At 46.4% G+C, this 144,179-nt stretch overlaps 3 protein-coding genes across 3 annotated transcripts; 2 read left to right on the top strand and 1 right to left on the bottom strand.

Annotated features, from left to right (window-relative positions):
- Positions 1–25,817: 25,817 nt before the first annotated feature.
- LOC149346098 (fatty acid synthase-like) lies at positions 25,818–111,033 on the top strand. Its single transcript, XM_089541251.1, has 24 exons — positions 25,818–25,950; positions 29,216–29,542; positions 32,689–32,889; positions 43,952–44,074; positions 44,590–44,823; positions 47,595–47,896; positions 53,982–54,371; positions 54,655–54,844; positions 56,007–56,236; positions 61,538–61,741; positions 62,307–62,564; positions 63,663–63,870; positions 67,990–68,244; positions 69,798–69,971; positions 70,583–71,804; positions 72,807–72,961; positions 75,995–76,195; positions 77,764–78,102; positions 85,018–85,137; positions 85,243–85,598; positions 92,268–92,621; positions 92,963–93,206; positions 96,571–96,807; positions 110,804–111,033. Exons 1-24 carry the CDS (start codon positions 25,818–25,820, stop codon positions 111,031–111,033), a joined length of 6,687 nt encoding a protein of 2,228 aa, XP_089397377.1.
- On the top strand, positions 37,640–38,763 carry LOC149346100 (uncharacterized). The gene has a single exon (XM_089585349.1). It carries the CDS (start codon positions 37,640–37,642, stop codon positions 38,498–38,500), a length of 861 nt encoding a protein of 286 aa, XP_089441475.1. The 3' UTR covers positions 38,501–38,763.
- LOC149346099 (uncharacterized) lies at positions 106,845–108,446 on the bottom strand. Its single transcript, XM_089586330.1, has one exon. It carries the CDS (start codon positions 108,336–108,338, stop codon positions 107,322–107,324), a length of 1,017 nt encoding a protein of 338 aa, XP_089442456.1. The 5' UTR covers positions 108,339–108,446; the 3' UTR covers positions 106,845–107,321.
- Positions 111,034–144,179: the final 33,146 nt, after the last annotated feature.

Genomic DNA, 144,179 nt, shown 5'->3' with positions numbered 1-144,179 from the left:
GTGTCCTGGCTTGTATTCCGCATTGCTTCTTCGTAGGTTGCAGCGTCTGCGGTCGGTCCGCTGCAGATATTATTTGATCCGTAATCGGGTAAGTCTCGGGCTTCTTCTGCGCGTTGAAGGTAGGCAGCGACATCTACGTTATCTTCTTCGGTAATGTTGTGCAGAATGGCGTATAGCGTAATAATGGCCTACCTACCATGGACGGGCCTAAAAGGCGTCATCTGGGGAGTCTCCTGCACTGCGGTGTTGTAGGCGAAGACTGTGTAAGACAGGATGACATCCCAGGTCTTGTGTTCTGCATCGACATACATGGCGAGCATATTGGCGACGGTTTTATTCAGGCGCTCGGTCAGTCCGTCGGTCTGCGGATGGTATGCACTTGTCCTCCGGTGGCTTGTTGGGCTTTAACGCTGGATGGCTTTCGTCAGTTCCGCCGTGATGCTGTTCCCTGTCCATGATGAGCACATGGAGGGCGCCGTGTCGCAGAAGAATGCACTCCAGAAAAAAATTGGCGACTTCTACTGTTGTTTTGTTAGGTAGAGCTGCTGCCTCGACGTAGCGTGTCAGGTAGTCGGTCGTTATAATGATCCACTTATTTTCAGGCGTGGACTTCGGGAAAGGGCCAAAAAAGTCCATACGGATCTGCTGGAAGCGCCTTGAGGGGGGTCCAATGGGGTTCAGAAATCCTGCTGGTCGGGTTGGAGGGGTCTTTCCTCGCCGACAATATCTGCAGGTTTTCACATAACGTGCGACATCAGCAGACATTCGGGACCAGTAATACTTGTCGGAGGGAACTGTAAACGACGCTGAAGCTCCATGAATGCTGCATTTGCTAGGTGGGTCAGTGGCTCGGCGATGCGCCAAAAGTTCTTGATAAATCGTCGGTAATGTGCACAAACAGTCCGACGAATGTGCGCACGTAATTCTTATCGTCCGACGTTGTAAACATTGCGATAGAAGCTGTTTTCTGCGGGTCTGAGCGTACTCCCTGCTTGCTAATGATGCGGCGTAAAAACAGTAGCTCTTCGTAGGCAAAATGGCACTTCTTTGCTTTCAAGGTTAGGCTGGGTGATCTCATTGCGTCTAGTACTTTTCGAAGCCTTTTTAGGTGCTCTTCAAAGTTGGAGGCGAAGACAATGACGCCTTCTAAATATGCCAGAATAATTTGCCACTTCAGGCCTGCCAGCAGTGTATCCATTACTTGCTGAAATGTCGCTGGTGCGAAACAGAGACCAAACGCGATCACCTTGAACTCGAAGAGCCCATCTCGAGTGATGAATCAGTCTTCTCGTGATCTCTTTCATCCACCTCAACTTGCCAGTAGCCGCTCTTGAGGTCCATCGATGAGAAATTGGCGTCGTTCGTAGGATGGGCGGACGGGGGCCGGGAGGCGGCGTTCGGAAACAGCTGGTTCACGTCCAAGACGCGGACTTCGGCTCTCTTGTTAGGGCTGAGGTCTGCGTACTGCAGCGGCGTAGGTTAAGGTTGGAGCTTCAGCTGGAGGCAAAGAAGACTAGGTGCCAAGCGCATGTTGCACTTCTTCGGGCACGATTTCCTCAAGGGTCGCAACTTGAGGCTGGTTAGAAGATGGCAATAAGCCACGCAACTCTTCCCGTACAATTTCGCGGATGACATCCCGCAGGTTGCCTCCGAATGCTGCGCCAGCCGAAAAGGTTGTTGAGGTCACGTGGACTTGTGGAAAGAAATGGTGGGATCGTGCTTCCAAAGTTTTCTCAATGGGGGCTGCTTCGCTGGTGAATTCCGCGATGGTCTGGGGTGGATTGCGGGTCAGGCATACGAAAAGTACCGCCTTAGCAACACTCATCAAAAGCTCCACCTTCTCATCTTCGTCGCTTTGGGACGTTATACCCCATAAACCAAACCAAACCATACCTTCTCATCTTCCGTCATGTCAGACATGTCGAAAAAGGCGCTTCATGTCGTCTACGTATGCTGTCACTGTCTCGTTCGGGTGCTGGATGCATGACTGAAGAAGCAGCTGAGCTCGTTCTTTTCTGTTGATGCTCGTGAATGCCTTCAAGAACTCCCGCTTGAATGATTCCCACTTCGCTATAGGAGCTTCGTGGTTTTTGAAGCAAATTCTGGCTGGTCCCCCCAAGGCGAAGAAAACATGGCTCACTTTAGTTTGCTTGCCGCAACTGTTGAACATGGCGACACGCTAAAACTGTTCCAGCCATTCTTCAGGGTCCTCGCCCGGAGAACCGTTGAACATAGGCAGCACTCGGAGTTGGTGCAAAATAATGGGGGCTGTTGTCATAGCCATGACTGACGTCACCATTTAAGAGTCCTCCTTTGCTCGCGTGCGGTCCGGTAGTCGTCCATGTTTAGGTGAGCGCCTCTGGCGACGACGGTTGCTTGGCATTTCGTTTCGGTTGTGACGGCTTCTGCGGCTTTCTTGTGATCTTCTTCGAGGCGACTCGGGCGGCTTTAACGGCTGCCATGGGGTGAGGGCGACTGGCACATTCGTTTGCACCTCCACCAGATGTTACGTAGTGGTCACTGCAGTCCGGCGAACAGGAAAACAGCGAGAATTGGTTCGGAACAAAACAATTTCTTTTGGCTGGCTTCCGCCCTCAAGGAACTCATTGACTCGGTGGCAGCATAGCACAAGGCGACCTCGGCGGTAGTCGAACAGAATGCCCGCCGCTTTCGGCCGTGCTCTTTTTAAAGCTGGTAATGAACTTTCGTGATAAAGCTTGGAAAGTTACTAGAACATTCTGGAACAACGTAGAATCGGCTCCGCCTGGATGCGATCAATCGAGATAAATCTAGGCAACACAAACAAAGGGATAAAGTGGCATGTCGGCAGCTTTGAAGAATGAACATACAAACACTTCAAAGATTCGCGGCAGTATGGCCCAGAAACTTTTGGCTGTTTCGACGAGTTGCGTGCACTAGAGAGGTGGCTTAGCCTGCGAGCTTTTCAAAAGCGCATGCATTTTGGCGCTATGTAAGCAAACTATGTTGTGCTACGGCGCCGAGGATAGCTTCGTCATCGAAATTTAAAAAGTGATGAGGTTTTTGAGTAGGGTAGGCTACGCACCTCCCAATAAATAGGGAGGCTAAGATTAATATTTAAAAAGTTGGCTATTCGTGTCCCAGTGGTTTGAGCGCCCGTCTCGGCTGCGGGAGGTGGGTGGTTCGAAACCCACCGCCGGGCACCCACCGGTACAAAAGGGTACAAGCGTCCCCCGGCCTGGCGCTCGGCTTCCTTTAGGGGTGTACGTTTGGAAGAAGTGTAAGTTAACTGTCCTACTAGTTAGCACGTCTTGGCTGTTTTCTGTTCAGATACTCCACTGCCAAAAAAGTGATCTTCTAACCCAAGAAGCCTAATTTAAAACTTATTGAACATCTTAGTTGAAACATGGTCTTCAGTGTAGCGGCATTATTATTCGCGCGCTAAAGTAACTTATGCGGGGTCACACTTTACTAGCCGAAAAGTAGGACAATGGTATCCTGCTTCTTTCCGTGGTTTTTCAAACACTAAGTTCTTAGCTTAAAATGGCGCCTTTTGAAAGCTGAAAATTTCACAGCATTTGGAACAGGAGGCGCGGTGTTGGCTACAGGATGCCCTCAAAGAAAGCAGGCAGGTAAGTCGTCAAGGGGCACGCAGTGCTGAACCTTACTGCACTGGCCAAGGACCATCTCCATGCTTGTTCAGTGCACTGAATCGCCTTTACGTTACCTCTGTCATTTTTCTTTCCATAGCGGGTTGCGCTTTCCTGAGTCTGAGCACCTGGCTCTCGCCAGTAAAAGAAAAAGCAGTTGAGATCTGACCGCACCAGTCTTCGGCGCTTCATACTGGGCCACGGACCGCAGAAAAACTGCAGACTGCAGAAAGGAGAAAAATGACGGTTTCACCACGATGGTCCTTTCATGAACGCATGTCAGTAAATGCTAAATAAATCGGGTCATAATAGTACTGGCAACACGCAATAGGCACATGGGCAGAACTTGCATTAGAAAAAGTGTACCTCAGGGCAAGACTTCGTTCTGCGTACTGCTAGGCTCATACTCCGCCCTTACTATCCGCCTTTGTTACTAACTTGTCATTGGCGGGCAGGCTTATTTCCCAGTTATTCAGAGCAGTTAAAAAACCGTGCTCAACGTTCATCGTGAGGTGCAACCTTTGCACCTGTTTATGCAGCAAAGGCAAAATTCTGATCATGCAGTGGATTTAGCTGTAACACCACTTCAATTGCAATGCGGACTAGAGGCTTAACCAGAAATCGACCTCAAGTTAAGAAGACCTATGCTCATCACAAATCTTACTTAGTCCCTATCGAGGGATCCTTCCTGTTGGCATTCCTAACGTGACCACAGCTGTGTCTCAGTGGTTTCAGCCTCCATCACGAATGTCACAAGTACTGGGTCCTCATTCTCACTATGGTATGTACACAGCGGTTTCCCATAGGTACAAAATTTTGCCTGGACCGATGCTGGGCCTTTGTGGAGTGAAAAGCTTGAAAAAAGTGGGTCTGCGACTTAGCCTCGTGCGCATCAAACACATTAATCATCAAAATTTTTTTCTAAGCTACTGTTGCTTCATTAGACTCATATCCTTATCCAAATTTTGTAGCTAGGCGTCTGCGGAACGCTGACTCCAAATAGGGATCACTTCTGTGAACTTCTGCTGCTCGAACCCCGACTAATGTTCGTTCAGGAACGACACCTTACTCTAATACAGAACATAAAATGCGGGTTAGGTTATTCCTCTACCCAATAGCACACAGGCACAGGGGAGCACCAATGTAAAAACAAAGCGCTTTACTGTTCAAAATCTGTACCTTACAAATATATAAGGATGGTGCGAACACGATGTGAACGGCAGTCCGTCGCCTCCCTCAAATAGTTTTCCGCTATAATCAGGTCTACCGGTGACCACGGCACAGGTTGGTTGGTGGCGTGACAAGTGGGAGACGAATGGGGCAGTCTCATGCAATTGGAAGACTGTTCGACGCCGGCTTTACATCCAGGGCCGCCTCCAACATTTTACGCGGGGTACGCCAACGGCCGGGCAGCATGTCCGTGACTGGGAAGGCTCCCATTTTATCTTTTCACAGGTGCGGGGTTGGCTATCTGAGGTAGGGACGTAGCGCGGCTATTAGCGCTGCAGAAACCGATGTCTCGGCCTCAGGTAGAGGCGCCAAGCCGACGGTTACCGAGTGCTGGTTGGATCCGCAAGTCTGCCAGACAGCGAGGCAGTTTCCACCTTCGGCACTGTCCTTATCATAGGATCGAAGCAGGGATAGTGGACTCGGTTGCCGGTTCAAGCTACTTTTGCCCCGTCCGTGAACTTATTAGAATATTCCTCTTCCACTATATCCAGCGCCATGTAGGAGCGCAGCACTGAATCGACGTCCTCTCTGCGCGGTTCCCCTGTTGCCTGCGTCGACGCCAGCACAGTACGCTCTAGATCTAAAGTACGCTCTAGATCTAGATCTGGTTTGGCTACTGGGGTACGAAACCTTATCGTTTTTGTAGCATTAGCTGAGACTCCGATTAAGTGCAGTCTCTTGGGGTTCCCCTTCATCGGATCCGGAATAATGGGCATTATTGGGGGTCACAAATTCTCTCTTTAAGGCGCCGAAAGCAGGCGTGGATGGGTCGGGAGCTGTAGAGTTTTGCTCGGGCACAAGTGTGCAACATCCTAATTGCAAAGCTTGTTTATTGTTTGCAAATGATGAATTGCGAGAGGAAGAAGGTACAAGCGCTGCACAGACTATCGCGCCCTTTGCTTGGCGGTCACAATGGGAGCCTATGCGAGAAATTGTCTCGAGCGTGGAGGGGTTGGCCTTGTTTAGAGATGTGAAGGCCTGAAAAAAACACTGCAATTTTGGAAAAAAACCGGTTTTTTCCGTTTTTTTCACACGAGGAAAAATGGAAAGAAACATCGAAAATTTCACAATGCAATTTCATGGTTTTATGACAGCTTGATTTAGTTTAAATTTTTGTTTTTGCTTTGAAAACCATTATAGCATGTATCGTTGAGCAATTGGAGAGCAGTCGTCATTGCCGGTGCCAGGTAGTGCTTTTAAAACGTTCGTGGGTTGAAGGCCAGGTCAAATATAAGAACCAGGCTTGACTTAAAAACACACTAATACTTGAATTCACGGCTGAAGTAGAACAAAATGGCTGCAAGTTCTGCAGCGCTACGCACATGGCATAAATAACATAGGCTGCTGTGCATGTAAGCGGTTTTAGCCAAATACAAGCCTACCTTCTTGATTTCCAACGTAGCAGAGTACAGGACATCCGCAGGAATTTGGTCCAGGACAGGGGTCTTCAGTGAAGCACGTGGCCCCATCTACCTGGTGGCAAGGCCTTTGCACCAACCAGCCGCTAACTCGTCTGGCTTGCCGACTGCTGCAGATACCACCATCATCCGCCAGCTGCGAACGAAACTGGTCACGTTTCGGACACGTTTATACAAAGATTCGCAACAGGCTTTCAGGGGAACGGATTCGAAAGCTTGTGTATGTGCAGTCGAACGTAGCTGTATACAAAGCTTCAATCCATGCTCCTGCGCGTAGTGCCGCATCCAGTGACGCTGACTCTGAGTCCGATATGGAGTGACTTGTAGATCAGTTTTCATGTTCCCTTTCTCGGTGCAATAGAACAAGAAGTTCGTTCCACAAATATGATATATCTCCATATTCGCCTGAAGTGGAATCATTATTTATCTTCTCGGTGCATTAGAACAACAAGTTCTAGCTTGTCCTTGTCTTCCTTCTCTGTTTCTTGTTCCTAGTCGCAGCGCTGGTGAAATTCTAAAGATATACCAACTAGCTCAAACCACCATTTTGCAACAACAAGTTCGTTTCACAATATGTCATCTATAACTGCATATTCGACTGAACTTCGGAGCATTATTGTCGATCGTTGTGCTTCTGCAAATAAATCTGTTTTTGTCACGTTTCGCAAAATTTCCCATTTTTCATGAAAAAAACCCTGAAAGAAACGGTTTTTTTCGTGCCATTCAAAATTTCTTGAAATTTTACATCTCTAGCCTTGTTCACTTCTTTGTTCACCAGTTTGTTTCAAGGTTTTTCTTCTTGAAAGCTGGGAGCCACACATTTCTAATAGCGGTGCTTATAAGGCGACTTATCTGTTTGCTTCGACTGGTCATGGCCGAGAGGGAGATTTATGGGGTTTCCCGAAGGAGGTCCCCGATTCCTTTGATTTCCTGACTGTTTACTTCTCATTGCAATATTTATTCGAGCTGTGAAGGTGGCAGATGACAAACTCGCTAATAGAATCTCTGTTCCCTGTGCACGTGTAGCCTTACCTTGGTTTTATGGAATGTAGTGTACTGAAGCGAGTTCAGAAAATGTATATTCAACCAGCTGCAAAATCCTTCCTTTTTTAAACCCAACACTTCACGCCAAGAGTACTTGTGTGCAATGGTCCGTGAACTGTCGCCTGTGCGACCAACAAGAGATGATCGAACATTGGTGTGTGGGGTGCCCTGATGCAGTGTTTTTCTGAGACAAACAGTGGAGAATCAGAAAGGACATTGAGATCTTGCCTTACAGTGTACGGCTCTTGGCTTTTCTGAAAGACTAGATGCTCAGCCCAATCTGTTAATGGTAACTGGACTTTTTAGCTTTTTTAGCCAAGAACGGCATGAAGGATCGACACGCCGAGCCACCTCGTTCATCTAAGGCTTTATTCATTGAACAGTGCGCCTTGGAGCGGAGGGTTTATGCTGCGCAGGTCCGGCCGCCTGAATGTTTGCCGGTTCTTGACGCATGTGTATGACTTCCGCAATTTTGATGTGTACGTGAAGTGGGTTTAAGAAGACATGATAGTATGTCTCTGCGTCGAGGAAGAGTGTGTGTATGTACGTAAAGTGGTTGCTCAGCGGGTTTGATTTCCATCCAAGAAAGAAAAACCTGCGGCGAGAGTATATTGTTCTCGAGCACTGGCCAGCGAAACTAATATGTTCGCGTCCCCGGGGATTTGAAGCCCAGTCGCGCCAGTATTTACTTTATTTCTGCACGTATCACCTTTTTCAGGATTTCTAGAGAAATGCTGCGTTCGCAACAAAAAACGCTGCTCTACAGACGCCCGAAACTAACGAAATGTTGCTCGCTGTCGTGGGGCACAATTATCCCTTCTTATCCCAGGTGCCACAAATGTGGTAGCTTGGTATTATTTCAAAAAAAAAAATATGCTTAAGCAACGCTTTATTTCTAGTTGCCACGAACGTGACAGCTGGTGCTTGCATCCATGGTCAATAGATAGAACCGGCGATTACCGAAAAACAGCATTTTGGGCATCGAAAACATGGTCTCCACGCGCAGCCGGCCAAGGCAGTAAGCAAGTGTGTGCTGTATTGCTTCTTCGCTGACCTCAACACCTCCAGTTTATTGCCTTAAACATTGCGAGCTGTTTAGCAAATCTAGTATAGCAACACCACGTGCAGAATTAAAGAAAATTTTTGCCATTGGGTTGCGAAACCGCGGCGGCTCGAACAGACCAGCTTCACGGGCCACTGCACGAGGGCACTATGGTTTCACCGCAGCCGGTCACGCCTCGTGTGAAATTTCAACGCGCCCTCGCGCCGTGCATTGCGCATCGTCGTTTTCATCAACTTCTTATCTACGGAGCGAACAGATCCGATCGAATGATTTCGCACATCTACTCGGTTTAACTACGTTAAATCCGCAGCAGTTCTTCCGCCTTTCGCGGTCTTCATCAGCCAAAAAGCAAGGCGACAACAAGACATGTTTGGGCAAGTTGGTGTAAAGACATAGCTTAATGAATACAACGGCTCAAGAAACAAGGGCGGCACGTGGGAAGTGCCTAAAGTGACAGCCTCCAATTTATGCATTTAAGACTTTATTTCAACAATCATGGACACTTATGTTGATTTACAACCACTGCTCGTCCAAATAACTCCGTCCGTATTATAGCGTTGATTCGAAGCTTGTTGAAGGTGGAATAATTGCGACTTGCATAACTGCCGCTCTGAACAAAACATGTGAGCATGAGCCAGAGGCAGCTTTGACATGCCGATGGAAATACTTCAATAAGCCGGTTACAATAGTCATTTGGCCACAAGTGTATGCAAAACGCTTCGGAAACATCATAAACATGCGTCAAGGAATAGTTACACAGAAAGGAACAAAGCAGAGAGACCTGTTGGCGATGCCTTATATTCATCGCCTCTCGAACAATGCCAAGGAGGTGGCCAACCGTTACAAATTTAAGTACTTCTCTCAGCACCTTGCAAGTTGTCAAAAATTTCAACTTAAATAAAGAAAATCATATCATAGAATGTTCGAAAAACACGAAAGTGTGTTCACTGAGTGTACCACTGATGTGCTTCCTGTCATTCCTCTTCGCTGCGGATTTGAATATACATGGAAGACTGACCAGTGCATTAACTATAGAGCAAGACAGCATAAAAAGCCAGTAAAGAATGGATATAGTAGCCACATGAGTTTTCATTGATGTTCTGCTTTTCAGAAAGCAAGATTCATGGGTCGATCGACGGATAAGCTTGAAAGAGAGGTAATAGGGGAATACCTGATTAAGCAAGGGGGCCTGATTAAGCAAGCCGTCTGTGTCTCGAACAGATCAAGAAATTGCCTTTTTTAACGGTTCTATGCACATGGTTTACTGTTCTTGCTTACTCTCTTCGCCTCTTGTGTTTGTCGTTTTCTTTTAGTGGGTCCTCTCTTGTTGTTATGAGTGGTTTCGGGATAAAAAATCAGTTCGTAGTTGGCGCCCATCTCGTCTATTGCGTGTTCTGGTTCTTGTTTTCTAGTGCTGTTGTATCCTTTAGCTAGGTGACCAGTTTTGCAAAATGGTATTAACTAATTAGGCTGGACTTGAAAAGTATTCTGAGTTGCGACATACGGTGTCAAACAGTGTGCCTTTATTTTCACGCGTCTGCGGTGCGATACTTTCTTAACTACTAGTCCATGTTACGTGAAGCCCACTTTTTATAAACGACCTTTATAAACGACTTTTTAGAAACGATGTTAATCTTTCTATTTGGGCGGATATCTCTGTTTTGAGCCGTTGGAACATTCAAGTGGACGTTTCTTTTCTGCTCAGTTGTGTGAGTTGACGTACGGCAGAGCGGCGCGAAAAGGAAACGCTCGCAGGTACGCGCTCCATATTTCTCTTTTTTAAGGCGGAATTCTTTTTAGCGCCCCACTTAAAGCGGACAAGACGGGCGGCGGCTCATAACTGCTTATTCAGAATGAGCGCTTACATACATAGAATCATGAAGTCATTCAACATCTCAAATTATTCACAATATCACACACGTGTCTCCAAGATATATTCTTCTTTTCGTTTCAAGCATAGTGAAGTGTCGCTGATAACAAAGGCTTTTTTTTTCTGATAAAAAACGTTTCCAATAATTCGCGTGGTACAAGGTCACGACTTCTGCCTATAATCTTGACGTTGATCTTAGTGATGAAATACCGCTACCTCAGGCCAAAAAAAAATGCACTTTCGAAAATCATGCAGTAGAACCATTTCATTGCACTTAGCTAGTCAAAAATGCCAAATTTCATTGAACCACAGCGCCAAAGGTAATCAGGTTTTCTAAATTTTAAAAACTGATATCGCTATTGCTGACGACGGGCCACAAATCGCTAATTCCAAATAGGTGCTTAACTATGATATCTTTAAAAAGTTAATTATTAAAATTAAGTATCCCACTTAAACCAATTGGGCGGCTTTCTGGTGTAGGCAACATTGATAGTACGTTGCTGGAAAAGGCACAATTTTACCTAAAAAAACTTGACCATTACCTAAAATCTTCCTGAAACACCTGTTATATATGCGTGTATTACTTCTGAATAAACATTTGTGAGTTAGTGCCTGTCTTGTTCCTTTTATACAAAGCGCTAAAAACAATTCCGCTTTGAAAGCACGAGCCACCTAGCCCCCTGGCAAATGCTGCTGGAATATTTCCCGTATTTCTCTAAAATTACCTCCGCACATCAACTGCACAAGAGCTCTCCAAGCCGGAAAACACTGACAGCAACAAGCAGCTGTGCTATTATGCACCAGCTGTGGCGAGATAACTTCCCCCGGCGGCCTTCACCAGTGTCTTAGCCCCGAGGACTCAGCACCTGAGCCAAGCAGTGAGCTTCGAAGAGCAACATGGGCGTACGCATGGACGGTCGTTTCCATTAGAAATTTTTTATTACAATCCACCCAGCCACGTAGCAGCCATGCACAGCCGCGCAAACACAAAGAAAAGCACAGAGACACAGCGTCCTGTCTAGATTTTCACAGCTGCTCCTATATGCCACTCGCTATATGCTCTGCAGCGCGGCGTCCTGCCACCGAGAGCACAGTTTCGCGATGCAGCAAAATTGTAGGCTCTATAGCACTACTGTCAGATTTATAAAACCAGACCGGTAAGCTGCATTCAAAGAACGAGAAATAAAAATTACCAATTTGCCCCAATGAGCCATTCGCCGTACGCGCGGTAAATCATTTTTGAAGCAGAGGTCACTTTCCTGCGGCAAAGTAAAATGGGCCAGCGACGTTCCACGGGAGCGAATGCTTAAAAAAAATCCGGCAGGAAGTTCTATTCTAGGCACTCGTAACAGCCTGGGTCGAGCATGTGATCTTCCCTAGTGTAAATTGTTTCGCTTCCCTTTTTTAATGGACTTGGATTGAAAACAGGAATACGGGCTCGCTCTTAATTGAAATGGTTCGGCTTCGTCGGCATCCCGTTTAAACCAGGGCGGTGGTATTGGCCAGAAAGTTTCAGCTTGGCATTACTGAATGCCCATGTCCACGTTACATACCACAAAATAAAAGAAAACCTAGCTGGCATTTCTCCTGCTCTGATTTATAAACGCGTCCAGTGGGAGAGACGTGCTCACTTCTTGAATACCGTAAGTTATTTCTCTCACGCTTCTCAGCTATTTCATTTGTCACTCATTTATTTCGATTCAGTTTAATTGCATATTTCCTTCTTTAAAACAGTAGACGGGACATACAGCTGTGCAACGGCTTGACTGGGGTCCTGGCTCTTACCTGTTGTTGTTTATGTAGTGTGTACCTCAAATGTCCCTAACAGTGAAACTACATAAAGAATTCATAGAGATACAGGTGCTGGATAATTTTTCATGACGTTAGAAAACCACAAGTACTACAGCCGAAAATATTCGAGCACAAGGCTATCAATGAAAACGAACGCAGCGAAATCTATGAACAAACAGAGAAATGTTATCGAAAATTAAGAAGACATGGATATTAAAGCATGTTACGCACATCACGTAGACAAGAATTATAAAGAAAATAATTATAGAATTCTATTCAAGAAAAGGTTAAAAGCATTCTTGTACCAACCGATTTAATAAAGAAGAGAGGGTATATGATAGGGATTCATCAGACTAGTTCGCTTGTGGTTCCAGCATATTCCATGTTTCATTATGTCGGGATGACTAATGGATTCATTCTTTCTAAGCTTTCTAAGCTAGTTCCGCTACGTGGTTATTAGCAGATTTAATAAAAGTCATCTAACATAAAAATAGCCTGTGATTATTCGTCTCCAAAACACCTGATATATCACAGACTAAAAAAATTAAGGCCGCACTGAGCAATTATTATGATGTGCAAATGCCAGAGCATTCATACTTTCCGCTGACTGTGTCGCTGAGCAGTCGGGGGCTAGAGAGGTGAAAGCTGTTTCGCTGCAGCAGCTCGCTTCGCACGTTTCGCTGCGTTGCGACAGTCTCGTGCTTTGCTTTGTCGGCAGTGAACTGCAACGTATGGCAACGTTTTACTTTCCCGCCTGATGATGTAGACGCGAGCGACTCAACATCTGATGATGGGCTCCATAAGCCGCGTTTACATGAATACGGCAGCGGGCTTGGTATTTTTTAGCGTGTCTCGCAGAGCCGAACCGCCACTGTGTACATGTACCACTTCAAGTCTTTCGGGATGGACTCCTCGCCTAGTGCGTACGAGGGAGGGGTCCTGCCACCCCCATCTTGAGAATGTAGTTTGGCAAAGGAATAAAACATCGACTGGCGCACATAACTATTCACCTAGCTAAGTGGTGTCTCCGCAAATGCGCCAGGCTGAACGGGTAAGGTAGATGGGAACTAAAAGAGGAGAAAAAAGAGGCGAAAGTGAGGGGGACGCAGACATCGCAGCGCGTGGATGACCCCACGAATGACCCCAGCTGAGAGTTATTGTTCGAGCTACCCCTGTCTTGTGATGGCCTGTCGCTCTAGGAGGGATGATGACGTGCTTTCTCTCGAGCCGCGTCTCCGCCCCCCCCCCCCCCCCCCCCCACCATGAAGGAAGTCTGCTTTCTTATCCAGCTCAAAGGGTAATCTATAGCACCGCAGGGAGAGGAGAAGGAGGGCCGCTTCAAAACCTGTTTTCATTCACCATGAAAGTCTATATGCCTTTCCCGATCTGCCCCTGCCTTCTGAGAGCTTGCTCCAGGAGGAGTGATGACGTCATTGCCGAGCCGTTTTTATGCCATGGCTTTTTGGCTACGCCGAGGTTTTCGCTCAACGCGCCAAGTAATGCTCTCGCATTTGTAAGGCATGAGAAGGGTAACGCTATAGAATACTACCTATAAACCGCAAGATATTTTTCTCGAGCAAGTGGAAGTTTGGATAGCTGGTCCCGTATGGCCTAGCCAAACCGAAGCTCTAGTTCTGAAGGCAAGAATAAACTAATGAATTATCAAGCATGCATTATTTCGCGGAATTTCTTTTCACCTTTACATATCAATAAGGCTCTAACTTTCTAGGCTATTTTCTTCGTATATTTTCTAGCTTCATTATTGTGACTTGGGTGAGGCTTCGAAAAATTTGTCGTTCTCCTTTTATGCCACTAGTACTCTAGCCTTCTCTAGCTTGTCCATATTGTTGCTGAGTTAATTACTTCACTGCGTAGTCCTCAACATCTTTGGTTTGGTGTACAACCATTTCTCAGCGCTGCCAGCCGGCGCTGGAAGGAAATACTGCTGGCAGAGCGGGAGACACACTGAAGAAGAATGGGCTTGGTATACAGCGAGCAGAACGAACGACGCGCCCGACATGGATGAAACCCATGGATAATCAACAGGATTTGGTCTGATCTTCACAGGAAGGTCTCGTCGTGGTCAGCTGACTTTTAATTTCAGACTCGGGAAAACTACAACTCTTTTCGCATTGATAGGTGCGTGGGATACTTTACACGCAGTCATAATAAAAAAATACGACGGACCAGAGAAAGGAGAACACAGGATGAGCGCTTACTATTAAATAAAGGTTTTATTCTTCGAACTTTGATTTCATAGGAGCACCCACACAAAAAAATCCCAAAACACATATGAGAAATGTTACGCAAAGCTGCGCACACCCCCTGTCTCAAGCACTATCGAGAAATGCAACTTGCTAATCACACACAAAAAAAGACGGTTGTTTTGGTTTATGGCGTTTAACGGCCCAAAGCGACTAAGGCTATGAGAGACGCCGTAGTGGAGGGCTCCGGAAATTTCGACCACCTGGGGTTCTTTAACGTGCACTGACACCGCACAGTACACGGGCCTCTAGAATTTCTCCTCCAAAGCAATTTAACCGCCACGGCCGGGATCGGACCCGCGTCTTTCGAGTCAGCAGCCGAGCACCATAACCACTGAGCGAGCGCGGCGGCTTTCCAAAGAAAAAAAAGTGGGTTTGCTTGAGCATTTCTGTTGGTCTTTTGCGATATGGTGCGCCTGTACCACTTCGCGGGTTGTCTGATCTTTAACGGTGTATAATGCACGTGTGTCATGAAACAATGTATTGCACTTTTTCTTTTTCATTAGTTCACATCCCAGACAATGCTTCAGAAGATGAGACTGGTCATTTTTCATTCTCTAATTTATTGCTGTGTTCCTGCAGGCGCTCGTTCAGGCACCACCCAGCCTGGTCAATATAGCGGGCTCCGCAGGAAAGGGGGACATTATCACACTATCCGATGTGTCAGAGCAATAAAATTTCAGTTGTTCGTCAGCGCCTGTGTGTTAGTCAGCGCCTGTGCGCGATGCCACAACCTTTCCTTTTCTTGGCCTACTTATTTCGCTGAGTGGCCGGGCATATCTGTTCGAGCTTGACGGTCGCTGAAAAGAACACGCCGACATTGTACCTTTTTCTAATGTTTTTTTAGCTCAAGGGCAATGCGATGAACATATGGCAGAAAAGTAAATTTTTCTTTCTTTTGTTAAGGTTTAACATCCGCCCCCTGCTGAGCGGCCTGGCGCTTTCAAGAGTTTAGTTACCTAGAGCATGCCCAATTCATCACTTCGTCCTAATACCCAGAATCTTTGACCCCAGGCAGCTGGGCCTGAAAGCTATCTCCAATGGCATTATAGCACGATTTTGTCAAAGCAGCTCGGAGGTAATAACTGATAATGCTGTTTTTTACCTATTTCAAATGGCGTGACTTCGAATTGAGAAGCGGCTTTGTCGCTCTGTGGTTGTACCTCCAGCATATATGCTTTTGCTCGAAACGCAGCCCCATGTCTAAAAGCTTCAGTTCTTCGTCCACTGGTACCTCAAAGGTGAACTGTAACTCGGAGGCCGCCCTCCCTGAACACTTTTCGGATGTAAATAACTTCAGCCGCAAAACACCCGCGCTGTACAAAAACTAGAAATTTATCAACGTATCTGAAGGTTTTATAGTGTAGACCAGACAATTCGTTTGGAAATATTTGTCAATGCATAAAAGGAAAATGTTGCTCAAGACAGGGGCAGCATTTGACCCGATACACACTCCTGTTTCCTGCGCATAAGGCTTGTCTTCACACTCTACAAATATTGAATGCAGGTAAAACCATAGAAGTTCAAGGAAAATTTCCACTGAAAGTCTTAATTTTGTTACGAGCACCAGCTCGTCAACCTCCTCTGTTATGCACCTTTTCACTCGTTTGAACAAAGAGACATGAGGGAGGCTGTAGGAAGGCCCATGACGTCGATGCTTAAGCCTACACAGTTGCTTAGGTTGTTTTCCTTTAGGAAGGTCACGACAGCTTCGGAATTGGGAATCCGGAGAGGGTCGGATGAATTCAAGGACGAAAGGTGCCGTTGTAGAAACTTTGACACGTGGTGTTGCCACGTGCTCCCTTCAGATACAATCGGCCCGAACGGCAAGTCCACCTCATGAGCCTTTGCAGTGTAGAAGACTTCCAGATGCATTTTCTTGCACTGGACAACCTGCGTGGACACCCATTCGATGCGGAGGTCCCTGAGAACGGAGACAGCTTGGCTCATGACCGCGGTCTCTTTCAGCGGAGACACGTCAAAGTTCTTCATAACCGCTGCCAGGGCTTTTTCGCGGAATTCGTATTCAGAAAAGATGGTGATACAGTCTTCTTAGTCGGAAAGCAACACTCTCCGGTCCTTTGAACACATCCACTTTGTAATAGTGGCGACGGGACTACGTTTTCCTGCAATTGTCCTCGTGCGCTCTAGAATCTCCACGCACTCTGTAAGGCACCGGAACCTATCGCTTCCTTCAACCTTTCTCGGTATTGCCCTTGTCAAGGTTAGCTTTTCCGCCTCGTTTCGTCTTGGCTCGCTTGAGTACGCCTAGCTTGAGTGCGCTGCTAATGCCCTCGGGGATCTCGTGGTCAACTTTAACAAAACTTCTGTTTGGGCTAGATGGTGCATAGCTTATTTTGAAACGAATTCAAGCGCACAACAACACGCACACAAGAGAGGAAAGACACAGGACAGGCGCTAACTTCATCTTATTTATTTGCAGGTAAGAGAGCAGATTATATACATAAATGGAGACATGCGCAGTAAAGAAACACATCGTCAGTTCAAAATGCGTGCTCGAGATACCTGTACTCTGCGTGCAAAAGATAAACAGACGTGTCACTCACACAGTCATGCCCCCTCTTCCTGATGTGAAAGGCTTCTAATAGTTCATGTGCCGTCTTATCACCGCCTCTGCCATGTCTCTTTATCTCTTTCAGCCGCGGCTCGCACGCTCTGCAGTTCGCACAATGCTCTTGGTCAACATAAGTGAAAACATTGCCTTCGTGGAAGCCGCTCCTTTTCTTCTTGGTCGGTAGTCGCGCACAACCATTGTTTGAAATGAACTCGGTAAGGCACACCAACTACGGTAGGCATGTTTTGCTTGCCGTGGGCGAGATCACACTAAACCTTGAGGCAGTTTTTGGAGAGACGTACTCGCCGCCACGATTCGGAGGCCAGGATCCGGCACAGCCTTCTGCTGTGTCCTGCGGAGGGCTCGAGGAAAGCAAAGGCAGCCACGAATTCCTGACGGGTTGATCCAATTCTCGCATGCCATGATGCCTTAATTGCTTGTCATACACAAATGGCTATGAGCGGCATGAACACCGTAGGGTTGTGTAACGGAAGTATAGGGCAGAGAAAAGAACCCGTTGCATAAGAAATATGGCAAACTGTTTTTTTGTGTGTGTTTGTAATAAGGAGGTTGCATTTCTCGATAGTGCTTCAGAGCGGGGGGTGTACACAGTTTTGCGTGACGCCCTGCGGCTGTGTTTTAAGCTTTTTTTGATTTCATGCCTTTTTGTGTGTTCCAATATATATTTATTTATTTATTTAGTTGCCCTCAGGCCCGTTAGGCGTAACATACAAGTACAAGGTTTAAAAGTTTTAAAAAATAAAACCTTTAGTTGCGAGTCAGAGCTCGTCCTGTGTTTTCCTTTCTGTGGTCCGTCGTCTTTTACACTGTTTTATTATGAATCCATACCAAGTAGCCGATGTGAACGTTCTGTTTTACCCATAGTATATTTGCATAGTGCAGCCTGTGCCCTTCTCGGCGCAAAGCGCCTACCGCATAACTGAAGCGCCCGCCCTGCTTGCATTCTATTACAGCAAGGGTAAATTAGGACGACATTAAAGACCCCGGAACTGTTACGATACAGCGAATACCTTGTGCATTTTTGAACCTCGGTAGCGGCAAAGCAGTACAAGAGACTCTCACCAGTGGTTTTTGCCACCAACTTTCTTTGACGGTTCTCAGGGGACTGTTTTCCAACTTATTCCTTGATTTTATTGACTTTTCTTTTTTCGCACCAACATCAAGCCCTGCCAATCACTCAGTGGCTCTCGGTGCTTCTGATCGCGGCACCCTGCTCACTGGCACTTATTTTAAAAATGTTAGCGATTTAGAGTCCAGTGCGGTCTCGAGCAGGCATTGGTGGCTCAACGATACTTCGCGGTTTCAAATGGATGGTGAAGGAAAATTGGGACTTTCTTTGAATCGCTGTTATGGTATTGAGAATGTGTGATTATCTTAAGCTTGTCTTGGTTTCACGTATTCATGCTCGGGTGGCGTTGATTTTAGGCTTTATGCGCTCGCGCCAGTCACCATCCGCGCAGGCTTGAGGTAGGCGTTGCATCACACGTTTCGTACGGCATACTTGTGTAGTGCCTTTGTGCATCGGTTCTCTAGCGAAGCCTAGAAATTCAGAGTTGTCGATTGTACATATTCGAGTAGTTGATACTTGCAAATGCTGAGTAATAGAGATAGGACAGCTGTGTTCGCTGACAGTAGTGTATAAATTTTGCTTCACGAGAAAGGACTTGTTGGGGAATCGCATAAATGGCAGTCGGATTAGATTTCAGCTAGTTTTGGCATTTGAACGACTCCATTGCCGCAGCGCTTCAGCGGTTCCGGTGTCCATGGCATGGGGCGACGCACTCCCCTCCTTAGTCTGAAAGCGCGAGCTTGCACCATAGCATGCGTCGCGGTTGTCGCCTACTTCGCGGCGCTGCACTGGCGCATAAGCTGCGTCTGGTGCGCAGCTAGTGGCCAAATCATTTCGTTTCGCGGCAATGTGAAAAGGTGGCGCTTTGGCGTTTTTATTTCTGTAAAGAGTATAGCGAAAGGAGTTAAGTGCGCACAAATCTGTGTTTGCGCCGGACGCTCGCTTGGTTTCCATGTCCAAAAATCGAGTCTGCGGAATGCATTGCGGCACGCCTGAGTTGTCGAGAGGCCCCAGCCATTCGCGGTGACGAATTAGACGCTAGGTGCGCCTACGAGAGGACCCTGCATTTCGTGCCGCCAAAGCAGAACGAGCTGTGGTCAAATTTTTATATGGAAGTATCGTAATTCTCCTTTGAATTTTTTACTTATCACTGCTGTTCACCTTATTAATTGAAAGGCGTGTAGCTTACCGTCAGTAATATACATATAAGTTTTTAGAATTTCGATAACACAATTACTCTCGGCTCTGTGGCATGACAAGTTTTGTCTGTATCGCGCCCACTGGGAAAGCACACATGTTTAAAACCGGAAAGCCATGATCAGTTCTACCGGTTGCTCACTCAGGCAGCAATTCCATGACCACGTTCCAAAATTGCGAAACCACTCAAGGACCTCAAGACAGTGTCCAATGGGGGCAAATAGGAAATCAAATTGACCACTTAGTCGCCGGTCAAGCCGCGCCGCCACCGCCTTGCGAGCGGCGTGTATGTATAATTATAATTTGGGTGGTATGTATAATTTGGGCGGGTATGTATAACACGAGATCAAAGGTTAGGCGCACAAGCAGTAGCAGGAACACTGACACAGGTGACACAGGAACACTGTGTCCCCTTAACACGGATATCTGGGTGCACAAGCCGTCCATTGCGCTGTATTAGAAGCAATTACAATACATGGCCTTGCAAGCCGCCGCGGTGGCTCGGTGGTTACGGTGTTCGGCTGCTGACCCGAAAGACGCGGATTCGATCCCGGCCGCGGCGGTTGAATTTCTTTGGAGGAGAAATTCTAGAGACCCGTGTACTGTGCGATGTCAGTGCACGTTAAAGAACCCCAGGTGGTCGAAATTTCCGGAGCCCTCCACTACGGCGTCTCTCATAGCCTTTGTCGCTTTGGGACGTTAAACCCCATAAACCAAACCAATACTTGGCCTTGCACTGATTATTTTGCTGGCTGCGCACGCGTGATTTCAGGCCACTACTTACTACATATTCCGCTGTGCGGTTGATAATAAATTGTGGCAGGTTAAAGCTAGTGCGTCACTTGTCTTTCATCAACGTATTTACCTGCTTGTGCTCTTAACGTTGGAGGTCGTGTTCTAACCGTTTCTTTCAAATGCTCTTTCTTTAGTTCCTCCTCTTCTTTGCCTCTCATCCGCTAGTTATCCGTTTCGAAATGACAACGCCAGCGGCACGCTGTTCATCTGCAAAACAAGCGGCTAATGCAGGCCCACATATTTACGCTTGAAGACTAGAGGCTGCCTGATCCCTACGCTACTCTAATTGGCGCCATTTTGGAAGCCGCTCGGTGTTATGCTATGAATTTCGGCTTCCATCCACGTGCAAACCAGAGGTTACCGACACGATACTCCTTCCAGGTTTTATGCCACTATCGAAGATGGCGATTTCACGATTACGGTGGCCGAAATTAAAAAAAAAACAGATATAATCGCCTGTTTCTCTACGACAAAGAAAATGCTTCGCAGGAGTGGCGAAGCACCAAAAAGCGTTTTGTACCAGTCGTCACTTCCTTCAAAACTTATAATCACGCGAAATCAGGCGTAATTTTCTAGAATAATATTCTGTCACAAAGATGCGTAAAAACATTTGCGATCAATGAATATGGCTGCCTGGAAGCTTTCAGTACAAATATGCACTCTAAAGGCACGGTCTGCGAAATAAGCTTACTTATTAGTTCGATCAGTGATCAGCAGGTACAAATGTCCTATGACATTAATGTCCTGGTCCAACAGCCGAGGCGCAAAAACGGCTTTAGTGATTGTGGTGCGTTTGTTTGTAAATGATCCGAACACTAAGAAGTGCAACTTCAGGTCCATGCACATTGTAATCAGTCGGAACTTCAGCGCAGGACGAGATTTTTGGTTCGCTTTATTCGACTCGCCTTTTCGTGGTGCGTTTTTAGCCTTGTTCTCGTTTTCCTTTTATGACCGATTTTTTTATTACAAAGTTTTAGTGGACGTTAAATTCATATAAAGATTTAACAGTGGCTGAGGGTCAGTAGCACGAAAGCCGCAGCTGCCTCTGCATCAACAGGATGCAGGTATGTGGCGCTACGATAAAAGGTTATACTTTCAGGCTACGTGCGTATCCTGTCGAAATGTTCATATGACGAGCATTTCTCCACGCGGACGCGTATTGGCTGCTTTGTGATATGGCTTCCTTGCAGCACAGTGGGTTCCAGTGCGGTACTTAAGCTTGGCACTCTGCATCTTAGAGCTTCGGTCACTGCCGGTCGTGGCTGCAAAGCTTTGGCATTCTGAACTGAGTTCATCCGAGGAAAATGGTCAGAATTTTTGTTACATTTTATTTATTTGACTCATCTGCTTGCTACTTTTATCTTAAGGAAGACAGGGCAAAGTCAGCTGAAACATAATAATAATAATAATAATAATAATAATAATAATAATCTTTATTCAGCATAATCTGAACATACAAAAAAAAAACGGAAACGCCGAAGCCACTAGTGGGCTTGTGTGGCGACAACCGGCAGCCGCGGCAATCTGCGCGCTACATCAGAGCTCCATAAGAGGCAAAAGAAAATTAGAAGACGTAAATATAAAGAACACAAAAAATTTTAGCACGGAAAGAATGAAAAAGCACTGATAAGATTTTAGTACAAGTTAAAGATTCTCTAACGCTTGAACAGCAACACGCACTTTTTTGCTGGTGGTTAAAGAAAATAAATCATCCGGCAATTCGTTAAAGATAGCTGGCACGTAATATTTTCTAGTTGCTTTGCCGTAGTGAGTGCGCACTCTCGGTTTATGATAGCGAGGAACATGTTTCAACGGTACCGGTTTCGTATTTATGTGTCTGTATGCGCAATTCCAAAAATATTTCAGTACTACAATTTGTTTAAAAAAGATTGTCAAAAGAAGGCAAACCGGCTGCGGTAAAGACACTGTTGGACAGATTTTCCTGCGGCGAGTAGAGAACGCTTGTAGCAATGTTTTTCAAAATCCTATTAACACGACATTTCCATGTGAAAGAGCAGTTAAAAAACAACACATACCGTATCTCAAGACACTATACCCCAGAGCCTGGGCGACTAATTTTCTAACAGAAAATGGCATCATAGTTCGCAAATTAGACAACAAGCATGCAACACTTCTGAGTTTCTTACAAATGTGAGTCATCTGAGTATTCCATGCCAAATTACTGTATAAGTATATACCAAGGTACTTAACCGACGGGACGCTAATTATAGGTTGACAAGAACACAAAGAGCAGTATGAGGTGTGTAAATATATGGAACCTGTACTTGGTACATCTTTATGCGGGTTACGAAAACAGACAAGTCTGGATTTGGTGTTATTTATTTGTATTAAATTTGAGGCAAACCAATCACTAACTTTAATAGCGTCCTCCTGAAGGTTAGCCAGGGCATATGAAAAATCAGGGTTGCTTGAAACTAGTAAAGTGTCATCGGCGTAAAGGAATATGGTGCATGCTTTCACTTGGTCACATATGTCATTCACATATAAGTTAAACAACAAAGGAGATAAAATGGACCCTTGCGGGACACCACACAGCACTTTTACAGCGTCACTGCAGATAGGCCCAAACATGAGTGCTTGAGAACGATTGTGAAGATAGTTTTCAATTAAAGACTAAAAAGGACCCCTAAATCCATACGAGTACAGTTTAGAACACAAAATTTGATGATTTACCGTGTTGAAAGCTTTTTTTACGTCCAAAAAAAGTGCGAATGCTACCTCATTGTTCTCCAGGCTTTGATGCAGCAAATTGGAGAGATTTTCCAATAGCACCTGCGTTCCTGAGCCGCTGACAAAACCGTACTGATTCCCACTCATTAGGTCATGTTTAGTAATAAAAGCATCCATCACAGAAAGTACATGTTTTTCCAATATCTGGGATACGCAGGAAAGAATAGATATAGGGCAGTAGTTTGCAATATCATTCTTCTTCCCACTTTTGTACAGAGGAAACGCGAGCGCTCTTCAGTGATTCTGGCCATGTACCACTCTTAATTATGCCGTTTAAGATAAGCAGCAAAACATTTTTCAGAGCTGTAATGTTTCTTATCAGATCACCTATGAAAATGTTGTCAAGTCCGGCAGATTTGTGACGTTTCAGACTAGACAAAATGCTGAAAAGATCAGATTCTGTCATAAGAGGAAGGAAAGCATAAGTCGATAGGCTTTTTTTCATTTTCGTCGAGCTCACAGTTTGGACTGCGACCCGTTGCTCAGCGGAAAAACACGTTATTAAACTCATTCGCCTATTAAACACTCAGATCATTCGAAAGAATTTTGATTCTGTTCTTGCTTTCGGAAAAAAAAAGTGCGAGTAAAAGATGTGATATTGGGAGGTAGCTGTATCGCGGAAGTCATGTGAAGGCTTTAAATTGCACAAAAAATGCTGCATGTAAAATAATGGCGTTCGCGGCACTTATTGCATTAGTCTACCTGAAACATTTTCTTCTCCGTACACTGCAAGATATCATTGCGGAGAGCATGATCGCCATAGCTGGCAAAAGAGCCGCATGCAAAATCGCACAGCGCTGCGCTTTGTGTGGGGATGTCGGGATAAGCGCAAGGGCATGGTATTGCAGAAATATGTCGGAAAACTGTTCCCCTTTATTAAATACAGTCAGAGAAAAAATTTAAAAAGCTGTAGATTGTCTGAAACAAGAAAATCACAAGACAATGCCGCAGATCTTTGATGAGAGAAGGAAAGGTGCATTGCCTCTCTGAGTACGGACATTACAACAGCGTCGTTAGGGAGGGTGTGCAGGAGAAAATGCAACACCGAGAAAGAGGAGCCGCTGCGGAGGGATTCATAAAAATAAGGGCATGTTTCATAACATTGCGTGGCATACGGGCGTTCTAGACTTCTGCCACCATCCAAATGCGGCTGCCGCAAGAGATTCGATCTTCCGACCTACGTTTCAATAGCTTAGTAGAGTGGTCACTGATTCTGCTCTCTTCCTAGTAAGAGTGGTACATTGCACTCAACAGAGCGGTCAACAAAAATTTTGCTCTATGAGCCTTTCTATTGGTGCCGCCGCGGTGGCTCAGCGGTTATGGTGCTCGGCTGCTGACCCAAAAGACGCGGGTTCGATCCCGGCCGCGGCGGCTAGAATTTCTTTGGAGGAGAAATTCTAGAGGCCCGTGTACTGTGCAATGTCAGTGCACGTTAAAGAACCCCAGGTGGTCGAAATTTCCGGAGCCCTTCACTACGGCGTCTCTCATAGCCTCAGTAGCTTTGGGACGTTAAACCCCATAAACCAAACCAAACCTTTCTATTGGTGTTATACCAGGTGTTTCACCTTAGATCTCCTGGAATTATAAACTATACGCTTCTTGTGCTACACGAGCGCTTTTTTCGCCACAACATTGTCAGCGCTGTAGAGCATCAGGATACAGCTAAGACGTACTAAGTGATAGGCTGGTGAACTAATAATGAACAGTCAACTTTTTAACTATCACTCTTAGTCTTCTTATTTATTGGGAGAAGTGTAGCCTACCGCAATATCCGTAACAGCTTTTAGAATTTAGAAAATGCAGTTACCATTAGTACTGTAGCCGAACAAACTATGCCTATATTCCGCCAAAATAAGCCCACTGTCGAAAAGCTGGCGGGCAACGCAACGCCTCTAGCGCACGTAACTAGTCTACGGAGATAAAATGTGTTGGGCTACAGCTCGCAGGGTAGCTGCGTTTTAAAATTTCTAGAATCTGACATGGATAATACGTGCGGCTGACTGCACGCCTTTTTGTAAAGAAGGGGACGAACAGTAATAGTAAAAAGTTGAGATTTGCTCTTTTTTTTTTCAGTTAGTTATCACTTGTAGCGACCATTACACGCATTTAGCCGCAGCGTGTTTGTCTGTTTGTGCGTTCGTCTTTGCGTCTGTCAGTCTCAAGCCAGTTTTATGGCAGGCCGCTCACCTTCTCGCCCGGTAGTGGGCTACCTGCCCACCGTGTCAGGCGGCAGGCCATTTAATCGTGAGATGCTGCTCGGCAAGAGCAACCTCGGTCACAACCCAACCCAAGCAACCTACGTGCGACAGACCTTCAGCATAGGAAAAGCACTGGAGAAAGTGACATCATCTTAATCGACAAGAAAAGAGGAGACATGAACTTGGAAAATTACGGACCGATCAGGTTACTGTCCATTGCCTATAATACCTTTGAAAAGGCTATCGCTAATAGTCAGCAAATCCATTGACATAAATCAATGAAATGATAAAATTGGTTTGTGGTGAAAGGAAATGGCGCAGTATGTCTGAAATCTCGGTGGACACTTGGAGCGCGCCGTAAGGGAAGGGATAAAAGAGGGAGTGAGAGAAGAAAGGAAGAAAGAGGTGCCGTACTGCTAGCAGGTAGTTAGCATTGGGCCGATTATGCGATATTTGTGAAGAATATGCCGCTCGGCACTGTGTCTTCTATACCATTAAGTGGGACTTGTTTTGCACCGGAAATTATCTAAGTCTGTCTGAGCTAAATGCCACTTTCGCCCTCATTACTGAAGTGTTTTGGACTTCCCTGGTTTCTTCACAGTTTTACTAGGCAGGTTAAGGGCAAACTACTTTGAGTATGTACATACATATTTTGACGAAGACTAGCTTTGCGCTGTCCTCATTTAGACCAGGCTATCCTTTTGGGCTTGTGAGGTAACGAACTGTTCCAACTTGGATTCGTGCTGTGAATTAATAGTTTAAAAGTGATGGTAGATGTCGAGGTTAAATGCTGCTATCGCTACGTTCTCCACATGCGGTTCACTTGTTCAATTACGGGCGAAAAATGATGCCAGCGCGACCGTATTTGCGCTTGTTCTCTTCAGGCAATGGCACATCAGGCGATGGCACAAGAAGACATTGTCATTTCGGGCTTCTCTGCCTACTTTCCGCAAGCTGACCACCTCGCCGAATTCAAGGAGAAGCTATACGCGGGCATCGATATGGTTACCGAGGATGACACGCGGTGGCCACCAGGTGCGTTCAGAAGTTCACGATAAGTCTCGCTCAGCCAAGCTTCTGCCGATAAGCTCGTTATGCTTAAATCTCTGCACTTGATGAAACATCGAAGAGACATGAAATGCGAATGTATAATGATGAATTACAAATGTCTTAAAATGCCTTACTGTCACACTCCGCATTTTAATTTGTCAATAAAAATCAATGCTGTGTCATTCTGTGCCTCAGAAGATATTCATGGGCTATAAAGGAGTACATATTGCCGAGGAAACTGGATTTAAAATTCGACACACTTTTTCTGGCATTCCATTTTAACTTTCCACAGCAGGTGCTAAGAAACTCCACGAAAACCAAGGGTAAGTGAACGGAAGTTTGGCGTTGCCTCAAATATTAAGAATTTCAAACAAAAATAGCGCAGGAAAAGAACAGAGACAAGCAAGGACACACACGAGCGCTAACTTCCAACAGTTGTTTGTGCACCGCAGGGCGGTAAATATGCACGACGTGGCGATACATTGCGCAGGCGCAGGAGGACAAAAAATTTCGATAGTTTCTCAGATAATCTAGTTTGTTTCGAGATAGTCCAGCAGGTGGTTTCGCAATGCACAAGCCCACTAGGCTATCTATGGCTTCTGCTTCAATTATTTCACGGGTAAGTTTGCAAGGGTTCATGGTGATGACATCGCATACTTCATAGATAGGTACGCAGTCTTCACAGTTTCTGCACTGTACATCAAGAAAACTACCTCTTTTTTCTTTTACTTTGTAACGATGCTCGCGAAGACGTTCGTTCAGGCACCTTCCACTCTGACCTTTATATTTCTTTCCGCATGGCAATGGTATGCTGTACACAATTTATTCCATACATTACCCGAACTTTGTTTGTATGGAATAAATTGTGTAAAGCATACCATTGACATGCGCAAAGAAATATATAGGTGAGAGTGGAAGGTTCCTGAACAAACGTCTTCGCGAGCATCGTTGCAGTGTAAAAGAAGAAAGAGGTGGTTCTCTTGATGTACACTGCAGCAACTGTGAAGATTGCGTACCTATCTATGAAGCATGTAGTGTCATCACCATGATCCCTAGAAAACTTAAACGTGAAATCATTGAAGCAGAAGCCATAGATAGCCTAGGTGGCTTGTGCATCGCGAGACCGTCTGTTGGATTATCTCCTAAGGCACTAAATTATCTGTGAAACTATTGAAATTGTTTGTCCTCCTGTGCCTGCACAACGTATCGCCACGTCGTGTATATTTACCGCCCTGCGGTTCATAATAAACTTTTGGAAGTTAGCGCTTGTGTGAGTCCTTGCTTGTCCCTGTTCTGTTCCTGCGCTATTTTTGTTTGACATGTGTTACCAACAAGCCGAAACTGCCAATTTATTAGCGATTTCATTGACAATAATGAAGTTTTCTTATGAAAACAGGAGGTAGGGGCGAAACCTGTGTAGTATTTTTTTGGTTTTGCTACTATATAAAGTGATTCATTTAAACTGCTTGAAAATTGCGACGGGTTTCTGGAAGAGCACTGTAATAGATCGCGCTCGCTTCTTAGAGTAGACGAACTCCTTACAAAAAACAAAAGAGAAATGGGGGTGCATAGTTATAGAAACCTTCACATTGGTGCCGATGATAAATATATGAGCAAGCCTTCTATTTTCATGTCTTCTCAATATTAAACTTTTTGAAAGGCGTCGTTAAGCGCTGCACCGTTACACAATTTATTGTAGCATTTGTTTCTCATTTGACCCCATAGTTTGTTTCGCATTTGAGCACATCATTTCGTTTGCCACTCCTCACTTCTAACGACGACTTGGAGTCTAGTGGCATTAATTTTTTTTTTTTACTTTTTGATTTCTTAAGGTTTATGGAACACTTCTTTTACCTTGGTGTATTTTAATTCTTGTTCAATTTTTAATTGATTTCTCTTGATCTACTTTAACAGTAATTTGTGCCTAATCATTTTTTTTGCAGCTTTCTCGGCTCTAGTTGTCTTGGGGGATGCATAGCATTGTGCTTTGTTTTTGCCATGGGTAATGCTTCCCGGTAGCTTTGTTACTTGCAGGAGTGGAAGAGTGGATTGTTGGGCACTTATTTGATGCACACGTTTTTGTTATTTGCTCATGTTTAGACCAAGAGGCACGCATTTTACTCATTCTGCAGAGCAACGACATTAATTCCTGATGAGGGATTATGTGCTTTTCTTTTTAGTAAGGTGGGGCGGCCATGCAGTTTCTCTCGACTGTATTTATTTTATTCGTTTTGTCTTGTATAAGTTCATAGTATAGTTGCAATGACACGTCATTGGTTAGATCGTTTTGCGAGATACGAACACTATAAAATTTCCTTGTGCAGCTTTATCAAATAAAGATCGAATAATGCGATTGTGGGCGTTGTACGTGCACTTTTATTTGTACCAGTATTTTTGGTATAGTTGAAACCGAGTAGAGTGGTGAACGAACCAGCCTTCCATGTTTTATTTCTTGTAGAAGTTGTGTTTAGTGAGAATAGTGTGTTTTAGACAATGCAATTAGGCGGTGCAGGCCAACTTAAATTGGTCCTCAGTGCAACTTTAGATGTTTTTTCGTGGTAACGCCGTTACATGAAATATCAACGGTTGAGCAAAAGCCAGTATCAGCGGTCATGCAAAAAGACGCAAACCCATAACAAACACCTGAAATCCGGCGTTACTTTTCGTCCGGCTTATTTATTTTTTTGAAAATGGGTACAATACGTCACTCACCATACAGCGATAAAACAGACAACTGACGGAAGCTGGGGAACCGCCATGGATAACCGCCAGACAAAGCTGCGCTCCCCCGTACACGGGACCCATTAGACTAGACTTTGCAGCGCGTCTGGACCACTTGACCGAAGCTACCATGTTCTCCAGAAAGCACACTTTTCTTCCCCCGTGTCCCTCAGTACCTAGCATCAGAGTTTTGCACTGGAGTTTTCACAATGACATACGGCACGCACACCACATCTCGTAATTTAGGTTCCTTACATGCCTCCATTTGGAGAGTCGCAGCGTAGTTTGTGATAAAGACTGATTCGAGTTCATTGAGGCGTTTACGTCGATATCATGCACAGGAGCAAACGGGCGTACTCCCCCATCATACAGCACTCTATCAAGGCAAGAGGAGTGTGAGTATATGTTACCGGACTACTACTATCCCGGTCTTTTGGAAGCGTACAGTTTTGTTGCTTACAGGAAGCACCGCTATAAATAAGGCAGCCGTACATTCCAGCGCTTCAGATTAGCTCGCTTCCTTTTGCAGGACACAGCGGACTGCCTAAGCGGCATGGCAAGATCCGGAACCTGTCTCGATTCGACGCTCTATTCTTCAAAACGCCCCCGAGGCTGGCGCACTTAATGGACCCACAGCTCAGGCTTCTGTTGGAGACCTCGTACGAGGCCATCGTGGACGCCGGCTACGACCCGGCCACGTTCAGCGGCCGAAGCGTGGGCGTTTTCGTGGCGTCCAGCATTTCCGATACGTTCAGCGCTTTCAGAGCGGATGCAACGAAAGCGGACGGCTATGCCATGCTGGGAAACTGCCAGGCCATGCTTTCCAACCGCATCTCGTATTGTCTCGACTTCCAAGGTACGCACGATTATTAGCGCTTAGCTGTAGTTGCTAGCGCTGAATGCGATCCTGGCGCCACCTGTTAATGGATTAACAAATTATCATGAGGTGACGCAGAGCTCCCTTAGAAATGCAGTCTAAGGTGCTCAATGAGCCCGAGTGCCACGCTGGGAGAGCTCTTGCAAACTCCCAAGAAAGTAAAAAGGAAAAAGGTAAGAAAGGAAAAAACTAATACAGCTTTTGGATGATGCCGACTACGGGCCTGCATAGAATAGCCAATGCGGAAGGCTCAGACTTCTTAATGCCGTAACGTCTCAGACTGTACCCCAGTCATGCGGTCATTTCGAAGGCACTCTAACTGACAGTCTGTTGAATCAAAGGACACCTTATCGCTGCTACACGGGGAGTTTCGATGACCGCCGAATAAATAATCTGTCGATTCGACTAAGCAGCGGAGAACTCGATTAAGATCTCGAGGACCTTCAAGCGGTGGTGGCGAGCACTCTCTACGCAGAGCGCTCACAGCAACGCGCTTTGGAATAAAATCTCAGGAGTATCATCTCTGAAAAATGTGCAGTTTTAAAATATCCAACTTATCTGGCAGAAAGAAAGAAAGCCCGGGCTACAACACACTGCAGCATGCTCCAAATCATCATTGCCAACCAACCCTACCTTTCTCAAAAGTGCATGAATGCTCTACCGGTCGTCTAAAACAGGCAGATTATTTTAAGAGTTATCTACATGACTGCCACAATAATCTCTTTGTTATTAACATTTCCACAGTAAACTTGTGAGTTGACTAATTGGTATTGATGATGGTGCCACAGTACGCCGGTGCGAGGTGGTGCTATATCTCGACGGTGATCGGGTTTACCGTTTAGTAGAGGCATGACTCCTTCAAGTTCAGTAGAAATTGAGAATCTCGAATGTCCTCGACTCAATACCCTTTGCATGTGCCCGCATGACATGGGTAGAAGTTGTGTGAGACTACTAAGGCACTAGGCTACATAGTTTGCTGAGACACCTATTAATATGGGATCCCTTATCATCATGACTGTGGCATTAATGCCGCCACAGCTTATTGGCAAATATACATATATATCCTACCAGCACTTCATTCAGTAGTTTCAAGCAGACTGCCAGGAGAGCCGTAAATTGTTTTAGGCAGTTTTTTAGCTGCCGGTACGTAAAGGGAAATAAATCACTGGCGAATATGAGATCGGCTATGCCAGTACGGCATTTAGCGGGCTTTAGTCCGTCTCGTACAGTTTGGGTCTGTCATGTCTGACCACAGACGCATCCAGGGGAACTATCACTGCATGGTGAAGCCACCAGCAAGCTTTAGTTTCCTTACCGGGATAAGGCTGCAATTGGGGCACTCACATGCGTTTTAACTGCAATGTTTCCTTGCCGCGGTACGAACTTCCAGCTAATTCTTTTTCCGAGCTCTTGAATTAGCTGAGCGCAAGGCAAACGTCGCCGCTATTTCCTAATGCTTAATGTCATTAACGCAAGAAAGACGCACGCACCCAACCACCTCAGCCGAGGCGTATAAGAGTCCTCGAAAGAGGGCACTCAGAGGCGGAGATCTGGGCTGAAATGCAACCCTAAAATATGGAGATAAATGAACTGCTTGCGAAAACAACACTTGGGCCCCGCTCTCTGGAAGGTCGTTTTGCATTCACTTAGATAAAACGGCAACCTGGCATCGTTTTCTTACCGACTAGCTTTTCCAATTCATTGTTCTGTATTCTTTCATTGCTGACTATTACTTGTGAGGCACATGTAAACGCTCATTGAGTAATTTACCACGAAAGCTCTAGTAGCCAACGCTGTAGCTGAAAAAAAATTTCACATGAAAAGAAAACGATCTAAACTAAGGCTGCCTGAACAAGGAATAAAAAAGTAAATATATTACCTTGTTTATTATTGCTGTTCGCGCTCTTAGTGCTATTTGTGCCTTTTTTATACTGCAGCTGCTTTGCACTTTCGCTTCCCTTAACGCCCAGCCTGCTTGAACTTCATCCACAGTTTTGCAAATAAATCAGTAATGCATTAGCAGTCAAACTTTCGTTATATCCGAAGTCAACACGATAATTTCGCTGCATTCGATCTCCGTAAAATAAAGCTCATTGTATCCGTTATTGTATACTTATGTGCGTATCTCAAAGATATTAGACGAAAGTTTGTTATATTCGAGGATGTATACTTGTTTCCGTTATATCCAAAGAAGTTCGTTATAATTCAGATTATCCCACGAAAGTTCGTTGTATCCCAGGTGGGATATTTACGTTCGGTATCATCTTCGACCTGATTACGACCACTGCATTGCAAATGCCTCGCCCATGTTTCTGCCTTGTGCCAGCTGCAGCCAACGTATTCCCGCGAACTTCTTAATCTCATCCTCCCACCTAGCTTTCTGCCGCCTCCTGCTACGTTTGTCTTCCCTTGGAATCTACTTCGTTGCCTTTAAGGGTCATCGGCGATTTTACTTTGGCATTGCATGCCCTGCCAATACCAATTTCTTCCTCTTGCTTCCGAATAGAATGGAATTAATCCGAGTTTGTTCCCTCACTCACTCGACCCTCGCCCTGCCTCCTAACGTTACACCTATCATTTTCCTTGCATAGCTCGCACCATTATCATGAACTTAAGCTGAACTCTTTTCGTTGGCTTCCATGTTCGTTAAATCTCAGGTTAAAACACTAAAGTTTCTCATTTACGAGTTTGACAAACTAGAGTTGGTTATCCGAGGTTAACAAACGAAAGTTGGTTATATCTGAGATGACGTGCTAAGGCTCATTATATCAGATGTACAAAAAGTTCGTTCGTAGCCCCACCTCCCCATCGTGGCAGGTTTTCTAAATCATTGTTCTGTACCGTTTTATCGCTCTTACCGCTTGTGACGTACTTGTAAATGGTTATGAAATATTTTAACTAACAAGCTCTACAACCAAAGACTGAAGGCCGCCAAAAGAATGGAAAATAAAAAAAAAACGTTATAATCCAGTGCTTGAGCAAGAAATAAATAAACAAGAACTTTTTGGCGATACTGCGTGGATTAACTGCATTTGTACTGAAAGACGGAGGTAGCAACTTCCGCTTGTACAAACCCCTTTAATAATACAGCAGTAATAATTATTCTCTCTTTTCCCCTGATGCAGGCCCAAGCTTCACAGTGGACACGGCGTGCTCGTCAACGATGGTGGCCTTGAATGAAGCTGCAAAGGCGCTGCGCTTGGGAGAGTGCGAGGCCGCTATCATCGGAGGAAGCAACATCACCCTGGACCCAGTAATAAGCTTTCGATTCTATCAGATGGGCTTCCTGTCGCAGAAAGGGAAGTGCGCTGCCTTCGACGCCGACGGTGAGTTCGTGAATTGGCGCGTAACGCTGCTGGAGATATACTGAAGTTTGTCTTTACCTGCTTTTATCAGGACGAGCTTAGAGAGGTCGGCAATGGAGCGTGTGACAGTTTGTGATCACCGCCGGGTATACACACGTTTTAAGGGCGAGGTAACTGCAGAAAAGAAATAGAGAGGGGGGTCCGATGTGCGACGAGTTTTAGGAATAAAAAAGGGCAACGTGATATTTCATGACGAGTAATCTTTTCTAACGATACCATTAGGGGGACATGAAAGCGAAAACTGTCCGGCGGCGTCAGCGTGGGTGTCTCTGTGAGGACTTCACATACCAGGTCATGTTAGGGCGATTTGTCTCTCTACACTAGCGAACCATGCCCTCCCCCTTCTTCCTCTCCCACTGTGGAGGAGAGAAGGGAGATGTCAATGGCAATGGTCGTTAGGAATGGTTAAACCCTGTTGAACCTAATTATTGCAGCGTTATCTCTGTGGTTATGATTGGTTTTGGTTTCAATTACAGTTAAAACCGTTATCCTCCGTAGCATTATCCTCTCCAGTTATTCCAAAGTATAAAGTTTCACTTGGTTATTTAGGTGAACACTCCAAAGAGTTCACGCACGCTTCGCGAACAAGAATCATGGTGTTTGTACGTCAATACACGCTCTATCAAAATCATCCGCAAGTATCCACCGATCGCTGAGTGAGGAGACCGGATCAATCATCCTGGGCCGAATTTCAGAGCAGTAGCTCACCTAAACACAAAAGTCACTCACAATTCCGTGCCTGATTTGACATTGGTTTAACCTTAAGAAGCAAGAGGTTCACTCTGACAGATTTACACATTGACCTTAGGAGAGTATGGGCCAAAATCAATGTCTAACCATAGCTGAGTGTGCGCTACACAATGGTGGCCTCGAAAGTTGACCTGCGGCACTTTAAAATTTGGCCCGTGACAGCCCCGAAATTTTACCTGCGCCGATTTAGACCAAAAGCGATTTATAACCATAGCTGAGCCTGCCCTACATGATGGCCACCTACAAATTTGGCCCTGGTCATTCCCAACGTATGTCCAGGGCACCCCCGAAATATGACCTCGGCAGATTTGGATCATAAGCGAGGTTCAACCATAATCGGCGCTAAACAACATGATGTCCACTACCAAAATTGGGCCGCGCCATCCTTGAAGTGTACGCCTCATCGGTCCTCCTAACCTCACTAAGCCCTATGACATCCCAATTAATACCTGCTAATTCCTCGAACAGCACTGCTAAACTAGCCTCACTGGATAAGGTTCTTGCCTTAGACGTTGCCATGTTCAGTTCCCAAAGGCCGCTTGTCCGGAGCAAGAGGTTCTTAGCACCCTCCGCTGCGTCACAGGTGGGACCACCGCCCCGGTCAGCTGCTCCACAGTCCCTGTCGACTGAGGGCCGAGGGTTAATTGGTTTGTTCATAGAAGGTTTATTTAGGCCTTTTTGGACCAAATGCGATGTCGACCCATAATTAAGCGTGCCAGCCACAATGGCGACTTCTAAGTTTGGACCGTGGTATTGCCAAAATGCGCCTGTGGTTGTAACCATGGTAAAACCAGCCTAGCTTTTTGATCCATAGCCAGATAACGCTTTTAGCAGATAGTGTCGTTTACAACAGGCAAGTTTGAAGCCATTATTAATGCTCTTAAGTGGCTGTCTTCATGTGAACTTCAAAGTGTAGAGCTTCTAAACGATTCAAAGAATGCACCAGAGCGTCTCCAATACAGTGCTGCTTTGGGCAAATTTTGCAATCAATCGTAAATCGGTATAATTACACCTCAACATAAAGTATTCACGGTGTTGTTTGAGTGGCTCCCATATAATTTTGGGATCTAAGATAATAGTATTAGTTTCTTGACTAACGTCCCAAAGCGACTCTGGCTATGAGAGACGCCGTAGTGAAGGGCTCCGGAAATTTGAACCAGCTGGAGTTCTTTAACGTGCACTGACATCGCACATTACATGGGCTATTAGAATTTCGCTTCCATTCAAATTCGGCCTCCGCGGCCGGGATCGAACCCGCGTCCTTCGGGCCAGCAGCCGAGCACCGTATCCACTGATCCACCGCGGCGGGCAGAATCTCAGGTAATACGCCAGCGCATTCTCCTCATGAAGCTCGGTCACACTTGCCAATAGTTAGAGTCCCAAAGGATGATACTTTTGCAGAGCCGCTTGCGGCAGCTTGTGGCACAACAATTTATTGCTTGTTTGTGTGTTTCTTTATGGGAGTTTAAAGTCCCAAAGCGACTCAGGCTATGAGGGACGCCGTAATGAAGGGCTCCGCAAATTTTGACCACCTGGGGTTCTTTAACGTGCACTTTAATGCGTTTCGACCGGCTCTACGTCTCTCTTGTGAAACCGGGGACCCTCAGGAGCAAATGCCAGTCTCCTACACCGCCTGTGCGCTGAGTGCGCCTACAGTCCGGCATGACTCCCAAACTTCGTTGTGCGACGTCATCTATGTGCTCGAGCTGTTCCGATGAGGGCGACATGCAACATTTTGCGTATCTGACCATGTTTTCTTGAGAGCGCGGTACATTTATTCCGAGCCTGAAATGGGGCTTGTTTATGGAGTAATTCGCCCACAGGGCTTCTCCTGAAGGTCTTAGAACTAAGAGGTTCGGGGTAAAAGGATTATTTTAGAGTTGCTCGAGGACGCTGGCCTTCTGAGACAGTGTTCTGCGCTCATTTCCGAGCACGCGCCATAGGTGAAGCAAATGCCGGCTGGGATCTGTAAAGGTTAACGCTGCGTGCTCCTGAACACCACCCACTATTAACCAACCAACTCGTAAAAAGGCAAAACCTAAGCGCATTTTCACAAATCACGTGAACAGGGGAAGATCGTCAGCTAAGGAGTTCCTTCCTCTGGACGGCACACCTAATCGAAGCACATCAGACAACGTAGCATCATGAGAAAGCGCGACGTCGCGCGCGCTTCTCGCCTGTATGGAAAGACCATGAAACTGTTTTGTTCGCATTATACAGGGTCTTGAAAGGAAGTCTGTAAGTGATTTTAGGAAATAGCCTTTCAGAGGTTAAATTTTTCTTGCGCGAAGTGATCAGGGGCCGTAGCGGGCGCTATAAAACGGGTTTGAAAATTTGTTACTTAACTTTCTACTTATGGCAGTTAGGTGTCTGTTCGTAATTAGGAAATAGTAGAGGATCATCAGTCAACCAGATATTCGTCGTTAGATTTACGAAAGTGTAATTGCACACAGAACTACATCGCTCAGAATATCCGCTCTCAAGACGCGCAACCGGCTCCATGTCGCAGCTCAGTGCGGCAAAGACACGCCCCCTGGTTGACATCACTCACAGCTGGGCACGTAGCTAGTGGTCGGGAAAAAGTATTGAATATTAGACCAAGCTGTTTAAACTTGAGGTCTCCCAAAGCGGTTTTGGGTGGTTTAACGTCCTAAAGCGACTCGGGCTAGAGGGACGCCGTAGTGAGGGGCTCCGGAAATTTTGACCACCTGGGGTTGTGTACCGTGTACTGATATCGCACAGTACACAGGCCTCTAGAATTTCGCCTCCATCGAAATGCGGCCTACACGGCCGGGATCGAACCCACGTCTTTCGGGTCAACAGCCGAGTGCCGTAACCTCTGAGCCACCACGGCGGCTTGATCCAAAACGTATCTTTCTGTTTTCTTGCTTGCTGGCGGGAACGCTTTATTGCTATATACAGGGCGTTCATAGTTCAGTTTTAGGTATTTCTTAAAAATGGGCACTGATTCGGAGTGAAAACCTCTCTGTATATGAGTTGTGCTTTCAAGGGGACACGAAATGCGATGATAATTGCCACGGTCAGGCTTATAATTAACAAAAATATATTTGTTACGTTTTTTGCCTCTGTGACTATCTTAAATATTTATGCTGGAAACACAGAGGCAGTCGCATTTCGAGAGTATTCATTGGGTATACTTCTAGAGAACGCGGGTTTCGAAATTTTTGCCCAGAAAGTTTGCTCTGAATTCGGGGTATTGCGCATGCAAGGCGGTGGCAGTAGATCGAAAACTCCTCCTCAGTGTGACGCAGCTGTTCCGTAGGGCATTTCTTCTATTTCTATAGCCGAAAGTGAAAGGGAAATAGCTTTGAGCTTTCCGATGGCTCTACGCTGTTACGTGGCGAAACATCGCGTCACGATGATAGGAGCATCGCGCTAACCCTCATCGCCTTGCTTGGCCAGCGACGTCAATTGAGCCGAAAATTTGCATGTGCATATATCGGAATGCACGCGTGCTAGAATTCTACAAATTAAGTTGCGTAGGAATACAACTGTTGCCTACAGATAGATACAGAGAGAGGGGAAAGGCTGGGATGTTAACCAAAAAGGTTTCCGGTTGGCCACCCTGCACTGGGGAAGGGAATTTAATTTTCAGTATAACTATGCCACCTTACGGGAGTCACTAAAAAGTTCATTTACCGATTATAGTTCATTAGGTGCCTGATGGCGACAGTTCTTCTCTCCGTTTCCCCATGAATGCATAGCTTATATGCAGAGCTGGATTTCAAGCACCGTTGTGTGGCTAGTTTTGTTGCGCACTGCTTCATCAGAAAATCCCCCATGATCGTTGTATACATATTGCCAGCAGATGGAGGACAATAGCATATTAGCAGGTTGTGGCGCATGAAGGAACAAATACGCTAGAAAAAGCGACGATCGCTGTTTACTTCTGTTCCCGTACCCGCGGGTGTGCTTTGATGTTGCTTGTGAATGCTTTTCAATGATTTCTCTGCTTTTGCGCTCTGGCGACATTGAATCTAACCCGGGTCCTATGACTCGCTCCCTTGACATAGACAACCTTCCAGACAGTCCGTCTGAACAAATGAAAGTTATGTTTAAGCTGCTTAAGGATGTACATTCTCGTACGCTGCAAAGCTCTAAAGATCAGGTCGAATTAGCAGCTGATATTAAAGACATTAGGAATAGTCAGAAGAACATTGAATCAAAGTTAGCTGGCATGCACAAGAGGCTTGATGAACTCGAGGAAAAGGGAAAGAAAATCGACGACATGGATCAGGAGCTCTCATCTTTAAAGAAATCTGTAGAAGACCAACATACTCGAAATGATTTGCTGCAGTCTCGCCTAGATGAAGCCGAAGATAGATCGCGACGTGAAAATCTAATATTTAGGGGTATACCCGATGAGGAAGAGACTTGGGCAGACACTGAATCGAAACTCCTGGAAGCCTTGACTAAGATTGTCGAAGTATGCCCCTCCAGTTCAATTCAACGTGCACATCGCCTGGGCGTTTTTTCAGATGAGAAGTGTCGACCAATCATAGCCAAATTTTCGGACACTAAAATGAAAGACAAGATATTAACCCTTCGTAACCAATTTAAAACGGATAACATCACAATCAGTGAAGATTTCTCACCGGCTACGCGCCAGGCTCGGAAAAAACTTTTTGAATTTGGTAATATTCACGCTGGCCCTCGCTCTTTTAAGATACGCTATAACAAACTGCATATCAATAAAAAATGCTTCATGTATAACCCTACCAAGGACACTGTTGAAGAAATCGTGGCACGTGGCGAATCGTCTAGATTGGATTCTGTGGCTGGATCTTCCGCTTCACCGTAGGGAATCGCGAGGGGTAGTGGACAGTTGCCATCGTCGATATCAGTTCTTTATACTAACGTCAGGAGCCTACTTAACAAGCATACTTCTTTATCTTCTGCCATAGACACATGCTCAGCTGACATTATAGCGCTAACCGAAACCTGGCTCCCAACGCATGTATCGGATTCCGAAATCTTCCAAAACGCTCATCGGTACTCGGTATATCGTTGCGATAGAATAGCCAAACGTGGCGGCGGTGCCTTACTTGCTATTTCTAAAGACATTCCATCTTCATGTATCCAAGTCTTCAGCGAATTAGAACTAATATTTGCGTCAATAGTGATAGGTCATCTTAAACTGATTATTGGCGTCTGCTACCGTTCTCCTTCTTATCGTCTACATTCACTAACGAACTTCACGATGCTATAAATCTTGTTCGCGCACGATTTCCTTCATCACCACTTTTTCTACTTGGAGACTTTAATTTTCCAACTATTTCATGGACTGCTCAGCAGCCTTCTTTATCTTACCCTTCGTATCAAGCTAAAGAATTCTTAGAACTATGCGCCATGTTTTCGCTAACTCAGTTAGTAACAAAAGCCACAAGGACAGTGAATAACGCTTCGAACACTCTTGATCTAATTCTAGCAACTAATCCAGAGTTAGCTACTGATATAACATATCTTCCAGGCATCAGTGATCACGTTCTGCTCAATTTTTGCATTAATATACCACGTCCAAAACCGAGCAAAATAAAAAAGATCATTCTAGATTACAAACGCGCCAACTTTGCCGCTATTAACAATGAACTGGGCATATTTGTTGATTACTTTATTACTAACTCCGACTACTACTCTGTCGAAGAAAACTGGATATCATTCAAAACGAAGGTTCACGAACTAACTGATAAGTATATCCCTAAGCGCATCGTCACCTCTAATCCACAAGCACCTTGGCACAACTCTCACATCAAACGATTATCTAACAAAAAGAAACGTTTATACCGCCGCGCGAAGCATTCACCATCTAACGCGCGATGGGCGAAGTACAAGTCTGCTTCCGACGCTTACGTCAACGCGATTAAACAAACAAAGAATACCTTTTTGTCTGCCACATTACCAACTATTTTGAAAACGAGTGTTAAGAAATTCTGGCGCGTTATACACCCTGAGAACGACCCATTAATTAGACTACAAGATGCCTCCGATAACCTTATCCCCAGTGATCTTTGTGCTTCCGTGCTGAATAACACATTCGTTGAAAGCTTTTCCTCCATTTCAAGCGTTAATTTGCCTCACATACAGCACCACAGGTTCCCGACAATGTCACCTATAACTATCGATCCACCTGGCATAGCCAAATTAATTGAATCCCTGAAAAATGATTCTTCACGTGGTTCTGATGCGATTAGCGCTAAATTTCTAAAAAATACTTGTGCTGATAGTCAGTTATACTAACCAAACTTTTTCAACAGTCACTCGACACATCAAGCCTTCCTAACGACTGGAAAAGTGGGAAGGTGGTTCCACTTCACAAGTCCGGTGGTAAGCACTCCCCTAAAAACTTTCGTCCCATTTCGCTCACTAGCACATGCTGCAAATTACTAGAACATATCATTTTCAAGCATGTCGTTACCTTTCTCGATGAGAATTCATTTTTCACACCTGCGCAACATGGTTTTCGTCAAACATACTCGTGTGAAACTCAATTACTTGCCTTCTCTGATAAGCTATACCGCATACTTGACAACTCATCCTGTGCTGACTGCATTTTTTTGGATTTTTCCAAAGCCTTTGACAAAGTATGTCATAAATTGCTGCTACATAAATTGAGCCATCTTAATCTCAATCCTAACGTCTTCGACTGGATTAAATCTTTCCTTCTTAACCGTTGGCAATTTGTGCATGCAAATAACACTAATTCACCGATTGCTAACGTGCTATCTGGTGTTCCACAGGGATCGGTCCTTGGACCACTCCTATTCTTAATCTATTTAATGACCTTCCTTCTGCCATATCTTCCAACATTCACCTTTTTGCTGACGATTGTGTAATATTTCGGGAAATAGATAACGTTAACGATACTGACACTCTCCAGTCAGACCTCAATTTGGTGTCAGACTGGTGCACTACATGGAATATGGAATTAAACATTAATAAATGTAAAGCTTTGCGTGTTTCCCGTGCACCTAACGCTCTTCCTTCATATTATCTTAACGGCACTCCTCTTGATTGGGTAAAAACATACAAGTACCTAGGTATTCATATCACTCAAAATTTAACATGGTCTATTCATATTGACTACGTTATTAATAACGCTAACCGCATGTTAGGGTACTTACGTCGCAATTTCTCAGCCGCTCCCTCATCTCTTAAGCTTATACTCTATAAAACACTTATACGTCCTAAACTAGAATACGCAGCATCAATATGGGACCCTACACATGATAACCTTGTATATTCCTTGGAACTAGTCCAAAATAATTCCGTTCGCTTCATTCTTTCAAATTACAACCGTACGGCAAGCATCACAGCCATGAAATCTAACGTGTCACTCCCACCGTTACAATCTCGCCGTAAAGTTGGTCGCCTAACACTATTTCACAAGCTATATCATCACGTTACGCTTCACGACAATTTCATATCACCCCCAGAATACATTTCACGTCGCATCGATCACCGCCACAAGGTTGGCATCCCAACATGCCACACCAAATCTTCTTTTCACTCATATCTTCCTCGCACATCTGTGGAATGGAACCGCCTTCCCCCCGATATTGCAGCCATTGCAGGTAACAAAACCTTTCACGACGCAATAGCTAACATTGTTTATTCTGAAAGAAGTTGATTCATGTGTAATATCTGTTTCCACTGTGTTATGTACATTGATTTTATGTTATTTACGCTTTGGGAATGTTGTTTGTTTTAATTTTGGAGAAAATTTATTCTGTACTACCTGTTTTCACTGTATTGTATTCATTGTTCTTTATCCTAATTAACCCACTCCCCTCTGTAATGCCTATGGCCCTGAGGGTACAATAAATAAATAAATAAATAAATAAATAAACAGAACTAAAAACTTGACGAAGAAGCACAAACACACGTAGAAGGAACACGCAAAAAACACGGACGAACGCTGCACTCACAACTGGTTTACTGCGAAAAGATTTCGAGCTTAAAATGGCTCACGCATCTGCGCACTACAGAAAGAAAACCATCACAAACAACTGCCAAGAAATAACATCGTATCATAATGCCGCAAAAAGGTTGAATTCCGAAGCGTACAAAAAAAGGGATGCATCACTAATGCAGCAATCTGCTTTTTCCTTTATGTGAAAGGCCTCCAGGAGTTCACGTGCCGTTTTATACTTGCTTCTGCCTAGGATTTGAACACTATCGAAACGTGGCGAACATGTCACGCATGACTGGCAGTGCCTAACCAAGTGCACATTCTCTTTGTTCTTTAAATTCCTTTGGTGCTCCCCTAGCCGGTCGTTAATACGTCGCCCCGTTTGACCGATGTACACTTTTCCACATGAAAGTGGCAGCTCGTATACCACCTCAGAAGCGCATAGCACATAGGGCGTAGTGTGCTTTTTACCACACGTAGTGTGTTTTACAGAACTAAAAACCTAGTGCACATACCGCAAAGGTCAAAAAAGGATTGATTTGGCTTAGGGGAAATTCGCGTCCCAAGTAGGCTCAGGCTATGAGGGATGCCGTAGTGAAGGGCTTTGGGAATTAGACCACATGGGATTCTCCACTTGCACTGACCTCCATGTGCAGATTTCTCGGAACAAAATTTTGAAAACTGAAAAATTTTAAGACACTGTTATGGCCATTCAAAATCAATGGGGAACGCTTTTGACGAAAGCGAAAACGTGAATAGAAAATAAAAATTCAAGACTGCTGTCGGCTGATCTGCGGATTTATTGATTGTAATAGTGAAATCTCACATTATACGAAAAAATTGCATTCATAAACGGTTTGCCAATAAAAAGGCTGTTGTGCATAACTGCTGGGTACAGCAGAGTACGCGGGCCACAAGGATTCCGCCTCTATCGAAATGCCACTGTCGCGGCCTGGATCTAACCCGTGTCTTTCGCGTCAGCAGCCGAGTGCCATAACCACTGAGACACCGAAGCGAATAAAAGCGACAAAAGGGGCCACATGTAACTTCCAACGGCATCAGATGTGGTTACAAAAAAGGCCATTGTCTTCTTTTAGCTTGGACTGGACGATTACGATATGAGTACCGCGAAATTGAAAACGCATTACACCTTGCCAAGGAAAGGTTGTTTTCAAGTTGTAACGAATGCTTTTATCGCATTGGAAAGCGAGCGGTTCAGCAGCCATGGTACAAATCACCATGGTACGGAAATTACTCGTCAGTGAAGTTGTTAAAGGAAATAAATCCAGCGGCTCCTGTTACGTACCACGTGCAGTTCTTCCGTCGGCGGCAAGAGGTCAAGGGAACGACGAGATAGGCAGTATCCAGAAGACTTATTTTCCTAATTTTATCTCTCGCTCCTGAAGCTGATAGTTAACATGTTTTGCAAGGACAGTCTGATGTTTTTGCCTGTTACCATATTTAATATGTCAAGGCTGCCTCGTGGGGCGTCCTGAAGATGTCACGTACCGTGCTCTATGGGGGTAATTATCACTTCGTAAGGCAGACTACATTTCTAGGAATATCTAAAGCAAGTGACGTAATCCTTAACGACGCGCAGCGGTCATAGACGAAGTTCTTCACGTATTTTTTTATTTACTTACGCCATCATAGAACATCACATGTGACGTCAGTTCCCGATCACAGCGTCCTCACCAGGGCAAGTGTGGGCAGTCTCAATTTTGCTGGATTGGCAGGCGAGCCTTTCCACCGCTGACGCAAGTCGAGAGAAATTGGATGAGGATGTTTTGAGGAAAGGATAGATGCGATAACAGTTTCTCCTCGGGAAGGCACATGAAATTCAAGCTTGGACAAAGAAAGCTTCTCGAAGGGCTGCGTAGGTTGCCGGAAGCAGAGGGGAGAAAACAGTTTTAGGAAAGGTTAAACCTGGAATATTCCACTTTAATCCCTTGGTTCTTACTTCGCGTTTAGAAAGAACTTTTTAGGGACGGTATCGCTCGGATTTCGTTTCTCATGATCTATAAAAGAATTTTTCAGGGTTCTTTATGAAGTGTGGACTACGCGTGTGTGTGCCGCCTGCAAACAAATGCCCGGTAAGGCGATGCCGGCACAAGTTTCTTTCGATGCCGCAGCTAAGCGCGAATTAAAACCGAATTAACTGGACATGGATCACGTAAATTGCATTAGCGCGTGAATGAACCAGAAACACATTATCGTAACAGCGACGGACAGCATTTCTCCCCGGAATTTCACTCCCAGGTGCAATGCGTTGGCTTCCGCATTCGGGGCGGCGCCCGCATGCACTGAATATACCTTGTTACTTTTGACTATTTCTCGATGCAGGCACAGGCTATGTGCGCAGTGAAACCGTCGGTGTATTCTTCCTTCAGCGGGCGTCGGAAGCTCGACGGATCTACGCCAAGGTCGTCCACATTAAGCCGAACACTGATGGCTTCAAGCCAGAAGGTAGGCCGGTTTCTTTCTTTATGAATAAAGCCATCTTCAGTTGTGTCCATGAGACTGTCAAAGTTACCGCGAAAATGACCAGTGGCACAAGTTTCTAGGAGTTCGTGGCAAAACACCTGCGGGAATGAAAAGTATGAGAGCGTTCTGTTTTCCAAGTGTTTACCGTTAGTATGTTACTTTTCAAAACTGCAATGTGAGGGCTAAGCATGCCATTACTTTGCTGGCAGCAGGCTTACGTCATCAGCAGTGCACTCCTAAGTCGTTTTCTTACGTCGTTATAAGCTGTTAAGCTCGGAGGTTACAACACAGGAACAAGAGATGAGAACGAAATGGACTGAAACTTGCTATGCCTGAACTGGACTTGTTGCCGAGCATATTGCTTGTCTTGTACCTTCTAAGCGAGCCGTTCCTGCTCTTGCTAGTGTGTGGTTGCGGCGCATGAGGTCGCTTTCGAAGCAATGTGGCGTTAAATCCCCAGTGCTATCTGTGAGACCTGTCTTACCGCTCACCTGTAGGAATAGCCTACCCCAAAAGAAAGGTGCAGGAGCAGCTCCTGCGCCAGGTATACGCCGAGGCCAATGTGGATCCCAACGAAGTCGAGTATGTCGAAGCCCACGGAACGGGTACCAAAGTCGGCGACCCCCAAGAGCTGGGAGCCATCAGCACTGTCTTGTGTCCACCGAGCCGGAAGGCGCCGCTCAAGATTGGGTCTGCCAAAAGCAACGCCGGGCATGCAGAGGCAGCCGCGGGTGAGTTGGCTCCCTTAATTCAACAAAGTGTCGTTTGACAACCGTGCTCACTTTAAACGCAGCGTTATTCACAGGTGTAGATCAGTGGTGACATCTTGGTTCAGCGAAGGAGACATGCCACCTCCCCGTCTATTGATCAAATATAATCATCGTCAGAGGATAGTGCAAATAAAGACGGTATGGGCTCTCCACAGAGTCAACGCGCGCTTTATTGTTGAACTGAACACCCGTAGGGAAAGGCTAATTAATAGCCACCGCAATGTTTAAGCTCTGCGAACACAGTGATAAGTCGTGCATGCAGTGAGATGGCAGTATTCGGGAGGTAACTTTTTCATGCCATGCTCCTCGAAGCGAGCAGAGAGATATGGCGCCTGAACAAAGGCACTCAGGAAGCACTGCTTTGCCAGATGAATTGAAAAAACAAATTTTGTCAATGTTTTCTTACCTATGCGAAGTACTAGCGGTGATAGTAGCTTTCAGCCCCATGCAGTACATTGGTTGCTGGTAAAAGCACTTCCAGGCCTACGAGGAACGCAGGTCCGCAGATAGAGCACTCTCGAAAGTGCCCAGTCTTGTGTCTTAGGCCACTATGAAAGCAATCTGCTTGAACAGCAAGTCAGTATTCTAGTCTTTAGATACAGCACACTACAATGCCGACTTCGTTGTCATTTATTCTAATTTTCTGATACAGCTGGAATGTATGACTATATTAAATGAGATTATTTGAGGTTATGCATCGACAATATCAAATGCTGGTCTGTGGCTTGGGGGATGGCACATCATATGCAGTCATCTTCGGCGTGATTCTTGTTGCTGACACACAAGGTGCGTCAAAATATCCACGGCCAAGGGGCATTTTTTTTAGGCCTGTAGTGGCACATTTACAAAACCCCTCAGCCTAAAGATTTCTGCAGGAGTCAGGAGAAGCAGAGAATGTCGGTAGGTTCACAGCTCTGTTTAAAGAAAACAAAAATGGCAGACCATGCTCTGCAAGAAGAATGTCTGAATGCGTTAGCAAGCAGTTGACCGCATTAAAGACTGCTTGGTTACTTTCAAACCACTGCAAACACCTTTTGCAGCCATTTCAAGCCCTTCGTCCTTCTTTCCTTCTTGTTCTTTGCTTTTTCTTACCGCCGCCGTGGTCAAGTGGTCACGCTACTCGACTGCTGACCCGAAAGGCAAGGGTTCGATCCGGCCGCGGCGGTCGCATTTCGTTTGAGGCGTAATGCTCGAGCCCTGGTACTGTGCGATTTCAGCGCACTTTTAAGAACCCCAGTTGGTCGAAGTTTCCGAGCCCTTCGCTGCCGCGCCCCTCATAGCCTCAGTCGCTTTGGGACATTAAAGCCGCATAAACCAAACCGAACCTTTTTTCTCTTTTTTTATTTTCTTTCGGCATTGCCTATTTTGCATGGTCCATGTTTGACGCGAGGCCGATGCGACACAGCGATTTGCTGAGGCTTTCTATGCGAGTGCATCGTAGCTTTCCATGACGTCAATGGAGGCGGAGTTTGTATACGTCATCCACCTTCTCTGAGCGCACTCCACCTAGGATGGCGTCATGGAAAGATTCGCCGCCATTGGTGCTACATTGCGGCATAGACTACGTTCGCCTCTGTCCATCAAATAACAGCGCACTCCTTTGATCTATTGAAATGTTCTTTTCGAAAGACATGAAATAAAGTAAAAAAAAAGCCTTCTTAGCTACCTTGTTGTTTCCCAACCTGAATCGAAACCCTATGGTATGATCCTTCTTATTGGATTTGAAAGCCTTAGGAAAACGCGCATGCAAGATTGCAACGTTGAACCTGTTTTTTTGCCCAGAATTCATTTTAGCCGAATGATGCTGCAGATAACGGCATTTACAAAGAATTAGACTTTTTACCGGATTGGTTTCCACTCCTGATGCGCAGTATATCCTGGCCGGCCTTTTAGTTCTGTTATATTTTCTATCATGTTTGTGCCACTTAGCGCCTATCTAGGTGCTCTGTAAATAATTTTTTTCTATCTGTATACACGCATACCTATATATGTATATACATCTTTTAAGTTCATAACCTTATAGAATAAACACCATGAAAGAAAAAAAGAGCCTTCTTACCTATCAGATTCCATACTCGCCTCCCACAACAAATTCCTCCGTTCGAATCCCACCCGTAATATTTTTTTTCTGAGATTTTTTTCTTTGATTTGATACAGACGGTCCACACACAGACCGCATAAATTACTGACCGCGGCCAGTAATGCTAGCGCATTGAAATACTACCTGGTCTCGAGATAGCCCCAATGCGCATGGGCTCAAGCTCTTGGCTTCTAGGTGTGTCTATGGCCAGATGGTTGGCTCCAACACTTTCCTTTTATATTAATGGGCACTTTAAGTCACTTGATTATGATGCTGAAAGCAAAACCCTGTGGCCTGGGAACCTTTGACGCACCGTGTAATTTGCAGCCAAAAACTTCACGTGTTTCACTGCAATTTAGTGTACAAGTTTAGTAGCTCTTCAGGCTATTCGATCATATGGCATTATAAGTAGTATATCTGTAGTGGGCATGTGATGCTGGAAGCAGGTTGCCTCAAGGATGCAGGGACGAGGTGCGCTTGTTTACAGGGTGATCTTTTGGTGTTGTGTGAAAATTATGGATACCGATTTATTCTAATGTGGCCTTATCGCGGGGGCGCCTGGGCACCATGAAGCAACTTTTCCTTGATTGATCTACGACCATGGGTACAGTACGTGGGCTGGATTTGATCTGTTGTTCTCATTCTCGAACAGGCATTGTTGCACTGGCCAAGGTGATCCTAGCCATGGAGACTGGAACCATTGCGCCAAACTTGCATTTTAATGAACCGAATCCGGACATACCCTCGCTACATGATGGCAGCATCAAGGTTGTAGACAAGATTACGCCCTTCAATGGCGGCTTGGTTGGGGTCAACTCAATCGGCTTCGGTGGTGCCAACGTTCATGCAGTTCTGGAGGCCAACCCCAGACCAAGTGTTCATGATCTCCCGCGCAAGAAACTGGAGCTGCCAAGACTTGTCCTTATGGCCGGTAGGACAAAGGACTCGCTGATGGTGAGAGTTTATCGCCTATTGTATGTTTTGTGAATCTGTGTGAATGTATTGTAATGATGCTATTGGCACGCCTGAGCAGAAAAGCAAATCGACAATGAAGCGAAGCGTGGTTCGGTACAGCTAGTGGCGGATATTTTATCGCAGTGTGTGAACTGAATAAGAATGTTATGCCTACCAGCTACTGGAACACTCTCCTCTCACGCAGTCCTCTAGATGAAAAAGCATTCGCATCATTCCTGCATATACCTAGGAATTCGTACCAAGGAATTCATCTCACAGAAGATTTCAGCTACTGAATTCGTGTTGACAACGTTTCCAATAAGGCCATGCAGAAACTCTTGCTATTGCTATGAAAACCTAATGGTGCCACTGCAGAAGTAATACTTATCGCTTACTAAATGGCTGTACTTGCCGTACTCATTTACGACAGTCACGTTTGGGAGCCGTACAGTCGACAAAACGTTGCAAAATGCGAACGACCCCAAAACAAAGCTGTCTTTAACTTGTAGTCTAGAACCCAATCAGTGTCTTTATATATATGCACCACCGGACTTAAGACTGCAAAGCAGAAAATGGAGTATAACAGGCTGATGTTCTTATTTTGTTCGTTTAGCGGGGAATATAAGGCAAAAATTGCCAGGTATATCAAGCCACAGAATCAAGCTGGCAGATGAACAAAGCATTCAAAAAATATCACACCCTTCTTTTTAGAACAGGTTCTTTCAAATATTCTTATCTGGTTCGAACTATTTAAAAAATTGAATAAATTAGCAAATGAGATTGTTCAATATTATGATATACAGCTAGAAGCTTTTGAAAACACTTTCAGGAAATATACATTATGGGATTGAATTGAATATCTTTGAATATCTTTTGAATATCTTGAATATCTTTCGCTCCTGATGCGCCGATGCTTTTATATATTCCATTTTACTTGTAAACCTTGATCTCAGGTGATTTATGGTTTTTGTTTTTTACTTGTTTGAGGGAAATCAGCTGTGCTCATGCTATGTTGTGTTGTGCATTTTAGCCTCAATACTAGTTGGTGATCCTCCTTAGTAAACGTAAAGCCTGGCAAATTCAGGGACGTGAGATGACCTGCAAACGGTATTTCCAACCCAATTTTATTAGAAAGATTGGTCAGAATATATACAGCCGCCGCGGTGGCTCAGTGGCTATGGTGCTCGGCTGCTGGCCCGAAAGACGCGGGTTCGATCCCGGCCGCGGCGGCTGAATTTCTTTGGAGGAGAAATTCGAGGCCCGTGTACTGTGCGATGTCAGTGCACGTTAAAGAACCCCAGGTGGTCGAAATTTCCGGAGCCCTCCACTACGGCGTCTCTCATAGCCTTAGTCGCTTTGGGACGTTAAACCCCATAAACTAAACTATACTAAACTAGAATATATGCAGGCACACGAAAGAGAAGCAAAAACAAAACAAACCAACACAAAAGCCTACAATGCGAAAGCGAAGTCATGTTCCATTGTTAATGTTGAGATACATAATGTTCTTTTCCAAAATGCTACTGATAGCGCACGTATGCAGCCACTCCCTGCCCTGTCAGTCTCTATAGCTTCTAATATCTTCCTTGTAATCTGCGTTCGACGGCTGTCAACAATTACAGAATGCGCAAAGTCAGGAGCAGAGTGGCAGCCACCGTGGAAGTCGTAGTCGCGGCAATGAATTGCAAAAGTGTCAAGCATTTGACGCGTATTGTTGGCATGCTCTCGCAGTCGTTCGTTCACGCATCGTCCGCTCGTGCCCACATAGAAACGGCCACGCGACAACGGTATCCTGCAGACAATAGCCTCGGCACACTATTGATATGCCGTGTCTGACAGCCTACATTTTCTCTTCCGAAAGGGCTTGTCAGCATACAAAGCTTGTTTAGTTTATGACGTGCTGAAAGAATGATTGTTATGTTCACTCTCCGAGCAATCTTCATGAAATTGTGGGATAAAGCATGGATGTATGACAAGGCTGTAGGTCTTCTATTTTCTGTTTTTTTTTGCGCCTTCTCATTGACATCCTTCTGCTTTTTGAGGATGCCCTCGGCTACAGCACAAAGCAGATGGGCGGGATAGCCGTTCGGCTTCAGCCGTTTTATCTGCCTCGAGAAATTGTTAATCAAGTGGGGGCAAGACATTTCCAAAGCGTTCGAAAGGTAGATTTGCACGATGCCCCTTTTCACGAGCTTCGTGTGGCCCGATGCAAAGGGTAGCAGTGCTTTCTTGACTCAGGGCTCCAACGCCCAGGAGTCATGCGAACTTGAACGTACAAGCTTCAGGTCCAAGAACCTAAGAGACGACCCATCGGGAACCTCATGGGTTAAAACAAGCGGCCTTAGACACGCCTCAAAGATGGCCAAAGTGCGAGACACTCCTCAGTTATATCGGCAACATTTTAAACTACTACAAAGTTACTTACATACTGAAAGGTTTGTGGCACTTTTCAGTTCACAAGAGAGTCAGCCAAGGCCCTTCCACAATGTGTTAAAAAGGTGTCGCGGAGGACGGCGGCAATGCTCGATACGTCATAACACCAAGTCACAGCTGTGTACTGGAGATACATTGAAAACAATTTTAGGAAGCTGCTTACAATCACCGACAGAGCTCTGAAATTTGACAGCCACCTATAAAAGAAAACATTCCTCAACACACTACAGTTGACCTTGATCCAGCAGTGAAGAAAAAAGGGTCTTTGATGGCAATGGAAAAGATGGTAATGGGAAAGTACATTCCAGCTTGGTTCTTCAAAAACTCAATTACATTTCCTCAAATCCTTATCAAAAGAGGTCGTTTATATTTAGGAGCTTTAACCTCACTTGCAAATAGGAGGATGCCGCCTTCTGCCACATCCGCCGCTCCTTGACAACGGCGCGCAAGGGCAAGCCGTTTTTGTATGTTTTGACTAAACTGTGAATAACGTGTACCCCTTTCTGTTAGACGGTACTGCTTTTATTTTTTATTTTTATTTACTTTTAGATGCATTGTTTGAATGTATAGTATTGCTAAAAATGTGTGTTTTCTTGTTGCCACGCCTGTATGAGCCTGTCAAGGCTTACAGTATTAATAAATAACTAGTTTTGAAATATTGGGGTTTGTTTTGTCAATTTGTTGTGCGAGTCGCGTTAGCACAAGCTTATTGCGCAACATTTTGACCCGAGTATCTATCGTTGAAAGGGGCGTATTAAAAAAAAAGGTTTGAAAGAAGCCTTAATCGCCTGCATAGCATTTTCTTTAAACAAGGCGCTAAGCTACAACGCAAATCCCCCTTCCTTGTCTGGAGCAAGAGTACACAGAAGATAACCCTTCAAATAGCGCTCGACTGATCTCAAAGGCAAGGTCTCAGGTGAAACGGTGCCGCGCATAAGAACGTCCTCTCCCTGGTCGATCGCAGCGTATGCTTTTGTGTTGGTTTATTTTTGTTCCCCTCTCATGTGCCTTGATATTCTGATCACTCTTTATGATGAAATTAGGTATGAAGTAGCTCTTGTTCGTTGTCTTTCTTACGTCCCTGCGTTTGCCGCGCTTTATGCTTACTATGCACTGAATTGTTAGATATCTGCAAAGTTCATAATTATTTCTTGTATTATACTGAATTTTCTGCTATTCTATAACCGCCACTTCTGTCTTCGCGTGACACTGGCAATATCGATAACAAAATGAATAAACAAATCAATATTTAAGAGCTCGCATATGCGGCATTGTACATTCCTTCGTAAAGAGCCTAAACTTCCAAGCGTGCTCAAAGCGATATTCCAGTGCTCAGTACAGCTGTACGGAATTAATGCACTGCTCACGTTCTCTCATAGCATGAGTCAACCAGTATAGGCTCAAAAACGTTGGTCCGAAAAAATCTATAGCGCGTTTCCTCGCGCCGCAGATGCTGGGGACACGGAAAAGAGTCTTCGTATATCGTTTACGTAGGGCTCCCGCCCCTTCAAGCAGCGCACTTATCTGCGGGTCTAAGATTAAGTAACGCTACAGCTCACAATATGTGAATACAAATGTTATTTACATACCGAGTGTTTTACCTGATATGGTTTTCACTATAAAAATGAGCTTTTTCAGTTGCAAGACCGTTTTTTTTCGGCTTGGCATTGTCAGCTGTGTAGCACATCAGTGTACAGTTGAGAGGGCTAACTACCAGGCTGACTACCCATTATTTATTAGTTAATTTTTAACAATTACTGTTAGTCTCCTCTTGTACTGAAAGGCGTATAGCCCACCTTAAGCGATAAAAGTATTAGTTTTGAGAATTTAGAGAGCGCAGTAACCCTCGGCGCTGTGGCCAACGAAGTTGAGGCTCTTTCCTCGAGTTACGTTCACTGGAGAGATTACTTATCTCTCAAGCCTCTCGAAAGCGCATGTGTTTTTGGAGCGACGCAGCCAGAATTTGTTGATCCACAGCGTCGAGGCTAACTCTGTGTCTTAAATTCTAAAAACACATCTGTATAATGCTCACGGTGGGCTACACACCTCTCAATAAATAAGGGGACTAGTAGTGATAGTTAAAAAATTTACTCGAAATTAGATCACCTGCTTACTTATTAGCACATCTTAGCCATGACCTACACCACTGAGGAAGCTTTGAGAAAAAAGCGCTATTCTACCCCAAGAAACATATTTTAAAAAATTTCGGAACATCTGAGGTGTAACACTTGGTATTAATAATTGATTGGCAGTATACATTCCGCAACTCATCATATTCAAGCCAACACAGGCAGCATAAGTCGTAATCAGTGGTAAAAATTACAAGAGTCCCTACAAAATCAATCATTACGATTAAAATTAATCAGCGAGGTTTGTGACAATATGAATACCACAATTAACCTAATGTGGCCCCTAATTTCGGAGCAACATTTGAAATGAAGCAGCTAATAGGAAATCATCATCCCATTTTTGTTATTTGTAGAATGTAATTTTTTAGCTCTTTTGAAGGCCTGTTGACGGTTTCTAGGCCGCTTAGGAGGCATGTCTTCGCACAAAAGTTCCCATAAAAGCAGCTCTCATCAGCATTCATCATAGCTACCACTTAAAATTCCGCTCAATTTTGCTTTGTATCAAGTGTCAGCATTTTGTGCATCCAATGAGAGCGCACCATGAGCACATACAATTTCTATTCAAGATCATTCACATGCAGATGCAGTAATGCCACCGAGTTCCATGAAAAACTGAACAATCATTGCCGCCGATTGGCCATGGCCATACTTTGCGTGCGTTTTGAGGCAAATTTCCTTAGTGATTACTACAAGTGGCGTATATGCTCGCGGGTTGTTGTGCATGTCCTCATTGTCATCTCGAACAATGCATCGTACTGCTCGGTGGATCGCACTTCTTGTACACATTCCTCAGGTGTCCATGAATACTCACCGAAATTTCTCTTACTTTCCTCCCGAAATGGACTTCTTTGCTCAGTAATCGCTATCAAACGACCTTCAACTAGTCCCGAAGCAAAATCTAATGAGGAACGAAAGGTATGCGACTAGTAGATTACCAGGGTGGAAATTTGGGCAAGTCGGTAATGATCCATAACATAACGTAGCGCCTGTGTAGGTGTGTCTTCTCTCCACTTTTGTCCGTCGTCCTGGTTTTGCGCTACTCGTATGTTATAGAGTAGTAGATGTTCCCAGAACAAATGACGCAATACGTATCCATGCACCATTGCAATACAGTCCGCAGTTTACATAATACACAGGCGTAGAAGTTATTCAACAACGCTTTTATACATGTGCGCACCTTGAAGATATTTTCACAGCGTATCTGACGCATATTGTACGTCTGGTGTGATTACGCTGGCGTCTGTGCCATGTTCTAGTAGCGTTTTGTAGTGAGAATGGTTGATATTACTAGAAAATTAGCACCACTGCAGGGTCGTGCCTGTGCATAGCCAATCGCCAACGTAATGGAAGGTATGCCGACGTAGACATTTGTTGCCGTAGAAAAACCGATAAATTATAATGACATCTATGACCAGTTTCGTAACCTCCCGCGGGCTATGAACTTGGGCAGGTTGAGTCGAATCAAGCAAGCTACACAACCACTGAACTAAACTTTTTGTTCATCCATTTTTTTTTTCATCCAGAACACCCTTAACCGGTTGGAATCCGAAGGACCCTATCCGGACTCCGCTTATGCGCTTCTGAACCGTGTCGGGCAACCCAGCGTCAAGCAGTTTGCCTTCCGAGGCTACGCCATGGTGCCAGTGGATGACAGCTCAGAGAGCGAAGTCGTCAAGGTGGTCGAACAGGCACCCTCCGAGAAACGTCCCCTGTGGTTCGTCTTCTCAGGCATGGGCTGCCAGTGGAGCGGTATGGCCAGACAGATGATGCAGTTTGACGTGTTTGCCCGCTCCATCCTCAAGTCCCATGACATCCTAAAAGAGTACGGCGTTGATTTGGTTGATCTGGTGACTGCCCAGGAGACTAGAGAGAAGACTATGGTTTCAACCTTTGTCTCCATCACAGCCATTCAAGTACGTGTGCTCGCCATTCATACACATTCCGAACACACGTGGGAGTTACTAAGCAAAAAGAAATGGATAACCCGCCACGCATAAGCTTAGCAGGAGGGAGATTCTCCAAGGGCTCTGCCAACTTACAGTTTGACCACTTGCGCGAACCTGTGGCTCCAATGCGTTACCAATAATGGCATAGACGCACTCTTTATATTTCGTTCCACACTCCTGCCCGTTCACTTAAATGATCCTTGTAGTCGTTCCATTCACACCGCGCCTTTTTTTGCTGTTTGTGTGACAGGTGGCGCTTGTGGACATGCTTCAAGCTTTGGGAATCCAACCAGATGGCATCATTGGCCACTCGATGGGCGAGACTGGTACTGCGTACGCCGACGGAGGTCTGACCGCCGAGCAGGCCTTGCTGTGCTCGTACTGGCGAGGCAGGTGCACCGAGGTCGGAAACTTGCCCAAGGGAGCCATGGCCGCTGTCGGCAAGTGCTATCCGAATTACATTAATTGCATGAGCCGCCTGGCTCAGTTTTTATTGTGTCCGGCTATTGATTCGAAAGACGCGGGTTCGAATCCAGCAGCGGCGGTCGAATTTCGACATAGGCGAAATTCTTGGGGCCCGTAGTATGTGCGATGTCACTTCACGTTAAATAACCTCGGGTGGTCGAAATTTGCTGAGCCATTCACTATGGCGTTCCTCATAGCCTCAGGTGACAGGGACATTAAAAAACCTCCTACAAACCATTAGCTGCACGAGGCCTACAACACGACTTGCGACATATTCTAGCCATGCAGTTCATACGTAATTTTACCTTCATCCTTTCCACTCACGTGGGATACTAAGCGGCAGCACCAGTTGCGAATTGAGGCTCCTCTATGTCCTCTCGTTGGGAGTTACAGACTTCCTATCTTATAGAGATTGCTGGCTCTCCGTTATGTGAACACTGCTGCTCTAAGGAATTCATTCCATTTCTTCTTTGCCACTGCCCTTCCTTGACAATAATCCAACGTCTCGGATAGTAGCACTGCCCAGTTTCAACTCACGACCGCTAACTGCGTCTAATATTCTGGCATCATGACAATGGCTTTCGTCAGTAGAAAGCGCAGATATATTCAAATATTTTACGTCGACAGGTTCGAGCGCTTGTCTCTAGACACATTCTAGGTTTTTTTATTGTTCTGAAAAGACCAATATTCAAGCTGATGTACTCTTTCTAGAGCAGAATCACATTTTTTCAATAAAGTTTCTTCGTGTCGAGGTTAGCCAATTGGTGATTCTGTGGTTCACCTCTCCACTTCTCCTTTTTCCACTCTTTATCTCTTTTGTTAGCAGTTCTATTTTCGCAACCGCGTTTCGATAGAGGCGGAACTCAAAAGTAGCCCGTATGGTCTGCGATGTCAGTCCACTTTAAAGACCCCCACTTGGTCGAAATCGCTCTGAAGCCCCACACTACGGTACCTCTTTCTCTCTGTCTACTTCCATTCAAACCTTCCTCCTTTACCTCACTGCCTGGTTGAAGTGCCCCGCTGGGAATTGAGCAAGTTCCTGCTCCATTTTTGCCCCTCAAAACCAGATATTCTTGTGCCTGCATTGAGTAGAGAGCACAGAGCTGTGCACGCCTACATTTCCGATTCATTTTGCAGGGCTGTCATGGGACGAGGCGACAAAGCGATGTCCGCATGACGTCTTCCCCGTTTGTAACAACGCCGAAGATACGGTCACTGTGTCCGGACCTGCCGAAGCCGTTGCCAAGATGGTGGCCGAACTCCAGTCTGAGAACATCTTCGCCCGTGAAGTGGACACTCTGGGCGTGGCTTTCCACTGCAAACACGTCCACAGCATCGGACCCGCGCTTCTTGGAGCCCTCCAGAAGGTAAGCGGACCCAAGTAATGGTGCAGTCTAAATCCCTCTAACGTAAGAATCTAAGCACTCGGTGCGCTTTTATACTTACAGGAACACGAAGGAAGTGCTATAGGATAATATCCTAGATGATGATGATAATGGAAATGTTTTATATACCCCAAAACGAAAGGCAGTGGTTCTCTTCATTTGAGAAGAAGATTAGATTCAGCCGGAGTTTTGGCCCTATTGCAGGAAAGCAGGCTTTTTTATTAGCCATGCACACTGGTTCAAAAAAGGTATAGAAGGAGGTCATAAAAAATGTCATAGAATGGTTACCACTGTGTGAGGCGATACTGATAGACAGCTGTTGAGAATGTTCATTTGATAAATGGGGAGTAAAGAGCTTTAGAGCGAAGTACACTTCTGTACTGTCGGACAAAAATGTACTTTGTTTGTGTTCTCAGAAATGTAAATATGGTTGTGGTGCCTCGTGATCCAGCCGCCTGACAGTATTTCCACCTTGTGAGTCATGCTCGTTCGGAGACACCTTCAGACCTTTCAGGAAACTGGCTTGCGTGATTGCTTCTGTATATTTTTTTTCCCGCACAACAAAATCTCGTATACTTTCGTTGTCGATAGTACCGTTATAGACCACTTTTTAATTTTTCATGCATACCCTCTCTCCAAGAAGCACTTCTCTGCCAGTTTTTCATTATCATAAAGGCAACCTTGTGGTCTGAAAAGTGGGAGATGTGCTCGAGGGCTTGGAAACATGCCTGATTCAAAAAGACAAGACCGACGCCTGTGCTGCGGGAGCTCGCCAAAGCAGTGGGAGCGGTTATGAGGAGATCGAACCATGCTCTGAAACCTAACGCTACAGAGTTCGGACCGCTCACCATGGTGCGTTGCCGTGAGACGTTCTAGTGACGCTATGAGTTACGTCATTCCAACCATTCTCCTCCATTCACAGAAGGGGTGTTTACCACTACTCCTCCTGGATTGTAGCAGGTATCAGGGCAAAATTTCTCAACTTTATTGGCTGCAGTTGTCGCCATGCTCTGTTTACACCGATTACTCCTCCTGGATTGTAGCCGGTATCAGGGCAAAATTTTTCAACTTTATCCGTGCCTTGGCACGAAGATATGCAAGGCTAGAACTTTCTCACACTTGACTCTCCAATGCCGTGGGTGAACCGGCTCCTAGCCTACACGCCAGTTCGCCATCCCAATATTTGATTAAGGTGGGAGGTGGAGACGGGGCTTTTTGGTGACGGCATATTAGTGCGCTAACGCCACTCCATCACTTTCTATGGCAACAGCAGCAAGCCTTCGTCCACAACAGGATACAGGGCATTCCTACCGATCTCGAAATACTCTTGTGCTGCGCCATCTTTCGCAGCAATATACTCCTGAGAATTGCGCATGCTCATCTCTCTGCCGCCCCTGCTACGGCGATGCTCCCGATAATTGCTATCACGGTGAAATACTCTTAAGCTGCTCACGCTCCATCAACGTGACGCAATGAAAACTGTACACAGTTTCCCACCAATGCCATTAGGTAACCACACACGCCAGATTTCTGTGGCCGTTTACTCCTCGGAGCGCGTACTAATGGCCATGCCCGCCCATGTCTAAAGCACTGTTTCGAGCCGGTAGGATTAAAACGTGCTTCGGTTAAAGAAATTATGCTCCAGCGAGCCACCTTTTATTCCTTAGAAGGTCATGGTACACCTATGCAGAAATGCAAGGATTATGGGTGCTCATTTAGGTTTCTTGGAGGTGGTTAGCGTCTCTTATTTAAGGGTGATATTTCTGCGTTTATGAGAGCAAACTTTAGTGAGCCTTTCGAAAAAGTAAAAGGGACGTGAGGACACTCTCGTTACACCCCAGAGTTAACCAGTGACAGCGATATCTGACTGCAGCTACCAAAGGCGGACTCCACTACACGACCAACACGTCGTTCAAGACGCGGGCCTATAAAATACAGCGGCCTCATTTGGGACCTTCTGACGAGTTGTTGACTCTCGCTGGATTTCCTTCCATAACGCTGTAATTTTTCGTTTGGGAATCTCTTGGTAGTGATCACTACATCATCTCTACCACACTTGCATCGCAAAAGCACAGAATCCGCCAGGCATACATATCTGACTGTCTATGCGATGGAACCGTCCCCTCCCAAATCCCCATTCTCAGTGAGTGGATTACCCACATTGAAGAGGATATTTACTCTGTAACCAGAGGCTATCATTACGCATAAGCTCGATACCCGCTTGCTAGAAATCAAAGAAACACACGCAACTCTCATGAGGCACTGGAAAGCACAACGATGCATCCACATACTTCCTCGCAGGATAGCACAGCTGGGGCGGCTAATAGAGGATCGCGCCCTCAGTCTTACCCACCAGCAAGGGGGCAGATCTGTGAGAGCATGCGCGACCTACTCTGTTCGACCAAAGCCCATCGCCTTCGACTTTTACCTGATTCAGACCAGGCGAAATCGGCCTAATAGGCCCACTTACAGGAGCCATTCACCAGTACGCTGGTGCTGACGCGGACGTACTTGCAGAACTCCGCGCCCTCTGCAGCAACACATCTGATGCCGGTCCCCTGTCTACGTACGAAGGCCTCCCTAACGAAGCCTTAGACGCTGGCAAAATTTAGTCAGTGGTCCGCTATGAGTTCTGCCAGCTTCTCCTCAACTCGGCGCCGGGACCATATAGCATATAAAACATTGTGTCAGGAAACCTAAACTCTCCATCTGTGTCCGCCCTCACGCAGCTCATGAACAATTTCTGGGTGAAGGGAGAGCTGCCTGAAAAGTGGAAACACGCCACAGTCATGCTCACCCCCAACCCAGCATCCACCGGGGCATTGAGAGCTTCCCTCACCTCGCTTTCCCTCACCTCGTGCGTTGCAAAGTTGATAATAATAATGATAATAATACATTGATTATTTATTTGATGCAGCATGTTATAGAAGACCCCCTGCAGTATTACGCGGAACTCTATTTTCTCATCCCCCGCCGCTTGATCGGCTTCTGAGAACACATGGCCGCCCAGGGCATACTGCTTGAAATTTCTCGGGACATTCTTAGTCCGGCGTACAGAGCCGGTACGAGAGCTATACTAGGACTCAACCTCACGAAGGTGTTCTACAACGTCTCCAATGACGCGACTCTCAACAAACTCTCAGTTCTCAACCCTGATGAACGAGCCTTCTGTTACATAACAGTGTTTTTCTCTGAGCGCGACGCGACACTGACACCCATGCCATTTCAAATCTCACCCCCTCCGTCCCTGCAGCTTACCCCCCCCCCCTCCCCCTCCGAAGGCTCAGTACCCCCTCCTTTCGTACTGAGCCTCAGCTTGATTACCCTGCGGCAGAAACTTGCACATACTCCAACCTTCATAATTCTCTCTATGCGAACGACGTCACCCTGTGCGTACCCACTTGCAGCGATGCATAGGGAGAAGAAACCTTGTAGCGGACGGTCGATGTAACGCAGCCTCATGCCTCAGGGGCAAAACTGTAATGCTCACCCCAAAAATGTGAACTTCTACTACTATGCAGCAACACTGGCGAAAAGAGGCCCCACTAATCCGGGTTACGGAGGGGCAGCCGAAATTGAGGGGGTCAGGGCTGTCAGCGTACTGGGGATGCTCATTCAGAGCAATCGCTGAAACTAGGAAGCCTTGGCTCGACTAACTAATCACGTATCAAAAACTGTCAAGATGACGAAATGCATCGCCACTCACCGGCAGGGCATGATGGATGCCGACCTCTGGCGTTTGTCCAGGCACTCGCCCTTAGCTGAATCGCCTGCACTAGCACCTACATCTACTTGACGGCAGCCGAACGCCATTAAGTGGATGATCTTATCCGACAGGCATACCGGGCAGCCTCCGCCTACCGCACACATCCACATCCAGAAATCTGGCCCTGAGGATGCGCAATCTGGGAGGCATATCTTTTAACGCGATAAGAGCGTCTTTCCCGAGCACGGGCGGTGCACACTAACCTTTAGCGACTGAACATTGGATACGCGTGACACCACTCGGGCGTGGTGCAGCTCCCCCCTCACATTCACCAAGCAGTAGAAAAGCCTACTCTACCCCGTAATACCCAACCTGTGCACCACGAAGGGTGACACCGAATACGGCCGAGGCATTAAGCAACAAATAAAGACACTACCACAGACCAATACACATGGGCACCGCGGAACACCCCGACCGCCCCGCCTTCGCCCTATCCGCGGTGACGGAGACCGGTGAGCTCGTATCCGTGGCAACAACGTATGCCAAATCAGCAGAAAGGGGGAGGAATTAGGATTAGCTTTCGCTATAATTTCGACTGATGCCTGCTTCATCCTCAGCGATTCTAAAACAGCCGTACGCAACTTTGTGAAAGGCCGAGTCTTTATCACTGCCCCACCATTAACCCTTCTGCGCAACACCACTACCCGCTTCATTCCAGCACACCGGAATGGGTTCCAGCCCACTCCTCCAACCTAGGCAATGAATTCGCTCACGATTCTGCCCGAGAATTTTTAGGATGGGCTGTGGGTGGCTTTAACCAGCGGTGTCCGACGGATCGGTAGGTCTCATTCCATAATGGCACCCGAACACCACCGATTCGAGCGATAGCTCTCCCACCCACCCAAATCCCTAAGGCCCTGGCAACCACCTGGTGCCGCCTTCAAACCTACCCACACTATTCCACTCTCATTTTCTCTCATGCGTCGCGTACTCAGGCTAATATTCCTCAAAATCTGCTAGTTGCTGGGTAACAGCCACCCAAGATCACATAATCTGCTCTGGCCGGAGCATACGCCTCCTGCGCACTTAATATAGCTCCGAACATCCGAACAGTTGGAGGCAGTGCTGCTCAGCTCCACTCCGGAGACACATCTCCGGGCCGTGCAGCGGGCTCTCAAGGTCGACGAGGACCAAGGCCACCCGGTCGCCTAGCATGGACTACAGACAATCAACACCGGCTCCACAGGCTGAATAAATAAATCTGTGTCCGCCTCCGTTTGTCGCATGTCACCCACCGCGAGGCCAATGTTAGGTTAAAAAATGACTCTAAAAGCCTATTGTAAACTCAACGTAAGGCCACATCAGCTAAACGTGCAGCACTTGCTCAGATTACCGCGCAACACCCGTTGGTGCCCTTACGCGTCTGGGCGGAATCCAGTTGCGAGGTCAGCGTCAAGCACCACATTCACGTGGTCAACCGCGGGCGAGTGAACATACAATGCAGAGAACTCATCTCGTTCTTAGAATGCACATTTAAGGCGACAGGAGGTTTGTTTCTTTTCTTGCCATTCGGTTAGGTTATTCCGGAGCCCAAGCCTCGCAGCGAGCGTTGGATCAGTTCGTCGGTTCCGCAGAGCCGCTGGAATGAACACGTCGCCCAGCTCTGCTCTGCAGAGTACCACGCCAACAACTTCCTCTCACCGGTGCTGTTCCATGAGGCTCTTCAGCATGTGCCCGAGGATGCCATCGTGGTAGAGATCGCGCCGCACTGCCTCCTTCAGGTAAGCCACATGAAGAACAGTGCTGTCGTGGTTCAGCTAGCTGCGTTCACCTGAAGGACCTCGAAAAAGGTAGAAATAAATGACATGTCATAACTCGAAGAGACATGAAGCGCGATCCGCAGACACTATGCGAGCTATTGGAGAACTTCCACAGTCCGATTCTGGTCCCAACTTTGATGTTCCGAGGCCCTTAAAGGTTAATGACGTGTCACTCTTACACCTGTGCAATTGCCCCGAGACGCTTCAGTGAACATTTAGTGACTCTGTTGCCGCTTTATATTTTCTGGACTTACGCTGCCAGAATTCTTTACAACCGAGCAATCGAATTTGTTCAAATCTTTCTCCCATTAGTGACACCTACCAACGGCTGGGAAGGATAGCATTGCGAAACGAAATGGCAGCCTCAGCCACTTCGGCCAATTTGGGTCTCCAGAACTCGATAAGCGATTTCGACATCGATTGCTTTCGCCAACTCATTTAACCTTCTACAGGATGTTTGGCCTCAGTTATCTATTGTCCTTCCATTGAATTTATAGCTCTATTTCGTATCTTCTCCTTCCGGCAGGCTATCCTGAGGCGTGACCTCGGCGCCGGTGTCAGCTGTCTGGGCCTTATGAAGCGCAACATTGACAACGTGGTATTCTTTCTTGGCTCGCTGGGGAAGCTACACACTCTGGGAGTACAGATGGACCTGTCTCCGCTTTACCCTCCGATTCCGTGGCCGGTTCCGCGGGGCACACCAAGCATCTCGCACCTGGTCAGCTGGGACCACTCGGAAAACTGGACGGTCGCCGAGTGGAAGGATTTCCCCTTGGCTGTCCAAGTGAGACAAGGAACATTTAGCTAATATAGAAAACAAAAGTATTCACAGGCGCTGCAGGTGGATGCATTGGAAAAAAGAACTAAAACATGGAACGGAAAGTTAGCCAAGTTTACTGGATGCTAGAACCCTCAACTACGCTTGCAGAAATGAGATGAGTGGACGAGTTCACTGAAAGGTGCAAATTCCGGGCACACATGACCCCATTGGGAGGGTAGACATGAAGTTTTAGTTTGGTTTTAGGCCCAGTAAAATTGAGATTCAAATCGTGTGGGTGAAAAAACTGTGAGGGCTCGATGCAAGTACATAAGAAGAACGGCAGATTGAACGAGTTGGTGTTCCATGGTGACATGAAAATTCAAACAGCGCTAGACAATGTTTGCAGAGACAAACAGCGCCGTGTTTGCCTCCTCTTTTTTCTGGTCCTGTTGTCTAGGGCTATTTGAATTTGCTTGGCAAGTACGTTAGCCTTCGAGAAATGTGTACCATCCAGTTACGCGGATGCTATTGCTACTATTGTGGCGTGATAGCCTGTAGCCGATACCGGCTAGCGATGCCCGCATACAGTTGCCACCTCCCTTCCTTTACTTTACTATTGAAGAACACTTCAAGAAGTGCGTCCGGTTTGTACGTTGTATGTTGTGCGGCCAGTGTAAGCAAAAGTACCCGACATTTTTGCTCTTTCTTCAAAAAAAACAGATACATATTACTAAATTATTTTTATACCCTGATTGTTGACGAGTGCTATAGCAAGATATGCTGATGCTGCTGTTGTGCCCGGCAGTTGTGCCCTTGTGAAAAAAATACGAGTACAGTACTGGCACCGGGCGTCCCAAGATGACGCCTGCCAAAGTATTCACGCTCTCGGAGATGTAGAACACTTCTGAACGGAGGAGCGTTCCTGTGTTCCATGAAATATTTTTCGTGGAGGCGTTGGATTCGATCCCTGTGGTGGTCATGTGAGCCACAATGAAATTTTGGCCTTGGCTCTGCAGCCGCCCTTTCAAAGTTGCTGCACTTCCTCAGGTGCAAAAAAAAATTCAGTTATTCCTGCCGCCCCATTCCTGGCTCTTGAAGTCGTGCATTTCGCCTTCACCGCAGACAGTCTTCACTGTGGACATGGAGACCAACGGGGAAGACAAATACTTGGCCGGTCACCAGATTGACGGACGAGTGCTATATCCCGCCGCTGGCTACATGGTGCTTGCCTGGAAGTGTCTGGCCAGCCACATTGCAAACTCCTTCCACCAGGTTCCTGTGATCTTTGAGGATGTGAACTTTTGCCGAGCTACTATCGTGCCCAAAACCGGTGAGCGAGCATAGAGGGCCTCGTATAATTGCTATTCTGCGAAACTGGTTCACTTTGATATAGAAAACTCAAGGCGAGGAAGAAACCAAAATTTTAATCGACGGTCACCATTGTGTAGTGCGAAACAAAGCGATAGCTGTTATGTATTTATGCTTTAAGATATTTTGAGGTAGAGAAAATGAGAACGACTTCATGTGTAATTCTAGAGCGCTCTTTTTAGCTTTCGCATTCACCCGTTTTTCAACTGGTTCCCCTGTCCATTCCGCCGCTCTAGGCACGCGACGCCATTGATCACCTCTCCCGATGGTTCCTGTGACAAATGATCATCGGCTGCGCATTCTTACGGTCTCGTCACACTCTCGTCCTTCCACAGCAACTGTGCGTCCCACCAGTTATGCGGACTACGACATACAATTATTACAACTACTACTAGGCCGCGCAAACAAGGAACACGCCGCTTAAAAGCTGCTGCTGCAATAGTGATTGAATTTTTGCCTTTGTGTTTAATCTGATTTCAACATCAGCAGGGTAATGCACCAAACGTTGATGCGAACCCGAGTGTTTATCCATTCTGGGTGGTTGTGTAGAGTAGGGGTGCAGTGTGAGAAGGTGTTCTCAAGCATCCTTGCTTCATGCGCTTTCAAGAACGAACGTTCCACTGTCGGTATAACGCGACCGTCTGGCGTGACAGGCACAATGAAGGAAACGTGCGAAAGGAATGACTAATTGCTGGACGCGTTGTAAATCTCATTGTGACGTCACTAGTGGTGAGTGTTCCGACCAGACACCGTAGTGCGCCGCATCTGCTCTCTCTCCTTTTCTTTTTTTTGCACTTCGTGTTACGAAGATTCCGAAGGTTCCGACGACAACAGCGCTCAAGAGGGAAACATGGACCTAACAGCTGTCCCTTAAAAAAATACTCGGCGCCTTTGTTCGCTTTCGCCGCGACAAGCAATGCGACATTTTTACCAAACCTAACATCTTTGCCTGTACTCATCAGTTTGGGGTCTCGATTCTCATTATTCCTTGTCGGTACGTTATAAGCGAACTAATTCGCTTCTGTTGATTTTTATTTTTCATCTAGTGTCCCAGTATAATCGATACATGGTTTACTGTTCTTATGTCACAAAAATGGCTTACTTCGAAATGCCGCCTCTGAATTGAAGCTGACTTTGCATTGATGACTGTTTTGCATGCTATATAATGCATATAACCGATGCCGCTGGGAAATCAAGTCCCTGATTAAGGGGATGACGAAGCTATCGGTGTAAAGTTCTTTGACGCCGTCACTCCAAGGTTGAACGATGATCTTAGCGTGGCAGGAGTTATCTCCACCTACTATAAAATCATGTGTCCTTTACGCTAATCTGCAAAACAAGCAAGAGCGCTGTACGTCAGTTCTCGCTTTGTCGGACGTTGTTTTCCTACAAGAGTAAAGCTCAGTGCTTATTCAATACAAGGCAGCCATCTGCGTCATATGTGGTGATTGTTTTGATGTTTAAAATTTTTTACTTTAAAAACCGTTAGAGATAGTTTGGTGAGGCCTGTGCACGAGGATTCTGCAGCAATGCAGACATAAAGTACTTTAGAGATCGTAATTGTCAAGCGACTAATCAAGTAATATTAAATAAACACCTTCTGTATTTTTTTAATCTAGGACGGAAACTCTCATTGTGAAATCGAAGACAATCAACAAGGGGGCGGGAAATTTTTTTGAATTTTTAAGATCGGCTGATGATTTCAAATGTCGAGAGTAAAAATGCGCTTTTGGAAGCTCGATAAATTGTCATTGTTACGCTGTAGAATTGCAGTGGCGCTGCTGAAATTTCTAATGCCGCGATTACCGACACTTGTTGCGTCTTTAGAGATGTCGAAGACGTTAACGTGATGTCGGCAACGACACCTCCAGTAGAGACGCCAATTTATAATTGTGCAGCGCGGAAAGACAAACTCACCTAACTTTCTCCAATTTTGAAAATTTTGCTAATGTGAAAATTTTGCCAATTTTGAAATCTTTAAAAAGTTGTCCCACCTGCAATGTTAGCTGCCTTCGATACAAGAATATCAGGTGTGCCCTAAGCGAAAAAAGCAAAAACCTGATTAGGTTATTTATGTCAGGATGAGAGAGGCTCAAGAGAGGCGCCTGTCCTGTTGTGTTCTTGTGCCTCTTTCGTCCTTGTTTTATTCGCGCCGTCCTGACATCAACTCAGCAGCTGATGGAACAGATGTAATTGATCTTAAAACTTAAATGCAGGTAGTGACCACTGAGTCTGATCATGAGAGAGAAATAACTAGAAGAATAAGAATGGGATGGAACGCATATGGCCGGTTCACTCAGATCATGAATGGCAGTTAACCAATATCCCTGAAGAGAAAAGTATACAACTGTGTCTTACCGGTACTCACCTATGGGTCAGGAACGTGGAGGCTAACAAAGAGGGTTCAGCTTAACTTAAGGACAACGCAGCGAGCTATGGAAAGAAAAATGATAGGTGTAACGTTAAGAGATCGGAAGCGGGCGGAGTGGGTGAGAGAACAAACGCGGGTATATGACATTCTAGTTGAAATCAAGAGGAAGAAGTGGGCTTGGGCAGGGCATGTAATGCGAAGCCAAGATAACCGCCGGTCCTTAAGGGTACAGAGTGGATTCCAAGGAAGGCAAGCGTAGCAGGGGCGGCAGAAAGTCAGGTGGACGAATAAGATTAAAAAGTCTGCCGGCATTCGGTGGCCGCAGGTGGCAAAATACAGTATTAATTTGAGAGACATGGGAGAGGCCTTTGCCCTGCATTGGGTATAGTTAGGCTGATGATGGCAATATTAAGCAGTTTCAGAGGCAGGAATTGCTGTAACAAATAGGACAGTAGGAAAAGCTGTACACACGCGCTCTCACTAACTACCTAAAGCTTTCCGGGCTGTCAAACTCCGGATTATTTTATAGGACCCACTGACCGAAGAAAAAGACGAAAGCAAAAAAATGGCCGAAGAAAAAAAATGACTTCCGGATAGAAAAACGCAGGTATCAATATTTTAAGTGCCGATCTATTTCATGTGCGTGAGTGAGGATGAAGGCTGTCTCTCGCAATCATTGCCTATCTGAAGAATGCAAAGAAGCTTGTAAGCCTCTCCTGTCTTTCGTTTTTTACAACATTTTAGGATCTTGCAGTGATTAAGAACCGGTTTGCTTAGGTTGTTCGCAACCGGTCGCATCATGTGCGTTCTGTCTATGTGCGCACTCTGCGTGACTGCTACATTTCACATTCCTTTACATCTCTTGCACTCGTCTTTCTAAGCGAGTTCGCTTAACATTCATAGATGCCAATGGTGTATATTTTGCACCATAGAAAGCTGTTCTATAAATTCTGAGGACAGGCGAGCCTATGAGGTAAGGCATTTCCAGAAATGCGCGCTTTAGCAGGTGGCAAATATAGTAAACGACATGTACCAGGGGGGCTCACCATATAGTTTCCACTATTGAGTGTTTACCACTGAAAAGGTGGTAGTGTTAGCATCGAATACAACGCACGATACCCTAAGCGGCTTACATCATAAGAAAAAAAAGTCAGCCCTTTCACTGAGGATGGTTCATTTCTAAAGAAACTGACCGGGTGAACGTCGGTATATTAATGTAAGACCTTGTGAGAACGGATACCACTAAATAAAATATCAAGTGTCCTTGAGTGGCTTTTAGCCGTCTTGAGAAAGTTTAACTGCAAAGTATAAAACTTCGGCATTGACAGGAAAGAAATGCGCGCTCTTAATTTTTTGTCCTTGTGATGAGGCGCAAGTGTATGACGTCACCACGTCAGTGGCTGTGGCAATTAATAGAAAGTTTTTAATTCTTGTGCGGGTTTCTGCCCTAGGGGTCTTCCGTCGTTACAAACTGGGAGGATTACAACAGATCGAACATTTCTAGTGCACCAAAAAATTGCAAGATTGGTTGAGTTTATTGTTCTTGAAAACTGCTGTGTTGACAGGATATAGCTTCTTTCTGAGAAGTGACAAAAACTTGATGCGCAGCAATCAGGTTTTCTGACAGAACGTTCCTTTCTTGAGCTCAAGGAGCAGGCAAAAATAATGTCAATTCTTTACCTACCGCTAAACTTGCGTCTGTGTGCACAGGACGCCTGATCTTCAAAGTGAACATAATGGCAGATTCCGGAGAGTTTGAAGTTTCCGAGTCAAAAGAAGTGGTGGCAAGAGGCCGAATTCGCCTGGCCAAGGATGGAGAGACTGTGCTCGACAAAGACCCTCCTGGAGCCCCTGAGGAAGCGGTGGACTATGACCTTGACAAAGAAGGTATCTACAAGGAGCTCAGGCTTCGTGGCTACGAGTACAGCGGCCCCTTCCAGGCTATTCTCAAGGCTGACAGAGAGAGTAAGTTCTTCTCATGCCCCAAGCAGCTGAGCACGAAACTAGATGCATCATTGCTATAGCCAACAGTGCCGACCTCTCAAAAAAAAGGCAAGAGCTCTGGCAGAGATACAAGCATTTTGCATTGTTAGTTTGGCCCGACTGAAACATAATGCACTATGCGATTATTAGAAGTAAAGTAAGAATGTTTAGCTAGAATGGTTCTCATGCAAAAATACATATCACAGAATCTATTGTTTGCTTCGCTTTTTTTACTAACAAGTCGAAGCAATCTATATAGCACCTTTGGTGAAGCATTAACGTGTGGAGACGAATCGCAGACACAAGTCGTCGTCGGGTCTTCACAAATATATTTGGCTGGACGCGCTCAGCCAGGCGGGAACGGGACAGCGTGCCGCCGGCATGCAGTTAAGCAGCGACGAAAATCCAGTCTGCGCCGTGCTTGGCAGGCGTACTGGGACAGTCGTCGTCTTCTGCGGCCGGACCACGATGGCACGCTATAAACGTATATCCTCATGCCGTACCCGTATCGATATTAAGTATTAGGCGCACCTCTCGGCCGCACGATTTCTGAACCTCAGCGGAGAGCACTGCCTGGAAAGGAAAATATCAACATAGGTGCTCTGCCTTCACTTAACCATGGAGTGCAAACATGTAGGCCAAGGAAACAGTGTGAAATCAAAACATTGTGGTGAATTTTTTTTTGACGCAAGGGAAGCTTTGGCAAAACAGGGCCATGACACAAGTTATCTTTCTCTTTTTAAGGGCGGTCAGATACACACTTGCCAAGTCTCTGAAAACAAAACAGCGAAATAGACGAAGGACGTAGAAAGAACTGCCACCACAAGCGCTGACTCGCAACTGATAATTTAATCACAAAACGCATAGTAACCAGTACGTCATTTGTGAGAAATGTGGAAAAGCTGCGGTCTAAAAATTCCGCTTTCCTGTGGTAGCTTGTATATTGGAAAAACTGGCCGATGCTTGAATGTAAGCTTGAAGGAGCGTAAGCTATCTCTGAAAAAACTACTTTCTTCAAATAAAGCGAAGGATTGTAGTGAATGGCGTGGGTGCCAGCGTTTCCTTTGCAAAACGACAATTTTGTTTCTGCATCCTAATCAATTAACAAGGAAGGTGTCTTAGGCCTACCGTATCTCTAAGAACGAGCACACGCGTTAGTGATCGATCAGTTGCCCTAGAATAGAATGTCTGTTTTATTTTGTGTGGCACAGCATCGACCGCAACTAACATGGTCAAGTTTGTTTCGCAGTTATTAACTAGTTTTGCCTTCCGATAAGTCTCTTCACAGGCTTAGAAGGGTCTACAAAGTCTCTGTGGAGTATAACTAAGTAAGCGTTGAATTTCTATGCGAATTTTCGCGTTAAATACTCTGGCAAATGACAACGATGAACGTCTTCCTGTCGCACGTTTCGTCTTCTCTGCTCAAACCATCGTGATAAGTAATTTCGGGTTGATTCATCGCATTTCACCATGTGTGTCTCGTCTTGCTTTCTGGGCTTGTGCAATGCGGTTTTAAGTCGCGGTCCATTCAACAGAGCCGTATGCCAAGCTGAAGTGGGAGGAAAACTGGGTCACCTTTCTGGATGCTATGCTCCATCTGAACGTGCTGGCCTACCCTTGGAGAGCGACTGCGCTGCCTGTAAGGATTCAGTCATGCCGCATCGACCCGAGAGTCCACGCTCAAGTTGTCGAAAAGGTTGGAGACGCAGGTATGTTGTGAAACCCTCCTGGAGAACCTCTAGAAATGAGTAATGGTCTCACACGAGCTTAGGGCTTTGAAATAAAGCATCTCATCGAGAAAAGTAGCTGATGTCGGAGTAGCGGGTCCATTATAGGCAATGCTGGCTGGGGTATGCTTTTGTAGGCAGTATTTAGCCGCAGTTTACTTACGTGTTTCGCCACAACTATATCAGGTAGTTCGTGTCTAGTGTAGCCTACATTGTAATGTTGGTATACCTACTTGAGTTCGAGACCAAGTTCGCAACACTGGCGTGATCGGTTCTTGCAGGCAATGTTATGACACGTATGATATATTTTTTTGCACTCATTATGTTCTATACTTTCTGTGAACAACAGGCCCCTTGGAAATTTGTAGTAATCATTTCTTATTCAAGAAAAAAAATTGCAGCACTATTAAGTAAGCAACCATCGCCTACATATCATAAATATAGTTCTGAATCAGAGAATCAGTGCGGCAGTCCGGTTTTTACGAATTCATTCATTTTTTTGGCTTGCGATGTTAGCAGCCAAAAATAGCCGCATATCGAGAAAGGTAATACAATTCTTCCTATTCCTCTTGTACTATCGTACAACTACGCAGGTGTGGACGCCGTCCGCAACTCGAACCTCAACACTTGCCGCGCTGGTGGTGTCGTAGTGCGCAAACTGAGTGTTGGCATTGTTCAGCGCCGCCCAGTCCAGCAGAGCCCGACTGTCGAGGAATACCGCTTCGTGCCATACGACGATGACGAACAAGCGAGGTGTGTAAGAGAAGGTCAAGTGCGTGAGTACCTCGACGTTTGCTGTAACGTCGCCCGAAGAATCGTGACGTCATACGGTGGAGACAAGGCCCTGTTATGCCGCCTGACAGACTGCCAGCACGAGCTTCCCGAAAACATACTGAACCAGTACAAGGAGGATCTCAGCAAGCACCATGGCCTCTTGCGGACACTCATCGCTATCCTTGACAAAGCCAATGCCTCAACATCCCTCGCAACTACAGTGCAGTCAGTCACTCTAGCCAGCAAAGAACGTCTGGAGAGGGACTTGATCAGCACTGTTCTTCTCGAAGAGGACCCTTTGAGGCATGTCATCGACGTTGCTGTTGAGGACATTGCCCAGAAGAAGATCCACGTGTTAGAGCTAGGCGATGAAAACTCTTTGCTCGCGGCACCTAAGGTGAATGAAATCTTGTCTGCGTATGATGCAAGTAGGAAGGTGGAATATACCGTGGTTCATCCCTCGCCAGACAGTATTCCTCTGAAGGAAGTTCCAGAAGGCGTGAACGTCGTTTCCTGCCACCCGTCCTTTGTCTCTGAATCAAATATTCCTGAAGCAGACTTGGTGATTGTTGCTCGGGGCAGTATGTGTGCTCCATACAAACCCCAAACGCTGGCTCACACAGTGTCCTTGTTGTGCAAAGAACGTGGTTTCGTTCTGCTTTCCCATCGCATTGCTCTTACCAAGGAAGAGGAGTTCCTCTCTGACCTCAGCAGTGTTCCTTTCCAAGCACATCCCATTGATGTGATGACTTCGGCACTCAAAGCTCGTGGGTTTCAGCCGTTGTGCACAAAGTCGAACAACCTTGCAGCGCTTCTTCTGTTCCGCAAAATTTCAACAGCGGTGGACGTGACCAGTCAGGAGTTCATCAGCGTGAACAACGAGAGTTTTGAGTGGGTCGAGATGCTGAAGGAGAAAGCTATTGAGTATGACAAAAAACCAACTGTAGAGAATATTTGGCTCTTCGCCGAGGACTCCAGCAGCAGCGGCATTGTAGGACTCACCAACTGCCTCCGACAGGAAACCGGTGGAAGCCACATAAGGTACGAGCACAGAAAGGATGGTTCATAGTCATCGCCAGACCATAGTTACTACACTGCTCTTAGTACTGCATAGTATACAGTAAATATTTTTTTAATGAATAAAGTTTGTCATTGCCATAGACTAAGAAAACAGCGCTATACATCTAACGAAGTCACAAAACTCTTAAAATATGCTGGCAGGAGTGTGCAGGACCTGTTACAGCTGCGGCAAGAGAAATATAGTGGCAAGAACAAGGGTCACTGACACAATTTTGCCTTTAATAACCTCAGTCGTTCTCTTCAAAGCACTTATTTGCTCACTTGCTTTCAGCCTCGCGCCGTTGAGGATTAACTGAGTATTAAGAAGGACCTGTAGGCTTTCCTCGCGTACTTTGCAAACATTTCCGATGCTCCGATTGTTTTTTGGGAGTAAAATCAGCTGACAACGCATTTCACCAAAGGTCTTTGCCAGAACTTTAACAATAAAATGTTTCCACTGTTCGCTTTCATGATAGAACAGAACTGGTTTACCTAAATGCAATCGGTAAGGCACACACGCACCGAGTTGCCCCAGAAGGGGCCAAGGAAAGGCAACCTCCCGTCTGCAGAGTGTAGTTTCGGTCATAGACAGCCGAATAAAATGCAGCATGCTTTCTCCGTACTCGACATTTGCCATCTGCTGTTAATGCAACAACCTTCAGTATGTATAGAGTCAAGGTAGCGGTAGACGCCTGTAGAATAATGTCATATTCTCTGGTAGACCAAGAGCAAACACGAAGCCACCTTTTTCTTAAGATTGTGCGCAGTATTGTGCTCTTCTCATACCATATGACACTTGTTCTTTTCGCGCCTGTCTTTCTGACTTTTGCTGTCTTTGTGTCAATGCACAGCATATGCCACCAGCATTATCAGCCCGTGGCTATTTAACGCGGCTATCCGCAGCGACTTTACATAGATCTATTGAAGGCGGCGAGTCCGTCGTAAACCTTGCTGTGCTTTCATTCAATTCTGGTCCTTTTGCAGGTGTGTAATCGATACAAGTGTGAAGGGATTGAACAAAATAGCCGGCTTCAGCCCGACCAACCGGGATTACGAAGATGTGATGCAGAGGGACCTCGTCATGAATGTATACCGCGACGGCCGGTGGGGATCGTACAGATATCAATCAGCGGAGTGGAGTGAGTATTCTCCCTTTCTCTCTTGTGTGCCGGCCGGCGCGGTGGCTTACTGATTATGGAGCTCGGGTTCTGACCCGAACGAAGTGGGTTCAATCCCAGCCGCGGCGGTCGAATTTCGCTGTAGGCGAAATTCTAGAGGCCCGTGTGCTGTGCCATATCAGTGCACGTCAAGGAACCCTAGGTGGTCGAAATTTCCGGAGCCCTTCATTACGGTGTCCCTCATAGGCTGAGTAGCTTTGGGACGTTAAACTCCCATAAACCATACAGCAAACCTGTGGTGTGCAAGTATGAACCCACCGAAACATGTGATTAAAGGGAGCCATTAGTGGCGAAACAGTACTCTTTTCGATTATTATAATAAATTACAGTACTGTTCAGGATACCTGTCTGGAAAAAAAATATCACTGAGTGCAATGATGCTCACTTCAAGCTTGAAAGCGTTTCTTCTTTCCTCTTCTAACACGCTATAATCATGTCTTAATATTGAGCTGTGTGAGCCTCTTAAGAAACATTTTCTTCCACTTACGAAACCAGTTTGGCGCCTGATACTGTGTATATCGTGCATTTGGCTTTGGGAACCTGTGTGTTGTGTGTTGTAGTAGCTATCTCACTTGCCTGAGCGCACAAACATTTACTGAAGCAGCATGTTCGGGTTGAATAGCTCGCGGAGCGAAATGAACACGTTACTATCTATGGCTATGTAACTCTATTTATATATTGGAATCCCTTCTTACCAAAAGTAGTGATGCTCACACTGCTACTGCTGTTAGTGATTATAATAATAATATTGAAATTTTTATTCATACCTAAGAGGCCCCGATGAGCGTTGTGTATGGGGGCATAACAGAGAAAAATTTCCATGAAATTAGAACCGAGCTAAAAGTAGAACGAACACGATAATTTTAAATACACTGAAGGAGCACAAAGCTAATCTAAGAAGGAAATTATTTTTAAACAGAACAAAACTCTATCAGCTGATGAAGACCCTAACTTTGCTCGTTGCCCTATAAACGATATAGACATCAGTTATATTTTTTCTAATGCATCAGCACTAGACGCCTCGCTAGCGAAGAAGCTGTACTGTCTGCTGATAAAGTCTCCACCTGCCAGCTGCTACCTGCCATGATTGGGAAGGGAAAAAGTTGAGAATGGGCAATCCACTCTCCATTTTCACCGAGGGAAGTGGAAGTGGGCGACGGAATTTATGGTTTTGAGGAAGCGGAAAGGCGGAGTAACCGTCTCACTTCTCGACAGACACCTCAACCACGCCGAGAGGACACGGAGGAAGGAGGAAATGAAAGAAGAAAGAGGGGTATAGGTGTCGCAGAGGAGAGCTGCGGAATAATGTCAAACACATGGGGTTCTTTACCGTGCACTGATATCAGTTGCATAGCACACGGGCGCCTTTTGCGTTGCGCCTGCATCGATATGCGGCCGCCGCGGTAGGGCTCGAATAGTGAAGACGAAGCTGACAGCGACGGTAGCTGGTGAAAAGTGGAGAGAAGGAAATCCCTCTATGGTTTTCGTGCGCTAGCACTAGGCGGATCACTGGAGAAAAAAAAACGCTAATATGCTGGTTATGTAGCAAAACCGGTTTGGCGGCAGCTGCAGCCACGTGCAAAGGACGAACGCCATGCACGCCAGCTGCAGCCAAGTAGAACGGAAGATAACGCGCCTGCTACGGCCTAGCGGAAAGAGGCCAAAGCGGTTTCGCGGCCGCTGCAGCGATGTTCAATAGCAGAAACTGTGTCGCTCGAGCTGCCGCTTACATTCCGCGTAGAACCGGCATAAGTAACCTGTTAGAAGGGTCCATATACATTTTGCTAGTGTTGTTGTTGTTAGTGGCTATTTATTGGTAATGAGAAAATAAAATATGAAGGAACAGACGTTGCTAGCCACGGCATCTGCCATCGAAGCCTGAAGCACCTGAGCTGCGGCTAGCGACAATAAAATGAGACGGAACGGACAGGGGGAAGGAAAGAAATGAGGGAGCGATAGAACAACAGACAGGGGTAGGGCGGCAATATACACTATGCACAAATACTGGGTATTTAAATAAAATGCATTGGGGTGCTGCCCGCGCAAGGTTGTTGACTACTTTTTTTTTGTTTCTGTAGAAGCATTTAAGTAAGGTAGCACGGCACGCTTCTTTTACATAGCTATAAACAGCAAGACCATTTTTGGTTAGCTCTGTTGTGGCTATTGGTATCTGTTAAGAAATCCTAACTGGCGGAGTCAGCGAAGTGTCTTGCATAGAGGCTTCGAGAGCGCTCGGCCATGGATAGCTAAGTAAAGATTACAGGCGCCGCATTTCTAGCCACCAAATGGCCCGATGACCCACTGATTTGAACACCGCATCTCTGATCGAGTAATATTAATCACGCATGTACGCGTTGTTAAAGTGCAAAAACACTGAAAAGCTCTGACTTGCGGACTTTTCGGACTTTTCTTTTAACGCCTGGTTCCTTCTCTTCAATGTGCACTTCATTGCCTCTGGCCTGGTATATTTAGTGACTAGCCTACTTTCTGTTGTCACAAATAAGTATGCTTTCTGGATCGCGATGGCCGACAGCCCTTCTTGTGTAAACTGTGCCTGTGAAGAGACAATCAGACATCTCTTGTGTGAGTGCCCTGTCTTTGTGACCGAAATACATAAGCTGCGTTGTGCTCTGGACCGCCTTGATCCTCGCCCTTTCACAGAGGCCAAGATCCTCGGTCCGTGGCCACAACAGTCGACTGCCACAAAGGCTTACAAGGCACTGTTTTGTTTTTTGAGAGAGACTGCCTTGACTGACAGATTGTGACTGTGTTTCTCGTTCTTTCTCTCTTCCCTCTTTAATCCTCTCATTCCCTTTACCTGTGCAGGGTAGCCAAAGGGAATCCTTCCTGGTTAACGTCCCTGCCTTTCCCTCTCTCTGTATCTACCTATCTATCTACTTTCTATTGCTGCATCAAGGAAAAAAGGTTCGTCAGTTGTGCGCCTGTGACTGCCAACACTCATGGCCGTCGTATTCTTGCATGTGTGCATCGCAGGCACGGGGCTGAAGTTGGACACGGAGTTCGCCTTTCTAGACGTGCAGACATGCGGAGATCTGTCGAGCCTGAAGTGGTTTGAGTCTCCCCTTCGCTACGCGTCCTCTTCTTCTGGTGTCCTGTGTGACGTCTACTTCGCGCCGCTCAACTTCCGTGACGTCATGGTGGCTTCCGGAAGAATGCAGCTGCCAGTCGCGCAGAGTAAGTACATGCTCGGCAAAAACAATACATCAATGTGTGCTTTTTCTGCAGAGTTAGCATTATGATATCGGGTGTTTCATCGAAGACATATGCAATTTTAAAAAATACACCTGCGATTTACAGGTTTTTCGGCAGATCATTGTCAGCGGTGTAGCGCATCAGAATATGAGTTACTAGTTGGTAGGTGAACTAATATTGCAGAGTATAATTATTACTATTAGTCTCCTTAATTATTGAGAGGTGTGCGTAGACCACCATATGGAGTATTCCTTTCTAGAATTGGGAAAATGCAGTTACCCTCGGCGTGGTGGACCAACACACTTTGTCTATTTCGACGAGTTATGTGCATTGAAGGGGTTACTTTGCCGGCAAGCGTTGCCAAGAGGCTAGTAATTGGCCTCGCTATGGTCAGAATTTGTTGAGCCAAGGCGCCGAAGGAAACCGTTTTAGAAATTTTCAAATGTGGTAAACTACTTACAGTGGGCTTATACGCCTCTCAATAAATAACTCGACCAACAGTAATAATTAAAACAAATTTATTCAGTGTTGGTCAAGCAGCCTACTACTCTCAACGTCTAACCTGCATTTTCATATCGTACACCGCTGAAAATGCTGTGCCTATAGAGCGATCTTCCAATTAAAACGCCCACATTTAAAAACTACAGAGCCTCTTGCGTGACTCCCCCGATACGTACTCCTGTGTCTACTACTGTGCACCCGCCAGAAAATATGAGAAAGTGCCGAGCGAGTTATCATGCTGTTAACGGACGCTTCGAACAGAATTTTCTGAAGAAGCGAAAAGAAAGAACCGAAAAGTGTGTGACAGCTCCATAATTCCCGGACAGCTGGTGAGTATTTTGTAGTTTACAGAATGGTTACGCAGCAAGAAGAGACACCTTTTCCAAAACTACAATTAGAGAACGATAATTGCGTTCAATATATTTCTTGCACCGTTTCAGGGGGCACAATATTATACACATATTAAACGCCTCTTACGAGGTGCCACAGTTTCTTTTTATGGTAGTTCTAGCTCTGGATATCTAACTGGAGGAACGAAGAGGCAGTGGTTAATAAGGATTCAAAGTGAATAGAAACTTAGAGGAATAGCCTTACCCGGAGGAATGGGTCAATAGAGGGTAGGGCAGGGGTTTCCAATACATGATCTTTTAACTTTCTACCCGTGATAGGTATGCGGCGTCTGTGATGTTTCTAACGCAGAAAAATGTGCTACTTTCTTGGCAAGAGGGAAGGAATCGGATGGGGATCATACTCGTCGCACTGTAAATTTAAATACAGCTATCAGTCATTAGTTTGTGTCATCAGCGTTCTTCTCAACTGGCCATGTTTCCTAACTTGCAAGGAATGCCGTTCACTGGCTCATCAGTAATGAAGCGAAATATTGAAACAGGAAAATCATGTTTTTCAAGTACGGACACTGAAGAGACTTGAGAAAGCGAAGAGTCGACACGGTCTCCTGTAAACGCTCTCCTGCAACCGCTCACTGTCATTCATACTTAGAATAGCACTCATGACGGACATCATGCTTATACTGGCCCCTTTCTGTCCAGAGTCCTCAATAAAACTGGCTGCATTAGGCAGCCACATCGGCTTGGAGTTCTCGGGCCGAGATCGCAAAGGTCGACGGGTGATGGGCATCGTTGCATCGCAAGCGATTGCGACCGTGGCGCTGGCTGATCCCCTCTTCCTGTGGGATGTCCCCGAGACCTGGACCCTCGAGGAGGCCTCCACCATTCCGGTGGCCTATTCTACGGCATACTACGCGCTCCTGGTTCGAGGGAACATGAGACCTGGAGAGTACGTCCTGGTCCACTCTGGCAGCGGAGGAGTCGGACAGGCGGCCATAGGCATCGCCCTCTCTATGGGGTGCACCGTGTTCACCACTGTCGGTGAGCATACGGATTGCATTGAAGCCTTATATATTTAAGATATGGAAACGCTCAGTAAAGTAAAAAATGGTCAATTCGGTGCCATCGTGGGTGGCAACAAGTCGTCCCGAAAGTTTAACAGTTAATTAATTATAACCAGACGGACCAAAAGAAAATTTTCTAGTTGCCTGGCACGTGCTGCTGTTCGTCTCTCGTTTCGTCATAGGCATGGTATCGCGAGTCCTAGAGATGTAAAATTTCAGAAAATTTTGAATGCCTTCAGAAACCTTTTTTTAGGTTTTTTTTTAATTAAAACTTGAAATTTTCCAAAACATGACAAACAGAGATTTATTTGAGATAACATAACGAGCAGTAATAATGAGCCAAAATTCAGGCGAATATGCAAATATAAATGTCCCTTTTCTGAAAATAAGTTCTTGTTCTATTGCGCCGAGAAAGGAAACATGGAAGCTGACCTATAAGTCAATTACTCCACACCGGGCTAGGAGATACTGTTGCTGGATGCGGCACTACGCGCAGCAGCATGAATTTAAGTTGAGTCGATAGTTAGGTTCGACTGTACGCACACGCTTTCGACCGCGTTCTCGGGAAAGCCTGTTGTGGAGTCTTTTATGGACGTTTCCGAAATTTGGCCAGTTTCGTTTGCAGCCAGCAGATGGTGGTATCTGTAGTAGTGGGAAAGCCAGGGAAATTAGCGGCTGGTTGGTGCAAAGGCTTTTTCACCATGTAAACGGTGCCATGTGCTTCACAGAGTCACAGACACCTGTCTTGGACCAAATTCCTGCCGGCGTCCTGTACTCTGCTACGTTCAAAATCAGTTTAGCGATTTCCAGTTGTCACCCACACTTCGCGCACTTTTATGTGGGAAGGTCCCAGACACCCTTAGAGCGTGTGGGGGTAGCGGTCTCGGACTCGAAGGAGATGCCCTCGACTCAGCGTGGCAAGCTCAGCGGAGACCAGCTACCAAGTGACAAGAGGTTTTTGGGCGTTCGGTCCCCAGCTTTCGCTGGTCGCAAGCCAGAGCATGGGTCGGAGCCAAAGGTTCACAAACAAAACAAAGTTTATACAGCCAAGAGACGATACAGAGAATTACACAATCACTAGTACAAACATATACAAAGTGATTAACGAAACAATGCAATTCGTGCAATGTTAAACTCGAGAGAGAATACAATACAGAGGCATATTGCACCTTGAGTGCACTAACACAAGAGAGAGAGGTAAACAAACAAAACACAATTTGTTCACCGGGCACTGCGGCAGTCCGACGACCAGAGTTCCACGACGATGCCGTCCCGCAGACTGGCGACCGTTGCCTCGTTGGTCCGATGCTGGCCGAGTGGTGTTTTCCCGGGAGTCGAACGGGCGCGCTCCGATGAAGCTTAAACGGCGGTCCGGACTGACTTGCAGTGATGCCAACTCAGGTCAACGTTTTCTGCCTAAATTTAATCCCCAAAAATCCCTAGATTGAAGAAAAATCCCTAGCTTATAATTTTTTAATTGTTAATGCGACCATTTGAGCTTTAACAAAGTCTCAGCGCAGTTCACTGTTTCGTCCATTGGTTATGCATTTTGTTAGACATAAATAAAAGCGTGTTAGACACAATTGCACCTTCTTTTGGTGTGTAGATTTACCTTACATAGAGGGCCCACAGATGGCGCCAGCTTTTACAGAGACGTGTGGTCACTGGAGAGAAAGATAGCGAGCAACGACGCTCATGAGCAGACGACTCCCGTTTCACTGCACCGGCTTTTGAGCTGCTCCTTCAGCCGGCTTATCTTTACGCGCAAAGAACCTATGCAGCCCTTTGGAAAATAAATGCAGTTGATACCAAATTGAAAGAGCTCGCATTTTCTGCTAAGCCCCGTCAACACATGAAAGTATTTTATTCAGACACCATTAAGGGTTGTTTTAAGGATTGTTTTAAGAAGCACACAGAAAGACGAAAATATTTGAATTAATGAAAGACCTCTTCTCGCCTCATAGAGGACATTCAGAAGCGGCAAAATGGCGTATCTCGCCGCATAGCTATTTATTAATCATAGTCGCAATCAAAGACCGTCAAATAGTTTTGGAGCTACTAAGGATTGACGTCCCGAGAAACTGACATAACCAAAAAATGTAATCTTGTTATAGTTACACAGCAATGATACAGACGTAAGATTGGTAATCACAAAATCAGAAAGTGATTCCTTACACCTTTGAATGTGTTTTTTGGTTGAACAGCACGTTTATATCAAGTGTTCTAGCATACGTGGAGAATGCGAACAATTGTGCCACTTTTTGGTAAAGGTAAGCGGTGAGCGTAAACGTAGCGCATTGATCCAGGCACAAGTCTAAATTCAACTTCGTCTTTTGTAGAGGAGCAGTCACTCGAAGTGCCAGAGATAGCACGCACGTTAAACAGTTTGAAATTCACACGGTTTCGTTTTTCCTCCCTGTGCAGCAGTCGATAATTTCGCGTTGCAGAACTGCTTTCGCCCTCGGCTCGGCAGAATACTAAAAATAAAGGAGTAATAATTAGCATTTTTCAAAGTTTTTTCTGTTCCAAGGGCAAAATAATCAGATACACCTGCCATTAGGCCGCTTAGAGTAGCAATTCTACGGCCTCTCAAAATCCTTAGATTTGACAAAAAAGACGCTAGATCCCTGAAGCAAAGAAAAAACCCCTAGATCTAGGGATAAATCCCTAGGGTTGGCATCACTGCTGACTTGACAGCGGTCAGCGCCCTTTCTATAGCCGCGCTTGCACGTCTGTTTGTTTTACGCGCCCCAGTAGGCGCGCACATACACGCAGCATTGGCTGTACTGTCTCCCTTCCCTCTTCTCACTGGTCGCGCGTCCCCATTGGTCAGAGTACGGGGGTCGCATCTCGAAGTTTCGAGCGTGTTCTAGCGTGGCGCCGTCGCCGACGGGCGAGGGGGACGTGTCTTAGTGCACGCAAGGCTGCGCCCTTTTCCCCCCGTCAGCTGTAGAAGCAACTCGGCTGTTCCAGAGAAATCTTCGTGGATGACTCATTCCTTTGACGCACGCCGTGGCGGTGTAGAGAGAGGCACGCGCTCGGCGGGGCTTTCCCTCTCTCCCGTTGGGCTCGCGCCGGCGAGACGCCGTGCGCGCGGCGGTTTCTTTGTTTCTAAAATGCGCCGAATTTCGTGACACCAGTGAATGCTGCCCTTCTAACAGTTATGTCCACTCAATGCTGCCCGCAATCTGCACATCGTCCGGATGCTTTCCTCTGTACCTTGCATTCAGCAAGTTAGCAGCAGTGTGGACTGGTCGCAAACAAAGCTTTTCGCGCCTCCTGGCAATTTCGTTTGCTCGAATCTGTTCCGCGCTTGTCAGCGCGGAGGTCGCCAGGTTTGCTGCTTGTTCGTTTGTAATGGAATGGGAGGCTTCTTCAACGTCGGACAGCAAAGAATTGTCCGACACTCGTGAGGTTATGGCTGGCGCAATTGGCGTAATGAGGAGCAGGCAGCTTTGTACGGGCACCTAGAAACCGTCTTCGTACAAAACAGCTTTTCGCACGGACTTGTTTACTTCCAGGTCACTTAATATTACGGTCTGTTGAAGCCTTCCTAGTTTCTCAGGAGGCTTTGAAGTGACATAGTCATGCCTCCCCACCTTGTTTTGCTCGGAAGCTTTAGATCGAGTTTCCGATCTCCCTTTCCCGTGTTTTGCTTCTTGTTCCTCCTGCAACGCCGCAGCAACTATGTGGGTACGCTTCAGGCATTTTATAACTTGCCTTGCCGCATGACCGACATCCTGGAATGTCTTTAGCTTCATCAAATAGTTCAAAAAGCATGTTTAGACGATGGGCCACACATCCAATGCATGTGATATGCTCATATTTGCTTGCAACAATACCGCAGGCTGCTTGGATGTTGCTAGCGTTGTCTGTGACTAGAGGCAATGCTTCATCGCTTCCCAGCGATTCAATTACTTTGCAGATCTCGGCAGCAGCATACAGTGCAGTGTGACGATTTTGGCCTGTTTCAACTGATGAGTAGGAAAATGGCTCTGGCGTAGCCGCGAATAAATTCATGAGTTCCTCAAATTCTGCTTCATCCATCTGTCAAAAGTGTTATACACGAAGCGTTTATGAAAATTTCCTGAATGTGGTGTTTTGCTCGCGTCCAGCAGTGGTCCAGTCAGAAGATGTCGAGAAGGCAGGGAATATTATGAGCGAAGCATCCTAAAAGCTTCTCTCCAGTGTTCATTCTCAGTCATAGAAAGTGGCGCATTCGTTGAGTGGATCGCTCGAGCCAAGGCAGTGTCTATTTGGCTTTGCTGCTCTGGAGTCATGCCGTCTACAAACAACGCAACGCTCTTGATTTTCTTTTATGGTAAAGGCTCCTCTTGATCACGTCTGCAGAGTTCTGACTCACTTGTTTGAATTGATGACTGAGCTGACACACAGTCTGGATACTTGGCCTTTTTTTCCTTGCTGCAAGTTTCCTTGATGTAAAGCGGGAATTTCTTACACACCAACAGATGCCTCGCCAATTAAACCTGTGTCATTCAGAAATCCATATATATGAAAATATGTATGTAAAAAAATATGAAATGCACCTTGATTGATAGCAAAGTGAATTGTATTTTTGTCAGCGATATTTATTGGGTCATTTTGTTTTAGCAGATAAAAAAATGTTTCAAGTTGAGCGCCGCATCGCTATCCTTGGTCGTCCCGTACTGGCACTGCATTGTAAAACACGACTTCCGTGCCGCTAAGAGTTCTGTTCTGTGTTTACAATAGCAGTGGTATGCGAGAGCAACCTCAAACGACTTGAGAATCACGAGCAACTACAATAGTCCCGTGTCAGTCGGTGAAATTTTGGCCATTTCCGATTAATGACATGAGCCTGAGTTGCCATCTTTGCTTGCGTCGTTGTCGCGTCATTGGAGCTGTAATGTGAGTTGCAAGTGTTTCGAGTGACGATTCCCCGAGGAGAGGCTCACCTATAAGCTCAGCGGCGGCAGATCGCTGCGCGGGCAGCCAAAACCTAAATCTTGCCCGCCTCCGTTCGGCACTACGAGTTCCGTCTGCGGTCGTCCATGTTAGTCATGCCGCAGCAGATGCGGTAAAAATCGCATTACCGAGAAACGTCATCAGCAATTGTATGTATGTATGTATGTATGTGTGTGTGTGTGTATGCGTGTATGTATGTATGCGTGTATGCGTGTACGTCTGTATGTATGTATGTATGTATGTATGTACGTACGTACGTACGTACGTATGTACGTATGTATGTATGTATGTATGTATGTATGTATGTATGTATGTATGTATGTATGTATGTATGTATGTATGTATGTATGTATGTATGTATGTATGTATGTATGTATGTATGTATGTATGTATGTATGCATGCATGCATGTATATATGTATAGTCTTTGTCAAAAGTAACCAGGCTGCATGGTTTGCTTCTAGCTTGTACAGTGCAGCCCTTGCAGCTTCCCTGAAGCTGAAATGGTCGCTAAAGGTAAGGACTGGGGGTCTTCTTACCTTCCAACCACTTTTGACCTTAATGAAAGTCACAACGGCTCCACTACAGAAGCTAGCAGCAAACCATGCAGCCTGGTTACTTTTGACAAAGACTGTACAGTATGTACACACACACCCACCCAGAAACCTGCCCACTTGATACTTCGTTCACTACGGCGTGTAGGTCAGCTGGCCGGTGTTTCTTTGTCAATCACTTCTATATCTCCACCCAATTATTGCAGCTGTTTTTGCAGTTGGCACAGTATTGAGACTAGGCTTTGGCTCAATAATACTGTCCAGCAACAAGAATTCATTTCAGCACAAATAAACTTGCAAGCGCGAGCAACAAAGACATAAGCATGGGGGAACGAATAAGGACGCGTCACTAAAAACAATAGCCTTTGTGTAATGTTTCCTCAAGTAGTGAGCTAACACGAACGTATTTCTTGACCATATCCTTGTAGTGCTGCCGTGCCCGGTGGGCGCGTAGGTGCCGAGTGGATAATTCGTATGCGGTTGGTGAGGGCGCTGGTTGTGGCTGACGCGTGCTGCCATATGGTCGTGCCGCTCAGAGGGGTGTCAAAAAATTTTAGGGTGTCCGCTGAAGCACAGGATACATGTGCAAGTAGGTTACGCTCAGGATTACGCATTAATTGCTCCGAAAAGCGGAAATTTGGGCGAGTCGGTAAGTATTCATGATTTTGCTCACAGTTCATAGTCAGCGCTTCTTTGCGTCACTGTTTCGTCTCGTGTCCTGTTCCTGTTGCGCTTTGAGCGAAATCATGAATTGCTCAGAATGTGGGGCCAAGCGAAACCCATTATGTTAGCTATCAGCGCACTGATTTAAAGCTGCGGAATAAACGGGAACTAGTCAGGCGACAACATCCGTGTAGTGCTAATACGCCACCACGACGACAGAGCTAGGGCTAAAAGGTAACAATAAAAATCAAGAATTCACACATGACATTGCCGCAAAGTAACTATTTTTGCGTAGTTATCAGCCGTACAATCTAAATATGTGACGTAACAGGTGGTAACGATTAAACTTCTAGAGGTGTATTTCTCAGAACAGATCTGGAAACGCTTCCTCAAAACGGCACGACGGCTGAATGCTCGGCTGAGTTCCTAGACAGGATTTGTATGACAAGGTGTGTTAGTGCCCCATCAAAGGCAAGAGCAGAAAACACTGACAGGAATCTTAGATGTAGCATTTGTGCGTGGAATCAGCTTTAGGCGTGTATTAATATAAATCTATGGCAACGGCTAAAGCGCCAATTGTTCTTGATCTAGTTACCTACATTTTTCCGTGAGGCCGGTGTTGACTGCAGCACAGTCGGGAAATTTAACGCCCACATTTCGGTAGTGATGTCTCCTGTCAGAAAAGTAATCCAATATTTTATCCTAGAAATGTCTTCTTCTCTACATACGCAGGTACCCAGGAAAAACGGGATTTCCTCAAGCGCCGCTTTCCTCAGCTGGAAGACCGGCACTTCGCAAACTCACGTGACCTGTCTTTCGAAGAACACATCCTGAATGAGACAGAAGGCGAAGGTAAGCAGAGCTCTGTTAACTGCGTAGTTGCGGTACCAAATTCGGGGATTGAGCTGAAGCTTTCAAGCATGCTTGTATCTACGCTCTTCACCCATTGCTGCACAGGTGTCAACCTCGTCCTCAACTCGCTGGCAGAAGAGAAGCTCCAGGCCAGTGTGCGATGCCTGGCACCTCACGGCCGCTTCCTGGAGATCGGCAAGTTTGACTTGGCCAAAAACGCCCCGTTGGGCATGTCCGTGTTCCTCGAAAATGTGACCTACCACGGCATTATGCTGGACAAGCTGATAGGCAATGACCCATCCGTGCAGGCGGAGAAACGTCGACTGGTTGAATTAATCCGCGAAGGCATTGCATCTGGCGCAGTTAGGCCGTTGGACCGCATCGTCTTCGCACGAGATCAGGTCGAGGAGGCCTTTCGGTTCATGGCTTCTGGAAAGCACGTCGGTAAAGTGGTTGTTCAGGTCAGTGGCTCAGAATAACTACAAAAATTTTTGGTATGTAAAGATTCGTGAATGGCTCATTCCTGATTTAAACTTTCTTCTCGACGGCAGAGTTGTTTTGAGAAGACTTGTAACTAATACTTTTTGCATGCTGTTGTATTCTATGCACATTTGCGCCTTCCAGCTCAGCGACTATATGAGTGTGAATAAGGTATCAGGCTACTTTAAAAAGCTCGACATATTCGAGACAAATGACTTTTATTTTTTTCATAAAAGTACCTATTACTTTCTGGATTATCTGCAACGAAAGGTCTGTTTCTGATTAACACCGTGCTAGAGAGGCAGCTAAATTTTTCGCCTCTTACGCATCTCACGAAAACAAAAACAAAATTTTTACATGAACACATACACATACTTCTTTGCAGCACCAATTATGTTTTCATCTTCATTCTTCATTTTCGACTGCTAATAAATGTTTCTCACGATGTATCTCAATTTTGTTTATATTTAGGAATTTAACGCTCACAAAAGCGACGCAAGACCTTTGTAAAACATTGGATGGCTATGCCCGCCTACCAACACTCAAGTTTTGTTTTTATGATACCGTGCGTCTTTCCAACAATTTTAACAGACGAGCGTTACACATTTTGAAGCATATTTTGATTATACCTCGTCTGCACGCACTCAACGCTTCCCTGACTGGTAACTAAGAGCGTATGTGGAAACCTTCCTGTCGCTTTGCTGATTCCGCAAAAATCACGAGATAACTATTCAAGCAGCCACTCGAGAAAAAGCACCAAAAATCAAGGAAAATCTAGAATGAAGTGCAGCTGAGCTATAAATATGGTTCTATTTAACCATCCTGAACACTGGCTTACGAAATTGGCCGTTATTACCAGTGTTCTTTGTCGTTTTTGTCGAAAGCCACTTTTAGAAAGTTCCTTTTTGCGCGGTCATTCCTAAATTCATTACATTCAAATTTTTAATGGTATCTTGTGCACCTCTTTTTTATGTGTCTAGCTGGGCAACGGGCGACAATAAGTAACGACGCTCAAATTTTTTGTTACCGGTGAATTTTTTCGGAGAAAGATGCATATATGAAAACCTTTCTTTTGGTTATTTCGCTTTTGTGCAATGACAACTGTTGGTGTAATAATTATTATGGTTCATTGCGCAACTAATGCTTTTAGGTATTTAACATAAAAGGAAATTTACCTTGGCATGAACTAAGACTTATGACTGCTGGCGTTGACTGTTCAATCAGTGTATATCTTTAATATAATATATAAACATGTGGATACATACATCGTTATGATGCTTAAGCTGCACCGCGTGGCGCTAAAGCGACGCAACAAAGTAGCATAAAAGATTTCTGTGATATAAAAGATTTCTTTTCCATGTGCTGTAACCCCTTCATTCGGATAACACAATGCTGTGCATAAGATCGACCACCAATTTTCTATTAAAAGATCTCCCCACAAATTGTCCTCATATGTTAGACACTCAAGAAATATTGGAAGTACAGTGAGTTCATACGCAATCATTTCATGGCAGTGACGAGAAAAACCTAGCTCTTTATTAAGAATACATTACAATATTGTGAGACAGGAGACAGAGCGCAGGATGGAGCGAGCTTTAATGACACCCGCAAGTATGTCGACCAACCCTTCGAAGAAGAAGATGAGCGATGATGATGGATATGTACAGATGAAGACGAAGGTCGCATGTTGTGCTTTGAGCGATGATGATGGATATGTACAGATGAAGACGAAGGTCGCATGTTGTGCTTACACTTTCTCCCCTCGCGTACGAAAGCGACCGGCCCGGGCGCAGATTAGAGCACAGTAGGGCGACGGGCAAAGGGTTTGAGCCGGGAAACATGAACAATCTCGGCACCTCGGCAACGACGATCATTAACAGGATGAACAGGGGCAACGCGATAGTTCACCGGGGACGTTTGTTCGAGTACAGTATACGGACCAATATAACGGCTCAAGAATTTTTCACACAATCCCGGGGTACGCACTGGAGTCCACAGCAGTACCTCATCACCAGGGTGAAAAAATATGGCACGGTGGGAGAGATCACAGGTGTTTTTCCGGGAGGCTTGGGAGGCGTTGGTATTCAGGCGGGCAATGGCACGGCAGTAGGTAAGACGAGAAGTAAACTGTTCGTGAGAGAGTCTGGAAGAGGTTGAGGGGGCGGAGAAGAAAGACGCTTCGAGGGTGAAGGTAGGTTGACGTCCATACACAAGGAAGAATGGGGAGAAGTTGGTGGTTCTTTGCACGGCACTATTGTATGCAAAGGTAACGAAGGGAAGCATGGTGTCCCAGTTGGTGTGGTCGGGCTGGATGTAGGTGGCTAGCATATCGGACAGCGTGCGATGAAAGCGCTCTGTGAGCCCATTGGTCTGAGGGTGATAAGCTGAAGAGGTTTTCTGCACGGTTCTGGAGGCGTGAAGAACTTCGGCAAGGATGCTGGAGAGGAAGGACTTGCCGCGGGACGATAATTGGTAGGGTCAGCAAGCGGTGGGCGGTAAGCGTACGACGAGTGCGGAGCGTCTTGGGAGAAGTCCCCGTACGATGGGCGACGAGGAGGACTGGAGGCAAACGCCGGACGGTAAGCAGGTGACGAGTACGTAGCTCCGTTGCGAAAGTCTGGGTACCACTCGCGCTCGTCGCGTTGACGCCGACGGCACACACGGGCAACATGCCCGCGAATTCCGCAGTAGTGACACACCGGCCGACGTGCAGGCGGACTCCAAACAGGACACATAGCGGGGCTCGGGGACACAGAGACCGGAGTTTGCTGGACGGGCTGTGGATGCGACGGGTAAACAGCAGCAGGAGGCGTCGCAGCAACCTGGGCATAGGTAGGCACAAAACGCGGCACAGGTGGTTCCGCAGCCAAGGGGTGAGTGACCGAAGCGAGCTCGTCTTTGATGAGATCACGCAAAGGCGAGGACGACGGGGCTGGAGGCGGGTGGGAATCAACTGGCGGTAAGGTGGAGCCGTGCAGTTCCTCCCGGATAATGGAGCGAATGAGGGAGCGTAAGTCCACGTCGGGTGAAAGTGGGGTGTCCCAAGTGTCTTTTAATCGAAGCGACTGAAGGTCGTCAAGACGATGGCAAGTTGTTCTGATGTCTTGGACTGACGTTGGATTCTGAGCAGCAAGCGTGTTGAAGGCAAATGACCCAAGCCCTTTCAGAAGATGACGTACCCGATCGTTCTCTGACATAGCGCTGTTGACACGTCGACACAGGGCAAGCACGTCTTCAATGTAGGATGTGTAGGACTCACCGGGTAGCTGAACGCGCGTATCTAGCTTTTTTTTGTAGACAGCGGGGCTTGCACCAGATGTGCCAAAGATTTGTCGTATCTGTGCCGAGAAGTGAGCCCAGTCCGGGATGGCATCTTTGTGGTTGACGAACCAAGTCTTGGCCACGGCAGTGAGGTAGAACGACACGTTTACAAGTTTCATCGCTGAGTCCCAACGATTATAGGCACTGACCTGCTTATATTGGTCGAGCCAGTCCTCGACATCGTCCCCACGAATACCAGCAAAAATGGGAGGCTCGCGCTGGAGTGTGGTGATGGTCCAAGTGGGGTGTCCTGAAGATTGGGAAGAACCGGGTTGGCTCATCATTGCTGGCTCCAGACGGTTTGAATCGAGAGGAAGAAGAACGGGGGGCCCACCGGGAGTACGAGTGGTGTTGTCGCTGACGGTACCCATCGGTGCGGATGGTACGAGCAGGTGGCGACCGGAACGTAGCTGCAGTCTGGCGGCGGAGAGGACGCAGGGATCGAGAGCACACTCCACCACTTGTGAGACAGGAGACAGAGCGCAGGATGGAGCGAGCTTTAATGGCACCCGCAAGTATGGCGACCAACCCTTGGAAGAAGAAGATGATCGATGATGATGGATATGTACAGATGAAGACGAAGGTCGCATGTTGTGCTTACAATATATACCCTTATTTCAGTTTAATGTATCAAGATCGACTTGGACGAATAGTGTCGTGAACAGCGCGTTGGGTACGCTCCATTTGAAGTCAGAGACCCGTGTATGCTCAACCCCTGCGAGCCGAGCACCCCGGCAAAGAAACCCTGTACTCGTACTGCTGGTGTGCACCAGATGGCACTGGGTGCTAAAAAGCGTACCTCCGGCATACCAGGCGCATACTCAAACATCTCGTTCTGTGCTACTCATAATGTTCGCAGTATGCGTAGTTCCCACAAAGAGGTGTTTGTTTTGTACTCCGAGAGACGCGCGATGCTTCCATTTTTACTTAGATTGAGGCTGTTTTTGTCCCGAGTACGCGGGCTTGCAAAGCTTTTAGTCTGCAGCCACTGCGAGAAGCGGTGAGCTCGTACGCGCCTGTGCCAACAGAACATTGTGACGTATAAGCATTGTAGGGACGAGGGCCCTTTTCTTTGGAAATATGAGTGAACAGAGAAGCGGGCATTGGCAAAAGAAAGACCATCCGAGGTGAAATATAGGTGCTTTTTCAACCAGTTCTTTACGAAAAAATTCATGAATAATTCGTCATTTTAGAGCTGTAGCCTGTTCTTTATATTCAGTACGCAGCTCTTAAATCTCGCTCAGAAGCATTTTTGTTTGCGACATGGTCCCCATCGGGCACATAGTTTATTTATTTATTCAAAATACCTTACAGGGCCCAGATGGGCGTTGAGTAAGGGGGGCAAAATAACAGATGAAGTAAGCTAGGAACAATTAGTTAAATACAACGCGCAATACAAGGCAAAAAGTAAAAACAATTATAATTATACAGGGCAAGACATACATCGGCGCGAGCAACAAGAAGCAAAAAAGCAGCAACAGTGCATGCATGTTTCATATGTATAAAAAAATTGTAGGGGCGCCTAATTAGCATTATGTTATCACATTGCTTTAGGATAAAGTCTTTTTCTTGCTAGAGGAGCTAAGGTTGCTCGGTTACAGAATTCACCAGCGAGAGCTGCTTAGCATTTGGAAAATGGCCCTACACTCTGCACGGTAGCCACCCGCCGGGTTGTTTCCGTGGCAACTGCCCTCGGGTTGCACATTCCTTCGGCCGCGTAAGAACCTCCTCCATTTACGATAGCGATCCTCTGCTTTCTTTACGTGCGAGCCAACTTCCAACCTCTTCTTCTCCCCGAGTAATGAAGAGGGAGATTTTACTGTCTCCAGTTTGCCTCCTGCCAACCGTGCACGTGGTGTACTAATCACCAAAAACTCCAAACTGCTTTTTTCATCGCGGTGGGGCTTCTGGTAGCTAGCCTCTCCCCACTTCTCCCCTACATGTAGACAGGGGACTTCCCTCTCTCCGCTCTGACACCTACAATCCATGGCAGGTGAAGTGCTCAATACTACAACGCCAGGCGCCGGATTTTCTTTACGGTGGGGCTTCAAATCCTAACGCACTAAAAATTTATTTGCGTGCTTTGCAAAAAAGGCACTGAGTAATTACGCTGTTCTGTTTCAAGATATCGTAAAGGTGTTATAATGCATTCACTCCAGAATCTTCGGGTTGACCGGTCGGAAGTCTCAGCACAACTTGTGTTATTGACCTCAGGCGCCTAAGATTAACCGCAATTGTTTTGTTTTTTTACTGTTGATTGAAACCTTGCGGGCGACATCCTTCAAAATCAGCATGTCAGCAAGAGTCAGTAGGCATGCTTAAAATCAGGCAGGTGCATGTTGGAGAAGGGAGTAGAGCCAATGCATGGCTCCGAAAAAAATGTGGCATTATCACACCCAGGATTACGTTGGGGGGGGGGGGGGGGTATAAGGGGTGATCATAAAGATTAACTACTGTAAAAATATATGCAATCGCCGACTCGCTCAATGCTCCGATCCTCGCAGCCTGTGAGGGAACATTGATAAATAAATTAATAAACCGATGTATGGCCGGTAAAGCGCCAAAATTTCAAGTGTTAAACATGTGTAATCCAAGGAACATGTTCCACAGAATTTTGCACAGCATTGGTTGACCTCTGCGTTGGCACCTAGAGAAGCCCCTTTGCGCTAATCTGCTGACGCGCGCATATCAAGAATATCAATGTGACAATTTGGCCTTTCTGTATTTCCCACTAGCGGATTCTAGGGTACTCGAGATAATGAAAGTGCCGTTGGTGGGAACAACGCCTACCTGCTCTCCTTGAGCACTCATAGTTAACTCTCGGTTAACTCAACGCTTCGATTCAACCCTGAACAGGCGGGGTACCGCTGTCATTTTGTTTTGCAACTATGTAACTTGTAGCAGCATTTACAAGCTTGTGCCGCATTGAGCTCTGCTGGAATTTAAAAATGATAAAAGACTGCAGGGTTTTTTTTTCTTTGCTCAGCACAGCTGCAAGTGACCGCATAGCTTGATCTAGTCCACTCTCCTCACCAGAGCGTCCAGACTTACCAATCAGGGAGCCTTCTTATTCTACGGACATGGCTGGATTTCGTAGGTCAGGATGACGTTAGCATACTTTTGTCTTTTACGAACTGAATCAATAATGCACTCCAGATGTGCTGTTCTTAACCCTTTGAACCTGCTGGCTCCGTTACCACTCTAGGAAAGGCTGGAAACCTGTCCATTACTAGTGCACATGAGGCAACAGCCGGTCGTTCTCCCTCTGTGGCTAAACGATTTTCGGTACCGGTGCGCTTACTTCTGCTGACCGAGTCGAACCTACGCAGATCCGGCCCGAGGAGACTGAGCGGGCGACGGTCGTTGCGACGCCGCTCACTGTAGAGGCTCTGGCGCGTCCGTGCTTCTACGAGAACAAGTCCTACGTCATCGTCGGAGGACTGGGTGGCTTCGGCCTGGAACTGGCTGAGTGGATGGTGACGCGCGGATGCCGCAAACTGCTCCTCACATCGCGGTCTGCAGTACTGACGGGATACCAGCGGCTGTGTCTCCATCGGTGGCGGAGCTTAGGGGCTATGGTTGTTACTACTCAGGCGGACGCTTCCACCAAGGAGGGCGCTCATCAGGTCTTGGAGGAAGCTTCTGTCATGGGCAACGTTGGCGGAATCTTCAACCTTGCCATGGTGAGTGATGCCGAGGTAGCCACACAGTGGAGCAGACATTGCCAAAAGTTTGAAGGCCACAGCATACGCAACGGGGACAGTCCTTCAAAAGTGCATCGAAGCACTTCTTGCCCCTTTGGTGCATCGTACATTTTATTCAATAAGCTGCACTTTTGAGTTACTAAAACACCTTTACTGTGCTTTGGGGACACTTTAATGTTTATTTTTCATTTCTTTTCAAAAGTAAGTCTGCGAAATATGCAAAGGTAGAACCAAAACCGTGCTGAAAGTGGACGGTGGTCCAAGTCTTGTATTGCAGCCGCTTCGAGAACAACTCAGAGCCGATTACAGGTACATTGCAGGTACTTCGGGATGCACTGATCGAGAACCAGACAGTTGAGACGTTCGAGACCGCTTGCAAGCCGAAGATTGGAGTCACCCGATTCCTCGACGAACTGTCGCGAGAACTGTGCCCTGAACTGGACCACTTCGTCGCTTTCTCGTCCATGGTCAGCGGACGCGGCAACATTGGTCAGGCAAACTACGGCTTCGCTAACTCCGCCATGGAGCGCATCTGCGAGCGCCGCGTCGCTGATGGGCTACCCGGTAAGTAGTAATATTGTTACGCCCAGTGGTTTATTAAGACCGGGACGGAGGATCGAAAGACAGCTGGGTCCGCTTGCCAAGCACGAGACGCCACCAACTTCGTTCTCCTCATCTTCGGCTTATCCAGCAACGCCGACCACACAGAATGGGTATTGCCTTTTCATGGGCGTCACAATATCATAGGCCGAGCAGGGCTACCTTTACTCTTGACAAATAGGGCGTTGAATAACTTTGTTATATTCAGGGACGAGCTGCGCCATCAATTTCGAGAGTGTTCAGAGAGGCGAGCTCATCAGTGTGAAGGGCATCGCTGGTATTAGCAAAAGCACCGAAGTTTGGGCCAGTTAGTATTGATCCATCTTGAAAACGTAGCAGCACGAAAAAACGGGGACAAAATAGACACAGGTACGACAGGATGTATGCTGCATACGTCCTGTCGCACTTTTGTCTATTTTGTCCCCGTTTTTTCGTGCTGCTACGTTTTCAAGATGGATCAATTCCAACTGGCCCAAACTTCGGTGCTTTTGCATAGTATCTCTTCTGCATTGGGCTCTCTCCTACCTCGCCAAACAAGACAGAGTCCTATTGTCACGTGTGTGAATTTAATCGCACTGACCGCATGCCCGTTGCAGCATACGTCCTGTCGTTCTTGTGTCTATTTTGTCCCCGTTTTTTCGTGCTGGTATTTCATTTCCTGCACCTTGACAGTGCCCGCACACTGACGCTTCTCCCGAGCGCAGGGTGTTCAGGCAAACTTCAGACCCTGTTTGAATCGTCATCATCAGCCTGACTACGCCCACTGCACGGCAAAGGCCTGCGCTCCACGCAGCGCCCCTCGCCAGCGCTTGCGCAACTACCGCGCATTCGCAGTGGAAGCCATATACGTGGCCTTCGCCGCGTCGGCTGCTACACTGCACAAGCCCCGCCTGGTTTTGCTCTCTTTGCGGTGAAGTTCTCTTTAGCCTTCAGCCGCTTACCGTTTCCGACAGCAGCTTAGAAAGAACAGCGTCTGCGCGTGGCTGTGGGCTCTATCCACTGTGGCAACTGCTTTTCCTTATTGTTTCTAGTTGAAATCGACACGTAATTAAAGGCGGTTACGGAAAAAAAAAATTCTTCCTCGTGTGAGTCAAGGCAGTTTACTCTGAGGGCCCGTGCAATATTTCACATATTTTAGCATTATCTGGCCAGCAGACAGAAAAAGCCAGCCACGCACAGGTTCTTTGATACCAACCTAGCGTAGCGCGGCAAAATCACTGCTAAATATTTTATTTTGACTGGCAGTGTAGATGTAGGCTAGGCGAAATCTTTTTACTTTGGTGCTTTAGCTGAACACAGCAAAGGTTAAGCTGCTAGCGAGTTTCGCGAATTTTTAAAACTAACACCTTAGGCTTTCAAGCACTGCAGCAGTCGTGGGGAAATGATTCTGAGTGGCCTTTAAACCAGCCTTGGTTGCTGCTTTTATGCGGCCTCTGCCATTGTCCATGCAAACGGCTTCACAAGTTTATGCAGTAACTTGTCAGTGGAAGCCGCGCGATGCCATCAGTCAATCGAAAAAACGGCTTGATGAGCTCTCTTTGCCACTGTACTGATAAGTCAAAACTGTTGCGCTGCAAGCTGTCTGGTACTCGCTCTAAATTTGGCTCTGAAACCAATGCTTTCATGTCGCCCAGTTTTCTCCAGCCGATTGCGACTCTATTTGCGAATCATTCGGTGATTTCAAGCGCTGCATCATCAGCGTCATCAGTTAAAGGTGGTGTCATCAGCCAAATGAAGCTACTGTCCTGTTTTGTCGCTTCGCGACAGCAAGGAACTGTATGTGCAAGAAAAGTCGTTGCCACTGTGAATGCAGCTTTCTACTTTTAGGCAGATGCTCGGCGTGTAAGCTGCTGTGTCGTTAACGATTAGCCCCGGGTGCTGTGCACACTCAGTGCGAAAATGACTTTATCCGCAACGTGAGTTCAATCCGCCGATGCTGGCGCGCTGTAGGAGGCGACTTGGCGAGGCCGTGCCTATAGCTTTTATTGTGCCTGCGCGCTAGTTATGCAAGTTCGCGTTTGCGGCACTGCGTGGAGCTACGCTGAATTTAGAAGATGGACGATCGTGTTCATCTTTAGGATAACCACGTAGTCATGTTCAGTTCTTGGATTCCTACCCTGGATCGCTTTGACTTTTTTTGAAAGATTTCTTTGAAAAGAACTCGTTTTCTTTCTGTCATGAGTGTGACCCTTTCGTTTATGGTTTATAGGGGTATACTGTGCCAAACCGACTCAGGCTATGAGTGAAGGGCGGCGGAAATTGGAAATTTCGACCACCTCAGGTTCTTTAACGATTACTCACATCGCACACTACACGGGCCTCTAGAATTTTGCCTCCATCGAAATTCACCCGCCATGGCCGGGCTCGAACACGCGTCTTTCGGAGCGGCAGCCGAGCGCCACAACCACTAATCCACCGCGGTGGCTCTTTTATGAGGATGGCGTACCGCACGGAAGCTTAAATCTAAGACTGAACTAATAGGCTAGAAAAGCCGAAAATTGTGTTCCCCGACTTTTTTTCAATGGATGTCACAGTAATTTGAGTTCACGAAGGTGTCAACATCGCCGAGAGAATTCAAAAGCAAGCATGGACTGTGCCCTCCTCTTGTGTCCTGCACTTAAAAAAAAGTTTTAGACAGTCTATAGAGTGTCTATAGACTTCTGTCTATAAAGCCTATAGACTGTCTATAGACAAATCCTAGAGAACAGCCTACAGGCAATACAAATGTCATAGACAGTCTATAGACAATCTATAGTTTTATGACCATACACTTTTAGCAGACTTTTGTCTATAGACAGCCTATAGACTACGAATAGACAAAAAGCAACATCTATAGGAAATCAATAGAGTCAATAGGAAGTCTAGAGACTGTCTATAGACCATTTTTATAAGGGATGTTCTTCGCAAGACTCTGGGGCAGGTTCGGCGCTCAGGTCGGCGCTCAGTGTGGCCTCTAGCTGTCCGGGTCCTACAGCTTGCACAAGCTTGTGGCAGGCCAGCCAAGGTAACCCGATAAGCTGAACTACACTAGATAATTTTGAGTATTCCTTGGAACTTCGCACTTAAGAACGAGGAAATACCTGCTTTGTTCAATTTCGGTGACAGAAATACCCCCCCCCCCCCCCCCCAAACTATCTCAGGGCTTGGTCATTACACGGAAGAGGAGTTTAGAGACGTTTTCACTCGTGCAGTCAACAATTCCGCATCCTTCGCAGAACACCGCCAACGCGTCGTCTCTTTGGCAGAGCTGCTTCTGTAAGACACATCGACACCCGTCCGAACGCGATAGAGTGCTCACATCCGATCAGAACATTTCATCTGACTGCAGGGCTGGCCATACAGTGGGGAATCATTGGTGATGTGGGCGTGACCCACGAGACCATGGGCGGCAAATTGGCGGCTCTTGGAGTCGTTCCACAGAGAATCTCCTCATGCCTGGCGTTGATGGACTCGTTCCTCAGCCAGCGCCATCCAGTGGTGGCAAGTTGCGTCAAGCTTGGTTACTCCACAAAGCCCGATGCAGGAGGAAAGCGAGACCTCATCCAATCTGTCACTCAAATCCTTGGTGAGTAATGGGGATGCATGTCTATTTTTACCTAAAATGTCCTTAGTCATGGTTTTTTAAGACCACGAATGTGAAAACCTCAGAGAGGCAAGTTTGAATTTTTTATTTCTTGTCATTGATACAGGGACACAGTGCACCCTTTTTCAAAGATATTCTTAATGACTAAAAAGGTGAAAACGCGGCAACGAAATACGAGGATGATATTCCAATCGATAAAAAATACTCTTTCAAGCAAATTTAAATATAAATTAGAATAGCGGTTATTTGCTGGAAGAATTGTAGAGTTATCACTACAAGTTGCTCAAAGCACTAGGCTTGCAACCACTATCCACCAGCTACAGCATCCAGCAACACATGCACAAAACATAGACGCGTTTTGTTTCGTTTCCTTTCATTTATGGGGTTTGATGTCCGAAAGCGACTAAGGCTATGAGTGTCGCCGTAGTGGAGGCCTCCGGATAATTTTGACCACCAAGGGCTCTTTAAGGTGCACTAACACCGCAGGGTAACTCGCCTTTGGTATTTTACATTCATTTAAATGAGAGCGCTCAGGCCGGGATCAAATCCGTGTATTTCGGATCAGCAGTTGACCACCATAATTACTTAGCCAGCGTGGCGCCTGAAAATATGAACGTGGCTGCAGTCGGATATTGAATATTCGTTCACCCCTTTATAAAAGCACTTATCCGGCTGAACAGCTGCCAACCTGAAGGAACAAAGTGTACATGTTTAGATTTCATGCTTGAACGTGGGTTTAGTAATAGAAAACAATATATATTTAACAAAATTTGAGCAAAAACTTGCCCAACGTTACACACACACTGCATAAGTTTCTGACAAAGCCTTAAAAGCCTTTTGTCTTGTCACACAGCAAGATTAGTGCAAGGTGAAATAAAACTAACAAAGTTTAACAAAATTGGGAGCAAATTCAGAAAATTTTTGACAATTTTTTGCTAGTTTGCTGACTATGACTGGTAGTTTCTCTCCTGTTCAAGAAGTCTGTTTGAGCAGGTATAGAATGGCTCCTGTTTGCGACGGAAAGCTTCGAACAGTTAGCTAAAATCAACAATTTATTCTCGCAGGTGAAGCAGTTTAGCTGCCAGATAGACTAAGGCTTGTCTGCCATAATCTGTTCTGAAATATTGGATATTTGTTTCATGATTCTGATACCTTACCTATTGATGCTATGCTGTAGGTCGTCGACATACGGCTGTTGTTTATATGCCATTTTAATTTACCTTATATTTGGTAATGTTTAGTAGCCACAAGATTAGTTTAAGGAAAAGTTTTGTGGCGGTAGAATGTTTAGGTTTAATATTGATAAAAGACTGTTAATTTGCAATTCAGGAAATTGATCCTTTTGTAACACGGTTACTATTGCTTCACACTTGCTTTCGAAACTTTCCGGAACTCTGCAAAAACGAGTCCTTTAAATCACTACTGAAATCTTGCGAATACAGTGGCACCCAGAGGCGTGGATCGCCTCTTGCGGTGCTAGCCCTCCCACAGGCTCAGATTTCTTAACTATCCTGGCGGAACAAAGGCTTAAAAACGCGCGTCTGGGCTGTCACGTGCAGCGGAAATTGTTCCAGCCCCACTTTGTCATTTTTATCACGTCTCATGACCTTACAAGCTCAATGCGCCATGCTCGATTGCTTAATAGGTAGGAGTATAGCAGATGCCATTTTGCACTTTCGTGCTACATTTATTGCTTGTAATAATATAATCTTTCTGCACAGCTAACTTTCGTCTCTTGTGGATATATTTAAGTTGCACGAATTTTTAAACCAAGGGAACGAAGCACGAACAAAAGTGCAGTACAACAAAACACAGGGTTGATAATAGAGGTGACGAAAGGCGAATTAGGGCGGGGCGGTAGGGCGTGTAACACAGTGATTGGTGTACTGTATCACGCCACCCGTTAGCACGGTCTCAACTCGTCAGAGGAAGGTGCTGCTCCTTCATGGGGGAACACTAATGCTAATGCATACTCTGTAGCATTGATAACATTGATCGTCTATAATTTTTAAGGCTAAAGCCTTTAATGTCTTTAATATCTTCTAAACTTCTAGAGCACATTATATCATCAAGCTTAATGTCCCACCTTGATTCAATTAATTTATTTTATCCTCATCAACATGGCTTCAGGAAATCATTTTCATGCGAAACCCAGCTGGCAGAGTTCACCCAAGACATCCTTAAGGCCATAGACGATAACCTCCAAATAGATGCAATCTTCTTAGACTTCTCGAAGGCATTTGATCGCATACCTCACAACCATCTGCTTGCGAAACTTTCGTTCCTGGGAATTCCTGCTAATCTGATATGCTGGCTCGAACATTTTCTAAAAGGACGCTCGCAGTTCACATCCGCCAATAACATCCAGTCACCCTTAACAGATGTAACATCTGGTGTCCCTCAAGGGGCCGGGTTATCACCATTACTCTTCTTAATATACATCAACGGCCTGCCTTTTAATATTCAATGCAAGTTGCGACTCTTTGCGGATGATTGTGTCATCTATAATGCAATAAGTAGCCCAACCGATAACCTCACTTTGCTACCGGACCTTGACGTTATTGCATCATGGTGTGAAAAATGGCAGATGCCTTTAAATCTTACTAAGCGCAAATCGTTGTCCTTCATTCACAAACACACCTTGACGAATCCCACTTACAACGTTTCTTCAGTCCCAATAACCGTTGCAAAATCTTATAAATATCTAGGTGTACATCTCACATCAACACTTTCTTGGGTCACCCACATTAGAACCATTTGCTCCGACACTTCACGCACACTTGGCTACCTGAGAAGGAATCTGAAATCTGCATCCCCTAACATAAAACAACTCGTGTATGAAACATTTTTGCGGCCAAAATTAGAGTATGCATCATCCATCTGGCACCCATGGCAATCGTATCTCACCATCGAATTGGAATCAATCCAAAATCGTGCAGCTCGGTTCATCACTTCATGTTACTCAAGAGAAGCCAGTGTCACCACCCTCAAGCAGTCCCTCCGTCTCTCAACACTGGAATCACGCCGCGTCGTTTCCCGACTATGCTTACTTCATACATTTTATCATACACAAGATCACGGCACGCTCTATTAACCGCCCCACTACGAACGTCCTCCCGGCTTAGTCACGGTAACCCGATATCACGCATCAGTGGCCACACGTCAGCTTACAACAACTCATTTTTCCCCAACGCAATAGCACTATGGAATTCACGGCCTAACGACATCGCTGCATGCACTGATCACAAAACATTCCGCGAGAAAATAAAAATTCACCTCACATAAATCTTGATCACTTCTGCGCTCTTTGTAGCGAGTATTGCTTGACATATCTTTATTAAATGATGTATCACCTGCTGGGAAACCCTGATATGACTGCAACCCCTTTTATGTTTGTATGTTTGTTCTTTTTATTGTTATGCATGTTCCCATCATCGCCGTTGTAAACCAATATGCCCCCCCTTATGTAATGCCTTCGGGCCTTTAAGGGATCAAGAAATGAAATGAAATGAAATGAAATGTCTCATCGTTGTGAGCAGCAGTTGTCGACAGAAATGTCACGCTTTTCAATTGGTCAAACCGGTCGTGACGTCACAGTGCGCGAATTTCAAACGGAGCCAATTGTACTTTAGTCAGTAACCATGCAACCAATTGAAGGGATCGTATAGTGATGCTCCAAGAAATGAACGGGTTCCGTCAAAACAGGTCTGCGACTGACAATATCATCCCCATCGTCTCATCAATTGAGGAGTACCTTCATGCTGGGTACATTCCGACAGCCGTTTTCCTAGACATCAAGGCCGCCTTTGACTCTGCCTTTCACCATGCAATTCTCGCCGCCTTTGCCAGTCTTGGCCTTGGAGGAAAGTCATACAAATGGATTGGGCATTATTTGAAGGAACGGCAAATTTTTATGACCACTCCAAACGGTCCAACACGCTTTCACGCAGTAGAGAGGGGCGTACCACAGGGAGCGGTGCTCAGCCCTCTCCTGTTCAATATTGCCCTTATACACATAAGAAGAAACCTTCCGCGAGGGGTCCGTATAACAATTTATGCTGATGATATCTGCATCTGGACCGCATCACGCTCGCGCTATATCACCCAGCAACGTCTACAGAGAGCGCTATTGCACATTTCGATGTACCTGGAATCCAGAGGTCTTCGTCTCTCGCCAGAAAAGAGTGTTGCAATGGCGTTTACAAGAAAAACGATGACCTGATATCCGCTGCTCCTAGGCGGACGTTCGCTACCATATGTACGATCTCAGCGATTCCTGGGTGTTATAATCGACTATAATCTGTCATGGACACCTCAGATCAAAAAACTGCGCGAGAGGATCACTGCAGCATCGCAAGTGTTTAGGTTCATGGCGGGAACAAGGTGGGGTAGCAACTGCCGATCAATGCTTCTGCTTGAAAAAGCCTACGTTGAAGGAACCTTGCGCTACTGTCTACCAGTGTTTCAAAGATTATCTACATCAAGTAATAAGTCTCTCGTTGCCGCACGGAACAACTGCCTGCGAATATGCCTTGGCCTCCCAAAGGGTTCCTCTGCATCAGGAACAGTAGCGCAGGCAGGATGTCTCCCACTAGAGGTGATTGCCGCCCAGGAAACTATGCGTACCCATCTCCGCCATGTTCTTCAAGGGAAGAAGCACTTCCTGCACCGTGTCCACCTAACTCACAGCAACTCTAGCTTTGGCCTGGCAGTGCAGCTCCTGCCCATCCCTACTATTAATCAGCCACAGAAACCACTACCTCTGGACTTTCCTCCATGGGCACTCTCTCCTCTAAAGGTGAAGAAGTTTGTTCCAGGTGTGAATGCAAAGAGCCGCATGCCACAGGCAGCGCTTCTGCAAACTACTCTCGCCTACTTAACGGAGGAATATAGGCAGCACACCCATATCTTCACCGATGGTTCAACTACTAAAGAAACCTCTTCATGTGGCCTTTATGTGCACTCAACAGGCCATGCCCTTTCTTACCGGCTGCAGCGGAGGACATCCTCTACGACAGCTGAGCTTCACGGCATTAAGGAAGCTGTTTCGTACATCCTGCGCCGAACCGCCGACCGTTGGGTTATCTTCACCGATTCGAAAGCATCTATCTCTCCAGATCCTGGCCAACCTGCTGAAGAAAACGAATCACCAGCCAGTTTCCCTGGACATCGGATATCTACATCATTTAGCTATTGCCGCAGGCCACTGCATAACATTTCAGTGGGTACCTGCTCACAGTGGCATTCAGGCTAATGAAAAAGCAGATGAAGCGGCCCGTAAGGGCCATCAACATCGGAGATACATTAGAACTTTTTTTGCGAAATATGATGCGTCCCAGGTGGCCAAAAGTTTTGCTTCCGAAGAAATGTATCGGCTTTGGAGTTTGCCGACATATCAGTACCAATTTCTTCACTCAATCGACCCACATCTTAGATCAAGATTCTCACCCAGAATTCCTCGACATCTGGAAACACTTTATCATCGACTTCTTCTTAATGCTGCATATACGAACGGCTTACGATACCGTTTTAGACAAATGGACAGTCCGCACTGTGACAACTGTGCCGCGATAGAAACTGTGGAGTATACCTTGCTTGAGTGCCCTGCATATGCTAACGAGCGTGCGTACTATGAACATTGTATGCAGAAGCTCTGCTCAGTGCCCCTTACAGTGGACAAAGTTTTAGGTCCCTTAGCCTGCCTTAGGCAACAGAGACTTGCAATGAACTTTCTATTCACGTACAGTCTAGCCCGTTTATAACGAAGCCACTTATAGCGAAATAGCGGTTATAACGAAGGGATTTCAATTTCCCTTTCCCTTGAGGCGATTTTTTTCCGCGAAAATAAGAGCAAAATTCGGCTGACGGCGTCCTTTCGTGGCGTCGTCTGCTCTCCTGCGGAGCGAAAGGTTCCTTCACTGCATCGCATGGCACGCCAGTCTCGTGTCGCGCCGTCCTTGAACTGCGTCACGGCGTAGAGCGGTAGAGCACGCCGCGCAGGGGAAAAATGTAAACAAGAACAGAGACAATTTTTTTTTTTCGATGACGTCGCAGAGAGCGGCCGTCTTGGCCAATCGCGGTTCTCTATTTCTCCCATGCAGTTGGCGCCACGGCTGGACTGCAGTCTGCAGAAGGTGTAGCAGCGCGCGCTTTGTTTTATGTCGGTGCCGCGGTGCGCAAGGCAGGGAGAAAGCGCGGCAGCATTGTGCATGTTGGAAGCGTGGCTCGTTTTTATCGTTATCGCGGACCGTTGTATGCTGTTTATAAGTACAGAGTTATTCGACTTGATCTAGCTGGTGAACGGACAACTGAGCGCAGTGTCGCACTGTTCCAGGTTGGGAGCACGGCGAACGCTACTGAGATCGCGCGTGACGCCATCGGTATGCCGATGTTTGCATTTTTTTTTTTCGTAGTCTGCATAGTACGAAATAGCGGATATAGCGAAGTGATTTCCGATTCCCGCCGACTTCGTTATAACCGGGCTAGACTGTATTTAAAAGACATTGGACATCTCGATAAGCTTTAAAATCACTTGCACGTCACCTTCATGCATTCTTCATGCAGTGAACTTCGTCAGCCCATTTGACGGACTATGTACTCCTTCACTCCATAGGTTACATCAATACTCGGCATTGCATCCTTAGTACCCATTTCATGGCCGCATTTTATCTTCGGTTTTTTTTTTACCTCTTCCACTCTGCTCTTCTTCTGTCTTTATCTCCCAAATTCCCCTCCCTACGCATAGTAGCATGCCAGCGATTTTTAAACGCCGGCTAAATTCTCTGCTCTTCATTAAAGAGTCTCTCTCTCTCTCTCTCAAGTAAGTGGGACTGGGCTTGGTTATTTGCTTAATTACCCAATTAGCCTAATTAACTTTTATAGTCGTGCCATATAAATAAATAAAACCGAGAAGGAAATTTGTCGAGCTCGGGAATCGAACCCTGGTCTTCGGCGTGCGAGACGAGCATGCTATCCACTCCGCCATGCCAGCTTTTTTTTTCTTTATTGCCTTCAAAGGCGTGGGAATACAGTGCATTACAACATATGTGACTATTTACATGGCTATTTACATGGCTACAGCACTCCTCGCTTCCAGCGACCATTCCAACTTCTTCAGTTGGGATAGATTCTGGAAAAGGGATACAATTTCTTCGTCAAAACCTCGGTCTTTTAACATATCGTAAATTTTCAGGACACTCTCAACAAAATATTAATACACAGATCTGGCTCCAGGATCGCAATGGCGATATGCCATGGCACTACTCCAGACTGCATGCAAGCCAGGTAGAAAAATGGTGTCATATGGCTCCGTCGTCTTCGACAGGCAGAACCCTAATGCCGTGCGGAGTGAGCAGCAAATCTTTCTTTATGGTTCGCTGCAACACGTCCCAAAAGAAGATTGCATTATTACAGTCGACAAAAACATGGTCAATTGTTTTCTCCTTCCTACACAGAAGGCAATGGGTGCCCCACGGGACGTACATGTCTCTTTCATGTAACCAGCTTTTAACAGGTAAGGTACCTGTGTGCAGCTGAAAGAAGAAAGTTTTTGCTGAAGGCGTTACCCACATTCTTCTTACCCTCTTTAACACATTTTGTCCTGGTGAGGCCCCAAAGGCCGACCGATACAAGGGAGCGGGCCTTTTCTTCACAGTTGCCAAATATTCTCTGGAAAAACGGGTGACAAAAAATCGATAAGATGCGACAACTTCACGGAGGTAACGGGACACACTGTAGCGACCACCTCCGGCAGAGGAGATTACAAAGTCTGGGAGTGCATTTGGCAACATAAACTGAGCAAAACACTGGAGGAAAGCGTTTCTTCTTTCGCGGAGAAACATGAAGCGCAGGACCACTTGGCTTAAAAACAAGTGAGAGAGGGACAGACCCCCCTCGGCGACTCGCCGAAAAAGATTCGTTCGGGAGGTTCTCTCCCAACTGGACTGCCATATAAATGTCGCAAAGATGCGATGGAACTTCTGTATATTCACCCGTGTACAGTACAACACCTGCAAGATGTACATTATCTTTGCTGCTAGACAAACATTACATACCGTGGCACGCGCGAACACTGAAAGGTCGCGCCCACGCCATTTAGATGTCATCTCTCTCATTTTACCGGCCTTCTTGCTCCAGACCGAATCGCTTTCACGATAGCAATCAAGAGGCACCCCAAGATATGTGCTCGGTGTAGTGGACCAGTGAATATTTTCAAATACATCTGGAGTCATGTCCCATGCGCCATGCCACAAACCAATGCACTTATCTATGTTTAACATGCTCCCACTCTGGGCACAAAAATCTGGTGTTGTTTTCAGTACAGCCGTAATGCTTTCCCTGTCCGATGCAAAAAAGGCAACGTCATCCGCGTAAGCAAGCACACGAACTTCACACGTGTGGAAGCCAAAACCACGTATTTCTTCGTTCTGCAAAATTTTCTGACAGAGTGGTTCAAGGAACAGTGAGAACAACAGCGGCGACAATGGACAACCTTGGCGTACAGATGAGCGTACATCTATACGGCGCGACAGTTCACCATTTATGACAAGATTTGTGGTGCAGTTTCTGTACGCCATTTTTACACCATCGCGTATAACTTTACCAACACCAACATAGTCCAACAAATCAAAGAGGATGTCATGTGGCACCCTGTCAAATGCCTTAGCGAGATCGATCTGCAGCATGGCTACCTGCAGGGATTCGCTATCACAAAGTTCTAAAACACTCCTGGCCACATGGATGTTCGTGTGTATCGTCCTGTTTTTAATACCAAATGTTTGATGGGGGCCGATTAAATCCTGGATTACAGCCTGGAGTCGTCTCGCCAACACCTTCATCAGCACCTTGTAGTCTACGTTTGTTACTGTGATTGGTCTGTATCCAGTGGCCGTGCGAAGTTTCACTTCCTCTTTAGTTTTTGGAATCAAAACTGTGTGAGCGCGCGTAAAAGAGGGCGGCAATAATCCACACTCGAATGACTCCACGAATACCCCATGCAAGGCCACAGCGACACCAGGTTTAAACTCTTTGTAAAAAGCGGCACTCAGTCCATCTGGACCTGGCGATTTTCCAAGGTTTAGTTCGTCGATGGCTCTTTCGACTTCACCAACGGTGATATCTCTTTCGAGTGCCGTTGTATTATCAAGGTCCAGCGTAGGCACTACTGTGAAAAAAATTTCTTCAATCCCCGGTTTATCGGGTAATCTGTGGCCGAAAAATTCCGTGTAGTAATCCTCAAAGTCGTTCTTAATACCAGCTTGATCGTGCGTTGTTTTCCCCTTGTAATCTATCTCTAATATCTCTTTAGCTCTAGCATATGCTTTTTCGTCTGATAAGGCACGCTTAGTTGGAGCCTCACCAGCCAGTAGCTTTCCTCCCCGTGCACGTATTATTGCTCCTCTATACTTATTTTCGTCTAGTTTCTGAAGCTTTCATTTTATTGCTAGTATTTCCTGCCCGAACCCGCCGGGGAGTTGGGCTTCTATTTGAAGCAGCGCTTCTAGCTCCTGTCTAAAGCTTTTCTCTTCCTTCTGCGCATTACGCTTCAACTCACCCCCTCTTTCTATTGCTTTCATTTTAACCTTTTGTTTAAAGGTTTCCCATCGTTCAGTTATGGACCTTCCGTCTGATATTAAAAGTGCGTGTAATTCTTCCTTCGTTCCCAAAACAAACGCGTCATCATTTAACAAATCCGCGTTGAGTTTCCACAAGCCCCATTCAACCTTCTTCCTTTTCTTTCTACCTAGTGATACCATAACCAAACTGTGGTCACTAAAGGAAACTGGCTCCACCACATAGTCCTCACAGTTAGGAGCAAGTGGTGACGATATGTAAACACGATCCAATCTAGCATGGCTAGATCCTTGATAATGAGTGAAATGTTGACGCTTGCCACCTCTTGCCAAATAGGCCCCATCCAGAAAGTCTACCTCACTTATAAGGTCTGCCAGATATACCGCACTTGCATCTCTGCAGGTGTTGGCTGGCGTTCTGTCCTCCATTTCGCATACACAGTTGAAGTCGCCAATAACAAGGAGATGCCTACTGCATCTAAACAAGTCAGCAACGTTTTCAAAAAAACCCAGTCTCTCTTTAGCTTTTGTCGGCGCATAGATGCACAAAGCACGAACATCTAAATCTCCGTGTTTAAAGTCACACATGACATAACGTCCCTCCAAACAACTAGTGACACTTTCTACCACAAACCCAGCCGATTTCCTCAAAAACAAACAGCAACCGGCCGATGTCCCAGCAGCGTGGCTGACGCACACATCATAAAGACCACGGAACGGGCTCACCATGCAGTCAGTGCGGCCCTCGCTCTCCACTTTTGTCTCCTGTACCGCGACTACATCCAGTTCCCTTTCCACCATTAGCTTTTTTAGTTGGTACTGCTTCCTCTTACTTCCGAGGCCGCGCACGTTCAGTGTGGCTAGCCAGAGAGGCGCGAGCACAGGAGCCATTGTGAAAGCGAGGGCTCACCCAAAGCAAGGCGATTACTCGCCTGCACAACTCCTGCTCTGTTCCAGGGAAGGGTCGCCGTCGACGCGTGACAGCGATGACGCACGGGAAGGGCGCACATATTTCCCTTTCTTCCCTCTTGCAACCTTCCATTCCTTCTCGAGCTGGTTGAGCCGCTGCTCCCCCACTGCACCCTCCGCCTTCTCCAGGCGCCTCTTTGTCGACGCTGGCTGGGCGTCCATGGCGTCTGTGGTGTCGGTGTCGTTTTTCCCGGAATCCTGTGCTTTGGCTCCTTGAATTCCGCTGCTCGAAGCTTCGTTTCGTGAGGCAGCTGCGGCGCTCCCCGGCTGTTGACCTTGGCTCGCTGCTGGCTCTTTCACCGCAGCCGTGCTTGCCTGAATTTTCCCTTCCTCGTTAGTCAAGACATCGGCTGGCGCTTTATCCTCGCCACTCGCTGTTTGCACTGTACTGCCTTTTGCCCTGTCTTCCGAGGAAGCTGCCTTCTCAGCCTCCTCTTCGTCCATCAGGAGGCTGGTCTCCTCAGCCACCCTGGTTGCCCCGGCTACGATGGCGTACGTACGAACGCAATCCATGCGTTCATGTCCAAACGCGTGACATTTGCTGCATCTTGGTGTCTGGCGCTCCCGGCGAATGTGGCCCTTGAGTTTGCAGCGCAGACAAGTCGGCGCCCTCCCGGGCACGACGACGAGTGCAGGGCCGTCGGCTAGTTTGAAAAGGTCCGGGAGGGAATCCGGGGTGACGCCTTCCTTGAGGACAATGCGAGCAACACGGGTCGTCGATTCCGCAAGCTCGAAACCACTCGCATGCCATTCTTCCAAGCGGATGTCTATCACCTCCCCAAACTCACTCAGGATCTTTCGAAGGGTCTCATCCGGCACGTAGAAAGGAACCCAGTGGATCTTCGCGGTTATCTCTCTATGCACCGGATCGATGACGGCACAGTACCGCCCCTTCACCTCCAAACCACCGGCTTGCACCAGCGCGTCCTTGGCCTCTTGAGTGCGCAGCTTGAGCAGCCACACGTGTCCCATCTGGTACGGGCCGATTCCTGCCACGGCCTTCAAAACACCAGTTTCTTCGAGCGGCGTTCGAAAATCCTCGATCTTATAAGGCCTGCCATCCACGTCGCAATGTAGAAACACGCAATCCTTCAGGCCTTCGTGCGAAGGCAGTGACGGTAGCACGAACCTGTACCCCTCGGGGTGGGGGGGTGATTGACGCGCGCACCCCGGCCGTCGCCGGTGAAAGGACCTCGCACGGAGAGAGCCATGCCGCGTCCGCTCCCCTCGAAAGCCGGAGGGGGACTCACTCCGCGATGCCAGCTCGAAGGTCTGGAATGAACAAAGGCGGGTCTAGTGAATACGGTGTCTTCGCTCACTCCCATCCTCCTCCCTTCCCTTCCGGCGAGGTTTAGGTGTCCACCGAGATATGAGAGACAGATACATTTCCTTCCCTCAAAAACCAATTTACCAACGAGCGAGGCGTAGAACCGAATGGTCGATGGCGTTCTATGGGCTCCCTGGCAGCGTTGCAAGACGCTGTCGCGTTCCACTCTTAGAGGCGAAGCTTAACATCTTAACCACACATCAGTGACCACACTTTAGGTAAAAAAAGTGCCCCCCCCTGAATATTGACGGGTGTCCACCGAGAGATGTGCGACAGTTACTGCGTAATTTCCTTTCCTCGAATACAATTTTCATTTTCTTCATTACGGGCCCTCTTTGTCTTCTTTCAGTCCCACTTCCTCCCTTCCTCTACGGTGCGGTTCAGGTGTCCATCGAGGTGGCAGAGAATTACTGCGCCATTTCCTTTCCTCAAGAAGCGTTGCGTTCAAAGGGCAAGGCATCGCGCCGAATGCGTGGTGGTGTTCCGTGGACTCCCTGGCAGCGCTAAAACACGCTGTCGCATTCCACTCCTAAAGCAAAGCTTAAGCGTCATTAATTGCCAGTTAATTAGTATTCAGGCATTAATCAGTAATTAATCGTTAATTAGTTATTTGTCATCACTTAGTAAATAGTACTCAATTAAATGTGGCGCCACCAGTGCTGCAGAAGCTGCGAAAGTGGTGCGGAGAACGCTTTCGCCTCTACGCACTTTAGACAGTCAAAGTGCCCGTTGAATTTTTGACCTTTGTTGCTGCTGTTATCTCAGATCATGAATGGCAGTTTGCCAATATCTGTCAAGAGGAAAGTATACAACAGCTGTATCTTACAGGTACTCACATATGGGGCAGAAACGTGGAGGCTAACAAAGAGGGTCCAGCTTAAGCTAAGGACAACGCAGGGAGCTATGGAAAGAAAAATGATAGGTGTAACGTTAAGAGATCGAAAGAGGGCGGAGTGGGTGAGGGAACAAACGTGGGTTAATGACATCCTAGTTGAAATCAAGAGGAAGAAGTGGGCTTGGGCAGGGCATGTAATGCGAAGGCAAGATAACCGCTGGTCCTTAAGGCTAACGGATTGGATTCCAAGTGAAGGCAAGCGTAGCAGTGGGTGGCAGAAAATTAGGTGGGCGGATGAGATTAAGAAGTTTGCGGGGATACGGTGGCCGCAGCTGGCGAAGGACAGGGTTAATTGGAAAGACATGGGAGAGGCCTTTGCCCTGCAAAGGGAGTAGTCAGGCTGATGGTGATTATGATGATGATGTACAAGGCGACCATGGCAAGAATGAGCTTAGGTATGCGTAAAAAATTCTTATAAACTTATCTCTAATCTTCTCACTCCGCCCGCCCTATTCTGTGATGGCGAATATTAGGGGATCAGATATGAGAGTCGGCCGATCTGTTTAGGGTACTGGTCGACATAAGACCCAAATGACGCTCATTTATTTCACAACAGGTGGCGCAACGTAGCACCGTGCGCTCTTTCTTCAACTCTTGCAGAATAATGCACAAGAATATGGCTCATTCGTTTTTGCACTAATTTTAAAAAATACACTTCCGTCATATTTACAACGAGCCCCTCATTCCCCTTCCTTGTTTGCTTAATTGCTTAGCGAGGGCCTCGATTCTGGCAGCCTTGACGCCATAGGAAGCATAAGAGGGTTCTCACACAGCTTCCACCATCTCCGTTCGATGACGTTCTACGTCACACCTGCGGTAAGTAAGGACGTTCTACGTCCGCCGCAAATGAACGTGGGTGGCGCTGATGAACACTCTCAAGGTTAGGTTACTTGTAAACATAAAATACCCCCGAATGCAGAAGGTTTGACAGCCGTCGCCGTAGCTCAGAGGTAGAGCACCGGACGCGTAATCCGGAGGTCGTGGGTTCGGATCCCACCGGCGGCATGTGGTTGTTTTTTCTTCTGCTTTTCTAATCAATTAGCTTTAAGCGATGACATATTTAGTAATATTCTAAATTGATCAACACCAAAAAATAAATTAATTAATTAAAAAAAATCTCATGTGCCCTCTGTCATATTTACAACGAGCCCCTCAATCCCCTTCCATGTTTGCTTAACTACATTTACACTGTTACTTCTGTTAATGTTCCCGCAGGTATCAAAGATCCCTCGAGCCTCGACCCAAAAACAAGCCTCGGTGAGCTGGGCATCGACTCCATTATGAGCGTCGAAGTGAAGCAGGCCTTAGAACGAGACTACGACTTCACTGTGTCCATGCAAGAGGCCCGAGAGCTGACAATTTCCCGGCTGCGAGAGATCACCGTAGGCGGAGGTCACACCGCCGACTCGGTGGTAAAAGACGGCTCAGGCAGAGACACAAGGTGACTCTCGCGGCCAGCGCCAGTCACACGCGAAAAGCACGTCCGAGGCGACCAGCATGGATCTCTGAAATTTGGAAGGCCTTGTCCAATTACCACGCGTTAAATACCGACCCTAAGAACAAAGAACTGCATGATTACGCTCCCACGAATGAGTACGATTCATCTAACGCTTAGTGCTAGCCCAGCTTGTCAAACTTCACTTTTTATTCGTCCGTTCGTATTCTATAGAGAGCGTTAGCATGAAATAGCTCAGTAATTTTCAAGAATATGGTTTCAAAAACAAATTCACGATTTCTTCTGGATCATAGCACCGATATTTGAACGTGTCAAAAAGCTTTTTAGAGAAATTCGTTTCCAGAGTAAATAATTTAAACCATTTATTATGATTGCACTTTTTAAAATTTAAACTTTTAAAAATTTTCAGCAAGGTACTTAGTTCCAACTAGAGAATAGTTGTGGGCCATCTGGGCTGCCTACTTCAATTACTGAATGCACTGACTGTTTGCTAGATTCATCTAATTGCAACGGAACTGCTTAGTGCCGGATATAAAAAGTTAATTCACACATAGTACTAAATTGCATCCCTAAAGAACTTATTTAGACAGGTGCAGGACGTCCACTGACGCCATAAAATTACTTAAATCCTCTGGCGAACACAAAGTGAGACTCCGCCCGTAAGCATTCCTTATTAACCGTTGTTTAGTCCGCTTGATCAGAAGGTCGGCATAAGTGCTAATATCACTGCAGCTGCTTTCAGATGTGCTAACGTGCGGCAGATATCAAATATCCAGTGCGCCGCTTCCTGCATGCTCTTTCGTGGTGAAACACTGGCTCTCAAAAAAGGCCCCCTGCTAAAAAATTCCCACAATTCTGGGTGAAACAATTTTTTTTCGTGGGAACCAGTTTATTAACGCAAATTTTTTATATATTGTTATATTTCACCAGAATAATCAATATATCCGCAGATCTCCCATCGGCAGGCTTGAATTTTGGTTTTTTAATGTTGTTGGTATCCTAAAAAGCATTCACCATTGTTTTTTTTATAGCAGCCTTTGATACTTGATGCGAGTAATAGAAACTGACTAAAAGAAGCATTTTGCTACATATCGGAAGATTGGAACGTTATCTTCAATATTTCCTTAAAAATAACTTCGAATATTTCAATATACAAATTTTTTTTACAAGAATGTTCGACATACAGCACACCCGGACGAGTCAAGCGCGCCACTAATGTCTGCAGTCGGTGTTCGAGCACATCTTATAGATTAGGAGGTATTATTGGTCTGCCTGCGTTTTATGTGTATCTGTATCATGCGTATGCACTCGCACTGGAGTCAAAGTTGTTCCCTCACTATGTTCTGATATAATGTGACATACTCATTATGAAATGAACGCTAGCGTAACAAGGACACTAACAAAAAAGGGACACGCATGTGGGGTCCCTTTCTTCCTTTCTAATTAGTGTACTTGTTGCGCCAGCGTTCATTTCATCATGCACCAACTCGCCCCTCAGGCTGTTTTTCTGTGGCATACTCACACACGAGGTCATGAGTGACCTCCTACTTCTTTCCTGGTCTACCTCTACTAATGACTTCTAATTAGTCTCTCGAGGCATATTCACGGCAGCGGCAGCTTCTCTGACCTCCTACCCTGTTTTCTCTGGCGTTTATGTCCGCTTCTCTATAATGAAACGTACTGCGCGATCGAACAATACGGAGCGGTTTTTAAAGAGCAACGCAGAGGTTTTAGAATTCGATGGACGTAAGGGGTCTAAAGTGTGAAACATGCAGAAAAAGCACACCATGTCCTTTTGGGCCAGCAGTTAAAATAGTTACGCAATCACCGTATATAAACCTGACGGCCTTCAAATCTCCACAGCACAACGCGCCAAATGGGGCGCGAAAGAAGATGTCTGCGGTAGTGCTTTATTTTTAACCAATAAACGATTGCTGTTAGGATAGAGAACCAGCGCTACCGAAGCCAAAGCTTACCGAGCGCTTGGTCAGCAGCGCAAATTCGAAACCGTACCGTCCGTGCCATCGCACCGAGATTCTCGGGTGCTTTGAGGAGAAGCCTAGAACTTATTCTTCGATTACGTCATTCTAGCGGGAAAAAAAAACTTGGCAAGATTTACCTCCAGCCCACTTAGATTCGAATCCTTAAATATCCCCGAATTCTTCAAAAGTGATGCAGTTGCCATTTAATACCTAACCTGATCTTTTGCATTTGCTCTTCTAGGTTGGCGGCGGCATCTTCAAAGTAACATGAAGATGAGATCGCTGGAACACTTTCTGCTAGCACATGGGCGCCATCGTTACGCTGCAATCATCGTCACCAAGTGACGCTGTGAAGGACTGTGACGTAAGGTTTGCTTCGTGGGATTGACAAAGTACTTACACGTCCTAGAGTATGCTTGCCAGTGAAGGAAGAAATCTAAGACTGCAATGTGTGAATAAAGAATATTAACACTGCTCTACCCACATTCATGCTGCATACGCATATGGCAGCCGCGTGTTAAGAGCACAGGGTTGCCCCTTTGTTGGAAATGCAAAGTCGCATTTCAGACCCGAATTCTATGCAACGACAGATGATAGGTGAAAAACGTTTGTTGTATATTATTCCCTAATTCGACTCCCTTTAACTTAAATGAAAATAAGATTTTGGGCGAAATTTGCACATTTTTGGCTCTTTATTTCATGATCATCAGCATGACTACGACCACTGCAGGGCATCTATGTCTCTCCAATTAACCGTGTCCTCAGCTGCGCCCACCGTATCCACGCAAACTTACTAATATGATCCACCTACCTAACTTTCTGCCGCCCCCTAGTACGCTTGCCTTCTCTTGGAATCCACTCCGCTACTATCCTTTATGGCCAGCGGTTATCTCGCCTTCGCATTGCATGCCCTGCCGAAACCCACTTCTTCCTCTTGATTTCGGCAAGGGTATCATTAACCCTTGTTGGTTCCTTCACCCACGCTGCCTGCTTCCGGTTTCTTAACGTTACGCCTATCATTTCTCTTTCCATAGCTCGCTGTGTCGTCCTTAACTTAATCCGAACCCTTTTTGTTAGCCTCCACGTTTCTGCTCCATAGCTGAGTACCAGTAAGAGACAAATGTTGTATACACTTCTCTTGAGCGATATTGGTAAATTGCCGTTCATGATCTAAGGGAATCTGCCATATGAGCTCCACCCCATTCTTATCCTTCTAGTTATTTCCCTCGATCCGGATCAGCGGTCACTACCTGCCCTGAGTAAACGTATTTCCTTACCACTTCCACTACCTTGCTACCACTTGTGAACTGCTGTTCCCTTGCTACTCTGTTGAACATTATTTTGGTTTTTTGCATTTTAATTTTCAGACCCGCCGTTTTCCCCGGCCTCTCTAACTCATTGATAATGCTTTGCAGTCCACCGCCTTAGTGACTCAGCAAGAGAATGTCATCAGCGAATCGCAGATTATTTAGGTATTTTACAATAACTCTTATCCCCAACTGTTCCCAGTTCAGGCCTCGGAATACCTCCTGTAAACAGGCGGTGAATAGCACTGGCGCGATCATGTCTTCCTGCCTGACGCCCTTTCTTATTGAAATTTTATTGCTGACTTCATGGATGACTATGGTTGCTGCTCTAGAAAAGAACAGTACGCAAGTTTCTACTGTTCTGACCTAAACGTAAGCTAAGGTATATGGATGATCGTTACAACATGCAGGACGGAAGCCAGCACTCCCCGAAACCAAGGAGCACACAGATTTTTTTCAAGTTGTGGTGTTGCTTAATACGAGAAATAAAAGTGAAATTATTGTATGACTTAAATTAATTGAGAAGAAACCATAAGAAAAAACCCACTCGCCACCGGTGGGATCCGGACGCACGACGACAAGATTTGACGTCCGGTGCTTTAGCCACTGAGCTACGGTGACGGATGTCCAACCTTCTGCCTTCTGGGTGTATTTATGTGTAGTGTAACCGAACCTTCAGGTAGGGTGCCTCGATGGCCAGCGCCACTTTCAGGGTGAAGACATCGCTGAAGGCTGGGGCAAGTTTTGTCCCACTCTCCCGTTCAGCTGCACTGACCGCAAGGCGGCGGCAGGCCGGTTTGTAGAGACAACTGCAGCTGCGGCGAGGAATTCAGAAAATCTGGTATTATACCAAGGCTCGATGACACCAGAGATTGTTCAAGCAGTGTATCGGAGTTGGTATCTTTTGCGTCGTGTTCCTCCATAACAGCAATCTTACAACGTGCCTAGCATATTCCAGTGCATTCTTTTGACCCGGATACTTCACTTTTCTATTACTTTTCCAACAATCACGATAACGTATTTGCAGCTGCAGTTGTATATTCGCCAAAGACAGCCATTAAACAACTTTTGGTTCGCCCTTTAAGGCGCCTTTTATGGCTGCTAATTTCAGTAATTATAAGTATACAAAGCAAAGTTGTGCATTAGACCTCCGTCCGCAGAAGAAATTGTTATCAAAAGCATAAGTTTCGCATTGCTTACCTCACATACTTTGGAGTTGGCTGTTGATCCAGCCGTCTCGGTTGATCTGCGTTTGCCATTTTTTGCTTCTCGCGCTGTCACGAGCAAAGCGAAATAGCCGGTGCTCTTTAATAGTGTGGGCAGAACTCCCAGGAACGTAACAGTTCCTCATAGCTTTATCACTTATTGCTGCATCACGTACAAAACACGAGGTCGCTTTAATCAAAATGGCGTGCCCGATGGGCCAAATTTTCTGTTTTCGACGCGGTTTTGCATGTTTCATGCGATCTTCGCCGCCTTTTTTACCATGCTTAGAGGCGCCTCGCTGTCATTACGCGTCGCGGCCTTTCTTGTCCCGATCACAGCCGCCTCGGTACACATCGCACCATCTGCACATCGCTATAAGTCGCATTGATTGTCCACCGGGCCAGAAGCACTTGCGCCGATGACATAGGCCAGGAAAGCTGAAGGGCGAGTGTTAATACGTGTGGTTCAACATCCAAATTTTCCGAGCGCCTTTTTCGCAACCTGGCGACAAAGATACTTCCCCGTAAGGCAGCCGTATAATATACGCCCTCTCGCTGGTAAGCGAATATGCGAAGTTCTCGTCGCGACGTATTGTTTAGTTTAATATTTGTTTCATCTTAATTCCATGAAAGCATTATAACCCCTCGCCCTTCTACTTGTTTGCTGTAGTTCAGTACGAATATCCTGGCGCCAAGCCTGTCTTCTGCGCGCCAGTAAGCAAACAAGTGGTGGCTGCGTGACGCAAAAGAAAGGCGTCTTTTAACCAGTGATGAATTATTTTCCTTCCATTTCGTGTCCCTTTCAATGAAACCACAAGTAGGGAAAAAAGGCTCTTTTCAGGATCGATTTTATCAGGATCGTTTCTATTTTTAACGGACGTGTGTACATGAAATCGGTATCCAGGAGGAGGTCTCGTAGTTGGAGACTGAAACGGGATCTCCCGAACATAATGGACATGAGCCTGTTCATAACAAAATGCAGGAATGACGAAACGTTCACATAGAGCAAGACGGCATTTCCGAGACCGGTACAGAAAGAATAAGGCTCCCATTTCTTACAAAAATCAACACTATTGCAACGTTCTACTATATGATGGGGCCCGACAAACAAAAATATTAAAACAGGCAGATATTAAAAGGTATGATATTCAAGCACATAACAGCACCAGAATAAAGGCTCCTCAAAAAAAAAAAGTTATACCTCGATATTAGGAAATTGTTGAGCTCCGAGTTACACCTATGTAATTTTTGTTGTTTCAAGGAAGGTGGCAAATTATTCCAAAAAGAAAACGATGAGAAACGAATTGTTTGTTTTCTATAATTAGTATGCAGTTTTGGTGAAAAAGTGCCGTCACGAAACCACATTATTATAATCTGTGACTCGTGTTTTTGGCCAACCATATCGTACAGGAACTTTTTTCGATTCTTTTGATGACGGAAGCAGAGATGAGAGCTTGCCGGTCGCGTTCACTAGTCCCCGGCTTTTTGCGCGCTTTATCTCAAGCGTGACTTTCCAATTAGCGCAAGCCCATACCGTAATCTGAGGTCCATTGTTCTGCCCGACAAATATTGATTGGTTTGGTTTATTGTGGTTTAACGTCCCAAACCACCTCAGGCTATGAGGGACGCCGTAGTGAAGGGCTCTGGAAATTTCGACCACCTGGGGTTCTTTAAGGTGCACTGACATCGCAGAGTACTCGGGCGTCTAGAATTTTGCCTCCATCAAAATTCGGCCGCTTCGGCCTAGATCGAACCCGCGTCCTTCGGTTCAGCCGCCGAGCGCCGTAACCACCGAGCCACCCGGCGAGGCCGACAAATATTGAGTGAGGCAGCAAGCCAGCGTCTCTCGGCAATTGGAGCAGACGGCTCAGCGGAAATAAGTAAGGCAGCTTTGATTGCTCCGCTCCTTTTGCAAGTTTTGCCTGGTAACGACAACTGGATTCAAAATAAGTAGCTATCAGGGGCTGATTTTTTTATATTGCTTTGTGAAACAGCAGATTTTATTTATTTTTCTTCATGTTTAGTTAGAAAAAGTTAATATTTTAGTTAAATTTGTCCAGAATAAAACTAACTAACACTGTGAATTAGAAGACGTTGTCGCTTCGCATCATCAAACTACGCGTAGCCAACACCATCCAGAGGGAAACGCAATCATCTGGTTTATTTAGTTGTGGTACAAGCCACTAAGGGCGCCAGTTCAGAATATATGGCGATTTGGTTTCAGACGTCTCCTCAGCTTTTCAATCCAGAGCAGTGAGGCGACGGACCACTTGGGAGCTAAACTTGCCATTAATGTATAAAATTGTTTTATATATCCTGCTGTAATAACACAAAGGCACCCCAGAGAATTGTAGAAAAGAAGGTGTTAGCTAAGCTAAAATATTATATTTGGCAGGTCACTCTACGCGCTGCTTGTATACCTGAGAAACTTGGGGCCTTGCGAACAGCCCTTACGTTCAAAACAACAAAAGCAACATAATCCTGTGGAATTGGGCGACCATGGTATAGTCTATACTGTCATTATCAAGGGAGACAAAATGAACGCTGTCCTTTTTCAGGGCAGCCGGTGACTGTGAAACACAGCAGTCCGTCATAACTTTTCGATTGGAATGTATTCAGAGCGAGTGCATCATGCAAAATATGCACTCTAAACTGCCAGAACTGCTACGAGTGAAACACCTGTGCGCTGTATATTGTCCTGTGCTTTCCTCTCTTCGTCCTGCGTCGTTTTGCGAGGTTGCAATATGCACTCCATTGTATATTTCCAATTCAGTCGCATTATTGCAGTCCCTACGTAGGAGCACGGAAACCGTTCCACACCTCCAGCGGTGAGCGACGTGCCCGTGGGACCCAACATGCCACCCCGTGGGGGAAACGGCGGCGCGGGGTGGTACAAATGATATCACCATCCTGAAAGCGGAGGCGAGTGAACCAGGAACCCTACTTGACAGTGTTCAGCAGCGCTCCCCCCATCCTAGGGGCGAACACAGAAGGTCCTGTATTACCTCAAGTACCATGTAGGGACATCATCGAACGGTGAGGGCGGAAGGTGTCCGAGAAGCCTCTTATGTTGCCTTTAGTATCAAGACTGCCTGATTCGAGGCCCTCGTTATAGTGTTGAGCAGACAAGGGAAGGGAAAAAGGTGTTCGTTGTAACACAGAAGACGGAAGCCAACAGTGAGCAGAACCAAGGGTTATAGGGGTATTTTGTTTAATTTGTGGTGTTGATGAGTTAGAAATTAATAGCGTAAAAATATTTTATGGCTCAAAGATAATTGAAAAGAAAGCTGAAGAAAAGACAACCATATGTCGTAGGACGGATCCGAGCCCACGACCTCCGAATTTCGCGTACAGTGCTCTACCAGCTGACATACTGTGACGGGCGTCTAATATAATGGTTTCGGGGGTGTTCATGTGTATTGCAACCAAGCCTTGAGAGCGTTCACCAGCGCCACCATCGTCCATAGCGGCGAACATAGTACGTCCTGTATTTCTCGGAGGGCAACGTAGCACCGGGAACGAACGTTGAGCGCGGAAGGAAATAAACTTTGAAAATTTTGTTTTTAGGGCACTAGATTGTATTTCGATATAGAAGACCACCAACACCGAAGGGAAGGCAAAATTTTTAGATATCTGAACCGGAATTGTGTCAGGAAATAGAGAACGTCCAGAACAGTCTTATCTGAGCTCACTGAGTTGTCTTGCCCGCTTTGTACATCTACAAAATGGCGTCGCTGCGCGTAACATTGTCGCCGGCAACAAGTTTTCTTCATTGTAAAATGCACAGGCTGCTTGCGAATTGGTTGCTAGTAAAGCGAGGAGGGCTTTTTTGTAAGAGTGCAATGCGGAAAGGCCACATCAACGAGCTTACAAAAGCGTATTAGACGTAGTGTGGACAGCAGTGAAACGAACTTAAAAATTGGCAGTGGTTTAGCTCTGGTTAAACCTGGAGGATTGCGAAAGTAACGAGGAGAGAGAGAGAGGGGCGAGCGTTGCGGCGCAGCAGCGGAGCTATGCGCAGCTACTGCGCATGCGCAACTGGCGAGCGGGGCGGCGGCCCCTCTGAGTCACCCGCGCAGCGACGGTGGTGGCGCGCCAGCTGTGCGATATGTGACGTCACTGCTCCTCGCGCATGCACAGTATAGCCTTCCCTCAGCTTGGCGAAATGGTAGTGTTGCTTTCGCAACAAAAGAAACTGTTTGTTTGGGAGAGCTTCGCCCACAAGTAACTGAATGACCCGGCGCCGGAGTAGGAAACAGCTTGCTCGCCGGTTGTCGAACAGAATGGCTGCTGTTCTTGTCCGCGCTGAGTTTAAGGCTGCCGAGGAACCTTCGAGATAAGGAACCAAACGCAACTACTACGATATGGGAAAATACGGAAGCAGTTGTGCCTGGGCACGATTAATCAACATAAGCCTAGCCACATCTCGCGTCACAATCAAAGCAATAAAGCCGCATGCGCGCGCCTTGGAGCGTGAACGGACAAACAGAACAAAGATTCGCGGCATTACTCCCCCTCAAAGAAGGTTTAAAACAACAAACGAGAGCAGAAAAAAATTAAACGGACTGTACAAATACACACTGAGATTTTTAACTAAGCTCTTTAGCGCCCATAGCAGTGTTTAGACGGACGACATGGACAACTTCTGGTCTTGCGCGGCGTCGCTGGAATGATGTCATCCCCTTAGAGACGACTCCATAGTACAATTCACCTAGTCAATGAAGAACCTTGTACGGGGCGAATTAGATGCGAAATAGTTGTTCACTCAAACCGCGGCGCCGAATGGGTGTTCAGACACAGGCTCGCATTCCGCGTTGCGTCTCAATAGGTTGTAGCGTCTGGTGTCGGTCTGCTGGTTGTCTTTGATTCGTAATCGTGTAAATCGTCGGGTTTCCGCGCGCTGAAGTTAAGTGGCAACGTCGAAGTTGTCTTCAGCGGTGATGTTTGGGAGCATGACGTCGAGCATGGTGTTTGCCTCTCTTCCATGGGCGAGCCTGAAAGGTGTCGAATGTGTGGTTTACTGCACATAACTGTTGTAAACAAAGACGAAGTCGGGGAGTATAGCATCCCAGGTCAGCGATGCTTTTGTTGAGACGCTCCATAAGTACGTAAGCCTCCTGGTGGTAAGCAGTAGTTCGCTGGTGAATGTGTGACTGCAGTTAGAATGGCTTGGGAAAGCTCGGCCGTAAATCCTGTTCCCCTATCCATGATGGGAATCTCTGGGGTGCCGTGGCGCAAAGGAATCTGTTCGACGAATAATTCCGCGAGTTTCCCCGCAGTACGGCTCGGCAAGGCGTTTGCTTCGGCATAGCGGGTCAAATAGTCGGTCGCCACGATGTACCCCTTCTTGCCCGATATTGACTATGGATAGGGGCAAAGCTGCTGGTAGTGCCGGGCAGTTTGGAAGTTTACATATTTCTACCCTTTCACGTCGTTGCGTGCGTTCCCGTTTACATCGTTCTTCATTTCTTTTATGGAGCATTTTTGGCCCGAGAATAATGGTGGCACTGAATTATTCAATTGGATCCCTGATACCCTTAATATTCCCCCTTTTCGTCTGTCAAGGAATCCTTTTATTACTTTACTTACTGGACATGGTAGATTTCTGTTCTATTTTTAAAATTTTGACCTGTCTTCGTCTTCTACTTGTTCTTGTGGAATTTTAAGCGAAAACCTCCGTCATTACTTCCGGGATTGTTCCGTTACTGCCTCTTTAGTATCTCGTTTAAAATCTATTTGCTCATCGGACATCACACCATCTGTTTACCCCACCCTTCTCCGAGACCCAGCTGCTTGTGCTCTTCTCCTTCAATGGTTCACCTCACAAATAGTACAATTCCTAATTATTCACGCTGATTTCTCTCTTTCCATTGATTTCTCTTCCCGAAGCTCTGCACAGAGGAGAGCCCCGTGCTCCTTTTTTGGGCATGGGCGCTTTCCTAATGGCGTGTTTACTGTGCATGACTGTGACTGTGACTACGCTTTTGACTGTGTGACTTTGACTGCGTTCTTGGCGGTGTAATCGGGACTTTGGTTTTGTCTTCTTTTGTTTTGGTTATGTTTTTATTTTTCTGATTTTCTTTGTGGCTGGCACTCGGTGCTTTGTTAGGCTGTTACTGTGGCCATGACTTTGCAGTGACTTCGGTTTTCGCTTTTTTATTATTATTAATTATTCCGCGGACTGCACGCTGTGCTTTGGCAGTCTGCCTGTGACTAGCTTTTACGGTGATGGGCCTTTTGTTTTCTGTTCTTTCGAGTTTTTTTTACTGCTCTGTTTTTCGCTTTAAATTTTTTCTTCTTCTTTAGAAAATTTACTTTTTTTCATCATTTATTTTGAATTGGCGTTAAGTCTGGCGAAGCTTTTTCTGGTCCGGGCACCCTCTCTCTTTCTTTTTCGTTTCTTTTTTACTTTCGTTTCACAGTTTGAAAATAAGGCCTTTGTTATTGGTGTCTTCGTGGACTTCTCGAAGGCATTCGATTTAGTAAACCACAGTGTACTCCTGAAAAACTTGGAGCGTTGTGGTATTCGTGGACTGGCTCAAATGATCCTGAAATCATATCTTTCGCATAGAAAACAGGCTGTAAGCATAGACAATGTGACATCTGAACTAAAACTTGTTACTTCTGGCGTTCCCCAGGGTAGTATATTGGGACCATTACTTTTTAATATGTACCTAAATGATATCTCCAACATTAACTCCGCCGCAAAATTTATTATCTACGCTGACGACACTAGCATCTTTTTTACTGGAAATGATCTTGATCTCCTTGTTCGGGAATGCAATGACACCTTGAGTGAATTACAAAAGTGGTCCGAATCCAGATACATGCGTATAAATGAGAAGAAAACAAAAGCTGTCATATTTCGTCCTAAAAACAAAGTACTTCCTTCCCCCATCGAGATTAAACTAAACTCGCGACGTATAGACATAGTTGAACAATTTAAATGCCTTGGAGTAGTTTTTTCTTCCAGCATGTCTTGGGAACACCACACGGACCATATTGTCACGAAACTGGCTCAAATAACCGGAGTCATAAGTCGGCTCAGATACGTCATTCCAAGAACAGTAAAGTTACTCCTCTACAATTCACTTTTCTACTCCTATTTAAACTACTGCCATCTAGTGTGGGGCACAGCTACGGTTAGATGTCTTCAGCGTATCTACATTTTTCAGAAAAAGTTCCTTCGTCATGTTTACAATGTCCCCTGGGACTCGCCAAGCAAAGATCTCTTTCTACAAAGTGGTGTGCTAAAAATACACAACTTGTATAAATATCGCTTGAGTGTCCGGTTTAAACTCGAAACACGTAGAAACGTAAACCACATACGTAAACTAGCTGAACTGCATACCCGAGATGCAAGCTACACAACAAGGCATGCGGAGACGTGGATAGTCCCGACCCCACGGTTAAACTCGGGTAGAGAACGCCTGCAGTTCACTCTTCCGTCCCTGCTAAACGCGTATATATATAATAATTTTGACCTTTTCAGTTCGTCAAACAGGTCTTTGCGTGCTTTGTATGCTAGCATGTAGGATTTTTGTTTTGTGTTTTTTTTTTCTCTCCTTTGCTTTCATTACCTGTGTCTACCCAATGTGAATATTGTGTCAATATTGTATAATGTTCTTTCGTTTTCTCTTGTATTGTATACTTGTTATCACCTTCTGTATTAAAAGTCTTGCTGTCAAGCTGCTGCCAAGCGAAAGGGGGCTGCGGCTTAGTCAAGCTGTTTCTCAGCTTTTTCTGCGCCTCCGCTGTCTGTATGTTTACAAGGCAGAAATAAAGAATTTGAATTTGAATTTTCTGAGAGGACCAATAAAAAGGTAAAAGGGTTCTCGGCCTACGACTGGCCGGAGGCACTGTAACCTGTGTGAAAACATCGGTGTGCAGTGCAAATGTATCTTCGTGAACGTCATTTCTTTTTATTTCCTGCCGGCTGTGGGGATATTTGCTTCCATTAAATATTCGCGTGATGAATGGGTGCGTACACACTTCCACTCGCGATTTCGGTTTAGGTTGCGACAACATGGTATTACTCGATTACCGAAAGAATCTCTGCCGCATTTAAATCGCGGCTAGTTGCTGGTGTAGAAATCTCTAATATGTTTCAACTCATCTATTTTCCATGAGCATTTCAATTGATGTGACGAAGAACAAAAAAATTGTGGCAGCAGCTTATGCGATCTAAACTGTCCACAGAACAAGTTGGGCATAACGAGTCTTGATGAAAAACAAAACAAAAAAATATTGAGAAAACCTTTCCCATTGCTGTTTGCCATTGTTATGCTGTTAAGACATGCTATCACCGGCAGGCATCTGGGCAACGTCACTCGACGACGCAATCCGTATGATGGACCACGTTTCCGTACGGCGAGCAAGAACTTTTCCGTTGCTGGTCCACACAAATTTCCAGCCAACATTATTTTTACGAGCTATAGCGGCCCCGAGCAGTTGCTTGTTTTTCCGCGTGAGATGCTCATTGAGAAATACACGTTTGTCCGTTCCATCGTAGCCAAGGGACTGCGTCGTGAGCTCGGCCTTGCGCGCTTTCGCAAGAATGTCATTACGTATGGTCCTTCGCGTGAAGCGAACGACAAAATTCTTGCCCTGAGATTTGGCTGTATCCACTTTGCGACATATGTCGATGGCCGAGTCATCAATGACTACTCCCATGTTTTTTGCTATTTCCTTCACTGCATCTACTTCGTCGCATTCATCACGCAGACCTTTAATTTCAAGGTTGTTTAGGCTCTGGTATTCATCCAGTTCATCCACCCTAGGCTGTAGCCTATCATTTTCCTTTTCCAGTTCATGATTTTTTTTCTACCAGCCTGTTCATGCCGTGCTTCCGTTCCTTGACATCTTTCTGCTTATCATTCACTGCATCACATGTGTCCGAGCAAAACTTAACACTATCTTTCAAATACCTAATTTCAGCACGCAGTTCTCGTCGGAAATCATAAAACTGCTTAGCTAAAGCTTTTGCATCCTTCGTCACTGTCACAAAGATGAGCACTCTTGAAATAAGACAGACCTCATGCAGACATTCGGCGCATGTACGCTATGATCGGCAGCAGGGCAGATAAGTATAAAAGTAAACAACATAGATGATTAATCTCACCTGCAGATGTACAAAAATAAGCTTGAGATGCGTGCTTCCGGAGCACTGCCGCCGAACTGGTCGGACGTAGTCGCGCGGTACTCATATAACCACCGCCGGTAGGGGTCAGATGGTCAGATGATGCGCAGTCGTCGTGCGCCTGTCTCAATCACCGTGTGGCAGAAGGCGGGGCAGGCACATGCAGATGTTGACAGTGCGATGCTGTCTTCCACCCACGCTCCTCACGTCCGTTCCGAAAGAAGACTGCAGTATACAAAAATAAGCTTGAGACGTGTGCTTCCGGAGCACTGCCGCCGAACTCTTCTCTTTTCTTTCTCTTTTTCATTAGCAGCACCAGATCAATCTGGACAAATGCTTGGCAATATGAAGTTGAAGTGGGATCTTGGTTTCCACTGCAATCAGAAAATTGCAGTGATATTGAAGCGCCTCATGGGCAATGACAGCGCTTGTTCTTGATTTTTCTCACGGTCCCTTTCGATTAGGGGATCAGCGGAATGAAATTGGATGGTGTGTTCTATGCTATTGTTGCAGAGCTGGTCGCAAACTCGGCTTTATTGGTGTTAAGCTGTTGTTCAGCTGCGCTTCCTGGGTCAGCCGCAGCAGCTTGTTTAACACGACATTCTTGGAGCCTTAAGATGTCGTCGATGCGTATGCGTACTTCTATCTGCAATCTTAATTTTCCTGTCACTGCTTGCTACGGACCCCGCTTAGTGACAGCGAAGGTGGGCACACTCGGCTGTGTTTCGGCAGTGTAGAACACATCCCAGACTTCCTTAATCCCCCTTTCATTTTGCGCGTGCAAATATTTATTTGCTCACACATAGATGCATATTTCTACCCTGCTCAGCGATCGGCTAGCATTCCTGCCACACTCATCCATTCTCGGCAGCATAATTGCTGCACGCATTCGAAAGCCACAATAAGAAGGCTCATTTCAGAAATAACGATTTAACTGCGCGAAAGAGTTAGGACACAAGTGAGACACATTCACGACACTTAGAAGCGCAGACTGGCAACATTATTTTCCAGGAAAACGCAAGCCGTATTTCAGCGCTCTCTGTGACAAGCCGGTACATTGCACAAGATAATTTCGAGACTACGCCATCTTATAATTCAACACAAAAACATGAAAAACACAATTGAAGCTATCACTGGGCCAGCCCTCCCTATCAAACAAGTGAGAAATGCTGAGCAATGCATACAAGATTACTAAAAGCGAAAGCAAGCATGAAACAACTCACGACTAGCTGAAGAATCGATTTTTCTAAAATCAACAATGCACAAATCTTTCTACGGCACTTGATGCTTGCGTCAATCTAAAATACCGTGAAAAACAACAAAGTACCAGGTTAAAACCGAGAAGAACGCACCAGCTCTGAGACCCTTACAAGAAGGCGGCGTCAAAACAAATTAAACAGTGAACACCATGTCATAACCTAAAAACTACAGCGTACGTTTGTGTATCTTCTCAGAAGGCTTTGTCAAAATCTAGAAATCACAGCGAGCATTTGTGCATCAACTCAGAAGGCTTCGTCAAAACACGGTGAAAATTCGAGAAAAAGTAAAACTTAAAACACATTTATAAACCTAAGGGGATCCAAACTGAAATAAAATTACTAGAAAACTTTTAAAAACCTCTAAGGCAGAACCAAAAGAAAGAGCGTTTTCCATACATGAAGAAAAAAGCCTCAAAGGAAATCGATTCAAACCGGAAATTTTTCTCAAAGTTTCTTCCTGTGAAACCTCAAAGAAGGTGACTAAAGACTTGTAAACAGGGCAACCTACACGAAGCCATTCAAAAAAGAGAATTCTTCCGAGGTCAGGGATATAGACGTCTTGCTGACGCATGTGTCTGATGTGCCTATGTAGAAGACTTCTATAACTAATCCTTCCCATTTATCTTTTGCCCTTGCCAAAAACCTTGTCCTTTCAAAACACGGTGCGCAGTCTTTCTTCTCGCATCTCTTGCAGTGATCAGCCAAGAATCCACCTGTTTTGTTGTTCACGTTCCGCCAGTGCTCTTGCGCTCTTTCGTTAAAACATCTTCCAGTCTGTCCATGCATATCTTACCGCAACAAAGCGGAATGCTGTAAACCACCCCTGAAGCACAATCAGTATACTTGTTTTCATGGTTGATGACGCATTGGCTCTTCTTTTCCTTTTCTTGCATCTTTGCACAACCTTTGACAGTTTGCTTGGGGCTGAAAACACTACATTGACGCCAAACTTATTGGCAATTTTCTTCACATTATGTGTCAGCCTGTGGATATAGGGCATTACGTGGATCCTTTCCTTCTTTCCTGCGGGTTCTGTCTTCTGGTTGCCTTTCTTTAGTTTTTGTAGCATACTTTCACACACGCTCGCAATGACATCAGGTTGGTACCCAGCTGAGCGCAATCTTTGGAGCTGGCATTGAAAGATATCATTAGCTCTGTGCTCGCACGATTTGTTCAAGGCTGATGAAATGCACACGGAAATGATCCCTATTTTTACTAACTTTGAAAGGGCGCTGATGTAAGGAGCAGCGCTTTTTTCGTTCTAGGCTTGAAGCACCAACATATATATCTTGCTTTCCGTGAAATACAAGGAGAGGTCAAGAAATTGAAGTTGCTCATCTGTTGGCGTCTCACATGTGAACTTGAGGCCACAAGAAGTAGAAGCAAAGGCGGCCAAGATATTGGGAGTTATATTGCTAAAGTCATCGCCTTTGGGTTCATTCAGGAATACCAGATAGTCGCCAACATATTTGCACACATGTATTACGCCTACGTCTTCGAGCCGCTCCGCCGCCGTGGCGGCTCAGTGGTTATGGTGCTCGGCTGCTGTCCCGAAAGACGCGGGTTCGATCCCGGCCGCGGCGGTGGAATTTCTTGGGAGGAGAAATTCTAGAGGCCCGTGTACCGTGCGATGTCAGTGCACGTTAAAGAACTCCAGGTGGTCGAAATTTCCGGAGCCCTCCATTACAGCGTCTCTAACAGCCTTAGTCACTTTGGGACGTTAAACCCCATAAAACTAAACCAAACCAAACCAAGCCGCTCCTGCAGGCGTTTGTCGAAGGAAGGCAGGAAAATGTCGCTTAACACTGGTGCTATGCCAGAAGCAATGCAGATGCCTGTCTTTTGTATGTGGTACTGGCCGATGTGGTTTATCGCCGTTGACGTGGGGTAAAAATCTAACAGTTCCAGGAATTTTCCCTTATCTAGGCTGGCTGTATTCTAGAAGCTCACTTCCCCTTGAAGCTCGATGTTGTCCCGGATGGCAGCAAACAGCTCTTTGTGTGGAATAGAACAATACATTTCATCTACACCACGGACAGGGCTGTAGTGCAACTTGGCAGCCCTTTTTCCAGCACTTCTATGACTTCTTTGGAACTCCGCACAACGAAAGGATCGTTCACTACTAGCTTGTTGAAATGCTCTCTCAGGAATGTTTCAAGCAGTATCTGCCAGCTGTTTGTGTGTGATACTATAAGACGAAAAGAGCTTCCATCTTTGTGCGTTGTTGCTTTGAAAAAAACGTCCAAAGTTGCACTTCTCACCTCCTTGAGAGCTTTGCTTAAAGAGGGCAAATTCAAGTCCTTCAGGAGCCTCACTGCAGCACACTTTTCTTTCTTGGGATCAAAAGGTGTAGGCTTGAAGTTCTTATTTACCGATGAGCACCTGAGCAGATGAGAACCTTCAATTTCTTGACCTCTCCTTGCATTTTACAGAAAACAAGATATGCTGGTGCTTCAAGCCTAGAACAAAAAAGCGCTACTTCCTTACAACAGCGCCTATTCAAAGTTAGTAAAAAGAGGGATCATTTCCATGTTCATTTCATCAGCCTTGAAAAAATCGTGTGAGCACAGAGCTAATAATGGCTTTCAATGGCAGCTCCAAAGATTGCGCTCAGCTGGGTACCCACCTGATGTCATTGAGAGCGTGTGTGAAAGTATGCTACAAAAACTGAAGACAGGCAACCAGAAGAAAGAACCCGCAGGAAAGAAAAAAAGGATCCACGTAATGCCCTACATCCACTGGCTGTCACATAATGTGAAGAAAATTGCCAAGAAGTTAGGCGTCAATGTAGTGTTTTCAGCCCCATGCAAACTGTCAAAGGTTGTGCAAAGATTCAAGAAAAGGAAAAGAAGAGCCAATGCGGCATCAACCATGAAAACAAGTATACTGATTGTGTTTCATGGGTGGTTTACAGCATTCCGTTGAGTTGCTGCAAAGTATACATGGACAGACGGGAAGATGTTTTAACGAAAGAGCGCAAGAGCACTGGCGGAACGTGAACAACAAAACAGGTGGATTCTTGGCTGATCACTGCAAGAGATGCGAGAAGAACGACTGCGCACAGTGTTTTGAAAAGACAAGGTTTTTGGCAAGGACAAAAGATAAATGGGAAAGATTAGTTATAGAAGCCTTCTACATAGGCAGATCAGAGACATGCGTCAGCAAGACGTCTATATTCCTGACCTCGGAAGAATTCTCTTTTTTGAATGGTTTCGTGTAGGTTGCCCTGTTTACAAGTCTTTAGTCACCTTCATTGAGATTTCACAGGAAGAAACTTTGAGAAAAATTTCCGGTTTGAATCAGTTTTCTTGAGACTTTTTTCTTCATGTATAGAAAATGCTCTATCTTTTCGTTCTGCCTTAGGGGTTTGTAGAAGTTCTTCGAGGAAGCGTTGCAGCCTTCCCAGTGAGCCCGACAGCGAGGATACCATAGAGTACTTCAGCGAGGACAGTACCGAAGGTGAATTTGAGACATACCTGAGCCGCAGGACCAAAAGAAGACTATTAAGAGCCAGCTCCTCATCGAGCCAGTCCACGGTGAAGACAACTGGCCAAGCATCGAAGCATACTATTCTCATCCTGCCTGAGCATCGATCCCACAACATGAGGCGGCTTAACAGGCAAGCTGTCTCAATGCAACTTGAGGCCCTTGTGCCGAACGAAATTAAAGACGTTCGCGTGAACTCGCGCAAAAACGTTGTTGCTGTTGACGTCCATCATGCGCCAGCACTCGAATCACTGCGGGCCATCACTGAACTCGGAGGCATGTCGGTCCGTACAGTTATCCCGCTCGGCGAGGACGTTTCTTCTGGCGTCATCTATGACGTCGATGAGACGATCACGCAAGAAGATCTGCCCATACTTGTGAAGCCAGGAAACGAAGGCACCGTGATTCTCCGAGTCTCACGTCTTGGGAAATCTCGCTGTGTCAAGATTGTCTTCAAAGGCGACAGCCTTCCGTCACATGTGAAGGTAGGCCTTTTTCGTCACGCAGTACGGCCATTCATACCAAAGCCCCTACAATGCACCAATTGTATGAAACTGGGCCATGTTAGCGGAGTCTGCGGCAACGCGAGTGTGTGTTCCCGGTGTGCCGAGCCTCATGATTCTGAGACATGCACAGCACAAATTCTCAGGTGTTCAAACTGCAACGGTCCCCATGACGCCTCATCTAGAGACTGCCCGCGGCTAAAAGAAGAGCGTGCTGTCCTAAGACAAATGGTCCGAGACAACTCGACGCACCGCGAAGCCGCCGCGATCGTTCGCAACAGACGCGCCCGACGCAAGAGGAAATCCAGACAGGCTACTGCCAATGACAGCCGCAACGACGCGCTGTTGGCGCCTCCTGCTCACCCTCCTCCACCTCCTGTTCCTCCTCGCCCCAGTGTGCTCCGTCCGCCCTCTGTGGACAAGGGTGGCCAGATGTCATCAGGTTCCGATCCTTGGCCAGCGCTTCCGCCATTATGTCCTCCTGAGGCCCCTCCACGTAAGCTCCCATCGCTGAGCACGTCGGCCGCTGCAGACGGGCTCCCGGAGCAAGACCGCCAAACCCTTGTGATTTTAAAGACCGTGGTCAACGCAATTCGGCCTCTCCTACAGACTCTGCAATCCCCAACTCCTCGAAGCGTTTTACTAGTGCTGGACTCCCTGGGTTCAGCACTTCAAGGACTTTAATCCATAATGGCTGGCCACCTCCCCACCTTTCGTGAGGAAGTCAGAGGCGCCACGATCTTCCAATGGAACGCAAGAGGTCTGAGGTCTCGAATGTCAAGTCTTCGTCCTTACGTATTCACTAACTACTTCCCGATATTGGTAATCTGCGAGCCCAAATTATCAGAAGCAATCAGGCTCTCCGGGTACGAATCTTTTTTCGCCCCTACATGCGGGGAGCGCAGCCAAGTCTTGGTATACCTCCGCACTGACATGACGTATGTTTGCTGCCCAGTTCCACCTCACGATGACAATCAATACGCGTGTTTGTTAATCAAGACAAAAACGCTAGAATTCACACTGATTGCAGCATATGTGTCACCCTCCTCTCAATTAGACTGCGAAAGGCTGAAGGCCATCATGGAAGAAACCCGTGCTCCTTGGATCATTACTGGCGATTTTAACGCCCACCATTTGCTATGGGGAAGCACCAGGATTAACGCCAAAGGAAGGCATCTGGCGTTATTTGCTTCCGACAATGATCTGTATGTTATGAATGACGGCAGTCCTACATACCTGCGCGGCTGTCACTACAGCAGCTGCCTGGACCTGACATTAGTTTCAAGGTCGTTGCACCGGAGTGTTCGCTGGTTTTGTGATGTGGAGACCCATGGAAGTGACCACATTCCTACCTACCTCAAAATAAACGGCCTTGGTGCGTCCACCCCAGCCCAACTCGCGCGAATCGACTGGGCAGTATTTCGAAAACATATGGAGGAGACGAGCAAAGAAGCCCTCACTGGCAGGCTGGAGCACACTATAGCTAATGCTATGAACGTTGCGAGAAGTCACATCACGTCCTCAAGAATACGCAGCGATTTCGATATTGAACTAGAACGTCTGCGTGCTCTTCGGCGGCGAGCAGAAAAGCGATACAGACGAACCAAGTGCTTAAATGATCTACGGGAGGCGAGACGTACGCAGAAAAAAATCAAACGAAGATTGGATCAGCTGGCAAACCAGCGCTGGAGGTCCTTTTGTCAGCACTTGGATCCCCACAAGTCCATGTCCCTCATATGGCGTACTGTGCGGGGCCTCCGTACGCTTCCGCAACAAAGACAACCATTCTATGCGTTGGCTGTCTATCAAGATCGACAGCAGTCTGAGGTAGCAACGGACTACTGCAGGAAAATTGCTGGTGTACCAACTGCTTCGAGTTCCCGGCGTGTTCCTCCTGCCTCACGGGTCTCAGCCATGGATGTCCTTTTTTCTCGCGAGGAACTCGACGCTGCTCTTGCAGGATGTCGGCGTTCGTCTTCACCAGGGCCAGATGGAATCACATATGCTGCGCTGTCCCACCTTGGCCACGACGCGCGAGAAGAGCTCCTCAAACGTTACAACGACTCTTGGCTCGACGGTGCTGTTCCTCAAGAATGGAAATCGAGTCGATTGATACCCCTACTAAAACCAGGGAAATCTCCACTCGAGCTCTCATCGTATAGGCCAATAGCTTTGGCCAGTTGCGTAGGAAAGGTCATGGAGAAAATGATTTTGTCGCGCCTTGAGTGGTACCTCGAACACTACAAAATATACCCCGACGCTATGGCCGGCTTCAGGCGGGGTCGCTCTTCTATTGACAACGTCGTTGACCTCGTATCCACGGTTCAACAACAGAAGCACTTGAAACGTTTGTCAGTGGCACTCTTTCTGGATGTAAAAGGTGCCTACGACAACGTGACCCATGAGGCCATCCTTGATTCGCTGGAAACTGTGGGCATCGGTGGTCGGATGTTTGCATGGATAGAGAGCTATCTGTCCAAAAGATCACTTTTTATCCAATGTGATGATGGCCCGACGCCTGCGCATTACACCTACCGTGGCGTGCCCCAGGGCGGTGTCCTTAGCCCTACATTGTTTAATCTGACTCTCATCGCCCTCCCTGAGAACCTCCCCAACACCGTCCAGGTGTGTATGTACGCCGATGATATCTGCATTTGGGCCTCCTCTGTGACGCGTCCCCAGGTGCGGGCAAGACTTCAGCGGGCAGCATCAATCACTTCTTCCTATCTCCAGACGAAAGGTCTCAGCGTTTCACCGGAAAAGTGCGCGCTAGTGGCATTTACACGTAAATGTATGACTCCATATCCGGTACGCATCGACGGTCAAGTCATTTCTTACAGCAAATCTCATCGTTTCCTAGGAATCCTGATCGACCGCAATTTATCATGGAGCCCGCATTGCACTCTACTGAAAAAAAAGCTAACATCTATCGCTCATTTACTTCGATTTCTGGGAGGAAAATCATGGGGCTCGTCGGTCCAGTCAATGCTGGAGTTGTACAGAGCTCTATTTGTGGGATGCTTACGGTACAGTACACCTGTACTCTCAAACACGTGCAAAACTAACATGCGTGCCCTCCAGTCAGTGCAGGGTCAGGCCCTTCGCACATGCCTAGGTCTCCCTCGGAGCGCATCAACACTGGGTAGCATTGCACTCCCCAAAGACCACCCGATCTCTACTTATATTGTCCTAGTATGCTTGAGAATGCACATACGTCATATCTCAAGGATTCCACAGCATCATCTTGCGCCCTTGCCACTGCAGAGACCACATTCTGCATTTGCGAAGGTGATAACGACGCAAAAGTCGTCGATCCCACAACAGTTCACCCCGGCAGCACTACCTCCCTCTCCTCTGTGGTGTACGCGGCTCCCATGTGTGCGCCTTGCTATTCCGGGGATAGCGAAGAAGTCAAATTTATCGACGCCAGCCATTATGCAACTGACACTGTCCATGCTCCACTTCGAATACTGGGACCGTACTCACGTCTATACGGATGGATCAGTAACCTCTACTAGTTCTGCTTGAGCTGTGGTCGTTCCTGCGCGACAGACTCAAATTTACCAACAAATTTCGCATCGGACTACCTCTACTGGAGCAGAGTTGGCCGCACTTCTTGCGGCTGTACAGTATATCTCACAACAATCACCTCAAAAATGGGCTGTTTTCTGTGATTCAAAAGCTGCCCTACAATGTCTTCAATCTGCCTTGAGACATAGCGACCATGAGCAACTTATAGCGGAGATACGATATCTGCATCACCAGGCAATCGAACAAGACCATGAAATCATCTTCCAGTGGGTACCAGGCCATAGCGGCATTGTTGGTAACGCCTTAGCTGACGATGCTGCTCGATCGGCTCACGAGACAACCAACACTGTCCGTATACCACTGACAAGAGCTGACGCAGCAAGGCACCTTCAACTGCTCGCCCGAAACCTGACTGTAACATCGTGGTCTGCCCCTGGAGGTTGGACACCCCGCTCGCATCACTTCAACCTCTTGCTCCAACATCATATACCATTCGGCCTCCCCCGCAGTGATACTACGCTGTTGTGCCGCCTGTGGCTGGGAGTGGCGTTCACTAACGCCTATTCCCATCTCATCTCAATGGCTGACTCTCCTGCGTGTGGCCAGTGTGGTTGTGACGAGACGATCAGCCACCTCCTCTGTGACTGCCCTCGTTTTGAGCGAGAGCGCGGTTGCCTAGTTACTTCTCTGCTCCGCTTGGACTCGCGTCCTTTAACAGAGTCTAACGTTCTGGGGCCTTGGACGCAACCTTCCAGACAACGGAAAGCGGTGAAAGCGCCCCTGAATTTCCTAAGGGACTCGAGGTTGCATTCCCGCCTATAATCTAAGTTTTCTGTGCGCGCCCTCTGTCCCTGTGACATAGTGGTCGATGGACACTTGACAGACTCATTTCTTTGCCGCTCTTTTTCCTTTTTTCCCCTTTGTTCCCCTCCCCATGTGTAGGGTAGCCAACTGGGCATCGCCTGGTTAACCTCCCTGCCTTTCCGTCCTTTTCTCTCTCTCTCTCTCTCTCTTCTAGTAGTTTTAGTTCAGTTTGGATCCCCTTAGGTTTATGAATAGCGTTTAAGTTTTTTTTTCTCGAATTTTCACCGTGTTTTGACGAAGCCTTCTGAGATGATGCACAGATGCTCGCTGTGGTTTTTAGATTTTTAAAAAGCCTTCTGAGAAGATGCACAAAAGTTCGCTGTGGTGTTTAGATTATGACGTAGTGTTGTTCACTGCTTAATTTGTTTAGACCCCGCCTTCTTGTAAGGGTCGCAGAGGTGGTGCGTTATTCTCGGTTTTAACCTGGTACTTTGTTGTTTTTCACATTATTTTAGATTGACGCAACATCAAGGGCTGTAGAATGATTTGTGCATTGATTTTAGAGAAATCGTTTCTTCATCTCGTCGTGAGTTGTTTCATGTTTGGTTTCACTTTTAGTAACCTTGTATGCATTGCTGAGCATTTTTCACTTTTTTGATAGAGAGGGCCGGCCCAGTGATAGCTTCGATTGTGTTTTTCAGCGGTGGCTCAGTGGTTGCAGCGCTCGGCTGCTGGCCCGAAAGACGCTGGTTCGATCCCGGTCGCGGCGGCTGAATTTCGATGAAGGTGAAATTGAGAAGCCTGTGTGCTGTGCGATGTCAGTGCGCGTTAAAGAACCCCAGGTGGTCGAAATTTCCGGATCCCTTCACTACGGCGTCCCTGATAGCCTGAGTCTCATTTTTGACGTTAAACCCCCATAAACTAAACTAAACTAACTAATTTTGTTTTTCATGTTTTTGTGTTGAATTCCAAGATGGCATAATCTCGAAATTATCCTGTGCAATGTACCGGCTTTTCACAGAGAACGCTTAAATACGGCTTGCGTGTTTCTGAAAAATAAAGTTGGCAGCCTACGCTTCTAAGTGTCGTGAATGTGTCTCCCTTGTGTCCTAACCCTTTCGCGCAGTTAAATGTTTATTTCAGAAATGAACCATCTAGCCCGGCAAATCCTTTTGCTCATTTCAGTTCTTTGAAACGTGCTAAGCACTGTTCCATTTTGGTTGGCTATGCAATGCTCCCATTGGTCTGTTTCTCAGAGTCCTGTAGTATCAATCGGACTGTTGACCTGCCGACGCAGACACCACATTTCATTTGAACCCGTTTTCTTACTCCTCGGAATGAATGATATGGCTGTTGCTGCTTGCATTAGCAGATTTCCCGCTTTGCACCGGCGTCTAGTTCTGTTCTTGGCCGCCGGCCATGCCTGAAACTGGAGCACTGCATTTTTCTTTTCTTCTGCGGTTAAAAAGTGTTAACCTAGAATTGTGGGCTCTGGGTAGGCATCTGTAGGGTTATAATATAAGCAAGCAGCTTTGTTCTGTTATTTTTAAACAGCTTAATTCATTTCGTGCAATGACCAATCTACGCCGTGATGTGAGTCGCCGATACCTGACAATCATTTTTACACCAGAAAGAGAAGTGCTTTGGCAACCTCAAAGTGTGTGAGCTGGAGAAGTCGATGTGCCTGTTAGTTAACAGATTAACACAAAACTCTGTGCAGACAGTGGGGCAAGCAGTGTGATGTCAATTCCAGTGTGTAAGAAAGGTATATGATACAGTGTTTAAGTCTTTCCGCTCAGCATAATAATGCGACAATGGGCGGTATGCATTTTCGCTTTTTCCAGTATGGCCACCGAGTTTCCATGTTGAGGACGTGTAAGTGCATTGAAAATTTTGCCTCCGAAGTACTGTGAATAATTTTTGTCCATATGATGACATATGAACCAGGCTTGTACTAATCAGGAATGGCTGTATATATGAAATTACAGTTACTTTTAGTTGTGATGATGATGCAAGCAATTAATCTGTGTTATTTAACTATGTGACTAAACAAGTACATCTGTCTTCACAAATTATGAAGATGATTAGAAGGATATGTTGCATGGCACAGCAGTTTGTTGGTTGAAGAATAATCATTCGCTTTGCCTGCCACCACATTTGAACAGCAGACAGCAAACTAGCCGTGTGGAGCTGTTAAAGCTACGTTAGGAACAAAGATGGCGCGAACAGCACCACTGCACAGGGTAGCAATTCTTGCTCTGTCATCGTCCCTTAATACAGTTTCGACAGGCCAACTTGCCACCGGTTCACCACACAGTACACTCTGATCAAGTTGTCCTAATTTTATAGAAAGCAGCAACGGGACAGCAAGCAGGAGGTGTAGGCATGTCTAGTTCATGCTGTGCAGATAGCTTCCTGCCTCATTATAGCCCGGCCCCTCTATGTTTCTTACCCTTCATCACTGTAAGGAGATAGCGCCACCCAGCGGCGTTCGTGAGAAGAAGATAAAGCACGAGGAGCGCGTGCTGAGGGGTACGCCGGGACAGGTCGAACAGGATTACGGGGCAGAGAAGAGAAGAGCGCGGTGGGCGACGGACGTGGACGAGTTCTGCTGGCTCCCCGAGTTCCGGGCTTGGGCCTTAGCCGCAGACGTCCGGGCCACCAGACCTGGACATCCATCGTCGAGAGCCTCAACCACCAGGCCCAGGCGCCACTCTTCTCCGTCCATCCGTCAGCTGCTCCACACAGGCCGCCTCTGGCGCCTACGTGACCTTTTTCCGGGATACCAGACCTGGGAACCGTGCCGGGAGCCCACGAACGCTGACGCTGCGGTAGCGTTTCATCGACGTTGGAACGCCAAGAGACTCCTTGACTGCCCGACACCCAGCCAGTACTCCCCGCTCGTTGCTCGAATAAGACAAGTAGTGTGAACTTTCCTCTTTGACTCTTTTTCCTGCATTTATCATAAGCACTTTGTTCTGTTCCCCCGTGTGTTTTTCCCGTGTATTGTTGCGTTGTTCTCTTGTTCCTTTCCTTTCTTCTCGCTCATATTGTAATTGGTTTCCTTTACGTTAAAAGCCGCCTCGTTTATTGTTTGTACTTTGGTGTTTGTTGAAAATAAGACCTGCAATAATCTCACAGAGTCCTCACAAATTTGGCGTCCACTACGACAGGACAGGACAAGGTCGGTTTTTATTTATTTGCCTGTTGTGTTAATTTAGGAACAATATGAGCGCTTCAGATTTGGTTACTTTAGGCGAGCGCATGGGCTTGTGCGGCGCGGAGTTACGAGCATGGGTGGAGGACGAGCTTCGTAAGGCACGGGAAGAGAGAGCCGCTGAGCGTGAAGCTGCGAAGCAGAAGCTGGAGTTAGAGGCACGGAATTTGGAGTTAGAGGCACGGAATTTGGAGACGGGGCGTGAAGCTGCGAAGGAACGTTTGGAGTTAGAGGCGCAGAACTTGCAGCTACAAATAAAGCTCAAGGAGGGTGGCGCAAATCCTCCGAGTGACCGTGGAGAGCGTAGCGTCTCATCGACCAGCTCCATTAACCCGCACAGCCTCATACCACAGTTCAATGAAGCGCGGGATGACCTCGATGCCTACTTAAAGAGGTTTGAGCATGTGGCCACGGGGCAGGGTTGGCCAAAAGAAAAGTGGGCAACGGCGTTGAGCTTGTGCCTTGGCGGCGAAGCACTTAGGGTCTTCGGTCGGCTCTCGCCTGAGGATTCCGTGGATTATGACAAAGCGAAGCTTGCCTTGCTTCAGAGGTTTAGGTTCACCGCGGAAGGGTACCGAGAGAAGTTTCGCCAGAGCAAGCCCCAGGATGGAGAAACGGCCTCGCAATATGCTGCCAGGTTGTTTAGTTTCTTTGACCGTTGGGTCGAGATGCGGGGAGAAGGCCGCACTTTTGAGGTAGTTCGTGAGATGGTCGTGAGCGAACAATTCCTTAACAACTGTCATTCCCGTTTAGCCCTTTTCTTACGTGAGCGGGAGGGCAAGACAGTTTCTAAGCTGGCGGAGGCTGCCGATCATTTTCTCGAGGCACAGCGGCAAAATAACTTGTTGTTCTTTAAAGAGGAGGGTGAGCACACGATAGTTAAAGCCAAGGACGAGGTTTCACGTGCACAATCCCGCCTTCGATGTTTTCTTTGCGAGAAGACTGGGCACAAGGCGTCGGATTGTCGGACAAAGCCGAAGCAATTGTATTGCACCTGGTGCCGCGAGGTAGGACATGATGCCCAGTCGTGCAAAGCTAAGAGGCCAGGAGACCGTGAGGAGTCCGCCTGTTGCATGACACCTCGATATTCACATCCCGATAGCACTGCAGTGGTAACGCGCGTAGAGGGCCAGTTGGGGGAGATGGTCTGTCCTTCCAACCCGGTGGAAACTGCTATGCCCGTGGGGCACGGTGAGGTGTTCGGCCAGCATGGTTCGGTATTACGGGATACGGGCAGCACCGGTATTGTTGTGCGTGAGTCTCTTGTACCGCCAGCGGCACTAACAGGGAAAAAGGCTACATTATTCTTGGCCAATGGGACCCGTGTAGAAGTTCCGGAAGCGGAGGTGGTGATTTCTTCTCCATACTTCTCGGGTAAGGCCATCGCGCGCTGCTTGTCTACACCCTTATACGACATTATAATAGGCAATGTCCCCGGGGCTAAACCTCCATTCCCGGTTGACCCGCCAGTTCTCACTGATCAGGCAGTTTCCCTTGCCATGACGGGTGCGGTCGATGTTCCTTCCCTTACGGTGACAGCAAAGGTTTCAGAGAGTAGTAAAAGCCCCACTCTGAACACACTCCACTTGTCACGGCCGGAGTTTCGCCTCAAACAGGAAGAAGACCCGACCTTAGAGGTGTGTCGCAGGAAGTTGGGGCAAATATTTCATGGCAAGGGACAGACCGCCCACTCCTTTGATACAGATGACGGTGTTCTTTTCCGGTCGTACCAAGTGTGTCCCGGCCAGGTCGTTGAGCAAGCGGTGGTACCGAAGGGCTTACGCACGCAAGTTCTTAAGTTGGCACATAAGAGTGCATTATCCGGCCATCATGGAATACGGCAAACAATAGCTAGGGTGCTCAGTGAGTTTTACTGGCCCGGTGTACAGGCTGACATTAAGAGTTATGTCAGATCGTGTGACATGTGTCAGCAGACTGTGTCGAAGGCAAGGGAGAACAGAGTGAATAACATCATAGGACGGGAACATGTAAAATCATGGTGGAAACTGAGGTCGGTGTGGAGAAAACGGTTTTACAAAGGAAAACGGAAGTATTAGCCGGAAAAGTTCTCGCGACGGTGATGTGGTTTGATGGGAACAATGGAATACAGAAGAATGTAGCCCACACCTATTGTTGGAATTGTTTTTGTTTGTTCATGTTTGTTTTTGAGTGTCGGCTATCTACTTTTTATGTTTTCCGTGTTTCTTCGCCCTCTATGGACGCTTTACGTTGACTTTCCATGTGCTCTCTGTGCTGTGTGTGCGAAGGTCTGTGAACGCTTCGAACATTGACGACCGTCGTATTGTGTGTGATGTGTAGTGTGCGCGCTGTGGTGCGGTGTTCTGTGTTGCGATCGTCGAACGCGTCTGGTGTCGCTCTCCTGAAGTCGAGTTCTTTCCCTTGGAAAAAACTTCCGAAGAGGGGGCCTTCTGTAAGGAGATAGCGCCACCCAGCGGCGTTCGTGAGAAGAAGATAAAGCACGAGGAGCGCGTGCTGAGGGGTACGCCGGGACAGGTCGAACAGGATTACGGGGCAGAGAAGAGAAGAGCGCGGTGGGCGACGGACGTGGACGAGTTCTGCTGGCTCCCCGAGTTCCGGGCTTGGGCCTTAGCCGCAGACGTCCGGGCCACCAGACCTGGACATCCATCGTCGAGAGCCTCAACCACCAGGCCCAGGCGCCACTCTTCTCCGTCCATCCGTCAGCTGCTCCACACAGGCCGCCTCTGGCGCCTACGTGACCTTTTTCCGGGACACCAGACCTGGGAACCGTGCCGGGAGCCCACGAACGCTGACGCTGCGGTAGCGTTTCATCGACGTTGGAACGCCAAGAGACTCCTTGACTGCCCGACACCCAGCCAGTACTCCCCGCTCGTTGCTCGAATAAGACAAGTAGTGTGAACTTTCCTCTTTGACTCTTTTTCCTGCATTTATCATAAGCACTTTGTTCTGTTCCCCCGTGTGTTTTTCCCGTGTATTGTTGCGTTGTTCTCTTGTTCCTTTCCTTTCTTCTCGCTCATATTGTAATTGGTTTCCTTTCCGTTAAAAGCCGCCTCGTTTATTGTTTGTACTTTGGTGTTTGTTGAAAATAAGACCTGCAATCATCTCACAGAGTCCTCACAATCACCCAGCACCTATGACCCTATTTGTGCAATTGGCGTGCACTGCAAATCATCAAACACATTTCGCACTCTTGCCCCTGCTAGATTTTTTTGGCCCATTAAGTTGTTTCGTCCAAATCGGCAAGCTTTTATAAAAAATTTTTGCAATAGACAACTTGCTCGCATTCTTCACGACATGCACCTTCACTGCAACATCCCCCTATGATGCTTTCTTTCTTCGCCTTGAAAAAGCATGCAATTCCCTTATTTATGTAAGGCTGGTTTTCACATGTTTTAACTTGCAACCAATAGCTCTAAACTGGATCGAAGCTTAAACAGCTAGCAGTGAGCAGATTTCTCTTGCCAATTCTTATGCGTCCTGCCTTTTCCTGTAATCTTGGACGCCCCCCAAAGCATTCTCTTGGGCCCGACCTCTTTATTACCCCCATTATGACCTTCCCTTAAGTGTTTTCTGACATGCGTTTACTGACAGCTATATGGGGTCTGCCATGTTGCAATCAATACCAGCATTTACGTTCTCCAAAACAACGTTTTGCATTCTCAGGAACTACCTGTTTGCTAATTTTACTAAGAATGCACTAATATCTGTTTTATTGTCAGCATTGCATTTTGCCGACTTATAAGGCATTCCCCTGAAGGTAAATTCACTGTACACTAGTTCAAATACTCACCTAATAATCCTTATACAACCGCCCACAACCTAGGATATTTAGACCATGATGTGTCCTTAGTATCACCGTCTTCTATGTTACTTGCGTTCAAATCCCCTGTGCGGCACCAGCTTGGGTATTCTAATGGCCCGTGGCACGAATCTAACTTAACTAGAATCCTGGAATGAGTTCTGATCTCAGCCGCTTCTTTTATTTTCTCATACTTTTTTTTAGCGCAGCTCTTAAGGCTGTTTCACGTGGTACGACGCGAACGAAAAATTACGGCCCGGTCGCACTGTCGTTGCGACGGTAATCGCAGCCGTCGTTTCACATGCCAATGATTTCAGTCGGTGCCGTCGGCACCTTACCGTCGGTGTGGCCTTTCAGTGGCCAAAAATTCTTTGGCAGCAATAAATGTAAAACATCGTGGCAGGCGTTGATTAATTATATTGAGCCGTGATGTATTATATGTTCAGTAAAACCTTTTCGAGGTTTTTTTTTGCCTTTGTTACCAGATATGCAACTAGGCGCATCTCGCCGCAAAGTCAGCAAAGTGTTGCGCGTGATCTTTGACGCCGAGTATTCAACCGTGGCACCCTAGAGGCTCCGTTTCTTTCGCTATGGACCTGTCAGTAGCGCAAAGTAGTCAAATAACGCGGACGCCAAATTTCGATGGTTTCTCTTCCGTCATTTCCGGTCATGTCGCTGAGCTGCTATTGGTTGACTACTGTGAACATCGCTGCGATCGCACCGACGCTGCGGCAGTGCGACCAACTTGTTGAAACTCTGTCGCAGTGGCCCTGCGACGAGAACGACGCGCATTTCTGTCGCACACCGGCAGAAATCGCACTGCGCTGCGGCAACAATCGCACCATATGACACAGCCTTTAGGCGCCCGTTCCTGCGTTCCGCGGAGTCGCCGTCGCCGTTGTTCGTTATAACCAGCAGTGGACACCCTTTAAGCTGCGAAAGCAATGGAGCGGGAGCTTAGAAGTGAGAAAGTAAAAGCGCAACCTCCTCCCCTCCTTAGCAACCGGCGCGTCAGTGGGGGGCGAAGCTGTGCATTGCAACCATGACGTCACACAGTAGCGGTAGAACGAGCGCGCGCGTCGGCGGTGGCAGCTACACCGCAGCTCCTTCGCCAGAGATCTCGTTGCAGTCGAGTGAGTGAGACGCATGGCTCCTAAGCAGCCCAGTGATTCCGCGCCAAGCGGTTCGGGGAAACGGCGGGGGGTTGGCCACAAGGCTTTCGCCAGGCACACTTTAGAATTTTCAAAGTGTCTTCGGCATTTGTTTTTGAGGACAAGAAATGCACAGTATCTGTCTCGCACAGCTGGGAAACCAATAGAGCGGGGCTTGGAAAGCAGAGGGTAAAATTTGTAAATTGGTTTTTGAGAAAAGGAATTGCGCATTATCTGTCTCACACACCTCGGTGGGCACCTGAACCAAAGGGAAGGCGCATAACTGCCCTCTTGGAACAGCGGACACCTCAATCGTGTTTTAAAATGCGTGGGGTAGTGAGAGATGTGCACTGCATGCTTTGGCATTGACAAAGCTCCCTGGGTGCCAGGGTGGGTGGGGACTTTACTGTAGATATAAAGACAAGCGGGAATTTCTTACCATTTATAAGGGAGAACATCTCGTTCCTCTTGCTCGTAACGGCTCCCACAGCTGTGACAACCTCGCGAAATACTTGCGCAGACCTCGTCTTTCAGAGCCAGCCATTGGTGCAGCAAGTCGAGCATATATCCACCTATTTCTCCGTTCACAAAGCTTCCTTCACGACGATCAAGAACTGTTAATGTAGTGTTTCTTCAAGAAGGATGGTTTGGTTTATGGGGTTTAACGTCCCAAAGCGACTAAGGCTATGAGAGACGCCGTAGTGGAGGGCTCCGGAAATTTCGACCACCTGGGGTTCTTTAACGTGCACTGACATCGCACAGTACACGGGCCTCTAGAATTTCTCCTCCAAAGAAATTCTAGCCGTCGCGGCCGGGATCGAACCCGCGTCTTCTGGGTCAGCAGCCGAGCACCATAACCGCTGAGCCACCGCGGCGGCCTTCTTCAAGAAGGAGTATGTGTGAAAGATAACGTTGTCTGTAATTGTATATACATCTCTTGCTGGAATGCTTTGCCTCGATCGATCCAAAAGCTTAAACAGCTGATGAGCTGTGCTCAAATTTCGCATTAGTAAGTAACGTAATCGTCGGTAATTTTTTGAAGCTCCAGTGCAACAACACTAAAGGTGAATCTTCAAATTTCTGCATGTCGTGCAGAAAGTGCACATTTTTAACTGTTTATGGTCACATATCCAAATAATCTGTTCTGACTCATGTTTCCTTCTGCACTGGTCGCACAAGAGGTGTGGTGCCTTCTTAATTCATGCCACTGCAATTCAAGATTCATTTTTGTTTTTGCACACAGAAGGCTGGAATGGCCTTCCACCTCAAAGGGCTTACTAACCTCTTGTCTACTAGAAAACTGCAGCGCAGCAGTAGCAAGGACGAGACGAGAAGGACGCCAACACAAGCGCTTATGTTTGCGTCCTTCTCGTCTCGTCCTTGTTACTGCTGCGCTGCAATTTTCCAGTATGCAGAACCAACTAGCCAGTCAATATGTAGTAACCTCTTGTCCTTTGAGCTGGTCACTGCAGAAGTGCAGGTACTAAACGATGGTGTTCATCCACTGATTTAGGTAAATACCCCAAGGGAGTAATTACTCATTAGAATCAACCCAAGTGCAGCCATAAGGCTACAAAGAACAGCTACAAAGCTTTTGATAGTAGTCGTATGGCTGTGCTTGGATACTATCTTCGAAATACTTCTTATTAGTGAACTTCTTATTAGTCCATACGCACGTGCCGCTCAATCAGACACTTACTTTGCCGCGTAGTTTTAAAACATGCCGGCCTCTCCGAGACACACGCCAGCCGC

Source organism: Amblyomma mixtum, chromosome 4 (assembly GCF_055824585.1).
Source record: "Amblyomma mixtum isolate Tamu chromosome 4, ASM5582458v1, whole genome shotgun sequence".
In the NCBI taxonomy this organism is placed as follows: Eukaryota; Metazoa; Arthropoda; class Arachnida; order Ixodida; family Ixodidae; genus Amblyomma; species Amblyomma mixtum.
Note: the sequence above shows the minus strand (reverse complement) of the source record. Positions and strands in the feature narration are given on the sequence as shown.

Bases quoted from the DNA above. Each gene is read 5' to 3' on its own strand.
- LOC149346098 (XM_089541251.1), top strand. From the start codon at position 25,818: ATGGCACAAGAAGACATTGTCATTTCGGGCTTCTCTGCCTACTTTCCG. The intron at 76,196-77,763 runs GTAAGTACATGC...CTTTCTGTCCAG, and splicing joins GCAGCTGCCAGTCGCGCAGA to AGTCCTCAATAAAACTGGCT. The intron at 96,808-110,803 runs GTGAGTAATGGG...ATGTTCCCGCAG, and splicing joins ATCTGTCACTCAAATCCTTG to GTATCAAAGATCCCTCGAGC.
- LOC149346100 (XM_089585349.1), top strand. From the start codon at position 37,640: ATGATTTCTCTGCTTTTGCGCTCTGGCGACATTGAATCTAACCCGGGT.
- LOC149346099 (XM_089586330.1), bottom strand. From the start codon at position 108,338: ATGGGACACGTGTGGCTGCTCAAGCTGCGCACTCAAGAGGCCAAGGAC.